At 38.8% G+C, this 144,179-nt stretch overlaps 1 protein-coding gene and 1 long non-coding RNA gene across 3 annotated transcripts; one reads left to right on the forward strand and one right to left on the reverse strand.

Moving 5' to 3' along the window:
• Positions 1 to 57,032: 57,032 nt before the first annotated feature.
• CA8 (carbonic anhydrase 8) lies at positions 57,033 to 110,368 on the reverse strand. Of its 2 annotated transcripts, none has more exons than XM_058807685.1 (9): positions 110,152 to 110,368; positions 109,676 to 109,867; positions 105,870 to 105,994; positions 88,130 to 88,225; positions 85,664 to 85,726; positions 84,272 to 84,320; positions 81,554 to 81,666; positions 74,451 to 74,620; positions 57,033 to 57,171 (listed from the first exon to the last, which is right to left on the reverse strand). In XM_058807685.1, the coding sequence occupies exons 1-8, from the start codon at positions 110,228 to 110,230 to the stop codon at positions 74,486 to 74,488; spliced, it is 852 nt and encodes a 283-aa protein (XP_058663668.1). In that variant the 5' UTR covers positions 110,231 to 110,368; the 3' UTR covers positions 57,033 to 57,171; positions 74,451 to 74,485. The 2 variants fall into 2 exon arrangements, with proteins under 2 accessions (XP_058663668.1, XP_058663661.1); XM_058807678.1 differs by lacking the exon at positions 57,033 to 57,171 and adding an exon at positions 58,438 to 62,213.
• LOC131559363 (uncharacterized) lies at positions 70,242 to 75,552 on the forward strand. The gene is made up of 3 exons (XR_009274867.1): positions 70,242 to 70,289; positions 73,924 to 74,079; positions 74,461 to 75,552. It is a non-coding gene; the product is annotated as an uncharacterized LOC131559363 (long non-coding RNA).
• Positions 110,369 to 144,179: the final 33,811 nt, after the last annotated feature.

The following is a 144,179-nucleotide window of genomic DNA, read 5'->3' on the forward strand; positions in this document are numbered from 1 at the left end:
AGCCTTTTATTCATGGCCTTCTTTCTTCTGTAACACCCCTTTCTAACTAGTAACAGGACTCAACTACCAGTTCTGTAGTCCTCTGATGTGAAATTAATGTTTTATTTCTCTTTGCCAAATCCTGTCTCTAGTCATTCACTGGAGCCTCCTTGGCTGTCTCCTCAGGCTTTCAAACTGAATATCCCAACACTATCTAAAACAGACTTTATTAAAATGAAATTACTTCCCTTGCTTCACAACTTAGCCTGCCCTTTCCCTTTTCTCCTGTTTCAAATACATTTATGATCTTGCTGCTCATTCAGCTTCACAAATAATTTTTTGCTTGATGCTTTTTTCCATGTTTAGTTTCAAGCCTCAGTTTTCTTCTCTCCAGTATCTCAAAAATTTGTTTTATCTTGTTGCCTGAATATAGAGTTGGAGTCTTTTTTGAGAATTTGCATTAATCAAGATAAGAAACCACTGATCACTCTTTCTTTAGCTTGTAGCCTACATTCTGCCTAAGAAAGGGTTTTCTTAGCTTTATTGAGGTAAGGAAAGGCTTCTTAAGGCATCCTTATCAACAGGACAGATTCTACCACTTCCCTCTGCTGAATTTCTGGGCCTTTAAATGTTCCCTCTACTTCACCAGTATTTCTCCTCTTCACTTTGCCTTTGAAACCCACCACATCACTCCTTCACATTACCTTCTTGTCTTTTAATTTCCTCCATGTCCTGATAACACCCCTTTCCGCAAGGACTGAGTGGCCACACTCCTCTCTTTGCACACCTCTTTTAAAAGTGTTCCAAAGCAGGGATATGCAAATTACCATCTATCTCAGCTTTCATGGTGGGCCTGATTTGCAATTCTTTATTTGTTGAAGTGAGGGGGAGACGACCATCCTTTAATGCATCGAACTCCGATTTATTGATTGATCAGTCACTTTAAATAACAGTGTTAATTAACTTCATGCATATTCCAAAATCCAGGTTTACGATAGGCTAACAGAGAAAACTCTAACCACTCCTTTTGTTTTACAATACCGACAATTGTTTACACAAAACAAAACCAGTGTTCCCACTGTGATATGGAAGGTTCCCAAAACTTCCACATCTGTTCCCAGGGTGCCATCTTTTCCCAGAGAGGGTGTTACACTTGTTATGGGAAGACTGTCTGAGAACCTTATTGTTTATAGAGCGATGCCTGAGAGAGTCTAATTGTTTATAGTAATCAGGCTGGGAACTGCTTTTGGAACTGCTTCGCAACTACCTGTTACTTTTCTCTCAATTGCATGGCTTCATGGCCTTTTTCTTTAAGCCACGCTTGAACTAAACTCCCGACATTTATTTGTATTGAAAAATTTTGTAAAGAATCAAGATAATCAATATACTCCATGAGTTTAAAAGCACTTAAGATACTGGCATAGCTTGACAAGCAATTAATTATTATTTATATTTCATTTCAGAAGCACCTAAATAGCCTAGTATAGCTCAAACTGATGGGTGTAGTATTGAATATGAAACAGCAAAAATTTTAAAATTAGAAGATAAGTAAGAGTCTCCATTATCACCTTGATAAGCCACAAAAGAGTAATCACACAACGGCATAGCCATTCCATAGAAATGAAAAAATTAATTTTAAGTTGTTTTCAACATTGTTTCAAATTTAAACAATGTACTTCAAAATCTGTAGAACTGTTTTAATTTTCCTTTTATTCTTCAACATGGTTGCATTTTTAAGATGATTTTTCTTGCATCTGCTATCCATCTTTCTTTTGATCATTACAAAAGTGTGACCTTGATCAAAATGTAGAGATGGAGCAATTGTTCCAGAAATGTCTAGTTTAAACAGTTAATATTATATTCATCGCTGTAAAAAATCCCAAAACTTTCATGCAAGTGAGGTTGCATAAGCCAAGAAATACATATCCACACTACTTTCACTTTTATGATCTTGGAAACCATTAAATAGAGGGGGAAAAAAAAGAACATTTGAAATGCAGCCAAGTAGTCCAGAAAAGAGGACTCTGTGTCTTTAAGCTGGGGAGAAAAATAAAACCCAATCATTCCAAATGTATTGCTTTAGTCATCTGGTTTCATTCTATTAATGACCTTTAACATCTGCAAAAATATTGTGAGAAGCTAATTTTGTTTGTACTGAGGTGGTGCAGAACAGTTTCTGGCTGTCAGTCTAGGATGTGCTATAAAATAAAATTGTCTTTCTGGGAGTCTGACAAAAACCTACTGTACAGATTCAGTTTATTTACACCAGCATGAAATGAAAAGAAAACAGAATTTTACAACACACCAACATTCAGAAAATTAATACTACTTACACATTTATATATATTTTAGTAATAAGTTTTCAAGATGTCCACAGAGATTAAGGGATCTATTTTGTATTTTGTGGTAGTCCACAAAAATTTTAACCAGAGCAAAATATTTCTCTGCAAATGCTCTTCTCTAGAATTGTAATAAGCTATTACCCTGATTTTAAACAGAGCCCTCCTTAAAACCCAGAGTTAGCTGAGGCACAATAGGCCTTTAATTAAACAGAAAGCCTTGCAGAGAAAAAACGTCTGTCTCATGTCTTTGTATCACAGTCATAAAAAAAGGTGCAGTGTGGTAGAAGAGAAGTAGTGTGAGACTGTTCTGGCAGACAGGGAGCATTCACCTCCTCTCCCTCCTTCTGAGCCCAGATAAGACTCAGGGAGGAGACAGAGGAGGGGTTGAAGAAAAATCAAAAATATCTTCGTATCATTATCTACCTTAAAAGGGCAAATTGCAACAGGTATTGCCGCAGATGCAGTGCTGGAGATTTCTTGGTGCTTACTCACTCCCTCACAAACACACACCCACTGCCTTGTCCCAACAGTAAGGTTGGGGTCTCCCAGGCAGGCTCAGGTCCTGTCCCCATTCAGTCTGCTGAAAGAGAAACATAAATATTTGGTTGAGTGCAGAAAACTACATTTTTGCTGGCCTGGAAGTGAAACGCAAACTCACCCACAGGAAAACTCCTTTTATCCACTGGAAGAAAGAGGCAAAACTAGAGACTTGAAGGTGAAAAGGGTGGTACCCCAGGTCTACCCCACATCAAGCATTTTATCTGAGCTAATATAGTAAAAACACAATTTTTTTTTTTTTTTTTTTTGTTATTAAGTGAAGGATATTCATTAAGAAAGGCACTCAGATGACTGCAACACTCTTTTTTTCTTACTGTTTAAAAATGACCATAAAGTGGCAGTTTGGGCGCAATCAGTTGCATGAGTGAGATGCATTGAGAGCCACCCTGCTGGGGAAGTTTTGGGGATTCTTGTGGATGAAATCCTTGACATGAGCCAACAGAGTGTGCTCACAGCCCAGAAAGCCAACTGCATTTTGGGCTGCACTAAGAGAAGAGTGGCCAGGATGTCAATGGGGGAGATTCTGCCCCTCCACACTGTCCTTGTGAGATCCCACATGGAGTGCTGCATCCAGCTCCAGGGTTCTCAACAGGAAAGACATGGATCTGCTGGAGCAGGTCCAGAGGAAGGCCAGAAATATGATCACAGGGCTGAAGCACATCTCCTAAAAAACAGGCTGAGAGAGCTGGGATTGCTCAGCATGGAGAAAAGACGGCTCCGGGAAGAGGTCATTGGACCTTCCAGTAGCTTAAGAGGGCCTATAAAATGGAAGGGGAGGTACTTTTTAAACAGGCCAATAGGGAAAAGATACAAGGCAATGGTTTTAAACCGAAAGAGGGAAGGTTTAGAATAGATGTTAGGAAGAAATGTTTTAGTCAGAGACACTGCCCTGGAAGAGTGCAAGGCCAGGCTGGCTGGGGCCCTGGCCAGCCTTACCAGTGAGTGACACCCCTGACCACGTCAGGGGGATTTGTATTGGATGGCCTTTAAGTTTTCTCCTGAGACAAACTATTCAATAACATCTTGATGCATTATTTTCTCTAGAGCTGACTACAGACGTAGTAGAGGTCCTACAGTCTGAGGAGCTCTATGGACAATATATATCCCCTTTGCCTTTAGACCAGCCCAGTTCTATTCATATTTCTTCAAATTATCCAGAAGTACACAATGAATTTTCTTCTCAATTCATAGATTGAGCAGAATACTAAATACCAATAAAGGCAAGAGGCACAGTAAATTGCACAACTTGGTAAATAGCAATGGCATAGCATAATATAAAAACAAAACCAGCACTATGCAGGGTCTGTGTTTTTCAGCTGAATATTATTCATCATCTGAATTTCACATGAAATATTAAGTCAAGAACAAAATATGTTTTTCTCAGTGCATAATCTGGGGATTCATGCTTAAGACAGTGTTCATGCTTTCTTTACATTTGTCTTTGGTGAAACTTGTACTGGAATCCTGTGTTGTCCACAAGTTTTGGAGAACACTGGAAAACTTAGTTAGGAAGCAGAAAATCACTGCAAAAATTTTTGATGCCTGTATAAATTGTCTTGTAGTCAATGTTTTAAAAGTCTGATTTTAAAAAAAAATAGTAATAATGTTGTAGTGGCCTAATTACATTTTTTTGTGTGTGTTTTCTGGTGGAGGAAGAAGTGAATATGAATCTCTTTTGAGATGAATACATGAATACAGAAATAAAGGATTGGCAAGAACTAATGGCCAAAATTTCCTGAAAAAGAAATTAATATTGGTAATTTTTCCAAAATATTCTGCATTTAGATGCTTTGAACAGAGAAATTGTAAACTTACCATTTATTATGTCATCTACTCATCATCACAGAATTCTAACTACGATATTTTTGAACTATTTCTTCTAAATAGCTTCACGAAAAACATCCATATATGGCTTATTTCTTTATTAATTTATTCTGCAACTTTTTATGGCCTGTACATTATTCTTTGAGGAGGAATTAATGATGGTGCCTTGTTTACTTTGAAAAAGACACCTTTCTATGCAGTACTAGTTGAGGTGTCTTATTTTTCACCTTCCTAGATCAAAATGTCACTAATCTTTGGCATAGCAAAATCCTTTGACACAGTAACACTTTGAATAAATGGCAGATAAGGCCCATGTCTGCTAATTAGAGAAGCAGATGCTTTCAATATCCTTGTGTTAGCCTGGCATCATTTTTCTAGGATATTGAATGTAGCAGCTTCTCTAATTAGTACACTGAGTTGATTATGTAGATTGCATGCATCCCTTCTTGTTTAAAACAAGTTGTATGGACACATGTAATCAACAACTTCAGGGAAAATCATTCTGATCCAAAAGGATAGGTGGCTAGCACATAGAACTTAACAAACTTTTGCTGTCTAAAGCAACAAATGCACACAACTGTAGGACATAAAAGTAAGAGGTTAAAGATGGGAGCCTGGAGTTAAGAAAATCAAACAAATGATTCTGATGTAGTTCTCAAAAGATCTATGATAAACAAGAGAGACTAAAATTGGAAATATATGGGCCAAAATTGTTATGTCAGAAATAAATCTTAATTAATAGGAAAATAAAGACAAAGTAGTCTATTTTATTCATTGCATTTCATTTTGCAAATAATGTCTAGGGAAGGGGCGAAGTAAGAAGTGAATTCTAGCATCCTTCCCATAGTGTTAAACTGCACCATAATGCCCTCATTCCTCCATCATACTGTTTTACACAGTAACTCTGTCCATCCTGAGCTACAGAGAACAATCCAGAGAGCAGTAGCACCTCTCTTGTTGGCTTTAGTCCTGAAGAAATTTCACAACATAGAACTGGCTCTCAGCTGTGTGGATTTTTTGTCTGCTGTTTAGCATAAGTCTGACTTAGTGCTCTAATACCTCAGTAGCATGCATAAATCTATGAATAACATGACGCAGTAACAATGAAGTCCTTAAATAACCTCATGGTAGTATGGATTTTGCTAGGTATAAGAGCAGCTAGCAAAAACCTATGCTATTCTGATTAGATTTTCAGGGGGTACGACTGAAAAGTTAAACAGAAAACCAGAAGCTAATATTCTCTTTACAGCCTTGGTTATTCTTTTCTGCACCTTTTGCATTTGTTATTCTCACACTGCCTTCAGGACTCTAACATCAATAAAGTAGAGAAAGCCTGAATGCATTTCTCTTTTCTACAAACCATCTGAAATTCTGTAAGTCAAAGGATTTTTCGTTCAAACATTCTCCGCTTTTGAAGGAAGCGAGAATAAGGAATTATTAAAGGCCTAATTACTATGTTACATTGCAACTGCTTTGTCTTTTGTTCATTCTTTTGTATAATATTTAACTTTGCTTAAAATACTTGTAGTGGTAATTTTATATCATGGAACTAAAGAGATCAGTTCTTCTTTAATTAAAATTCGAATGTTATTTGATTATTTAGTGTTCATCCTGTAAATACTTTTGAAGCCTCTTTATTCCATCAAAATCAATACAACAAAACATTTTCAGAACTATACAAAAATTTTATCTACTTCTCCTGTGTTTCAAACCTTGGTCCTTGCTCTAGCACAGGACATAAATGGAACATAATCTGTGTATGAAACTCTTATAGCTGCCAACATTACTTTATTTTCCCCAGAAATTATTTTCCAATTCAAAAGCATGCTATTTTACAGTATTCTAGTCCAGTATCATTTCCTGTATAACTTTGTGTTATCTGAACAATTAGTTAGAAACTGTTCTATACTTTCTGCCAGTCTGCCAAATATGTACTTGCTTTGCACATTCTCTCAGTGGTTATCTCTAGTAGCTTCCTTTTTGAAGATTCCTTCACAGACTTCTTGACAGAGCTCCCAGGACTTCAAAAAACATATTAATGAGTCAGTGTGTAGGCTGAGGAAGACAGTGCAACTGCTCTTTCTTCATGTAACCTTGCTGGTGGCTTTGGCAGCTCAGATGCATCCAGTTTCAGACAATCATACTGAAACACTAAATGATGGGACAGAAAAGGCTACAAAAGATAACCCAGAGACAAGGTCAGTGAGGTTGCCTTTTTAGTCATTTCCTTTACTTTGCATGCAACACACCTACAGAAGCCTGGTTAATGCACAGATGCTGGTTGCAAGGCCTAACACAAAGAAAAACTGGTGATTGCAAGTAACTTTCCTGCTTCTCTAAGAGTTAAATGAAGATCATTCTTTAGGAAAACTATGCATTACCTGCTTCAGTAATTCTAGTTTAAAAACAAAGGAAAACATATTAAAAATATGAGGGAAGATATTCTAAATATAACAAAACAAAATGTAAGATCGAGTATCCCACCATCTGAATGCTCAAGGAAGAAAATATTTTTAAATACCTAGAGTTGATCTGTATCTATATCCATGCTCAGAGACATAAATGTAACTTTATGGACTTGACTTAACCAACTACTCATTTTATTTCTGGTATTTTGCATACTTGTGCTGAATAAGATTACAATCTTAATAAAGAGGCAGGCTGAATGATGAGGCAGAAATCCAAATTTCTATTCCTTTGGGACCTGTTATCTCATCTTCATAGACATGTCTCCAGAGAGGCAGCATGGCATGTATAAACACCTATTATCAATCAGAAATGACTGCCATATGGCCCATAATGTTCCCACCCTTAACCCCATCACTTAGAACCACACAAGATTTGTCCCTGCCCAGCCTGGCTGCTCTGTAGCCTGTAGGCAGAGATGTCTCATCCTTTGTATCAGTCATCTCTCCCCTCTGCCCCTGGGAAGACCCCTCAGAGCAGCAGTCCTGGAGCTGCTGGCTGCCAGCCTGGTGCGGTGTGTGACCCCTGCACAGAGCTTCCCTCCCTCCTGGGTCTTGGCTGTGGAGAACATTCCCATGTCTGAGGGTCCCCTGTCACCATGAACCACCTCCAAATGCACTGATCCACTGTGTGGGAGACATGGAAAATCCTCCAGAATATCCAAATGATCTTCTGCTCTAGCTTTTGTTTCACTTCCACTGGGGAAAAAGAGCTCTCGGCAAAAACATGGAATACTTCAAGGAGCTAACAAGGAAATGTAGATCATTTAAAAATAAATAAATAAAACAGGAAGCTTACTAGCTTATTCTGTGAAAAGGGAACCATGAGGTTTTTCAAAGAGTTGAAAACAGAAAAACATGCATTAATGCTAAATAAATTCCCTTGTGATCTTTGTGGGCCCTTTAGCTCCTCTTTCTAGAGACACCTTTTTATTAAAGTTGCACCTCGTGTAAAGCCTCAGCACCTGGTGACAATGGAGGGGGAAATATGGAGGGTGATAGGTGTGTTCCACCAGGGGGGATTTCCACCCTTCTCAGAGTCACTGGGAGTGGGCCCCTGAAGGGCACAGAACACAGAAAGGAGAGCACCTCTGAACCCGTCCAGCTAGGCTCTGCACATCTTAACTGAAGCAGCTCTCCCACCCACTCATGGCTTAACCTCCTGCCAGCTTTAGGAAGAGGAGAGTTTTTCCACAAAATCAGATGGAAATGACATTAGGGTTTCTCTACAGGAGGATCCCCGGGGAACTTTAGCTAAAGAAAAGTGTCCTGGTAGGGGCACATAGCACATATTCCCTCCTGCCTTCTTCCTGAAACACAGCCATAGTTCCAACTTTAGTTTTTTAGTTGCTTTTAAAGTTGTTATAGGGTGGTTAAAAATGGCTTGCAAATGTTCTGTGGATTCTTGACTATGTATTTACCACTCCTCCAATACCTCCCAAAGTTTCTCTAAAGCTAAGAGATCAATCCTGATTTCTTGAGGAAGTACAAAAGGGCAACCCATGTGGTATGACCTTTGGGAGGGAAAAAGTAACACTTAGATGTCCAGACATGCAGTCCATATAGATAGTACCATTTTTAGGAATATTAATATTTTTAGGAGGAAAGCATTTTCTTTCAGTCTGGCACAGAAACTAACATTTTCAGGAAGATCCAGTAGGAGTTGGAGAGCTCATTCTTTTTCTTTCTGGGGAGTTACCCAATTATTCAGGCCAAACTAAAAGAATTTGTTATACCTACAAGCAAACCTCTCAGGAAACTTGATGTTTAGATGTCATTTGCAAAGGGTTTTCCTCCAGTGCACCTTGTGTGGGGTGGAGACATTCAAGATAAGTGGAAAAATGAAATTAACCAACTCCACAATGCCAATGACATTTTATACTAAAAATTAGGAGAGAAGTGAAAAAAAACCTGTTAAAATCTGACACAAAACTCACATTTTATGCTCTTTATCAATTGCAAAAGGAGAGAGGTGGGAAAGAGATGATAATTCTCCTCAGTAGCCTGAGAACAGCTGAGCCAGCCCTCACAATCTCTGTAACCCTGTGTAACCTTTCAGAGATGAGCTCCTTCCCCCAGTCCCACCTCCACCCTGTAGAGAATAGCACCATAAATCCACTTAGTACAAGCCCCATACAGTTTCAGCTACAATTCCACAGAAACAGATGAGGAGATTTCCCTTGGAGCTTTGTGCTCTCATGTGACTTGCTATTACCTACATATGAATAGGATGCTGCAGGTCATAGACCATGATGCCAAGAAATACTAGCCATTTTTAAAATGCCCTAACAACTCACTGTCATAATTTATTTACTATTGGAAAATTAATGGAAACTTAAAAGGGAAAATTTATAAAAATATTAAGATGTATCAAGGATCCCCTTCACTGATAAATCATTGGAAAATTTTTTAAACAATTGTCTGGGGCCTGTAGTTAGTCAGAGCATCTGTCATGGCAGCTGGAGTGGCACACAAAATGGGTAAGGGAAAGCATTCTCCTGCTGAATAGTATTGGGAAAGGAAAAACTAACAGGTTTTAACTACAGGGATCTGAAGAGCAGGACAGGCATGAAGATTGTCCGTGTTCAATTGGTAATGTACACCATAAGAGGGATTTTTCTGTTGCTTCATTTAAAACTACATCTACTTTTCCTGTTTGGGTGTTTCCTAGAAAGCCACTCAAACATATTTGCAAATCAATGGAAGAACTGTCACAGGCTTCATAAATAAGAGGTTGAACTCTGAGGGTCATAATGCAACCTGTAGCAACCTTATATGATAAAAGAGACAAGACACTTGGGTACACTGATGGTACTTAGTTCAAACAGAAAAGTAAATTGTGAACTAAGCAAGACTTTGATCACTGATCTCAAGGATCAAGCTCTTGTAAGGGTAGTGCTCTGTTTCTCAGGAACTGAGCTCTCTTCTGTTTGAATGGAGCTTGCCATTGTGATAATCTTTTACAAAGCCTATTCCCAGAATCCTACCAATACTTTTTTTCAAAGAAAGATTCTACTTCTACTTTTCCCACACCAAATGAAAAATTAAAAAATCATGCTTGATTTCCAGAAGCACTGAGCTTTCAACATTATAACATTGATAATTTCTGACATTTTAATTATCTGTGTTATTAATTCTAATTGTAATGCTTTGATGATTAATATTTATTATATACAATGTCATGCTGCTTCATTAGGGACAGGAAAGGAAGAGATGGAAAAATCTAGTTGAGAGTCTGGTTTCTGATAAACTTAGTTCAATTCCCAGTAGCAAAACAGTAAAAGGAGAGATTTGAGGGATGTATATTGGACACTTCCTCCTTCTGTGTGTTCTTCAAATGTGAAGATGCCTTTCCTGTCATCAGCATGATGAGCATAGCTCTGAGTGAGAGAAATGTGGATTGTAGTGGATTCTATAGCCAGAAATATTGGTACCTATGGACTTCCAACAATCTAAGTTTAGACTGGCTGGTAGTGAGGTGTCTAAGCACCTTGATGGATTTAGTCCTTGATCATGGAGATAATGTTTTCCTGGCAGTGTCATACAGGCATATCCAAATGAACTCTGAGGCAGATTAGGAAAGGGAAGCAGAACAGCACCCTTAAAATGGTACTCCTCTATCTCCTCCAAGTATGAGTCAACACAGAATAGTGTTAGTCTAAAAACTCTAATAAACTGCTCAACATTATCCTGAACCAACAGCTGATTCATCCTTGAAGATGTGATATTTGGAGCAAATGGAAAAAGTACAAATGGTTCACAAGCGATTCTCTGTGAACAAGAATAATTTCTGTGCCACTGTAGGCAGATGCAACCCTGGGAAAAGATGTGGGAAATACCCTTCTGTAAGTAGAAACTCTTCAGTATGAAGGAATATTTTTGTTTCCAAATGTCACTTGTTTATTTTGTGGGTGCAGCCAAAAAAAAAATTGAGTGTGTAAATCACTGGGTAAAGTGCAATCAAGGTACTGATATAATGATAGGGGTGTTCAAGTGTCTTCAAAATTCGACTCCACACTTTGAATACAGTACATGTAAATACATGGCCCTTGTTTATGAAAATCTTGTGCCCATGACATGGAATCTGCTTCTGTGTCCAGTAGATACCTTGGGATTGTACCCAAGGTGGCCTCTAGCAGGCTCAGACAGAGACAGATATATTTTCTTCACAATATCTCCTCTCTTGAGCCATCTTGCTTTTCTCAAATGTTATTATACCTTTGTTTGGTTTATGTTTTTCTTCAGTGTGTGTCAGAGTAAGGCCAACAGTGCTTTTTTAAATGCTGAAAGTAGTGGATTTCTCCCTTTATTTCAGGAATACTTTTCATTAGCTCTAGTTCCATTTTCCAGTCTGCAGCTAATATGATTTTTCAAACCACATGATTTTTCCAGGTAAGAACCAGATGAAGGTGAACATCCTGTAAATTTTAGTTATTATACAGGTTTTTCCTATGTTCTCTAATCTTTCATATTCTGAAAGTAGTCTAAAGATATTAATAACTTGCACTTCTATTATGCTGCCTCTGAGGCTATCTCAAAATCAATATCAAATCAACACATACAACTTAATATTAGAAACAAAATACTGCTTTTCTATGAGTTTGGAAACTCAACAGGAAGAAAAAAGGTAGGTGAGTTGGCTCCTAATTTGGATGTTGCAAATATGCAAAACATATTGATTAACTAGTTAATCTAATTTATGAACTTCAAAAACAAAGGTGAAAAATACATGGAAAATAAGTGAATAAATTGCTGTTGAAAATCTACATCAGGACAAAAAAGTCCTGGAATAAATACCAGTCGACCCAACTTCTAGTTCAGTACTTTAAATTAGAAGACATTTCCCTTGGATGTGCAGCGAGCACAAACACACTTGGGTATTTTTATGTACAGGGCTATAGTTTAACCTGGATTTGAGTTTCCAGTAAATGTAATAGGCCAAGAGGTTTCACATCCAGCACTCCATTTGACCCATCTTTGATGGCAGCCAAAAGTGATGGCTGTAAAAAGACCTGTATGATAGAAATTCACAGTGCTACTCAAATCTCCCGTGGATGAATATCTTCTTCACAGCTATGACAGGTGGTGTCGGCAGTCTTTACAGATGCATCAAAGATTTAATGACATGGAAGTTACACCATTGTGGTGTTCTGATGTGTTGGCTAATGAGAAATCTCTGTTGGAGCTTGAAACTAAGTGAGTCTTTAACAGGCAAAGCAACAAACAGAGAGCTTGAAAGGCGGAATGAAAGAAAAATGTCTGCTCTCCTTTTTCTGGTAATGAAAGCTCTGACTCACTAGCAAGACTGAGCCAATAAAGCACTGCATAGAATGTCACCTCTACTCAAACAGCCCTGAAAACTGGATCTCTCTACAGTCAATCTTTTCTCTAAGGTGGAGACATGATAAATTTTGAATACTCCTTGGATAGCTTGTACTCTGAAGCTCAATCCAGACATTTTCAAATCAAAATGGAACAGCTTTGTTAGAAATTACCTAATGAAAATGCATTGAAAATGAAGGCTTCTTACATATATGAAAGTGGAAAGCCAAAATATAGGGATTTCCAAAATATTATTCATTTATAAAGTAATTTCTATTTGTCTATATAAGAATTTCAGGAGCAAATATTTTTCCAAAATGCCTGATGTTTCTCTTTTTCTTTAAAAATCAATTGCAGCATAGTATTAAGCTAGTAACAGCATAAGTGCACAATTGTGAATTTTTTTTTTAATTTCTGTGTGTTTGGCTTATAAGTATTCCATTTTGGAATAAAAGCAGAAAAAGTTGTTGTTGGAAACACTACAGCAGTCTATTCCATAAACACAAAAAGCTGAAATAAGACTTAAAATCTTTGGTCTCTGCTCATTTAATGAAGGAACTCTGAAATTTAGGAGGCATAGACTTTAGGACACATGTCTGACCTCAAGGAGCAATATTTCACACATTTCTCCTTATTTTTAAAATCTTCTTCTTTGTATCTATAAAATACTGCTTCTAATAGTTCTCGAACTAGTTCAGTGAAAATTAATAGCATATAGAATCATAGAATCATGGAATTGATAAGGCTGGAAAAGATCTCTAAGATCATCCAGTTCAGCTGCCATGCTCACCACCATATGTTCACCACTGTATGTCCCTACATACAAGTTTTCTGAACAAATCACCTTTGGATGGATATTTCTTATAAATATATATGTATATATGTCTTTTAGAAATCTTATGTGCTGTAAGTACTAATGAATTCTAAAGAATTGCCTGCAAAATCTTTTAAGTTTATGTAGAATAATACTGATACAAGTCTGTATCCAGTAAAGAGTGCCTCAGCCCAAAATTATGATCTGAAAAAACCTCAGTAAGCTACCACCTGATATCAGGGGTGCCTTCTCTTTCTCTTCCATTTAAATTCCCCTTGAAACCAGGCCATAAGACCTGCCTTACACTGAATAGCTCTACATCTAGAATCCTCTTGTTTTAGAAACTGGACATTTCTCTAAGTCTCCTGAAAATCTTCAACTCCGGAAGTATTTTCAAATTAGGACAGATAAGCCCAAAACCTTTCCTGATTAGTGTTGATTTTGGTTCTTCCCATGGTGCACAACCCACCTGAATTTCAGCCTTTCATCCTTGTTTAGCATGGCTTACATCTGAATTCTCCATTTGGAGCTCACTCTAAGTCTACCCCACCACTCACACAGGGTAAAATTATACCCCTCTACCATGCCTCAGTATTCCAACACATGTTTCAGTTAAGAAAATATACTTTTTTCTGTGTATAAGTGTGCACTAAATGATACAGAAGAGAGCATTTCTTCTGAGGTGGACCCTTACAGGAAAACTCTGCCCACACTACAGCAAATTTGTGATTTAAGATGCTACAGATTCATCTTTGTCAAAAACGGGGATCCCTTGCAAAGGATCCACAGCATTCAGACACTATGAATGATACTCATTGAAAGATACCAGCTAAAAATTCTGTCACAATGTGTCAAAAGCCAAGTCACAGTGCTGCTGTAGCTACAAAGGGGCTTCAAAGGGAAGAAAACGTGTTATTGAGAATGGGATTTCTTGGAGCTTATTCTTGTGCAGCATTAACTCTTAAATACTTGTTTTCCCTGACAGCTGCAACAACGAGGAATATTTCTGCTGGTATGTAGGATTTTTAGGTCCTATTACTAGCTTGTTGAAATGAACTGCTTAGAACACAAAACCTTAAATGTGAAACAAATACAGGATGACCTAAAGCCAGGATGACCCCACTGGGTTGCCAAAAATTCATATTCCAGTCATGCTTGTCATGTGTTTGTCATGGGCATGAAGAAGCTAATAACAATTTAATATCTAGAATTGTGGTACTGGTCATAGAATGATAGAAAGGCCTGGGCTGAAAGGTAACTTAAATGTGGCGCAGATCCAACCCACCTGCCATGGGCAGGGACACCTTTCACTAGACCAGGTCACACACATCCCACCCAACCTGGCCTTGAACACTGCCAGGGATGGGTCATCCACGATTTCTCTGGAAAACTTGTGCCAGTGCCTCACCACCTGAGAAGTAAAAAATCTCTTCCCAACATCTAATCCAAACCCAATCTCTTTCAGTTTCCATTCCAGTGGAATGTCTTGTAAATACCCTTATACACAGTCCCTCTTCATCTTTCTTGTAGGCTCCCTTCAGGTATTGGAAGGTCCCAATTAGGGGTCTGGAAGGTCTGTCTGAGGCTTGTGTTAGAGTTATCCCTAGCAGGTTAATGTAAAATTAACTTTCTTTTCCTGTATGAGAATAATTTTCTGATTATTTTGCTTGAATTTGACTTTGCTATTAGTTTTGATAATAACAAAAATGCAGATTTCCTCTGTACCACAAAATTTGTCTTACAGTCTTTTTCCCACATGTCCACCTATGTCCTGACCCCAAGTTTCACCTTTGTCCAGGAAACAAATCTTTATGCTGGCTGGAGTTAGCAAAATGTTTTCAACACAATGACTCAACAGAAACTGCTTTATTCATACATATTTTATACTCTGGGTAGAAGGATAACATAACAAAACAGCTCAGCTTCTATAAAAAGAGTTTGAGGACCTAATTTTCCTCTTTGATAGTCCAGTTTTATGCCAGTAGAATTTCAGTATTGTATGACATGAGTGACACCATGGTGAATCAGTCTCTGTGATTCAGATACACTCTGCAGATGCACTGCTTAGGAACTCTTCTATTTTCAAATCTTTTTATAATCAGGTTACCCAAGACTGTAAGATGAAACATTTGCAATATTTCCAGTAGCCTACACATGCACAAATAGAGAGAAAAAAGCTATAAAGCACCAATAGCACTGATGCTCTGCCTCAACTTTTTGAATATGTGATGTTTTGCTTAGTGGGTCTATTTTACACAGGGTCTTAAACTACATAAAAGAAGTAAGCACCCAGTAAAATCAGAGAACTAGATCTTCAATTAATGGGATTTATCTGTGTGAAGCAAAGCAGATATTTTTTTCCTCCTTTTGCAGCTGAAGGATAACTTAAGCATTTAGCAAAAAAAAAATTAAAAACTATTTTTCATCCCAATCCTGATGGTAATGGGGCAGAAGAGGGTAGATAACATGCTTTGTTTTCTAAGAAGAAGAAACAGTCCCCTTTTATAAAAGATATTAATTTCACTCTTCCATTTACAAATATTTCATAGTAGAAACACTTACCATTATGCAAGGATTAGGAGTATTATATGTATACCATGATAAAAAATTAATTAGTAAGAAAGGCCTCTCTGCCTGCAGGCAGGAACTGATAAGAATCAGTGGCTGGCTCCTACCTATACCTTTCAGCTGATACTGATATGGTAAGAGCTAGCCTAAATGTTAAATATTTGTCTCTTGGCTCTGTTTTACCTCATTAAACTTGTTTATTTTTTTTTTATTACATGGAAGTCAATGCTTACAAAAGTGGGATTTATTTTTTGTTTGTTTTAATTTGTGGTATTTTCACTTTTTAAATGTCTATCAGATGGAAGTGACTTACAGAGCAAAGACTGGAGAGCAGTGCACTAGAGAAGACCTGGAAGCTAAAGGGAATGATGTTTTGTTCTCTTTTGAAATGCATAACGAGTACTGAAATTCTGATACCTCATTCTTGTGAAAAATTGCAATAACCACCAGATATGGTGCCTATATGGTAGAGCAATCAAGTGAAGCCAAAAAGTGACAACCTTCTTCCCTGGAGTGAATCCAGGATAACAACTAGAAATTATAACAAGTTTTTGATGCTAGTTGTAGAATTCCAGACATCACCTGGAAAGAAAACCTGACACAGAAAAGCAGGCAGGAGGACAGAAGGAAGGCAAGCATAGCCTAAGCTCTTGTAAAACTGAATTTTCTTAGAGGGGCTTACAGTCTATCCATCAGCCAAACACTCAATTGTGTATCTGAATGAGGCAAAAACCTGTAGCCAAATATTTCACTGAAATGCCAGAACCAGCACTTAAACTGAAATGTATATGCAGAGGTTTTTGTTTTTCTAGTTGCATTCCAGAGTTGCAGTTCAGCTGTTCTTCAGTTTAGTGGCTGTATGGCCACAGAGAAGTGGTTGTAGGGTAATATTTTTGAGGCAATCTGAAGAATGGTACCTCTATGAGGTTTCAAATATGAAATTTAAGAAACAGAGATTTTACCTGGCCTGAAAATGACAAGAAATTAAAAATACTTTCATCAATCAGGATTAAATACCTATTGCATAATTATGAATGCTTGCCAAGAGATAAATTATCCTGTGGCGAAAGACAGAATTTGTTGAAGTGGTAAACCTTGCTATAGCATCAGAGTAGAAATATGTTTCAGACAGCATCTGGTCTTTGAATTGATTCAATCATGGGGGAAAAAACCAACTGGTTTTGTAAAAGCAATGACTTATCTGTGATAGAAAAAATACTGCCACAATATTTAACATGATCTTGCATAAGAAGCTTTTAATTGTAACATGGTGAAATAATTGCCATTAAACAGATGAGTTTATGTCACTATCTAAGCAATTCTGAGATAACTTGAAAAAACACAAGCATTTGGGAAACACAGGGTCAAAAAACCCTCTCTGCCTCAATTCTCACTGCAGCCCATTGCTCCCCCTAACTGCTATTAGCCTTTCATAATGTAAAACATTTCATTTCCAACAGATAATACTTTCAGTCGAAAGGTAATTTTTGAAGTCTATTACTTGCGTTCTTAGTGAAGAGCACAATGTAGCATTTTGTTCTAATATGCCATTGAAATTGTTTGAGTAGACACACCATGGAATCAAATACAAAATGTCAAAATGGTTTCCATTAACTATGCACATTTGCACTGCTTCAGTTAATGGGCATGTTTTTGTTCTTCTCCTTCATCTTTGCATCTATAAGACAAAATGATTCAGTTAATGTAACTGAAAAGTACATTGAAAAGGTAGAGCAAATTACAAAAGCATCAAACCACAATTCCACCCACGTACTTTATTTTATAATGAAGTTTAATAATGACTAAAATTGCCTTCAAATTTAAACATCAGTCATTTCTGCAATTGTGGTTAATGTGAAAAATCTCACCCACGGTAATGTTTTAGGAAAACATTGTAGAAATGTACATTATATTTTACACTGAAATGTCATAATGAAATCTTAACTAGATATCACTGAAATATATAGTACGTTAAAAGTAATTTGCCACTATGGGCAGGACTGAAACAGGGACTGTGTTCCCATCAGCATGATAACAGGTAGGGAAAGTTCTTTTATATTATAAAAGCTCTATTGTGCTTCAGCACCATTATGGTGAGAGAGTCTTTGATACTATCTTTGATAGTAGGCATCATCTAAAATACTGCTATAATACCTAAATTACTTGTTTTGTACTGATAGTGTCATAAAATAGTATTTTATGAGAGTGAGCATCAATGAGAATATTATTTCCTCAGACAGACATAAAATGGATTAATCTTCATTTTGAAACAGAACTAAGATAGTTTTTGAGTGGTTGCCTCTCCTAGCTCTGCCTTGTGAGGCTGCAATATGCCACCAAATCCTTATGTCCTGAGTGGACCATGTGTAGGAACAGGAGCAGGATTCCTGGGAAGGTCACTGGGCTGCTTCCAGCACCCAGGCGAGGGTTTCAGCAGCACCAGCTTCAAAAATACAGAGGTTCCTGCTGCAAGGAGCAAAACAGGAGAAGAAATGTTCTCACACAGCTCTGTGCCTCGTTCAGATAGGGCTAAGCATTGTCCTTCCCTGGCTGAATGAATTTTTAGACGTTGAAATTTAATTTGGGTCAAAGTTGGATTAACTGCCATGGAAACTGTATTTAAGCCTCTCTTAAAAGAAAAAAGAAAAAAAAAAAAAAAAAAAAAAAAAAAAAAAAAAAAAAAAAAAGGAGAGAGAGAGAGAGAGAGAGAGAAACCCTATGCTCTGAATATTCAGGTTCTCTTAGTGAGTGAATGAATGAGCTCTCCTGATAATTAAATTTAAAGCCTGTAGAGCACCACTGTAAGGAGCTGTGGGCGAGGAGAGGCGGCTGTGGATGTGTCCCTGCCCTGGCAGCCGCCCGTCCCTGCTCTCTCGCCCCTTCCTCACCCACGACAAGTTAAACCCTTCACTGGTCGGGATTCGGGGTTTCCTCCTCGAGGTTAAATTTCCTGGCAGCGGTCACCAGATGGCAGTGTGATATCATCAACCCCTCTCCCCCACGGACCCCGCACATCACCAGGAGGAAAAAGGGGTTCAAATGGCCCGTGGCATAGGATACAATATCACATATATCCAATATATGGGATACAACTCAGATACAATTAGTTTCACAGTTGAGCTAGAGAAGAGTCAGGTGTTTTTCCCAAGACTGAGAAAGTGCTGCTTCCACTAAATTTGATGGTGGATGTGCTAAATATCAGGAAAAAACCCCTAAATAATTCATTCTACCTTGATTTATTTACAGTATATATTACTTCTCCAGGACATAACTTTCTACAGAGCCCTAAGCACCTGAATTTTGGATGACCTAAGGAACCAAACACTCGACTATCATGTCAGCTGTCTGCTCAGACTCTGTCCCAATGCTCTTCAAGTCCAAGTTTCCTATAATGGACTTTTTCTTTTCTAGTAGACTGTATGGTTAACTTCCTCAATAAATTAAAATGTACATAGTTCAGATGTGCTTAAACACTGTGTGAGTCATACACAGAGTCTGAGATGATGATACAGTATCCTCCAGGGCCACATTCCAACACAAAATATGTACTCTTCCCTTTTTTTAGACATGTGGACACAACCTGCAGTTATTTTGTAAAGCATCCATGTCTTTCTCTGCCTCAGTGCAGTTGCAAAAGTCTGCAAGCAAAAAAAAACCAAAAAACAGGGTTCTTTCTTTATGTGACAAGCATCAGATTTAAAGCCCTCTGTTTATTCAATTGAGTGTCAGTTTTAATGGAAATGTCTGGGACTGCAAAAGCAAAGTAAAAAGACAAGCAGTCAGATGGCCTGCAATCCTCCTTATGTGATTCCTCCAACACCATCACTATGGAGATATAAGTAGATCATCTGCTGCCAGCGATATTGGACCATCAATACTGATGCTGATGCTTCTGTTCTGCACGTCTATGGGTTTTTTCAGGCCAGACAATGATCAAAAAATTACAAGACCATAATTTCCAACACATCATGCGTTGTATGCTTCCTTAAACCCTGCGGACGTAAGTTGCAAAGATGAGTAGGCATTACCTAAATTATCCCTGCATCCCTTTGGTATGTGAATCCTGTCCTTTAAAATATTGTTTTTCCCTCTGCACAGAAGAATGTGACACCATGCTCTCTAATTATCTGGATTAATTCTCCAAATTATGGCCCATTTCTATTAAGTCACACCCACCAGGTTTTGTCTGTACACAGGCACAGAAAATAAGACACTGCTAGTTACTCAGTTCTCACTGCATCCTGGAAAAATTCCTTGACACTGCAATCTATGGGTCACAGCTATTGTACTCAGGTCACTGGTTTTGTATACTGCTATAATAACTAAAAATACTCTATTCAGGGCTCAGCACCACATGATGAAAACTGGCCTGGGCTGCTATCAGCTCATCCTGCTCCTCCCCAGGGAGATTGTGTCAGTTAGAAAGGTGCTATTCCATAAAAGAAAAGGAAGTAATTTGGTTTTCTAAGAAGTTTAAAGGTCAAGAGGGAAAATTCAAATGCAAAACCTCTTATCAACATCCCCTTACTAGATGCAAACTGGTGTTAGGTTTAGGTGAGAGAAGAAATAACAATGATTGAAAGTAGTATCCTTTGCAGGGAGTGGTACCACAGGTGCCAGTTACTGAGCTATGGCACAGACCAAGATTCAGATATGCCATACACTCTACACACACAAAAAAAAAAATCCCAAAACTAGGTCTTCTTTCCCACAGATATGCTTTGAGCAATGTCTAATCTATCAAATATTACTGGTAAGGGACTGATATTTGCCCATATCTAACTCAGTATCACAACATAGCTAATATCATCACATTAAAAATAGGGTAAAATTGATTGCTGTTAATGCCCCTGAGTCACACCATTTATTATTTACTTATTGAGCAGATCTATACGGAACAAGAAACTTGTCTTTGCCCCGAGGAGCTTGGTATATGTTCAGCTGGAAAAGCAAGTAGTAGATCTAGGCATTATTAAAACCTATTCCCTGCTACAACATGAAACAATTAAGCAAAGCTGGATTCATGCTAAAGGTACTGCTGACTTACTTTTTAATGCAGTGATGCTTAGGAATCTTTGTGGGTTTGTTTGGGTTCTTTTTCTCTGGTGTACTTATTGGAGCTTTGCCTTCTTGTCTTCAAAGCACAGTAAAAAAGACAGAAAAAGAGAGACAAGTGTAGTAGGATTTCTGTCTTTGATCCTGACCAGCAGCTGAAATGTGACTGCACATTTCCATTGGAATAGTCTGATTTGTTTTTTCAGTGTATGAATAACAGGTCTGGTAGATAGGGCTGGAGATGGGTGTTTTGAGAGGGACACGAGCAAAGAAAATGTAATATTTTCATTTTAATATTTCCGAATAAATCTGGGGAACCACTTTATTAGTGATCAGTATAAATAAAAATGCACAAAAGGGAGAAGAATAAAAATATGGTTTTACACCTAAATGTGAAGGTGGAGATGGAGAGAAGCAGAGAAAAAGAGACCTACATGATCTGCAACGAATGGCAGCAGTGGGAAGATGTGGAGAGGAGATGGCTTCATGATGGAGAGTGGATGTAGCATAAAAATTCCCCTCTTGCCTTTCAATAAATCTGTTTGGCTGTGTTAGGTTTTTGTGCTAATAGTTGTGCTATCAGAGAGTCTGTGGAACCTCTGTCCCCCCAAATGTTTTGAGGACATACACAGAGCACTTTTACAGTTCTGAAATATATTTGCCAACGCATATTTCTGCAATGGTTTGTAAACATAGCTCAGCATAAGGAGGAAGAATCCTTCTGTATGTAAGGATAGTCCTTTGCAAAGGTGAGTAGAAAGTTCTCATCTAACACACCACACATGCAGGCACAATCCTCATTTTGGAGCCCAGGCAGACTTTACACTCCTGGGTGCTTCTTAGACTCCAAAAATTGGGCATGGAAATCAGTTTAAGTGCAGAAAGGGATCTATTTTAAACATATGTCAATCAATCCCATTTGCTGGTTGAAGTCTGTACGTGGATTTTTCATGTTATTTCTTGGCTGTTAAAGTTGGTGCCAGAGTGAAGGCATTTGTTTTTCTAACACAATGTTCTATATGCGTGAAAGAGAACTTCAAAAGTGGAACAAAGCTGCTGCTGTCAGAACAAAATCATAACTCTGCTGAGGACATAGAAGAAAATAACAAAGATACCATTGTTACTGCTCTATATCAAATGAAAATCAAATTTGGAGAGTTCAAAGCCCTCAAAACATCCCATTATTCTATTTTTTAAAGGAAATTAGATGACATCTGCAAAGGTTTGGGGTTTTTGGTTTTTTTCTGAGTTTTCCCTCACTCATTCACAGCAAATTAAGCACATGCACACACATAATCAAAAAACCCTTAAAAAAAAAAAAAAAAAAAACAAAAAACAAACCCAAACCAAAACAAAAACCTACGGTGTGGAAAGTGACTCTTAATTTTTAGCTTACATGGTCAGGTCACATATTCAAACTCTAGTGTCATCAAACACACTAAGCAAACATTTTTCTTCTGGGTTTGGGTGCTGGTGATTGTAAAATGATATATGAAATATTAGAATAATGAAAAATCTGACAGGGTGCATCATGTGCCAAATGAACATTAAAGGAAGATTAATAAGCCAGAAAATATGCTCCATCTTTTCTAATGTGACCTAATTACATTGCCATAATATGACATATGAAATTTGAAAGAACTGTAAATTTAGGGGATGCCGATACTTTGGTTTTTTCTTTCCCTTTTTTTTTTTTTTTTTTTTTTGCTTTTCCAGAACCCTTCAATATATCTATATTTTTCTCTACAATTTGCCTTTGATTCTCATGTCTCTCTCTGGAGCAATTCTCCTATCAGGGAAGTTTTCCTTATGATTGGCAAAAGAAGTTTTTCTCTCAAGTTAGTTTAAAATGCCACTAATCATACAGTAAAGATTCTTCACTAGGAAGAAATCTGACAGGAGATTTTAAGAGATGTCATTGTCATATGGCTTCAGCAGCATTCATATCCACTCCTGGGCAGATGTGTAGGTGTTTTAAGAAGAGCATCTGCTAAGTGTACCTCTACATCAACTTCTGAAGACCATTAAAAACATAAATACAGAACAGGAGAGCTGACTCAGGGTCTGCAAGCCTGTCTGGTTAAAGAGAAAATTTTATAAGTGCTATTTTTTATGCAAAGACGACTATTGAAATAGTTTTTATAATCCTTGCTCTACTAATGTTGACCATTCAGTGCAGGAATCTGCTTGAACATAATCATAAAGTAGAGAAAAAGCCTTGGAGTAAGGGGAGAGGGATAAAAAACAAATTACAGCTGTGTAGTGCAGTCAAAAATAATCACTAATGGACATCCTTCTTACAATACAGATTTTGTGAAATGGTGGCAATACTCCTATCATTTATGATTTCCTGAAGAATGGACAACTATTTATAAATGAATGGCTCTGTAATAACTCTGTGACACCTTCATAAATCTCACCAATGTAGAGCAGTGTGTGACACATCTGATGAGAAATGTGTTTACTCCTTTTGGATTAAAAATAGAAAAACACAATAGAACAAGTTCATTGGCAGGTTCAGGTGGCCACTTAGTGTATAATAGAATCAGGAAATGAAAGTGCCCTGTGGCACAGAGAAAAAAACCACTAGCACCCTTTTTTAGAGAACATGAGCAAGCATGTTACTGTGGCTTGAGTTGTTTGGGTTTGTTTTTTTTTTATTTTCAGGATTTACATACCAGCAAATGTAACTCTTTACCATCAGCTAAATATGTATTCACTTCTTCTGCTTGTTATTTCTTCATTAGCAAGGTTTTCCCTGCTGTGCAGTGGAATATGCGAGTAACTTTGCAAATGTCAGAAGCACTCAATTTGGATCAACTGGAGGAAGTGATAACAAGACTCATAATCAAGTGGATGTACAATAGTGGCACATTTCAAGCTGCGAAATAATAGATCGATTCAGAAGGCTCTTCCTCATGGGATAATACCCCCATTTGTTCTTATTTTGAGATTTGTTTTTTATTTACTGTCTCAATGGAGCAATATCTTTTTCTTTTAGCATCTTATTTGGAGGCAGCAATTTAAATTACATTAGACCACTAATTGTTGTTTTATAAAACAAATGTTGTATTTCAATAAAGATAAACTTAAGCTAAGGTAGGGCTTAAAAGCTTTGGATTCAATCCTAACTTACACTTCTTACATGTCTGTGTTGTAGTGGTAGGGAGCTTTAACAGCACAGTGAAAATTATTATGCATCCTGCTTGACAAGGTCACTGCTGAAATTCATTCTTGCAGCAAGGCAAGTTCACAAAACCAAAATAAACAGAGCTTTTATGAATATTGAGCTTTTAATTTTGAAAATGAACATTCTTTTTTCACCCCATAATATAATCTAAACAATTGTTGTGACTGCATAATTTAGTAAGAAATTCTAGAATATTTTTCTTTTGTTGGCTGAATTTCTGTATTTCTAGTTTGTGGCCACAATAAAATGTCATTAGATTAATTTCATTGATAATGCTTACTTTTCTCTCTACATCTTTTTACAGTGCAATGACAGGTTAATATTAAAGTGTGTTTCCATTATTTTTGAAAGATATTACAGTAGAATATTGCCTCAAAGCTACAACTCAGAGGTCTTTCTCCATTTCCTGTTTGCTAATCAGTCTGTGGCTTCTGAGTCATTCTTTTATTTAAAACTGAAATGAATTAGGTGTATTCTATTGTTCTTTCTCAATGGGAAAAAAACCCCATGTACAAATTTTATTAAATATAATGGCTTTTATCCAGTAAGCCATTTTACAGAACTCTGCAGCTTTCAGCATGATTATTCATGTGAGGAGAGTCTATAGATCAGGTCTCTCTTTGGCTGATGTATATTTTTAAGTCTTTTAACCAAAGAGATGCTTTAACATAATTTCCACTCAAAAAACTTCATTATGGGATAAATCAATGTCCTTGGCTTTAGGTGCCTGCTATATCCCACAAAGCTGAGTAGGTGCCCTGAGATCTGACAAAGGGACAGGAATAGGATCCTTGGGCAAAAGTTTGGCACAGCAAGGTCAGGTTTACATTCAGAGCCAACCTTTAAGAGGAAGGCATTCCTTTTTCCTAGTCTGATAGCTGACTTATACACCTGAGTTGTGGGGAAAAAAATTATTTCAATACAGCACTAAATAATGAACCCTTAGCTATGGTAAATTGGCAGTGTTTTCTTGAAGTCAGTGATGCCATGCTAATTTAAACAGATGAAGAGTTGGCCTTAAAAACTTCCCCTGCACACATACATTTGCATATGGCTGAGCCTTCCAATCTTCACTTCCCATTGGAGTAAAGGATATTCATGGATCTCCTGTTATATGGGGTTATCAAGTTGAAGAAAAATGTTTTATTTGCCTGGAATTGGGCCATGTAGAGCAAAATATCTGCGTACAGACAACTCAACAGATAAGTCTTAGGCATCAAACCGTATCTCAATCTCTTCCCCTTTGCCATCCTGGACTGGGAATATTCCCAAACCAGACAGAGAGAGGACTTGGACCTTTTAATGTACTCCTGTCTCTATTGTCTGGTCCATGAGACCATTCTTTCACAGGCAGGATCCACATCCAAATCTGCACCGTGCTTCCATTGTTTTTTTCCTTGCCAGAGAAATCACTGAGACCAGTGATTTAGTAGGATTTGAAAAGGATCATGCATTTATACTGGCAGTAAGTGCGCTTTAAATTCAGTTAAACAGGATTTGTTTTAAGTTAGGAAGGGATATAAACCTTAGTGTTTCTGAGATGAGCAAATGTGTATCTGCTGGAGCTGGAAAAAGATGTTTTCTTCTGAACAGAGATGCTGTGCCCCTGCCATGTAGGCAGCTCTGTGCCCTCCTGCTGGTGCTGGTACCTACTGAGAGCAATACCAAGAGCTCAGATGTTGCCTCAGAGGATGGCTAACAGGCAAACAGCACAGCACATCAGGTTTGGGCAGCACCCAGTGCGATTGAGAAGAGGCAAGAATACACGGACTGAACCTCTGCGCACAGCCTGCATAGCTGAAACCCTTCAGCATAGACAAATTTCAAGGAAAATTCCATATATCTGTTCCTGACCTGCAAGCAGTTCCTTCTGATTGTTTCCCTGACTCTACATACAGATTGTTATGTTAACATCCACCTGGATGTGTGATCTTCAGCATGGATAGAGGATGAAAGGAATATTTCATGCTCAGAAAATTTATCTTCCAGATGTTTGTGATACAAAGATTAGCTACCACATAAAAGATGACTAGAGGAAGAGAGAATAGATTGCAGCTATTAATTTAAGGGGAAAAAATACATACAATACCTAAAAAAATAATGTTCACTCCTCCATCAGAGATAAACCACTTTCCTCTAGGATTGCCATCTGAAGGATAGAAGAATACAGATCTTATTTTTTTATGCTTCCTGAGAAACTGAAGTGTTGAGAACACAATTTCCTTCAGACCAACATCCCATGAAAGAAGAAAAGGCAGCAAATGACCACTCTTCTCATCACATCTGGGAACTGAAGAATTATTTAATTTTTCTGTCCTAATCTCAGGAAACAGAATATTCTATGATGTCATAGAAGAATGCCAATTTCCTGAGGAGAATGGTGAATTAAAATCAGATTTTGTAGTTCTACTCTGGGCTATTGTGACTGTTTTAGTACCTGTCATTTTTTTAAAAAATTATAAATAAAATTATTCAGACTCTACCTGTTGAAACAGAATATGTGCTTCTGCTGCCCATGACACCAGAAATGGAAGCATGGTCTAGAAATATTAAAAATTCCGAGACAACAATATTCTCACCACTTTGGTATAATAGAAAGTGAATTATTTTCAAGAAAAGCAGTCTGGTTGTACAGCCTTGCTTTTATCACTTTTTCTGTATGGTGTCATGGCATGGTCACACTCTGCTAAATATAGACCTTATATGAAGAGGAAAAGCAATCTTTCTGTTTTCACTGATCTGCAATAACCCATCCACCACTGAACTCTCTATTTCCTTTGAATGTGATGACATTATTATGCATGAATCTAGCACTACTCTGGACAGGCTAAACCATAAAATGTGACTGTCCTGAAAATTGCCTTAGAATATGTTTATTTTTAATTAATATAAAAATGTTACACTGAAAGTGTCAGATGGGGATATATATAAAAAATTTATAACAATCAGCGCTGATATAAAGCTCATTATTTAAATTACACACACATCACACATCTAAAAAAGCAGACTTTCAATGCAAGCTCTCAGTAGCTAGGAAATGTCAAAATTAAGATTGCCATTGTATGACTGTGTGCATATATTTTTATTATTGTCTTTTACTGTTGTCTTGAATTAAAAAAACAATTCCTTACATACCACCTAACTCATTCAATGTGCAAAATGGTCTTAAGAATAATTTAGTCAATATTCTGGGTTTGTTTTTCTGCTTCATTCTGCAACATCTGGCCATATCTGTTGTTAAAACATAGATTTAAAGACAGAAGAATACATTTTTCTTTTCAGTGACACTTACTATATCCACAACTGAGTGACACATAAATATTAATTAATTATTTTCACCATTCTTTTATAAGCTGAAGAGTGGCACAAACAATACGCAGTAGCCAGAGTGGTTAACACATATGTGAAAACAAATCTCTCCAGTGATTAGCAAGCAGAATTTGAGACACAGGAAAATCAGACCCCTCACAGCACTTAACATCATACAGCAGCTTACATAATCTTACTGACTTTAGCTGAAATTGCAAGTTCATAGTACTTTATCAGATTTCCTGGTACTTCTGTAAAAATTTGTGATGAGATGTAAAACTCCAATCGGATGTGACTTCCTAATGTTTTATGGCTGCATGTCCTCTTGGTTGGCAGTTTGAATTCCACCAAACTGACTGGAGTTAAGTCCCTCTTTAAGAAGAGATCCCAAGGAGGGAGCAGAGTATGGAAAACATGACTCCAGCTAACACCCATAGGTTGGCTATAATTACAGTGCTGATGGTGTGCAGTTCAAAGGCAGGGGTATCTGCCTGCAAGACATCCTTGGCACACAAGCTAAGGTACAGTAGAAAAGGGTTCTGCAGGCTGTATTCAAGGCATTTTGACTTCATTTGATTTACAATTTCCTTGAAGTTCCCTGTGACAGTCACCAGCCAACTGCAACTGGTGAAAATATGTTCTGCCAGGGCCACCAGGAATGGGAGAGTGTTGCAGGAGACGCAAAGGGCAAAACAATAATAAGATATAGTAATAAATACTTATGTCACAATACATATTCAAAAAGGAATTTTCAATAAGAGTTGCACAGAGAACTTCAGTTTTCCAGTTTTCTCATTTCTGACTGTTGAATGTAAGTGTAGGCAGAAGGGTGGCATTGAAGGTGAGCCCAGACTCACTCTCCTTTGTGCAGTGAGGGAGCCAGCCTCCAGCAAGACCCAACTGACTTATTCTAGAGGTTAGAGCTCATCATGTGTGGTGGCCAGCAGTGGATCTACCCTGCCTGAATTTCTGAAGTCCCCTTCTAAACTTATTTTAAAAACCATACATTTTATGCATGAGAAGTGCACCTTTTGTGTCTTTCAAAGTCCACTCTGGCTATTTCATTTGGTATTACTTGCACTGTCAGTTGTTTGCTATTGATCATCTCCATTCTACAAACATCACTTGTGCTGTAACCTATTTTTCCAAATTATTTTTATTTCTATTTTTATTTTTATTTGCTTTCTATCTTTGTGGAAGACAATCCACATCTCTGCTTATTTTTGTTGTCTATGTCTGGATCTTTGGTAACATTATACCTTTTTGTTTTTCTCAGGCATTTCTAGAGCCCCAGTATCCTTAAATTTATAATAATGAAATCTTGAAATATTAATAGCTATGTAATATACACTGGGACACATTATGTATTCTGTTATGCTCCTAATTATTTTCCTAATTATTCTTCAGATTCTAGTTGTATTTATAGACACTGCTGAATTCTAAGCTGTAGTTTTGAAGAACACTTTGCAGCTACAAAATCTCTTTCTGGAATGGTAGTAATTACACTGATGGCCATCCTTTATGAATACATGTGGGTTATTTCTTTTCCTAGGCTTTAAATTCCACTTCTTAACATATGATTTCATCCAACTGTTTATCATCTACTTGTAAGTTTGAGCTCCTTGACAACTCCTCACAATCAGCTTTAGATTATCCCAAATAACTCTAGATCATTTTCAGATATTTGTCTCCTTATCATCCAAGCAATTCCCATTTATGAATATGTCGAATGGCACATTTTTCACATGTAGAATTTGTTTGAGCTCCTTTCTTTCTGAAAACCAGCTACCCACTCCAACCATCTGTTTCTTATACTTTCACCTGAACCATATGCTCAGTGGCTCCTCTGAAGATGACTGATACATGAGTCATGACTTCTCCTTGCAAAGGCTAGGTTGGCTTTTTCCTAGTATATCATGTTTTTCTCTTTTATTACTCAGTCTGTGAAATGGAATATTCCTACAGATTTGCTCTTACATAAATATAATTTAGTGATTTTTAGTTGTCTGAGTTAATCTAGAAAATCTTTTAAAATTTTGGTGAGATATTTGCCACTTTCCATTCTTCAGGTAACAAAAGCCATTTAAATGACAGACCATTATTCACAGAAAATAGTATAGTAGTTGTTTATTTCTGTTGCTTAAGAATTCCTGATGAAAGCAGTCCTGTGAGCTCATGTTCTGGTAAAGTGTAGCTCTGGAGAAGGAATCTCTCTGGCCTCTTCTGCAACAAATGTTGACACAAGGAATTAATTTTGAATGTATTTTCTCCAATAGCCTCACCTTAGTGAATGTCCCTTTTATAATCTGATTAACTGTTGGACCTACATATTTTACTGAAGACATTTTCTTCACAATTTAGGAGGAAAAATTGTTTTAATATTTTTATCCTACTAGCTTTTCTCATGTGTGTTTTTTACATGTGACCTCTTGAGTGTTTTTAAAAGAAGAAAATGGAAGAAATTCTTTCCTGTGACAACAAGTAAGAGAGGTGGAGAAGAACTTTGGAGGCTTTATCAGAGAGCAGATAGCAGCAAAGTAGTTCTTGCAGGTCAGCTGCAGAACCCTGAGATAACAGTTTGCCATTACTTTGTCCTTTTTACCAGGAGCAGAACAACAGTGAGACTCAGGACACTTTGTTCACCCAGCCATGTGCAAATTGAGCAAAGCCTTTTTTTTTCTCATTGCTCCTTTCTCTGACCTCTTCTCTGCCTTGACCTTGATCCTTATATCAGCTCATTTGAAAGGTTTTGGTTGGCTTTTTCCAAGAGTTGCAACCTGAAGTCAACATCAAATCTATAAAATATCAGCCCAAGCAAGTTGGCAAATTTACAAGTCAGTGAAAACACACCTTTATAATTGAAAGCATGAAAGTGGCATAAGAGACAACATGACCTGTTCTGCCTAAAATAGCTACTGCTAAAGAAAATCACTTTCAGCTATGTGCTTTCAGGAGCACAGATAAGGGAGAGCCACTGGGTGTCAATGGTACTATGGCTTCTAAGCTGTAAATGAAACAAAATATAAATTATTTCATACAAACAAAAAGCCATGACAAAATTCAACATCCTCACACCAGTACTCCACAAGCATTTTCTGGAAAAGTTGTTATTAAAGGCTTAAATAACTAACTTTCTGCTCCTCTGTCTCCCTCTCACAGAGATTTACAGGAGCTTCACACTGGAAATCACTCCCCAGCAACTTATTCATACAAATGCTGCACTGTATGCTACAAACCCTTGCCATGGATATTTGGGAAAGGACTGGTGCTTTCAGAGACCAAACTTTCAGGGAGGTCTTCTGCAAAACCGTGAAGCTAATCTGAACCTTACGCTTAGTTCAGGTTTCATTCTCTGACCTTGCATCACAGATCCTATGAATAAAACATTGTCCTTTCAGTGCAGTCTCAATAACTGGACATTTTCTGGGTCCGTGGATTTGTACAATGAGATATCTACTCCAATCTGTGTACATAATGCTCCAATGCCTGCCAGGAATGGCTGCAATATTGACGCCTTTCAATGTAGATCACATCATTCACAGAGCAGAGTTCAATAAAATGATACTGTAGTTAACAAGTTTTATAACACAAAGTTGCTTTAAAACATGGAACTAATCAGGAGGAAGCCTGTTTATGCATGTCACAGTTACATTGAATTGTCAATAAATAAACAAAGATTTGCTTCACCTATTGTCATGTAGATCAAGTGAGTCATTAATCTAAACTAATGAAGCTTAAGATATTTGACAGGCAGTTTTTATGGAGCTCTTTCTTAATGATATGTTTGCTTTTCTTTATAACACCGAGAGACCATTATCTAGAAAGCAGCACATTATACCCCAAAAGCCTTGAATCCACTGCTTCTCTCTTTATCCCTTGCTCACATTGTGTAGCATTTACACTTACATTTTCACAGAGCTCTCCTGGATGAATAGCATTACTTGGAAATGAATAAAAAATCCAGATAAGAAATTCAACAGGAAAATAATGTGTCCATTGCTTGATCTTTAGTCAGTGACGTCATTAGATAGCTAGTGAGTTAAGGATTTTTGAACTGTCCTGAAAGACAAAAGATGAAGGCTAAATTCAAACAGTTTCACAATGCATATTCTTTTGAAATTTACTTTTGTTATGAGGTAGCACAGAATAAACCCATTAAGAACATTTCAGAGAAAGTAAGTCATATACCTTCTTGTAAATTTCCAGAATTAAGGTTACTAGATTATCTTCATGGATTCACAAGCTTGATGTTACAAAACAAAAAAATTAATCTGGCTCCCATTTTCATATTAAAATGGTAAGAAATTATGCAGGAAAGATAACTATTAGCGAATAAGCTCCATTTCCTCTTGTACAAGCCGCTCACGCACAAACACCTAGAGCCAGTTTAGATGCCACAGGGTACGAGACACACATCCAGGACAAGCAGCTGTGACACTGCTCTAAAGACAGACCTGTAGTGGCACAGTGTCTGGAAACCACATTATATCTCCTAGAGCATCTCAGGTGGTACTGGATACTGGTTTGGCTCCTGGATCAAGCACAGGATGCTTTCTTCATTCCTGTGCTTGAGTGAGGGTTCTTCCAGAGGGTTGATACTAAATTTTGACTGGAAAGAAACAAAATCTTCCTCAAAAAATTTCATATTTCACTTGGTAACCTGTATCATAAATTACTTCATTGTTTAAAAAGTACTGCTGTATTTCTGCTTTAAGTTAACTCCTAGTCACTATATTTTGTGGAGTTTTGCCTCAGTAAATACCTTTTCTCTTCCCCTGAAAGTACTGAAATGCTTGAATGTTTAGTACTCACATGACTCTGGGATCACTTAATGTCATTTCATTCAAAATAAAATCCTGTCTGGTTTTGGAGAAAATGTTCTTTTCACAAAAAATTTGTTTGGATTGATGTAATGAGTTCCATTGATCCAGGCTGAATTAAAGTGATGCGACCATTTGTGGAATACATATGTGTTAATCTATATATCCCATTTTTTCTGGTAAGCTCTTGTCTAGTTTTAACCTTTAATTCAGTTCTGAGTGTTCATTTTAGAGCAAGAACTTGACACCTTCTGACTCATACACTGTTCCTGGTGAGCTCTGATGTAACTGTGCTCTGCTGACGGTCGCTAACTTTGAAGAGTTCTGTGTTCAGAAGACAAGAGAAAACCGAAGTATGAAATTTCTTGCTGAAATTTTAACAGGACATTAAAAAAATAAAAAAAAAATTAAAAATTAAAAACCACCAAAACAAACAAACAAAAAGGTACAGTGTAAAACTCCCAAATGGAAACTTTCCAAGTCCGTGGAAACCAATAAACTGCCACACACAATCTGATAAGACCAAAAAGACTGAGACATGAAATGGCCATTGTAACTCAGATCGAAACCAAAACTTCTGTGGGTGACAAAATTCTGCATTAATGACAGTGTTCAGGAGTTTGATGGCTTTCTATCTGTGTAACTTTCCTGTTCTTCTTCTGCTGCATACTCTGTGTGTGTGGACATCTGTATAAGAAGTTACCCAGCAGAGATTAACTCTTTACTTTGCTGACATAATCAAGGCTACCAGAAAAAATTGATTTCTACAGTCAAGTGAATGGGGGATGTAAAGGCAAGAGAGAAGCTCAGCATCTGGTTGATACCTGGGCCAATTCTTTTCTATATCTAGGGAAGTGGACCATGATCTTCTAAAATTACTCCAAATAGCATCAGATATGGCATTAAAAGACACAGATTTTTAAAGAGTCATTCCACAGGCCAAGAAGACCTAGATGATCATGGACTCAATGTTTTGAGATGATCACAGGAGGCTCTTGTTCCCAGAGATGTGAGAAGGAAACAGCCTAAGTGAAACAAAACCAGAGAAAACTTAAGTGAAAAAAAAACTAAAATAAGATGTTTCACTCCTAGCTTTCAAATGAAGAATACCTAATGAGCTCATGTGGTTTTGGACCTTCCAGGAGAGCACAGCTAAAAAGAAATCAGTTCAGAATCTGCCTCTTTAATGACTGTGTAATTACACCTCTGAACAATTGCTTATGGTACCAAACTATTGCCCTGATATCAGTGGCACTCCGATTTAAGACACCAATATGTGGCTTCTTAAGAGGCCAAAAGCTGGAAGGAAATATTTTGTATATTACCTGAAGCAAAGTTTCAAAGAGACCAGCACAGAATTTTTTTCCATCAGAATAATTTTCTGATGGATCATGCAGTTTTTGTAAATTAATATGTTTCATGGGGCTGTTTCAATTAGATTTTATGTCTTCCAACCCCATTGAGAATCATTGCAGATTGCTTTGCCCAGATTAAAACATTTCACTGAACTAAGGAACCTAAAACATCTTATTTGAAAACTTCTTGACATTGGCCTGATTTCTTTGTTACATTAAGAGTTTCTCGTGTCTGAGAACTGGCCTCTGCAGAACTACTTTTTTCCAAAAGCCAGTACAACAAAGCTGACAAAAATGGGCAGAGGCCCAGTCACACAGTGCTGAGGGCATCACACAAAAATCTAGCACCTCTGCAAACTCGAGACTGTGCTCAGCTTGAAACTTTGACCATGGATGACTTTCAAGGACTTAGGTCACTGTGTGACAAAGTGTGAAGTATTCAGTTATCACCAAGTATGGGTGAATCCCATCGTGTCCATTTGCACACACATCACACAGGTGTGTCAGGATGGATACGTGTGTAGGGCTGTTGAGGCTTTAGCACCATAACAGCACTTTTGTAGCAGCCCCTTTCAGCCTGACATAAATATGATGGTAGTCAAACACAGAGTATCACAGATTTTCAGGCCTGAAGCAAGAACTCAACAGAGGCTGCTTTACACACTGAAAATATGTTATTAGAGGAATTAGATTATATTAGATGATATCCAAGTATTGTTGTTCAGTACTAATTATTCACAAAATATCACTTCCCAGATGCTAAGCCTATACATTTACACCTGGTAGGAAAACAGCCATTATAAATACTCCCTGCCCTTCAAATTATCCTCTAAAATATTTTAAATTTCTCTTCCTGTTTTGGAACATAGAGAATTCTTTACACTGGATCCTTAGCTCCTCTGAAAAGAAACAAAATATTATTTATCAAGTGTCTTTTGCTAAGTAGAGAATCTACTTCAGAACTGCTATAGGACTAATTCAAAATAACTGAGATTTTCATTTAGTATAAGCCATCTGAACACACCATCCTAAAACGGTTCTGTGAATCTCTATAGCCAATCTGGCTGAGATTTGTTCTCATTTGTAAATACTTGCCACTGATGTCATGCAAAATGTCGTCAAATCCCCTTATGTATAAAGTATAAATATTGGTAGATGTTCAGTATGTTATCTAAATAGGTACTAAAGAAAAATTCTGGATAGAAAGTCTTGGGTTGTTTCAAACCTTCTATAACTTTACAATAAGAGGGTTTCTTTATTTTCTGTGATTAAAAAAGAATCTCTTGGGTTTACTATATAGCCATTTACATTCTGGTTTAGGATTTTCAAGAAGAATAAAAGTCTGTTTCCATTAGCACTAAAAGCATAGAGAGACTTTCACCCTAGAAATGTCAGGCACCATTACTTTCTGTAGAGTCTGAAAGCTTTGCATCTGTTGTCGTCAGAAATGGGCAACATGTCTATCCAGAGAGGAGCAATGAAGCCTGTGAAAAGAATTTGTAGAAAGCCAGGCAACATTTTATAGATGGCAAGTATCAGCAGTGCCAAGAAATGTACCAAATTTTCCTTCCTTAATGAAGAAACACATTATTAAAGAAGTTATTTGCGTTATTTGTTTTGCAGGAAGGAAGAGTAAATGCTTTATATGGTTGAGACAATGTGATTTCCAAAGTTTGCAGCACACTTCAGATACAATAGGTGAACACAATATTGGAATGTGGTACTGCAATTCAAGAAGCACTTCAGATAACTAGTGTTGACTTGAGATAATCCTTTTTGTTATTGCTGTGTACTCCAAAAAGCAAATTTTTTCAGATGTCATTATCTGAAGATATTAGGCTTAAGAAGCAGATGTTGTACTTAAATGCTCATGAGAAAGTACCAAATGAAAATCCCAGAATTATTAGAATGCTAAATTAACCATACATGATTTTTTTAATATTTACACAATTCTCATTCATGTAACAGACTTACTTTTACTTGGATAGAGATATTAATGTATCTAAGGCTTAGTAAGAGCAGTCTACGTGCATTTTCTCAATAGACAGATGCTGCACATGAATGAAGTTTTATAGACCCCATGTCTTATAATAAACCAACATGGACTCAACATGTAAAAAATTAAATGGTCCAGCAACATACACCCTTAGATCTGTCGTGATATTCAAGCAGTTTTTAAAACACAGTATGTATCAATATAGTAACATTTTCATTCTCTTTTTTTGGGGCTTAAAAAATCCCAGATGTAAATGGGAGAGCTTTTATGTTTTCACAGTTGTTGTTGTTATTATTATTACTACTATTAAATTATTTTTTTAGCAGATAAAAATGACAGTGATTTTAGATATAAAACCGTATGTGTTCCAAGTACATCTGATGACAGGAATTGCCTTCATGGCCATGAGTCATATAAAAATTTTTTTTTTTCAAAACTGTGAAATTTATTCTCTTTAACTGAATTACACATACTTCATTTTAAATATAGACTTTACTTGGAAAATTCTTGTAACACAACCCTGACTACCCACTCAATAGCTTTTATTAGTTTTGAGTTTAAAATGAACATAGTGAAATGAAATTTAGAAATTAGTAAAATGAAAGGGTAATGCTGAAAGACAAGACTCCCTGAGAGTTCAAATAAAGATTTTTTTTTTAGTCATTAGAGTATGACATAAGGCACAAGACCACAACACTGGTAATCCAGTGTGAAGGACTCTCTGGATTGTGCCAGGAACATTCCTTGACAATGGCATGAATTCGTAGCGTCTCACTTTACAGCCTGTAGGGGAAAGAGAATCTGAATATAGAATCATTGAATTATACAGGTTGCAAAAGTCTTTCAAGATCATGAAGTGGACTAGCTTCAGCACCTCAGTGTCTCTCTAGAGGAGACCAAAACTGAACACGGCTTCATCACCTCCATCCCTGTCCTGGTCCTGCTGGCCAGGCTATTTCTGACACAGGCCAGGAAGCCAGTGGCCTCCTGAGTCCCCTGGGCACAAACTGGTTCAACTGGCTGCTGACCTGCACCTCCAGGTCCTTTTCCACTGGGCTGCTTTCCAACCACTCTGCCTCAGCCTGTAGCACCTGGCCTTTCTGAGCCTCATGCAGTTGGCCTTGGCCGTCTATCCAGCCTATCCAGATCCCTCTGCAGAGCCTTCCTGTACTCCAGAAGTTCAACACTCCTACCTCAGCTGGTGCTGCCTGCAAAATGACTGCTGCCTGACAAAATACACTCAATCCCCTTCTCCAAATCATTAGTAAAAACATCTAACAGGACTGGCCCAGCACTGAGCCCTGGGGAGCTCCACTTGTGACCAGCTGGATTCAATTCCATTCACCATCACTCTCTGGGCCTGAGTTTTACCTTCCAGCCAGATTTTTACCCAGTGGAGGGAACACCCATCCAAGCCATGGGCAGCCGGTTTCTCCTGGAAAATTCTGTGGGAGTCAGTGCAAAAGGCTTTGCAAAAGTCCAGATGGACAACACACAGCCTTTCCCCTATCCACCTGATGGGTCAACACTCTCCTAGAAGGTTGGTCAAACAGGATCTGACTTTCCTAAACCATGTTTTTTGGGCCTGATCTCCTGGTTGTTCTGCACTTTTTGTGGAATTGTCCTCAAGATAATCTGTTCACTCCTTCCTGACCTTATCAAGCACAAAGGTCAGGCTGACAGGCCTGTAGTGCCCCAGCTACTCCTTCTGCACTTCTTGTAGGTGGGTGTCACCTCCTGCCACCTGGGACCTCCCTGATTAACCAGGACTGCTGGCAAAGGATGGAAAGTGGCTCAGTGAGCCACCAGCTCCCTCAGTACCCTTGGGTGAATCCCATCCATTCTGATGCAGCCTTGTGGGTATCTTAAGTGTTGTAGCAGGTCACTGACCATTTCCCCTTGGATTACGAGGTCTTCATCCTGCTCCCCATACCTATCTTTCAGCTCAGGGAGCCAGGCAACCAGAGAAAAACTGGTCTTATTTACTGGTCTTATTGCTGGTATTATTAAAGACTGAGGCAAAGAAACCATTAAGTATCTCAGTGTTTGTCTTATCCTTTGTCATCATATCCCCCCCTCCACATCCAAAAAAGAATGGAAATTCTCTTCAGCCCTCCCCTTGTTGTGGATGTATTTATAGAAACATTTTTTAGCGTCTTTTGCAGTACCATACAGATTAAATTCTAGCTGGGCTTTGGACATTCTAATGTAGTCCTTGCATAACTTCACAACCTGAGTTGCCTGGCCCTGCTTCCTAATACCATAAACTCTCCTTTTTACTCTGAATTTTAGACAAATCTGTTCAGCCAGGATTTCTTCTTCCCTACCAGCTTGTCTTTTGGCACATGGGGACCACAGGTTCCTTCACCTTCAGTATGTCCTTCTTGGAAAATGTCCAGCCTTTCTAGACTTCTTTGTCCTTCATGACTGCCTCCCAAAAACCTCCCTTAATTAGTCTCCTAAACAGTCCAAACTCTGAAAATCTAAGGTTCTGCTGACTCCTCTTCTTACTTCTCCCAGAAGTAAAAAAAACTATAATTTCATGACCACTGTGCACCTGATGGCCTCCAACAATCACATCACCCAACAGTGCTTCTCTGTTCACAAAAAGCAGGACCAGTGAGCAGCTCTCCTAGCTGGATGCCTTTATAGCTGTTTTCTCTTCCATACACTCCAGGAACCTTCTGGACTCTTTTCTCTCTTCAGTACTGCATTTCAGCAGACATCCAGTAAGTTGAATATGCAGAGACTCCTACCTACACAATAAAAGCTGCATCTACTTCACAAGGCCTGGATTTTACTCATTGTGTCTAAAACCAGTAGTAAAAGCTATTCAGAGCCTTGGTTAAGCATTGCTAAAAATTATGAAATCTCTCAGTAGGGTCATTTAAGAAAAAAGCATGTCACAAATTCACAAGTGCATTCTGTGTTGAATGCATTATGGTAATTGAACTATCATCATAGTGTTGTCAGTATGCATCTGTGTCTAATTGAATTTAATTTCATTGAAATTTTAGCCATAAACAGTATGTGGAAAGTCTTTCTTGAAGGACTGGAGGACCGGGGCATGGTTTCTGTAGCTTTTGGGGTTTTTTGGGGGGGTCCTTGTGGTGGGGGTTGGGGTATGGTTTCTTTGGGGGGGGGGGGGGGGATGGTTTTTTGTATGATTGTTTTTGTGTGAGCTATAACCAGCAACACCAGAAATGAGAAAACAAAATATTTAATAAAATTAGCCAATATTTAATAAAATTAGCCATATAGTTATGAATGTCAAGGAACTTTGGGGTTTAGCTGATTCTTAAATTGATTTTCCCATCACTAATACTAGCATTGATCCAAGTAGGAAAAATTTACTTACAATTTTCCATTGTAGATCATTGTAAAAGAGTTATGTGGTTTAGGCCTGAATATTACATGCAATAATTCATAGCACAGCAATCCATATGCTACACATCTCTGTTAATCTGTCAAGTGAAAATGCTAAAGCAGAAACAGATGAGAACGCTAGATTTATTGTGACAATGTATGTTGGATTCCTTCTTTGCTTTTCTCACCTAAAAACTTCTACATTCTAGATGCTATTCTTAGGTAAATACTTACTCATTACTTCCTCTTCTTTCCTGGTGAAAATTGGTCTGCTCTCACCAAGACTCTCAGAAGAGACTGCCAAAATTTCCAGTTTAGTATTCATTATAGGACATCATTTGAGTAGTGCAATAACTAGTACAATCTCTAGTACAATAAATTAATTTGGTGGATGGTAAATATAAAGGTAAGTCTGCAGGGGAATAGATCAGAAAGTATTGTGGGTACTACTTTAAACTCTTATTACAAATTTAAGCTACAGAAAGGTGGCATACCACCTGAAGAAATTTTTGGCTCTCACATACAGCCAAAATTACTTAACTTTTAAATCTGAGTAAAAGCATTTAACAACTACATTGTACCCCAAACTCCATCTTTCTCAGAACTGGTGGATTCACATCAGTGGTTGTATCTGGCAGAAGTCAGAAGGGCACACATGCATGCGGGTCTCTGGCTTGAGGACCTAGCCAGAGCATTGGCTGGTGGCAGTCTACGTGCTCTTGTCTTCATCTTTGCTGAGTTAATTGAATTTAGGACACAGTTTAGACTCACACACTTTCCCATGAGCCTGAAAACAGTCCTGGTGTTCCCAATTTAGGTACAGAATGTGTGAACGTCAAACCTCTAGTCATGATCACAAGCCAGAGTGGTCAAAATTTCTATTTTGTGAAGCTTATTTATGGTTTTAATATGAAGAGAAATAAAACCTAATATTTTATTATCAAGCAGCTTCCTGTTCTTATATAAAGGTAATCTTGCTATAGGTGATATGAAACAAAAAGGATATATGTCTGTCCTTGCAGCAGTTATCCAAAAAGTCTTCCCTTGCCTATCAGAAACCTGTAGGATCCTGCACCTCTTCCTCTCGTATGGCCAATATTTGGCTTACTCATTTTTGTTTAAAATGTAGTTCTTATTATTTTCAGCTTAGCCTCTTTTAAGAAGACAGCAACATCCAAACCAAAGAGATAAATAGGGTCTTTCAGTGCTTGTCTTTCTGAACTGCTTGTCACCATGCAGTGAAATTAACAAGGCACATGTTGACAATTTAGATTCCTCACTCAACATTTCACTAAGCCGTTCACTTATCAGGTACTGATATGCCTGATTAAGACCCATTGCAGTTCCTGCGATGACTTTTAGACATACCTTCGTTTTTCCATCCATCAAGAGAGTGAAGCTGTACTTCCACGATCACCACTTAGTTCCTTATCAGTCAGTCATGGCTGTGGGCTTTATTAATGCAAAATAATTCGCTCATCCTCTTGTCTCCTGACATCACTTTCCCCTCCAGTTTAATAGTGGGAAGCAATGAAGTAGCAGTACAGATATAGAGTGTGTCAGATGATCGTGGTAGCTACCAGGCAGTCAGATCATCAGACCATTCACAGAAGGAAATAGAATTACTGATATGAGAAGGCTGATATCAGATGAAGATGCTTTGTCTAGGAGAATCAAAATGAGCTTTTACAGGTTAGGAAGAAAGCTGATGAAAGTACACACTAGAGAACATCTATAAGCTCACTGAGGAATATAAATAAAAAGCAAACAAATAATGAAACCAAATGTCAAGATTTATACACAAATTGTTAGCAGCTTTATGAAGCCTATCTATGTAGTGATATTGGAAAAATGCTGTATATACATTCCACAGCCATTTTTCTTGACATTTTTTTCAACTAGATAAAGCTCTTTTTCTAACTCTTAGCATTAAAAGGCATACTTAAATATTGTCTGTTACTCGAAATAGATATTCCTGCATAAAAATAAGACAATGGAATAATAAATTCCATTTCAAATACTCAGAAATTAGAAAATTCTGAAATTAAGTCTACTAAGTAGTGCTTCTGAGTCCATTCATTACAATTAGACACATAAGCACATAACATTCAAATTTAAAACAGTGATTTTAATGTGCATGATGTACAAAAATGCAATTTTTAAATGTCTTTTCTACTATTCGTACTTTAAGATACCGAAAGACTTTGGTAGAGAATATGTTCATATTTTTATGAATATCAGAACTTTGATATTTTCATGGATATTTTGGAATCCAGGTTTTCTAGTAATCAAGTCCTTTATTCATATCCCATTTTTACATTTTACCCATTTACTGATTTTATTTACCCCATTTTACACCAGAACAGTCCAGATCTTACCCAGCGAAAAGGACTCATTCTGGAGTGGTTCTTGAAAGACAGCAGTGCATGGAATGGAACCATATTGGAGAAGCTGGTGGAAGACTGAATCCCATTAGTGATTAGACTCTATCCCATGGAAGGGCCCCCATGTTGGATGGGAAGGGTATGAGAAGGATCAGCAAAGACGAAGACGAATATTGAAGTGACGGCAACCCCCATTCTCAATCCTCCAGTTCCACTCGAAACAGAAACAGGCAGAAGGATTGTGTGTGAAATTGGGACTGGGAAGATGGTAGGGGAAGAAGGGGACACAGGTAAAAAGTGGGTTTAGTTTTGGTTTTATACTATTCTGTTATTACTTCTTAGTAAATCAGATTATTTTGCAAAGTCAACTATGTTTTGCCCAAGGCAGTAAATGGAGCGTGATCTCCCTCTCCTTGTCTTCTATGGACTTTTTCTGCCCCTGCTGAGGAGGGAGAGGTGATCAAGCATCCTGGCTGGCATCTGGGGGCAACAAACCAAGGTAGATTGCTCTTTAAAATGAAAGGGCAACAGGTTGTCACAAAAAGCAAAATAGGTCAATAGATCTAACTAAGCCTGATAATCCTCCATCTCATCTGGTGAGTTTCACTAATTTATTTTTCTTTATCTTTTTTCTTTTCCTTTGGTCATGATATAACACTGAGAAAAAAAACATGTTTGTACACTTGAAATACTAGACCGCCTAACAGGATAAGCCCCAGTGCCAACTTGGAGGAATCAGCAGAAAAGATCTGTGTAAGCTCATAGGGTCTCAGGCCACAATATTAGAAAAATGATAACAGGCTGCATAAACTTCCCTTAGGAAAGGTTTAGGACAGCTGATCCCTTTGAAGAGGTGAAAAAGGGATCTCTGGAGCTTATTTGCAGCTGTGTTTGCTAAGATTTTGGGAAATCTAGTGACAACATCCATTTCTATGAAACAATGGTTTCAGAAGGTCAGTGAAAGCCTAGAAGTGAAAATATCATCACTGGTGAATGATATGACTACTGAAAATCTAATCTGCAGCCAGCCTGCAACTCCCCAGCTCTTCTAAGTGAACATTTTTATTTAATTTTAGCTACATTTTACTTTCAAAACTCAATTCACTCACAGTTAAGTAGCTCACATTCTAGGTTTGTAAATAGCTTGTCTGGTAAATGCGGGAGAGATGCTGGCAGCAAGCATCCACCTTCAATGTTTTGATTAGTTCTGCTTGGCTTGTATCATCAGTTGACTGAATGTGAGATTGTGCACATTAGATGGAGTAATGTCTTTATGGTGACTTGGCAATTATTTAACCACTACATTGTACCCCAAACTCCATCTTTCTCAGATAAATAAAACGAATCTGTCATTATCCATCCAGAGTAGGAAGGAATGATTACCACATACATATAATTTATAGAAAGACATAATAACACACTTTTAATATGCTTCAGGTTGAACTTGCAAATGAACACCCTGCTGTGGAAAAAAATCATGCAGACATTTTGGTTTTCAGGAAGTGTTGCTGTTCCAAAGTGCTCAGAGTCTGTCGGATCTTGTAGATATTCTGAGTCTCTAAATCAGGCAGAAGGAAGGAGAGGATGAATTCTGCATGTTTCCCTGCAAAGTATGCAGAGCTATTCAGTTACTTATAGAGTACTGGGATTTTTTTCAAGGGGTGGATAAACTAGTTCCTCAAAATTGCTGGGCAGAGGGAGACAGACCATGTCTTCTGGTTTGCCACTGCAACAAGACTCTTAGTATTCCTCTGTGCTGAAATTATGTCTGAAAAAGAAATCATGGGTAAAATATGACATTTTTATGATATTTATGTGTTGACCTAGTTGAATTTTAAAGTCCCTTTCAACCTAACCCATGTCATGATTCTAATTTTTCAGAAGTGTATTCACACTTTTTCTGAATTCCTTTGCAGATAAACCCTCAGCTTGAGCCTGGAAGGTGTGCTGGTTCTAGGAAATTGGGCAAGCAGGGACAGTGACTCTGTGTCACTGAGCCGCCTGGCTTGTAGCTCAGCTGCAGTGCTCACCTCTGAGATATCTGATCACCACATGAGGAGAGGACGGAAGCCTCTCCAAAACCAGGTGATTAATTTGGTTTGTGGGGAGACTGACATCTCAAATTTGATGTGTAAGTAAGGTAGTGAGTTTTGTCCTGTCTCCTTTTTGCTTTTCTTCATTTTTACTTGCATTCTCAGGCCATAATTGGTGCAATAACTTGGGGTTCATAAAGTACCGGTCCAAACCCAGAAACTATTTTCTGTGAGATATATCGTGTTAATTTCAGAGACTGAGTGCTGAAAGGACTAATAATTCTCCACATCAGGTTAAACTTATTGGTCCACCTTTCATCTGCCTACTGAATTAATTAGGATTTCATAATAACTGAAAAAGAGCTTGTTTAATCAATTTGGTTAGAATTGGCCACAGAATGTCTAAACTTTTCTTACCCTTCCTTTTAAGCCATTATGACAAGACAGATGAGTACAAGAAAAACACATCAATATTTTAAATAATCTTTTAAAAGACAACAGTCTTCAAAAAACTTGTGGAGTCTTTACAGCAGCTATAGTTACTCAGTCACTCTGTGTAGGTGGGCTCCCAGGCTGTGCACAGGCTTGTTGAAGACTTGCAGACTTTACCTGGGCTTCACAATTCTCCTTGTGTGAAGAATTGCCTGGAGGATTGGCACTGTGTCTCATGCCTTTGAGAAATGCAAATGTTTTGGGGAGGGGAGAAAGAAGAATAAAAAAAGCAAGGGTATATTGTTGCTTTAAAACTTTGGAATCTGGCAGCAATATAACAAAATATTTCCCTCTTTGTCAGTGTTCATTTTAATGCATTTTTGCAGAAGTGGCAGCAAACTAAAGTCAGAGAGATCAGTGCAGTTGGAAATATTTAATTTTCACAAAGTGGAAGTACTGGGCTCCCGTGGAGTCCTAAAGCCTAAAGCTAGTATATAGTCCCCAACTTTGCTTTCATTTAAGTCATTGGCAAAATTCCCATTGACTTCAAGTGAAGTAGCATTGGCCCAGTTTCAAAAAAGGAGTATTATTAGGTTTAACATTTTAAACCCACAAACATAAAGAGCAGTCTTAACATTATTGTGATTGAGAATTTCATTTTCAAATGCATTTGACAGTATAGTCAAACAAAGAAATGTAGCTTATCTTTTAAACTTTTAAATCACTAGGTTGAGCAAAATGGGAACTGCTTTCAATTAAATAATGCATTGAGAAGTATTGGGACAGAATTGCCTTTGACAGACAAGAAATACTGTATTTATCTCATTGTAGTCCATTCATTGGTTTATGACTCCAGAATCCTCAAGCAAATATCATAAATCCACATGACATCCTTGTGTGTTCTAGCAGATGTTGCATTTGAGTCTCAGAGTTAGCTCAAAGATGTGTTAAAACTCATGTAACCAGGCAGCTTCCTGTCAGCCACCCATCTGAGAAGTCTCAGAAGCTCTAGTAACTACACTGAGGTTTGGATGAAATTACACCCCAGAAATTGGCTCCAGATTTGTCCACTACAGAGAAGAATACCATGTGAAGTACAGCTGGAATCTCCCACAACAAACTAATCAAAAATGCCTTTGAGATTTCTGACACTACAGCTGTGAAAAAAATTCAGTTTTAGGGGCATGTGTGCAAATACCAGAGCTAAGAGTGTTGCCAGGACTAAAGGCTGCTCTAACCAGCCCTATCTGGCACTGTTCACTGAGTGATGGAGTTTCTCAGGCATTGTCCTACCTGTTGCATCTTGGGGGCTTGCCCACTCTCCAGCTGCACAAGTGACAACACCTGATGTCACAAGTGATGGCAGACACCATGCTAAAAACAAAAGGGCAAAATAGTGCATGTGCCAGGTGCTCCTGGGGACAGGGAACTGGATCCTATTTTGAGTGTAGGGACAGTTCAGCAGGAGAGAGGAGGGGGCTGCAAGAGTCCTGACCCCTGCTTGAAGGCTCCTCTGGAGGCTGTGCTTCTGTGAGGCTCAGGTGCAGACTCCAGAGGTGTGGGACTGCACAGCTGGGCAGCAATGACTTCATCTCAAGGAATGGCTTGACTAGACCAGGCATGCCTGAGTCTCCAGCCTCTTCATAAAAAGGGCTCTCAGAAGCAACTTCTTCCTCAGTCTGCCCTGTGGAGCCCCTGGTGTCTGTTTCCCTGGTGTTTCTAGCTGTAATGACTGCCTTGGAGCACAGCTGGGTTCAGAGGATCCTGTATCCAGAGGGTGCCTTCCTCCCCACACCAGCACACTGGAGATGATGAGTGAATGGGCTCTGAGGAGTCAGTCAGGCTCTAACAAAAAATACACTAATATTTGAACTGTTCTCTTCCTCTGTGCCTTAGATGTTGATTGGGTTTTGTTTGTTCAGTTGAGTATAAGATTTCTACGGTGTGTTTGATTTTCTTTTGAGCTATTGAAATAAAGGAAACAGAACATTCAAAGGCAGTCAAGAATAGGAATGTTATATCCTAACTTTTTAGAACTAAGGGATTTCAAAGAAAGTACTGTGAGAAGCTTCAGATAATGGCTTGTGTACTGCATGGGCCAAAGTGTGAGCAGGGACTTGGGCTGCCAAGGGCTACAAATTCCCTGTTTGCTTTCACAAAGATGGGGGAGGAGTGACTTCCCACTTTCAGAAGAAGTCATCAGGCACCTGATATGCTACAGGTCTGCCAGGGCCTCTAGCAGTCATGGACAGTTACTTAACACTGGTCATGAGAATACAAGAGTATGAAAAAACTCAGAATTTACTTGTTTGCCACTAGGAAGAAATAAATGTCTTATAATTGGATGATCAATAAACAAATTTACTACAACATTCAAGCTTCCCAGCACTTGCAAGTGAAGTTCAAATGGACAGGATTAAGTGACTAGTGATAGTAATAATAACTGAAAAATGTGTATGGTTGGTCAAAAAATGAACCCTAGTACACTGCCAGCTGAAAATATATTATTGTATTTACAATATGAAAGATGAATCTGTTCATCCACAGCTCTCTAATACAGCAATTGCAGATGTTGCAAACACTGTAACTGAAGGGAAATTATTCTGCTAATTTTTATACTGACAAGCCCCATTCAAATAAACAATAACTGCAATTTACCACGTATCCAGAATAATTCTTCTCAGAAGCCTTCAACAGAGAGCAGAGAATCTTTCCTTAATCCATCTGTTTTCATGTTAGTTTATCATAATACAGAGGGGTCATGTGCTGAGTAAACAAGTTGTTTTAGAAAGTTAATAACTCCTGAGTTATTTGTCGAGACTTGGTGCCTAAACAAACACAGAGACATAAATGAGTTGTTTCCAGGATGGGACCAGGACTACATGACTCAGTTATCCACAAAAGATAAAACTCCTCTAACACATTATCTTTATTTCAGAATATGATGGCAAATAATTTTGATATCTATTTTTCAAGGCTTGATTCCCTTCCACTAAATGGCATGTTTTGTCACTGGACCAGATGCTGAATGATCAGAGTCAGACCATTAATGAAGTCTAAAAACAGTTATTGCAGGGTGACTATTCCTGAATGATTCACAACATTATACACTTTCAGAATGTACATTTTGAAGTATATCTGTGGCTTCCTAGAAGTAGTCAGTGCCTGTAATAAGGGGGGAAATGCCAGGGTGAGATCAACTTGGTTTTTTTCAGTTAAAAGTGTATACTTTCTTGTTTACACAGAGTGTAACTACTAAGAAATCTTTGACAATTGTCTTTGAGAAAATTACATTTAAAACATCAGTTTTAAATGCTGTCTAATTATCTGCAGTTGATCCTCTTACCATTCCTTTTTATAGCAACCATTTTTCAAATGGCTTTTGAGTCAGTGCCTCATCCAGTAGCCATTGTCTCTTTGAGCACTCTGTTCTGTCTGGTGTCTAAATTGCTGACTACCCCAGATCGAGAAGATGAATTACTGCAATGAAAAACATTCAAACATCAAAATGGCTGCTGTCCTTGATAGAAACTCTGGTAAATACTGAAAGGGGCCTAGGCTAGACATTCCCAGTGTTAGCAGTGCATTAAAGAAATCAGAAATGCATTTACTATTTAATATGTTAAATACTACAGAGCTGGGATAATTGCATCAGAAAATACAGTGTGTAACTTCCTTACCCCTCTCTCTGTTCTCTTTTTCAAGAACTGTTGTTTACACTGATACTTCCTGTGTTGATACAGAAGTTATGCTACCTCTGCTGGTAAATCTGGCTATTTTAATCTGTTTGTATGTTTATGTGTTGATACAGCAAAAAATGTGCTTGGTACATCCTCTGGTGGCAACACTTGGAAACATCAGTCGGGTGTGCAAAAAAGCTGACTCCAGTTTCTGCCTTTGTGCATGAGAGCTGCTTTTCCCCTGTTTAGGCAGAGGAAACATAGTGGGCAAGAGTGTTCAGGAGGAGCTGCTGAAGAGCAGGACGCCTTCATCCCAGGCTGGGTTGCCCCAGGATGGGGTGACAGAGCTGTTCACCACAAGAGTTCAGAAGGCTCATGGCATTAACATCTTCTTTTTTTCCCCTCCATGCCATCCTGCCACCTCAAGCCGTTGTTTTTATGGAGCAGAAGCAAAATTGTTGAAGAGGTTGGTTGTGGGATTTTTTTTTCTCATGCTCAGAGAAACTGACACAGCCCTTTTGAAGCACTGGCACTCAGACCAGGTGGTAAAACCTCGTGCCAAGGAGGAACGTACAGGTCACTCTCTGTGTTTAATACAGGACTATTGAAGGAGTTTCCACCAAGATGGATGAGCCTGACTGAGTAGAAGAGGAGTGCCTGGCCTTTGAGAACCACCACCACGAGGTCCTCTCACCTCTCTCTTGGCTTCTTCTTCCCAGACTGCTCAAGCAAAATTCCTCCTCACCACTAGAAGCCAGTGAGCTGTTTGATGTCACTTATGGATTAATAATGTTCACAAGGAATGAAGAAAGAGCTGTGAAAGAGGTGTGAAATTATATTGATTTGAAATTGGTTATCACATGATCATTTGAGGATTATGTGTAAATCGCTCCTTTTCTGATCAGGAGGTTTTCTGTTTTATCCAAAGCATAGTTGTTTACTTTTCTTCCTTTTCACCCTTTTACCTTCAGGAGATGGGCAACATGCAAGATGTTTTACTGTTCTACTTTTTCCTTCAACAACAAAGGGATAACAGTTACTGTTTAATCAGCTGCTTTAGTACCAAGACATGTTGATGAGGCCCATGAAATTAAGTTGTGCAGATTTTACAATTCAGCAGAGTTCACACTGCCAATGTCAAATGTCTGCCTGTCAAAGTAAGCCCTGTGAGAGACCCATAGAGGGCTGGAAAGAGGGACATCAGCAACCACCAGGAGGTGATACCAGCAGAATCAGTAACATCTGGTGGTCACCTGCATCACAGTCTCAGGTGGGACTGTCATCTGCAGAGATGACAGTCACAACAAAACTAAGAAAAATTCCTGGAGCAGAAAATAGTGGAGATGGGCACCAGGCTTTTCTCAGAGGACAGGACTGTCCACAGATGCAACGCACCACTTTAAGGCAGGTAAAAGGCTATTAGGCACAGAACAAATTTCTGTTTTTTTGCCTGAGGGCATTTCCAGGGCTGCTCCTCACCAGGGAGGTGCCTCATACAGGACAGTGTGCCCCGGCGCCCCTGGCTGCTCCTGGATGAGGTGGTGGGACAGGAGCACCTGCCAGGCCCAGCCCTGCCACCCCAGGGAGCCCCCAGCTCTCATGGTTCCCTACTGCACTGCCATACCCTGAAGAACCCATGAGGGATGGGGACAAGGCAGGGGACATAGTCACTGCAGTTAACCTGCAGGAGAAGCTTTCCAAGGAGATGGGGAAGGCTCACATGGAGAGGTCTCTAAAGCAAGTTACACCTACACCCATCAGCTACCCTTGCCTCAGTGCTGGGATAGGACAAGATATGGCAGCTCAACATCCCATGCTGTGTTCTTACAGCACCAACAGGCTCATGAACAGCAAGGGGAGACCTCCTCTGGGAGTGCATGCTCCTGCCGAGCCTGCTTCAAGGTGCCTGGTTGAACTTCACCCAAGTAGGGCACATAGCAAGGTGGATAAACTACATTTTGGCTACCCCTTTGCATCTCTCCTTCAGTGAAACAGGAAGGACCAAGCAGTTTCATTAAGGCTTTCCAGCTCAAGACCTGAGCACCTGGATACAGCAGTGAAACTTCAGCCTCTGCCAAGGCCACTGGGGTGGCCCTGCCTTTGTCTCCCAAAGCAATGTGATCTCAGTGAAGGTACCCTTGAGGCCCAGCCATACCATCAGTCCTGTTCTTAAGAGACTGACAACACAGTTAGGCAGAAGCAATTCTATTTTGTAGTAACTTTCTGTGAATAATCAATATTTAGTGCCTGCAACTCTAATACTGAATTATTTATTTGAGAATTTAAGTATTTGGAAAAATATCAAAGGCTGTTGTATGCTGGGCTGCATCAAAATCAGCATGGCCAGTGGGTCAGGTGAGGTGATTCTGTCGCTATACTCCCATCTTTGTGAGACCCTCACCTTGAGTACTGATTCCAGGTCAGGGGTCCTCAGCACAGGAAAGACAATGACCTGTTGGAGCAAGTCCAGAAGAGGCCAACAAAATGGTCTGAGGGATGGACAACCTCTCCTGCCTGGAAAGGCTGAGAGAGTTGGAATTATTTAGCCTGAAGGGAAGACTTAGGGATGATCTAATTGCATCTTCCATTACCTGAAGGAAGCCCATAAGAAACACGAAGAGAGACTATTTACAAGAGCTTGTAGTGATAGAACAAGGCATAATGGCTTTAAACTGAGAGTAGATTGAGATTAGATATAATGCAGAAATTTTTCACTGTAAGGGTGGTGAGGCACTGGAACAGGTTGCCCAGGGAAGTTGTAGATATTCCCATCCTTATAAATGTTCAATGCCAGGCTGGATGGGCCCCTGAACAACCTGGTCTAGTGAAAGGTGTCGCTGCTCAAGGCAGGGGAGTTGGAATAAGATAACCTTTAAGGTCCCTTCCTACCCAAGCCATTCTATGATTCTGTAGTTATTCAAACTGCTTTATTAAAAGGGTAAACTATTAGGTACTCTGAGTACTAGGATATCTTACTACAGCCCTGCCTAGAGGGAAACTTGTGCAAGTATACAACAAACATGACAAGCAGGCAATAAATAACTTCCAGGCCATCTCCTACTGCTCAGAGATGACTTGGCTGAAGTGGTATATAGGCTATAGGTCCTTAACACAGCTTTGAAGACATAAAATATTTGGACCATCCCTACCAATTGTCCAGTACCTAAAATATATCAAAGATATATTTGCATTTTGGAGATCTGTGAGTCAGGAAAAGAGAACAGACACATTTGTCCTATAGCTGGAGCTGAAGGACTAACAGGAGTGAAAAACCACAGGAAACTTATTTCTGGGAGATGATATTTGAATGTGCAAAAAGGTAGGCTGTTTACTAGATCAAAAATGTGACTTTGTCATTTTTGGAGAAAAGCATAAGCACGTTAGCCAAATCAAATCATTTTAACATGAGATACACTGAATCTTATGCAATCAAGTGGGTAGAAAGTGATAAACATTTTTCCCAAGAAGTCCCTATGCTCTATGTCTTTAGTCCTCCATATTATCTATTTATTAAATAGATATTATCTATTTATTAAAAACTTTTTGAAGTAAAAAGATCTTTGTCACTCTCAGTTTGTCCACAAATAGATTCCTGTGTCCCTGTTGGAAGCAGTCTTGTTTGGCACTTCACTTAAGGCCTGTCATCTGATTTCAGTGTCAGGAAATATTCTGGATTTATTTCTGTCAATTCATGCATCTCTGTTACTTCTTATTGTCTCACTCAACTCCCCCCCAACTGTATAACTGATCTGCAGGTACGCAAACGAACAGGAAAAACTTTCATCTCATAAAGTTCAGAGTTCAGTTCTGGATTTCCCCTGGTGGGAATGGAGGAACTTTTCCTTAGGTTGCTCTCTTTTGCAGCCATAGGGGCCAGTGGTGCTCTCTTAGACCATAAGCTGCTAGAAAGATTACTCTTGTGAATAAAATCAGTTTATGGCTAAAAACATTTTTTCTTCATTTTGATAAGCCCTCAACAAATGAAAATTTGCTTCCTTACACTTTTGCCAAGCATAGGACCATGTATATTTCTAGCTATATGGGTTACGAAGGATTCCCACATCTCCATCCTGTGTCTGCCCAAGGCACAAGCCGTGGATGTGCCAAGCCTGTAAACCCTTCTCAATCATGTTCTGACTCTAGTGGCCAAATCCTGACTTCAGCTGGCAAGCAGCAGGCAATGGAGTTAGCTAATGTAGCAACCACCAGCCACAGCTGTCTCTTATCCATGGCTGGTGCCTTACTCCTCAGGGAGTCAAGCCAAAACCCAGGCTGAGGATGGCTGCTTCTAAGCTAAGAGGTTTGCCAAGGTTCTGTGTGAAAATGTGACTCCATGTACAAATCTCAGACAGGTGCTTCCCAGATGATGTATAGACTGTATTGTCCAAACAACATTGTATTACTGGATGCTTCACCTCTTTTCCGCCATGGGGTCTTGATATTACAGATGACAGAAGGATACTGAACACATTGTGGATTAATGAAGGAAATTTTATTGTCTGGGTCACTCAAGGATCAGGTGAAATTACCCAAAGGACTCTTTCTGGTCTTAATAGCAGGAAGTTCATTACTTTGCTGGCATTAGTGTTACTGAGGCTGTAAATAGACAAGATGGTAAACCTGTTTTAAGATGCCTATTACAAGATCAGAAACCCTGTGGCCATATGACACAAAGCACTAAAACAACTTCAGTCTGTCAGTTCAAATTTGTTCCAAATATTTTGAATTCTTAGTACAACTTCAATCTGTCTTGACAGATCAGTTTTTAGCTCATCCTGCCCACTCTAATTTTATGCCGAATACACATCATCTGTTTACCCATACTTGGGATAAAGCTTGGCATATATCCATATACTGTACTTTGGCTAATTCATCAGAAATGTGCCCGTGCCTCATTCAGATTGGATTTGTACCACAGGCTGATCCAGGAGCACACAGATCTTACACAGTGCAAGCACAGCCTGCGTGAGACCTGTTGACAGAAATGGTATGTGACAGAATGAATCTAGGAGAAAAGTAAAAAGTAGAAAAGCTGGAGGAAAGCTGATGAGCAAAAAAAAAAAAAAAAAAAAAAAAAAAAAAAAAAAAAAAAAAAGACGCGACTTGAAAGGTAAATAAATAAATAAACATAGTACGTGAAACAAAATATTTGAAAACCACACAAGCACTGCAGGTATTCCAAATATGGTTACACATAGTGCCAGGTGTAAAGCATTGAGAAAACACATAAAAGGCAACTCAAGATGAGGCAGAAGGTCAGTGCAAGCTTCTCAACTTGATGAAGGAATTACTGGGTAAATTTCTGTGGTCTCTTTTATAAAGACCAAGCCTAATAGAGTGAACCTTTCCACTTTAATGTTGGTTGATCATAAGTAATTGCCAGTCCCTGTGGTGGTGCAGTCTGGATTGCACATGCAGACTTGAGTGTATTTTTGCCACAGCTCTGAAGGCAAAGCTGTGCTTCTGGGTACAAACAAGAACAAGGTAACAACAAAATGGGAGGACTCTGTCTGGAGAGAGTGGAAAAATATCTAATTAAAATCTAATGAAAGACAAGGAGATATAAAACCCCACATGATCTCATTAAATTACCAATTGAAAAGCCCTCGAGAGCAGATTTGGACTTGACTCTAATTCTTTCCTTGCTCTAGACAATTGTTTTCCTTTTACAGGTGCAACTTCTTTGATTTGGGTGACAACAGTCCTATCCCTGCGTGTAGATATCCACTACAGCTAAAATGTCAGCTGGAATTTTTTGCTGGAAAGGACACCATGTTTTGATTCTTTTTTCTCATTCTTCTGGCTACCAGAAAAAAGGAACAGGCAAAAGGAAAGTGAGGGGAAGAGGGGTGTCTCTCATTGCCCAAAACTGAATATATTTTGGTTCTTCCTTCTTAGAAATTGGTAAGAAAGAAGCATTATTTAAAAATATAAAATCAATCTCATCTACACCGAACTAAATTTCTTTCTATATGAAAATATTCCAGGTAATACCAGATTGCTCTTTTTTAACTGGCTAATTAGCAAGAGAAGGTGTGTATTTGAGATCACAAAGTCTCTCCTATTAAGAGCTGGTAATGTAACCACATATTATCACTCTCTTCATTTACAGGACAACTGACAGATACTTTCTCAAAAAGCATTCCTTTTCCTTTTCTCTCTCTTTGAGAAATCAAAGAATTACACAACAAAACAAATGTAGAATGCAGGTTGGTCTGAGCTGGAGGCTCAATGAAAAGAGACATTTAGCTAATGTAACAGAAGCCCTATAAAACATTGCTAAAACTGATTGGAATTTAAAATCTCGGTAACTTAGCATATTCTAACTTAATTAAAACTTCATTGCAATTCAGAAAAGTTCTAAAAACGTCAAGAAGGGCACTTCCTTTTCTTGCACATGGAACAAAGACACGTCTTCCAAGGGCTTCATTGAATCCTTATGTTTGAGACCCTAAGGTTCAGCACACATTTGTCTCAAGACAAATGATCTTCACAAAATCATTTCAGGGGCTTTGTGAATTAAAAAAAAAAAAAAGCAGTGAAGAACTGCACAGTTTAGCATTCCCATAAACAGCAACAGGATGCTGCTCTAATTAAAAAAAAAAAAAAAAATAGCAATGACATTTTTTTGATTCCTCCACTTCTTAAAAAGAGAAAAAATTCCTCATCAATCTGTCCCTAAGCTTCACAAATTTGGCACTCACTTTTAAGAACAGTGAAAGAAAATTTCTGCAGTTTGTAAATGCAGAATACCTATCGGATCTTCCTGTTTTCCTTTTATGAACCCAAATTAAAGTGCTGTGAAATGAGCTTGTTAACCTTTAAATTATTAAAAACAAAGTTAATTGTGATGTAACACTAACCACAATTATGGTAATCAACTCTAAAATGAGAATGAATCCTTAATATTAGATTCAATTTTGTTAATAAGAAACTGAATTTAGGATCTGTTAATTTATTAACTAGCCAAGAGATGTAAAGAAGCCTGGAAGTCTTGAACATTATTTAAAACTTTTTGGGAAAGGATGAATACTGTAATATGAAGTAGCACGCAAGAAATGTCTGTGGTCTGCAGCCACCCACTACTAAATGTGTTTGGGAAAGAATTCACAACAGCAAGGAAGGGTAGCAGATCAGGAGAAGCAAGAGGAAGGTGAATTTTGAAGCAACAAATAAAAGCAACCTACTGAAAATGTGAGGAGACCTTTGGAGAGAGGAGGAAGAGTTCAATTCAAGGGTTATAGGACCCAGTTAATCTGCCTCTGTAGTGGTGGTCACTTGAGACACTGCAGGGGCTGCCTTGTGTAAAACAGTAATTTTTGCAAAACTTCACAGACCTCACTTATTCCCAATAACTCAGATAAGAGGGGCCTTTGAAGCTGGGTATCTAAACTCAAGCAGTATCTGCTTTCCAGGCAGAAGCAAAGGCCCTGAAAGCACAGGAATTTTTTCCCCATCCTACCCTCGGCATTTCAGCACAGGAAGCACCTAGGAAGGGCTGCTGATCACTGTGCCTTGGGGAAACCCTGTGTGAAAAATGTTTATGCCAAACAAGTCTGTAAACAACTGCCCATGCAGAGCACGCTTAGTCTGGGCTGTTCTGCAGATGTGTCCTTGCTTTAACACTGTTACTACAAAGCAGGCACTTGGGGAATATCTGTGGGCTCACAGTGCTCACAGCTCACCTTCCCCTTCCTAACAGCTCTGATTCCACTGAAATCAGACAGATGATGCTCCATTTTGCAAATTATAAGCAACAAAAACCAGTGGAATTTCCTGAAAGACTGGAGTCAAACCAGCACTGGGACTTATGGTTCTCCTAAAATCACTGATGGCCCTGCTGTATTTAATTTCTGGTATTTTTGAATTTTATCTGAAGAGATGTGATCTTGACATTTGGCTTAATCTATTGTTTACTTTCCAGTGTTAACAGAAACCAGCCATTTTCATTCATATAATTTTTATTGTAGAGTATCTCTTTGCCCACAGATCCTTCCTTGTAGGAGGGGCATAGGTCGGATAAAAACAGACGCCAAATTATGACACAGTGAGAGACATCTACACATAAACATTTTCTTTGTTTGCTTTTTATGTTGGGGAACAAACCCTGCCTGAAGCTATAGTATGCAGACATCTAGTGGCTGGATAATATAATGCAATTAACACATCTTTACAGGACACCTGTAAAAGTTCTGCGCCATCGCATCATCCTCTGAAGGCCTGATACCTTGGGTCCTGTTTTAAACAGATTCTTTGGCTCTGCAAGAACCTTTTTTCATTCATTACAGACCTAGTCACAGGTATTTTGAGATACTCTGGCCTCATGTGTTTCTGGGATTCCATTTTAAATTGTGTGGTACTGGGGTGGTCAAAATGTAAAATGAGGAAGTTTCCAAATGCTGTAGCATATCCACTTAATCGCAGCCTATAATTTCACGCTGAGACTCATGCTCCTGGTAATCATTAGCAGCTTCCCTGCCAAGAGCACACAGCTCTCAGACCCTTTTGTGTTTTCTATATTTCTCTAGAGTAAACATCTCTTTATCTGTATGAACTACTACATGTTTCTAAGCCATGAATAAATCTTTCAGCTACCTTTGGCTTGCATTTTTTTTCTTTTTGTTTGGCTGCATGTATGATTGCCCAGCTAAAGAGACCAAGCCATTGTAAACTTATGGTCACAGATAATGAAACTCACTTCATACAGACCTATAATGCACCAACAAGAAAAACCCTAGTATCTTCACAACATGAGGCTAAACACACATTATCTGGACCTGCTTTATACCTGCTATTTAAAATATTGCTGACATGGTGTATCATATTCAGCTGTTATGTGTTCACGACTTACCGTAGCTTTCATCTGTTTCATGCTCACCACTGTCAGATGTTTATATGGGAGACACTTCAGAAAGCACTGTTTGTAGTGTATATTTATACTAAAGCCTAAGGGAGGAAAAGAGTTTATGTCTATGTAAGATCATGTTGTTTTTGTCTCCACCTCAGACACAAACATCACCTTTAATAATAAGCACTGGAGTTGCTTATGTGCTTGAAGCTCCGACCTTCTCGAGCGCTTTACTTTATAAAAGAATGGAGTTTGTGTTTTAACTTTATTTCTTTACCATCTTCCATCTCAGGAGATGCAGTGGGGGTGGGAAGGTAACACAACACAGGGAATGTGGTGGAGAGCCAGGGTTTTGGATAAGGGTTGCTGTCCAAGGACAAGCAGCCAATTCCCTGTCACTGGTGGGAAAGGTGCAGGAGAGAAGCAGTCTCAGGGAATGAGGCTGGCTGGATGTGGTTTCTGATCACTGATTTGGGAGTTGGCTGTGGGTTAGTCAGCTGCTGTTACACAACCCAGAATGGATCACTTCCAACGCAAGCAAGTTGAGATGGGAATAGAAAAGGAATATTTCCAACCGCATCCCTGCTAGTGAAAAAGACACTTAAGGAAATTTCTTTTTGCTGTTTTTGCTTTGTTATCTTTATACTTTCTTTTTCTTTGTTATTCAAGGCTTAAACATTGTGTACTTTATAGGGCAAGTTCTTTCCAAGTTTATCTAATATTTTCCTTCTTTTACCCCATCTTCAGTTTTTTCTCTGATATTGGGGAGGAGAGGGCCTCTTTGGATCAAGATGAGGTCAGGCTCAGGGGAAGGCCAAGCAGCCACGGTCTCTGTAAACAGCATGAGAAGAACACTGGTGAGAAGCACTTGAAGATACTGAATGGAAGAATCACAAAAAATTAGCCAGCCCTGAAAAGCAAACCTTGCATTAGAAGTAACTATCCCAGCAAATCAGGGAGAAGACTTAAGAGGTGATCTGACTGCTGGGTCAATGCTGGGTTTTTAATTTGCAAGGAAGGCTAATTTAAGGTATAACCAGTTCTCCTGGACAAGGACTACATGCATTGCAGGTCCATATGAAGAGTCACACTCTGACATGGTTGATTGCTGTGTCTTTCTCTTATGCCTGGCATCCTACAGATAATCTGTGATCAAAGAGGAATCCTCACATGATAGAGAAGACAAGGCATATGCAAAGAGAGTGAAAGATAAGTTTTAATACATCTGAAGCATTCAAACAGGTACTGTAAGAGAAAGGCTCATGAGAAAGTGAATAATGTCTTCAAACCAAGCCTTGAACAGCATTCAATAGAAATTACCTGGGGCTGTAAAATGAATAATGGGGAAAGAAGAAAAAAAATAAGACTTTAACAAATTCATTAAGCAAAGGGAGAAAACAAATCATACAAGTACCAAAAGGGCTGATGAACTGATGCTAGGCATTTAGTCTTCATACTGAAATATATTAACTTTATTTAGAAGTTCTAGAATTCAATTTAAATTCCTTTTGGTTTTAAAATAGTTTTTAGTGTGCAGTATTCTAAAGAGATAAATACACACGCATAGGTGTGCTTACAATGGCAGCTACAGTTTCACAAATAAATGTGCACATGAACACTTCCAAACATGTCCTGCATGGTCTAGCCCCAGAAGGTGTAGTGGGTGGTTCTCCACCTAGCTGACATTTCAGCAGGCAGCACTGGTGTATAAAGGAAAACACATCTCAAAGAAAACTCTATGGCTGGTGATGCCATCATGAAACCCAACAAAGTAAAACCAGGCCAAAATCTGCATTCATTCCACAGTTCTCAACCCCTGGAGGGTTTTCCCCTTTTTCTCTACCACCATCATTCCCCCTGAGGCTCCCCCCATTTCTACAAGAAAGGAAGTTTCCCTTCATCTCACTGGAGTGGATGTGATAACCATGAAAGGAATTGTTTGTCCAAGGCCATCACTGCACCAAGTGCTGTGCCTACCAGTCAAACTCCATGAAGGTGAGCCTGTGCTTTTACAGCAGCTGCACCCTGGCAGGGTCTGGAAAATGGTGATTGGTGTGACTTCTTGTGAAGCTGCATGTGCATGGATCGCCTCTCCTTGTTCCTTCTGCAATCTCAGCAAAATTCAGCTGAAATTTTTCAGTAAAATAATTTTTTCTTTATGTTACCTGGCTGTTAAGCACTTTTATCTCCTCAGCAACAGTAGTCTTCAATTACCCTCTGAGAGTCAGGAACACAGATGAGTCAACCTTTAGGATACAAACCAGGATACTAGCCAGGGACCACTCTTATTTCCTCTTAGACTCATGTTCTACCTCATATCTGTTTCCATACACAGCCACTACCCCACACTTGCCAGTGTAATATCTGGGATCAAGCCTATCCTTTAACTCACACCAATTTATTCCTGTTTACCTCTCAAGTATATTTTGGGATCAGGCCTAGAATTTACTGGTTCGCCTATCTATGACTTAATTTTCACACAAAGAAAAGATGGGAGGCAGTGCAAAAGGCAGCATTAGGAAGGCACAGTGCTTTCTAAGAAGCTCCTCTAATTTGAGTAAGTGGAAGCCCAGAATCCCAGCCCAAAGTGCAAAGCACATCATACCACGGTTAGAAGTCAAACTAAGAGTTTAAAGGCTCTAAATTTTTTTGAGAGCTCCAGAAAACTACAGAGGAAACTGAACAACACATCACCTGCAGATGGATGATCACTGAGAGCAGGCATCTGCCCCAATTCACCCTTCTTCTCTCAAGAGTTGGATTTCCTCCTATTCCCAATGTCTTATTACAGTATATCAGAAGCCTGTGGAGCCAGCTTTTGCCTGATGAAGTACAAAGTTGCTTTTAAGTATTATGTCATTGTTTTAGTGACCAGCAAGTGTGCAACTGCTCAGCATCTTTAGGAAACTTATAATTCACATTTCTAATAAATCTCTAAAATTACATGAAGCATTATGTCCATTAACATTTACTGTTAAAAATACTTCCAGAGAGCAAACTGATTCAAAATTTTAGTAGCTGTAGGCTTAAAGAGGAAATTATTAATTTACAGTCTTACACTACCCTCAGAACACCCTTATCAGTTTTTATGATTTCTTAAAAATATTAATACAGAGGTAGGCATGTGGAACTCCAATTGGAGAGCAGCAGAGCCTTTCCACACTCAATAAAACCTCTGATGGGTGCAGCGTAACTGAAATAATACACCAAGAGCCCTTCCTGAACATTCCTCCACGTGGATTCCTATCAAAACCAGAAAGACTAATTTAACTTTTCCTAACACGCAACAAATGTGGGTTGATCAATCTGTAATGGGTGTGTTTTGTGAATGAATATGTTGTTATAATTAGATCCAGTTTTTAAGACACAAAACTGCTTTAAGTATTTTTACCAGTGGGTTTTTTTTTCTTTCAAAGCCAAGCCTAGGAAAAAAAAGTCTGACAAGTGTTGAGACAAATTTACTAACTTCAATTCCTCAGTAGTAGTATTTATATGACTAGAATTTCACTGCACAAGGCAATGCTTGAAAGAACAGCAAACACAGGAAGGGAGAACAGGAAAAGGAAATAATGGACTATTTGGTGGAGACATTACATCAGTTGCTTTGCAACGTATCTGTATTTCACAGCCACAAGAATATCAGCCAGCTCCAAGATAAGGAACATGTTTATTTAGAGAATAAATCTAGTTCAGATTTCATCATAATGTCAATATTTGCCATATTACTACTACAGTTCCTGTCAGTTAACACTCAGAAGTTAATAGTGTGTTGTATGCAAAGGGAGAAGATCTGAATGAGCTGTGTATACAACCTGAGAACTGTCAGGTCAGCAACAGGGGTCACTCCACTTTTGGAGGGTTCATTCCTTGCTGGGTGCAAGGAGACAAGAACAGACCTTCACTTGGCAGAAAACAGCTGACTTCCACCTCACAAATTTTGTTTTATTTTCCCAAGATTTTAGTACCAAACCTGACAACTAAGACAAATTATCAGGCTCCTGTCAAAAACTACAGACAGTCCAGCCAGGCCATTGCAACAGAGACTTCTCCTTCCTACCCTGTGGTATGATGCAGATCAGTGGGAAGTCAGGGTCTGGTAATCAGGTGTTGGGGTTGGGATCTGGCTGCAGCTGCTTGGAAGTAACTGCAGAAGGAAGAGGGGCAGCAGCCAGTGAAGCTGCTACACGCACGTGTTGCAGACACTGCAGGTGGAAAGTGTGGTTTTGGCCAGCACTGAAATCTTGAACCCATTGTATAGATAATGGGGTTATACTTCATTAAATGTGGGCAGGAGATGGAGATAACCCTAAGAAATATAAACTTCTCTAAGCCCAAGGAACAACATGCTGATTGTTACTCTGCTAAGCCCAGATGAACAAATAACCTCATGGTGGGCTGCTTGTTTTACATTTTCTGTGTATTTATTGCAATGCACGAAGACTTATCTCCAAAGGAAGCATGTGTTTCTGCAGAACACCCAGTTACAAACACTTCAAGTAGTCAGCAATATCTGGTCCCCCTTCACCCAGCTCACATGCACTGTGTTGGTTTGCCCTGTTGTTTCTGCTGCCCCAATACACATAAATTACTCAGAGAGCTCATAACTTGTCATTCAGCAGTAGCTCTCCCCATAACCCTTCACAAGGGGGATTAAGGGTGCCTTCTGACTCTGCATTTACCATTGCCTGGTAATGACTTTGTGAGTGGTGATTGATCTGCTCCAAGGGAGTGGCCTCCCCTTTGTGAGCCCTCAGTTTGCAACTTCACTGTGCCCCAGACTGGCAGTTGCCATCTGTGCCTCTGGGGTTCTTCCACTGACACAGATCTCTGCAATGTCCCTCATGCTAGGACAGGGGACCTCACTAATAGCTACAGTGATCAGAGTTATTGCCTCCCACATTAGTGACTCTGTCCTTCAGATCCTGGTGTTTTCTTGGTGTTTCTGGAATTAGAAGCTATAAGGTTGACTAGCTGGTTCAGACTACCCTTGCCTTATCTCCTCTGTCAGATAAGTCATGTGTGGCCCAGCATGGCAATCCCCATGCTGAGAGGCCAGCTCAGGACATGCAGAGTAAGTGCCCAGACCGCCATCCTCAGCAGTGTACAAAACAAATAGAACTGTCATAATTCACAGGAGAACAAAGACTGAAAATTTTCTGCCTCTACTCAACACCATATCACAAAATTCCATGGCTCACCAAGTAGAAAATAATCCAGACAATTCTGTTTATTGTTATGTTGGGTAATTTTACTCAGTTCCAAACTGTCCTTCTTCTCAGTAAGGTTCCTAGTAATGCAAATGTCATTCAGCTTTATTCAGATAAATCATGTCAAGTGCATATGTCTAGCAGAGAAGTTCTCCTTTCTGCCAAAAAATTAATTCTGAATTTGTATAACGCTCTTTGTGAACAAACAGTGTTTTCATTACCTTTGTAGAATGCATCTCCCTTCTACAGAAAATATGGCTACTGACAGCAGAAGAGATGATATGGAATAAAAGCAAATCTAACATTCAAAACAATAATAGGTATTTCTACATATTAGCATTCATACCAAGTTTAAAATCAGTACTATTTGGATCACAGATGACTACTGAATGCTATGCCAAAGCAGCTATAAAAGCAACGATAACGACAATTTGAAAATAGTTAATGGTGTGAATTGGAAGATTTAATATGTTTTCTTCTTTTAATGTACAGCCCATTCCCAGAATTTCCCTGGACCATGTGGACAGACCAACTGTCACAGCTGTCTATCAAGGCTGAATTAGATGAAGAGAAACAATACAGGCTTTGTGGTTCAACTGAAGCAGCAGTCTCAAAAGTTTCCATTTCTCATCTGCGGGCACTGTGGGAGCATTGTCTTCCCCCTCTCTGAAAAGAGAATGGAACAATTATGTTACTGAAATTCCTCTGCAGTGGGTCTGAAAGACTGTTTATATCCAGCCAGGAAGACAGGGAAAACTAAAAGCTGGGATTTCATGACAGCAGGTGGGAGCAGTTTCAGGGTATATACTTCAGTGACATAAGGGTAGTAATTCTTCTCTTTTAGGGTAAAGCCAGTGCTGCAAGATTTACTAGCAATGGAGGAAATGGCAGTAAAAATGCAAAGTTAAATGCAGTGGTAAAATTATTAATTTAACACAAAGTTTTAAAACTGGCTTTCTGAATTAGTCTGGTAATTGATTATAAACCTGGTGCTCATGAGTAGTACACTAGAAAGAAAAATGTACTGGTAACAGCAAACTTTTTACCATTTGCTATTTTAGGGGCCTTACTAAGGGAAGTGCTGAGTACCAGCTCTGATGGGAGTCAGGTGGACTCAAAGGATAGAAAGCAATCACTCAATTCCTCCCAACAGCAGTAATATTCATTAGCAGCATTAATCAATACTTGATTTCATGCAAACACATATTCGTGTGCTTTGGCATAACCTTAAGAATCCAGGTGCTCAGGTTGACCCAGTGCTCTCAGTTCAGAAGCAGTGGGCATGAGAGTGTCTGACTGCTTCATTCTGTTGTAACAATAACTTCATTTTTTTTTCCTGAGGTTATTACAGTGCTAACAACAGCTCAGTGTGTACACACAAACAATCTGAAAGTGCTCGTGTGCAAATGGTCACCTGGGCTACAACTGCTTGCAGGAAGAGTCAACTCATTCCAGAGAATTCCCGCTTGGTCCTGACAGGGGAAGGGGGTGTAGAGGTTGTCAGCAACCAGCAGTGCTGCCAAGAAGTCAGTGCCTACCCTCAAGACAATCTGTGATTTCCACATACTCCCTGGTAATCACTCAATACCCCCCCAAAGCCATCTCTGGGAGGCTGCAGGCGAGGCTTCAATTCTGGATGGCGCTGAAGCCAGGCATTTGGGATCCCTGTCACAGGATCCTGTCATAGACCAAGGAATGACGAGGGGGGCTAACCCTCACAGCCTCTGGACACAAGTCTTGGAGGTAATGGCTCAGAGCCAAGAGGGTTCAGTACTGAGACCCCTCGGCCCCAGGGGGTGAAATTTGGGGGGGACAGGTGTCCCAAAGGTGAGAGACTGTGCTCTTTTTGGAACTGGACAAAGCACCCTTAAAAGGAAAACCCTAGAAGCAGCTCTGGTCCATGCACAGTGGTGAGAGCACTGGACATGGAAGGAAGAGGTCACGATGGCAGATGTTCTCTGGGCAGTGCCACGAGTGACAGGAATAACACGAGGTTTCAGCTGTGTTTCCTGGGGAAGCCTATGGCACAAGAGGGACTCCTCTCCTCTTGATGAACTGAGAATTGATTATCTAGAAGGTGGCAATGGACCAGGAGTTGGTGATCTGAGGGATGGCAACTGAATTGAGAGTCTAAGGTTCTGTCTTACTCTGATGTATTGGGAACTTGGCTGGGGGGAGAAGGAATGTTTGGAAGGCTTTCATCCTGAGTTCTGTGTGTTTCTTTTATATATTGTAAGTTAATAAAGTTTTTTTCTTTCTATTCCGAACCTGGAGCCTGCTTTGCTCTATTCCTGATCCCATCTCACAGTAGACACCAGGGAAAAGGGATTTTCATGGGGGCACTGGCACAGTGTCAGCGCCGAACCATGACAGCCACGTTGTCTGGCAGCAGCACCATTTGATGGTCCCCTTGAAGAGCTTTCCACCAGCTGCCTCCTAAGGCAGGCTGTAAGCAGTGAAAGGGTTTTACACTCCACACAACAGCACAGAGGATTCCCAGCTCTTCCTGGGGCTTGGTATATATAGGTGTAGCATAAAAAAAAACCAAAACAACAACCAAGTAATAATAAATTATTCTCCATCTCTGGAAAAGGTCAGCATGTTTTTCAGTTGGCTACTGATACAAGGGTGCAGGGACCAACCAACCCACTCCTCCCTGAATTGAACAGAAAATTTCCATTTTTGTGGCCAGAGTGAGACAATTCAAAAGAAGCCAAAACCTTTGTGGTTTTAAGGTTCCATTTAGGTAGACTAATGCTGTGACACAGTGACACTCCCTCAATCTCAATTAGTGCTCAAACTAATTAAGAAAATTGTTTTACACACTGCATGAGTAGTACCTCTCTTCTTTCTTGGATAATCCCTAGTGTGATGTAAGGGTGGTTGAATATCTAATTACTCTTTAATTGAAAGCACATTTTGTACATTTTTAGCTAGTTCAAGCTTAATGCTTTTAGTCCAAAAGTCAGTGAAATTAAGTTGAACTGGGATTTGGTACCTATTGTATTAACAAATTTCTTTTTGAAGGGAGCCTAATTATGAGCCAGTGTAAAGATTTCAGCTGTGTTTGTTACAGAAATACTTAATGCATTGTCTGACAAAAGACTGATTGTATATATTGGTGGTATTATTATCCATGTTTGTCCTTGTTTGTTATTATGTTTGTTATTATTAATGTTTATCCTTGTTTATTCTTGTTTAGCAATAACTTTCCTACTTTCTGGTGAAGTCCTCTACAGATCAAATAATTATTCCCAAAGAAAATCTTCCAGGATCAGTGCCATAAATACCTGCAAAATCTCAGAGTTCTTCACAATACCCATTGTTAGAAAAAAAAATTATTAACAAGGTTAATCAAATCTCAGAATTCAACCTCAGAACGTAAAAATATCATTATTTTTCCAAGAAGATTTCTATCTAATTCTTTCATATACAAAATTTTATGCACCTATATTCTTCACAGAGAAATTTTTCTTGTTCAAAACTAGGACAAATGGAACACTATAAATTTTACCTCAGAAAGAAGGAGCAGAAGTAGGAGAAAAGATAAGGAGCAAAGCTAGGATATTTTTAAGAACCAAAGGTTCCAATGTTCCTACAGCAATAGAAAGAAAATATTTAAAAGAGAAGATATGAGAAAAGATCAGTGAAAAGGATTATTTTTCAAAGTCTCCCAAAAGTGTTGAGAAGGTGCAAATAAAGAGAGTATGGAGAAATTAGATAGGACGTCCACAACAATCTATCTTTCCATCTGATAGGGAGGAAGTAAGATGTCCCACTGCAGCATTTTACGTCAAGATCAATACACAAGATAAAAACCTTTATTCTGCTGCTTAAAAGGAGCCAATCTCTTTCCTGGAGAGCTTTTCCACTTCTTTTGTCTTACCCTACTCCTTACCCCCATTGTCTCACACAAAGCCCTTTTTCATCATAGAAGGATCTTGCCTTCTCCTCCTTAACATTATGATAAATCAAAAAGTTCAAGAGTTTTTACAAAAACCAAATACAAAATTCATAGATGGCAAAACCTTGTGTAATACTGACAAAACATTACCTTTATCCTACACCTTCCTAAAAACAGCACCTGAAAGTACAGCCATGTGTGGATTCAGTGTGTCTCAGAAAAGATAAATGAGAACCTTATCAAACCTTATCATGCTTGAAACACTTTGCATTCCTTCCATTAAAAGGTTACAATTTATTGAATCAACATCAAGTTCTGTGGGCATTTAGCTGCCTCTAGCTAAATTAAATACACCTTTGTTTGTTTTGAGCTATGGGGATGCATAAACAGTTTTAAAGAGACTTTTGTTGTGTAGCACTGCTCTTCATAAACTGTGGTGTTATCCATAAAACAGTAAGTGCTGACATTCTGTTTCTTGAGTGGCAAGTATCAGTTGCAAAAACACTTTCAATAATCCAAATAACCTGGAAGTTTTCATTTGCTATTTATTTACAAAACATGTCAGTTTGCTTAGCAAGAGTTTGTATATTTTTCATTGCATTGCCTTTATCCATACAAAATATTCAGAATTAAAAAGTTCCAATAAGAGTAAGGATCTCGGCTGACCTGGATCTTCAGTTTCAATGGAGTAATACTGTTCTGCTTAAATCTCTGTGATTTCATCCAGGTAAAACAGAGTGCACTGCCACAACATTGGTGAAGGAGGAAAGCATACTGCAGGCTTTCTTCTCTGTATCGTACAGACATATGTACCTGTGTGTCCTTCTAGTATCTTTGATAATTGAGAGTATATTACATTATATTTTATATGTGCCACTCTTTTTTTTAAATGGGTGTAGCTTTATCAGTGATGATTTAAGCTTCCCACTATTTTGACTCACCACTAATTTGCAGCATTTTCCCCATAAGTGAAAATACCATGGCAGAGTGAGTGTTCAGACTCTAACTTGTGTGCTGTGATTGTTAATAAACCCGTTGTGAGGGTGTTTTGTATGACAGGCACTCTGGGCTCCTGGCTACATTATCAGCTCCCAAGCAGCACTCTACAACCCATACATGGTTTATGGTAAGCTGCTGGGAATTATACTCTCAAAACTCTTTTTATGAAAAGCTGATGATAGTAGTGAATTATGAATCAGAAAGACTGTATGATGCTGGTAGAAACTCACAGGTCACAAAATTTAGGAGCACTTGTCAGCATAAAGCATCTTATTTGAAGCATAAGCAGGGATCTGATTCCTAGACTACCTTCTGACGTTTTTAGCTTTGAAAAGCACAGTAATTTCTCCTCCTTGCTTCTTTACATGCTAAGGGATTTTGAACATTTTCCATTCTTCCACAATTCATCTATTTCTCACAAAAGCTCAGTAAGGAATTGAACAAGCACAATTCCAATATGATACTAACTCAGAAAAAAATGGTTTTCATTCTCATTTAGAGCTTGATCACCTGCTATACTGATGCTCTAGCCGGGAAACATAAATACTTACCACAACAAGGACATGAATACCTACTACAACCAACTCTTGGCTGCCTCTGGCTACCAAGTCCCTACATTCTGGCTCCCATGTCAGAGCTATGTCACATAAGTAAGAGAAGAGTTTTTCTAGTCACTTATTTGAATCATCAGCAGTGGGGGAAAAAAAATAATGCTGATATAGGGTTCACTTGCAATCTCAGTACAGTACCCTCTGCTATTACAACGAAGCAGAGTAAAACAGCCTGAAAAGGCACCCTTTTCAAGCCATTCCTGGAGCTTTTGGTTGCCTGAAGGCTCCAAAAAATTTGTTTCCAGTAGGCCTCTGATTATGGTGTGTGGCTCACAAGCCAAATGTGTTTCGCCCTCTGTCCTACAGTCATGCATTCAAGTATAAACACTTTCTCAAGAATTCTAAAGTGGCAGCAGAGGGCTGGGCACTGGACATTAGACATTAAATAGAGAAGAAAAATAGTTAGTTTTGGTGATAACATAAGGTTCAGTTCCTTTAAAAGACTGAACCTTAACAATTAAACCAATCACCTTTTAAGCACAAACTAAATTTATGGAGACAAACAATAACCAATAAAAAAAAAATCACTCACTTGGAAGAAGTATAAACACTTATATTTCAACAAATCTGGGAAATTGGTGTTTGCATTTCTAAAGAACTAGTGTTGATAATCTTTGTGTCAGGTTGATTCAGGTTTTTTCAAACAGGAAAATGGTAAGAACAGTTGTAGCAGCCTAATGATGTATGGCTGCTGACAGCTCATTCCAGCTCTGGACCTACACAACAGGAAAGGATAAACTCCCCAAGTGTTAGAACTTCTGCAAACCAACTTGTTTGTGAACTTCACAAATTGCAAATGCTACTTGTAAACTGAGAGTAAAGACACGTGGATTGCTAATGTAAATGTCCATTAAAATATAAATTTCACTGAGATCTGTTTAAACACAGAAATACAGTCCATAGCATTGCATCACCCTTCCCATTTCTAAAAGGCAAGGTGCAGCTCCATGGCTCACTCTGAATTTGAATGTTTTTCATATTCTACAATCTACTATCACATAATTCACAATTCCATAAAGAAGAGAGTGCACCACCACCTGTTCAGCACTAGTTCATTCCCATTGACAACACCAGATCCCCTATTTAATATCCTGGGGAAAGAGTAACATAGTTTTGTTGCCACAAGAGCTGCTCAGCAGCTTCAAAAGCAAGGAATTTGCACTTTCCAGTCACAAAACACACCAGATAGTCACCACATCATCCCCCCTCTCATTGCTGTGAAACTAACACTGTGCCAGCTTCTTCTTGTCTGCTCAGACCTCTCAGTATCAAGCAGAGAGTGTCTGAAGCATCAGAAATGCAGTCTCTGTTCCTCCCACCCTAAATTACACCTTCCTGTTCCTCAGGCCTAGCAAAACCTTGCTATTTTAATGATGTCATTTAATTATTTTCTCTAATCTTGAATTTACAACTAGGAGGATAGTAATTATATTAAGCATGTTTTTAATCTGAATCAATTTCTGCTATCATAATTTACAGAATATAGGATAAACTTGCAGCTCTTTGGAGTTTGAGTGTACCACAGATGTATATGTATGTATGAGTATGTATATGCACTTGTGTATATAAAAACTGATGCTTTCTCAGGAATTTCTGAATCAGTCACAAAAGAAAAAATGTTCAGGAGAACTTGAGTAATGTGTGTATGTAGATGGAGTAGGTATAAGACATCATCACACTTCGAGGATAATTGTTCATGAATATGAAATAAATTGTGTCTGAGATGGGGAGTTTTGAGACAACACACTGGAGATCAAATTCTTTATTTTATTAACTATTCTCAGAGTAAAGCAAATTAAAGTTTATCACTCTAAAAAGAAAATATTCTTTTAGAAAATTGTTTTTTAGAACAAGCTCTTACAGTCTCCTGCTAAGTCTTGTGGATTTCAATGACCTCTATAACAGGCACCTATTTGACCTCCTCTTAGTAAACTGGAGCAATGCCATCTACCTACTCTATGCATGGAATCATTTGTATACACCCTGGTGTATGAAGGGATGAAGACACGTTGGCATGCCATGCTGAGTTCACTATCATTACAAATTCAAATAGATTCTCAAGTGTTTGAAATCTGAAGTCTTGCTCATTCACAGATAAAGCTGTTTCACTGATGTAAAAGAGGGGAAAGGCATGTCTATCAAATCAGCTACACATAAAGCAACAAGAATTAATCAGTGAAGAACACAGTATTGAAAAAGTACTTATCCATTAGAAAAGGTGGCAAGTCCCAAAATTCCAGCAAGCCTTCTGGAATAGTCACAATTCACATCTTGAGAAATAGTGTGTCAAGCCTACAACTGTCAAATAAATATCCTTTAATAAAATGGAAGATTTAATTTTTTTGTTGTTTGATTCCTAAGAGCGGTAGCATTTGTTTTCCTCATTGTTAGGCTTTGCTGTATAACAGTAAATATAAATCTTATTTCAAGATCATCTGAAATTATCAAGAAATAGCTCAATGCCCATAGTAAGGGTTCTGAGTCAAGCAGCAAGTAAAAAAGAAACTAGCATGAACACTGAGGAAGCCACAATGTCATCCCTTTTCCTTCAGAAAAGGACTTGGGAGTCCTGGCAAACATCAAGTTCAAGCTAAGTCAGCAATGCACCCAAGGCAACAATGAAGTTCTGCAGCTTTCTCAGCTGCATCAGGAAAAACACTGCCAGAAGGTAGAGGAAAATGCTTCTACTCAACACTGACAGAACATCTGGAGCACTGGGCCCAGTGCTGGGTTCCCTAGCTCAGAAGAAACACAGACATACAGGAGAGCAGCAACAGGCTACAAGCATGGTAAAGGATTGGAGCACCTGCCATTAAAGGATGGCTGAGAGAGTTGAAACTGCCCAGCCTCCAGAAAAGGTGTTTCAACAGGGATTTTATCAATGTGTACACTTCATGAGAACAAGTACAGAAGATCACACCAGACTGCATCTTCAGCTGCATACAGAGAAAGGAGAAGAGTCAACAGGTACTACCAACTTGTGGGGGGACAGAATGTAAGAGAATAGTGCAGGAGGTATTCTCACCCCTGAGGAGTTGCAGCTGTACTAATCACCAAAGATTAGGAACAGGCCTGCCGTTAATAGGCCACAGCTGTGTCCAATAAGAAGACAAGTGCTACAAAAGAGTGGGTTCGGTGGTTGGAGAGAGAGTTGGAGTTTGTTGGTTGCTCTGTGAAGAAGAAGGAGTTAGTGCTGTGAGGAGGTGCCCATGAGAAATCACCAAGAAGGTATGGGAGCTTTGTAATAAGATGACAAAACCAACTGAAATATGGGGAATTTCATTTAAAATTAAGAAAAATCTTTTTTCCTGCAGGAGTGCACAGGTACCAATTGCTTAGAGAGGTTAAGGAGTCTTCATCCTTATGATATTCAAAACCCAGCTGGACATGGCTCTGAGCAACCCACTCTTTAAGTGTCAGGCTCAGTGCTAAGCAGTTAACACTGCTTTGGGCAGAGGATCAAATTAATAGATCTACAGAGGCACCTTTCAATTACAACTACTCTGTTATTCTTCACTCTCTAAATCTGAACTCAATTTTTTAACCTTCCATGTCTGAAAGCAAATCTGTACTGAGCTTTTACTCCAAATTCCTTAACACCTGACTGGTTCTTTCACTATTGGATATGATTTAAAGAGGTTAGAAAATTTTTAAATGGCTTTTTCAAAAGAACTGTATTTGAAAACTTCAGTAATGGCAGGAGAAGAAGGATGAAAAGGTCATTTAATGGGATGTAGTTTGGATGCATGTCAAAAACCTTACCAAAACAGAATTAAATAACTCCTTAACCCCAAGCTATAGCTGAGACATATGTTCTCAGCAGAAAAGAAGCAGTCAGGAGATGCCAGTTAGATAACAGCTATCTATGCTGTTAGATAGCAACAAACTTATTCTAAAACCTACTGGGTTAAAGAGAGCAGAGAAGCTACTAAGTTCTATTTGTTTTGCCATCCTGAAGGTCCCCTTTAGAGCCTGGCCAAACTTTGTCTTAGAACTGGAGAGGAATGTTTTGAGATCTGGGCTTTTCTATGATGGAGGAACATTAAAAAAAAATATAGTTCTTTCCCTGGTATTACACACCATGATATTCAATGTTTGTGTCAACTCTGCTTCTTACTCAACAAATTAGAACAAATTACATCAAAGATCAACATATGCCATTTGATCATAAGCCACAAAGGGTTTAGCTTTGTCAAGGTTTAAATCAAGGCTGAGGAACAGATGTTCTGAAGCTTTGGGAGCATGGTGTGCAAAGAGCCTGCATTCTGATTCAGTCAAAATTAATTAGACCTTTCAAACAAGCTTTTTCTACTCCTATGGATACACTTACAGAAACATTTGTCTCCTTCTTTTCCTGGCAGAGTAACAAGGTCATGGCAAACTAACATTCTCCAAGGTTCTTCAGGTGGCTGTGCCACACTGGCTTGGAATAAAAAAAAAATACCTAAAACTTTACTGACAGGAGTTCCAGCAGCTTTGGCAGAGGGGCATAGTGTATGAAAAGAAATCAACCAGTGTGTTTGTAATTGAATGTTAAAGACATACCAGAGCTTTAAAATAAAAAGTAATCTGCTCTTTGAAAGGAAGAACAGCTCCTCTTGAATTACTAGGAAGATGCTGCCCTGAGAAGTATTACTTCCCCATCTACTGCTGAGTCCTCACAGCAATATTCAGCTGATGCCAGCAGTCTCAGCTTAAGGGACTTCCCTCGTTCCTGTGAAGGAAGGAATCTTTCTGCAGATTTCTGAGGTCTGTGTGAGGAGCTACTGTTCCTCAACACCTTCCTCCTGGAGAAGTGTGAGGAAATCACTACAAGTAAGATTGTTCACATTTCTTCTATGCAAAGAGATTTAAAGGGAAGGAAACAAAGCCATGTGATTTCTTTTTCTGCTTCATTTTTTTCAGCTCCCTGAACTCAATAGCAAAGATATATAATGAAACCTTGATTAGGTCTGTGCTACTTGGACTGATGCATACAAAACTGAAAAGACCTGACCAAACAAATTTTTGATAAACAATTCAATCAGGTGTAGAGAAACAAGTGTCATTTCTTCTGTGAGCGACACTGTGCCAGGAGTAACAGTTCTTCCTCAGTGCTCGAGTGTCCATAATTAGTATGGCCCCACAGTGAGGACTATTACTTTGCATTAAAAATTCCATCATTTAAGAATTAAAACTGCAGATTATTTTGTGAAGCAAAGCCAAGATAAATCTTATTACACAGAAAAAATCTTTATAAGTATTGACAAAAGTAATAAAATTTCAAACATGAAAGCAAAAGGGAAATTTTTACATTTCAATTCCATCATTGTAAAGGAAACTCTTTCATGCTTAAAATTCAAACTCAGCGTGCCAAGTAATTTCACTGTTACAGACTTGAATTACCTGCACTGGCCTGAGGGCATTATTCACTCTCTGAGAAAAATTGTACTTTAATATTGCTACGATTTCCCCAAGTAATTTTTATGCAGAAGCTGGGATGAATTTGAAACATCCATTTCAAGATTAAAGTGACAACATTTGGTTACCTCAGAGAACCATGTAATTGCAAATTCGTCTTAGGGATATGCCCAAAATTAAATATGGGGATGAGAAAATAATATTAAAAAAGGGACCAATGTTTGGGGTTTTTCTTCAGCTTCTGGGATGCAGATATTAAATAGGGTTATAAAACACAAATAAACCCTTTCTTCAACAGCATTAAGATGCATACACTATATCAAATGCTTATGCTATATGGAAAGACCATGAAATTGTTGGTCATTGTCCTAGCCAATTTAATAACTTCTATCATATGCAGGAGGGATGATAATCTTCTCAGTTCATTGAAATGGATCTTTTGGAAGCATTGAATTATCAGTCTTTTTTTATGGGTTATCTGCTGCCTGATCATTTGTTACTTCACATGAAACTGGTGTCTGGATCCAGAGCATGCTCTGAATGGGCTTAACTCCAGTACAGAGCCTGACATGAAGACTTGCCTGACTAGAGAGGGCAAGAATTTAAAGTAAAAACAAATATCCTTACCCAAAACAGTTTATCCAAACCCTTTAAGCAGCATGCTTTCCAGATTAAACCTCAGATGAATCTATTTTGTAGCTTTGAAGAAATGAAAAGATAGAAAATCTGAGGCTTTTATATTATGTATTTCAACAGTAAATAGGGTCCTGCATTAAATCAGGATCCCTTCATTTCAAAATCAACCATAAAGCTGGTGCCCTGACTCATTCCTTTCAAGGTAATAATTTGTCTTAGTATAATAGAGTGGTTTAAGTCAGAAAAGACCTTTAAGATCATCATGTCTAACTACTCACCCAGCATTGCCAGGTGCACCACTAAACCATATCCCTAAAATCACATCTAACATCTTAAATGTCTTCAGAAATGGTGACTCAGCCACTTCCCTGGACTTAGCTCTCTTTGAATCTCTTTGCCAGGCTTTTCATTATAGCAAAATATCCATTAACTAAGTATAATGAGGATTAGGAGTAACTGTTGAATATTGAGGGGATTTATTTTATATATAAAATAGATAGAGGCTGAGGGAACATGACATGAGAAGTTTTAATAGCTGAAGCAGGTTTAATGCAGGTTCACATGTGTATTTCTCTTGTGTCATCCTCAAATTCTTGCTCTGAGAGTCAATGAAGGTGGAAAAGAAGCAGCAACTACTTTGATGAATGAAATATGAAAAAATAGTTATTTTTTCATAGACAGAATTCAATTTGTTGCCTTTCATACCTTCACTGGAATTACTCAAAATTCAGTCTTGTTGGGGAAGAACAACATTATAAAAAAAAAAAAAGCTTCATTTTAGAGTTAAAGGCCTCCTTTCAGAACTACTACCCTTCTTTTTTAACAGTGTGAAAAGATCCACCAATGGCTGGTCTTCCAGAAACATGGAAAGATAACTACCAGTAAAACTCTGTATCTGGGGAAATATACCACATAGCCAAGGCATACTGTGCTCTTCTTCACTGCAGCATGGGAAATAAAAGCTACAAGAAGAAAGTGTGATGTAAGTGGGCATTGTGACTCGCTGCCTGGAGGGTGGTGAATGACTTTCTTGTTTTCCGCTGCTTTGCTTGCATGCACGGCTTTTGCTTTACCTATTAAACTGTCTTTGCCTCAACCCAGAAATTCTCTCACTTTTACCCTTCTGCTTCTCTTCCCCATCCCACCACATGAAAGTGACTGAGCAGCTCATGGGGCTTGGTTGCCAGCAGGAGGTAAATCATGACATAACCAAACTATTACACACAGGATGAAATAGAAATTAGAGTGTCAGAATTTAAAATTGTGACAACGTATCATAACATTAGCTAAAGTGCATTTTCTACTTTAGCTAAATTATTTCAAAATTTTGATTGTTCCGCTGTTTTTGCCTACCTGACTGAAGATTCATCGTTGTTCTTCCTGCTCTGCTACTGAAATGCAGCCCTGATGACTCTATCACTAAGTGGCTGAGTTGGTCTGAAGTTATCTCCTAGGATTCCATCAGAGCCCTCTAAGAGTTCAGCACCTTTAACATGAGTCCTCAGTCTTCGAAATTCCTCTATCTGAAAGACAGAAAAACAGAAATTAAGAAGCTGAGACACAGTCTTCACCATGGGACTAATGATCAAAACCAGCCCTGTCCAGCCAATTCTGCAGCTTTGAAAATTGGAGTGTGCGGGTGCCATGTAGTAAGGTCAATATACATTAATAATATTTTAAAATAGTTATCAGCACTGTCAAAATATTTGAGATATAGAGAAAATCAAGAACTCTTAAGCACATGGTTTGGCAAACTCCTCCTTTGCCTTTTCACAACTTCTTTTAAGATCTATAACCATCTTGGCCATTGCAGATTACATCCTATGAATCAGCCTTACTGTCGTGCATTTAGAGTAGCAATTCTGGTCTTCTTCAAAAAAGTGCATTTCAGGAATAACTTGCTTGACTATAAATTGTTTTGAAATTCCCCTAGTGATTTATTTACTTCCTCAAACTGTTATCTTCTAAACCAGTAGAATACTGAACAGATTCTTAGCTTTAGAGGATGTCTGTTGACATTTTATATGGAAAAATACAGTTTTTGTGATCAAAACAAAATACTGCTTCAAAAGATCTGTAGCTGTAGACAGTCAGAAAGTCAAATAAAGTAAAAAATAAATAAGAAATATTTCAATTGAGCCAAAACAAATGTTTCTTGCTTATAGACTCTTTTTACACTTTTCTAAATCTTATCTGGTGTACAGAAGACTATGAGCAGCTTCCATCTCCATCCCTGGTGCTAGCATCAAGTGCTGCATGATAAAACACTACCTTAGTATTCACTTGTGCTGGTTTTAGGAGTCTGATCTTTTAAATAGCTACAACTACTAGAAAAATATTTTTTCTTGGACGTATTCACAAGTTGTCTTAGCTGGATTCAGCAAATGTACTTGATGGCTGACTCCCCTTTGTACTACAAACCTCAGCCTTTGTACTTTGTACTGACCCTGTGACACTTCACTATACAGTTCATCTCTAACTTGAAACTGAAGATACACAGAAAGTAAAATGGAGCTATACAATCATTTTAACATCTAAGACGTTATAGAGTTAATTTCTCCATGAAAAACACCCTAGGAAATATTACAGGGAGAATGTAAGCATGATTCCAGAATTAAATTAAATGAGGTACTGAACAGCAGGTAACGGCGTTTTTATTCTTATCCTGCCTACAGAGAATACTTTCTTACTGCAACGTGGAACACAACTGCCCTCATTGTTGTTTTCCACTCTACAGCAGTACTGATACAGATTTATTTACTCGATTTAGAGGCTAGCTCTTCTCTGCTTAATTTTCCTCAAAAAACCAGTGTGCTTGGAAATCAACACTCAGCTTGTGGCAGCTGAGATATAAGGCAACAGCTTAGACTGCAAAAATGAAAAAAGCTCCTTGAAGATGCTTTTAGAGGCAGAATCCTGTTATGGAAGATTTTAGTTGTTGTTGTTTACTTCAACAAGGAAACTGAAAACAAACCCACTACCAGCTTGGAATTGAAAAAGTCTTCAGAACTCGAGGGCTGGTAAATGACTGAAGGAGCTTTGTAAAAGCATACTTTTTCACCATCTGAATCAACTCTGGAAAGTCTGAGATAATTGCAGTTTAGGAAGGAGCACTTTACAAAAATGTGGCTTTTGTTTGATCTTGTGAGAATGAGATACTTCAAAAAAAGACAGATGAAGGAGAGGGAAGAGCAGGCTCTCTGCAAAGCTGGCATTTGTGAGCTGTCTCCTACTGAAACTACAAATGCTCCGTCCCAGTTTCCACAGTGAAATCTTTCTCCAGGAGGTAACTCCTCACAAAGCAGCTTCCAGTTTCTTCAGTCAGGAGAGCAGAACTGACCTGATCTCTGTGCCTGATCTTTAGTCTTTACGGAAGTCAAGAATTGTAGCTCTGCTCCAAGGGGGAATTTCTTCTGCGATCAACACCCTCCTTGTTTAATTGTTCCTTCCATGGTTCACACTGCCATGTGAACCTTCAAATGAGGTAGACAAAAGGACTACACACACGGTGGTTTGCTCTACTCATGAGAAGCACTTCTGTCAGAAAAGGACATTAGCTGTGCCAACACTACTTTCCCTATTGAATTTCCATGTGGCAAGGTAATATGGTGTCTCAGACTGAAAGGTAGCTGGATGTGTATTCTATTCCCATCTGTTAGAGGTGGAGCAGTTATCTTCTGTTAATTGAGCAGTTTTTCTTGATCTCTTCCACAACCAATCCTCCCTCCAGGAAATATCTTCTGTTACTGGGCCATTGAGTATCACTGCATGGCTGATAAAATTGCATCATCCCATTGTGAGAAGCTCTGCCCAGGGGGAGGAGCCAAGCATCCCTACCTGGATATAATCTGAGATTTGGAACATCACAGTCAGCCTTTCCCCACTGGATTCACAGAGGAAGACCAGGCCCATCTACACCACCACCAGACCTTCAGAGGAAAACTCCACCCTTTTACAGGATCCCTGCTCCAACAGAACCACACCTGTCACTCAGGAGGACTGCAGCCACTGTTCAATCAGACTGCTACCAACATCCAGACCAACAGGGTGTCAGGTTGTATTCTGACTCTGTCAGTAGTTTATTTTTCTTTTTTTTGTACTATTGCGTTAGTAATTTTTAAATTTTTGTAATAAAGAACTGTTATTCCTATTCCCATATATTTGTCTGAGAGCCCCTTAATTTCAAAATTGCAATAATTTGGAGGGAGGGGTTTTATATTTTCCATTTCAGGGGAGACTCCTGCCTTCCTTAGCACACACCTGTCTTTTCAAACCAAGACATATGTGTGCCCTGCTGATCCTGTTTGACTGCTCACCATCTCCTCCCAGCCCCTCATAATCAATGCTGTGGAGTACACCCTACAGGACTGCCAATGAAACAGATGTTTTAGAGGCATATGGCTAAGCACCTTTGGATAGTCACATACTTTTACCAGGAATAGCTACTTTTAAAAGTTTTTCTCCTGCACAGAAGACATTAAGGATGACCTAAGCCTTTCGCATTGAAATTTGGGATTAAGTTCTAACCAGTGTAGAGGCAAATTCACAATGTGAACAGTGGCATTTCTACTGAGTAAAACCATTCATGTTCACATTGTGTAGAATTATTTTTACCACTCATTGTATTCAGATCCTGAGCATTCTTCTGTTTAATTTACACATTTGCTGAAGAATAGAGCACATAATACTAAGGATTTTCCTGTTTTCTTTAAACATTTATTTGATATGAGATATAGAAGCATTATCCTTCTGTTTGAAAATTTAACATGTCTCCATGACACCTTCCAAGAACATGGACCTTACTTTCCAGCACCCAGAATACCATGAAGCTCTGAGTGCTTTATTTTAGTTTACATAAATTTTGCCCAATTCCCACAACAATTCCATATGCTAGTTACTCTTTCTGTCCTTTGGTAGTTTTTCATTCTGAATGAGGTAGACAAAAGGACTAGAGACCATGCCATTCAATAAAAGACAGTTAACTCTGACGATGAATACAGCGAACAAGAGCTCCTTCTGCATCATTGTTTAAAATCCCTACTCTGAGTGGCTTAGACAATGCACTCGTTCTGAGCTTCAGTGACCCACAAAGGACATTATTCACAAATGTCCCTTTTTTTTAATATAGTGGAGAGAAGCATGACTACGACTTTTTTCAATTATTTCTGTTTTTACTGGCCTGATAGGAGTTTTCTCCCACTGCATTTCAGCAGGTACATCCATGTGTAAGATATCTCACAAAAAGAATCAACACAGTTCTTTCTGGGCTGTGCATTTCAACGTAAGTCAAGTGAGGATGAAAAAAACCACAACAGGAGGACAGGAATATGCATAGAATGACCAATGAAGGACTTTTTTGATGGAAGTGAAGTCTCATGACAAAGAAAATTACTTCCAGTGAGGAAACAGCATTCCTCATGATTCCAGGAAAGCACATCCTGATGCTGCAGTCCTGAATTGCTCTTTTGCTATTTGTAGAATCAGCACACTCAAATCTCCTTTCACTTAATTTTGACTTAGATCAGTGGCATATCAACTCATCAGCTGAACTTTACTATCTGAAAATGTCTTCAGGTAAAAAAAAGGTTCTACACTTTGTAACGGTCAGCCTATTGTGCCCCCCATGTCAAAATGGTTTGAGATTGTTCCAAAATAACAAAATGTGAAAATATTTTATGAGTGTGACCTTGAAATAGCGTGGCAATTTTATTCACTTTTTGCCCTTATGACCCGCAGTTTGTTAAGCTGATCAATATTGCTGTGTTAATTGCATAAAATTAGCATATTGTCTCCAATATATGAACTAATTTGATCAGAGGAAAGAAATAAAACTTATTCTATATTATATTATGTAATTCTTTATTTACTTGTTATTGACATTTAAAACTTGATTATTTCATGGCCTGAAAAATGAAAATAGCCTTGAATTTGTCTCTCACTGGCTATAACCACAGATGCTACTAGTATTTATATAAAGCACTTGACATTTCATTAGTATCCCAAAGAAGAAATTTCTACAAGGCAATGACAAATGTAAAAATAATGTACTTAAACTTATTAGACATGCATTTGCACTGAAACCTATGATTTAATACTACAAGCTGGCTTAATGAAATTAAATACCTCTACCAGCCTTCCATGGAAGATTCAAAATGGTATATCCTATACTACATCCTCTTATTTCCTGCAGACAAAAGCCCTTGCATTTCTAATCTCTCCTGGGCAACTTGCTCTAGATGAACCTGCTTTAGCAGGGCTTTTGGAATAGATGCTCTCCAGAGGTCCCTTCCAACCCCAATCATTCTGTGGTTCTGTGATTAAATGAAATCTCTCATAGGCACTCATGCCCACATGCACAAAAGAGGCCAGATAGTTCACTGCAGACAAAATGCTAATTACAACTTAAAATCTTGGAATTTTAGCTATAGCAAAATATTCTAGAACCAACAAAATCTTAATTTGGGCATCATGGAGACCTCACAATACCTTTCAGTTTACAAATCCCAGAATCATCTCCTCTAAATTACCCCATATTTATTTTTCACTGACATAATTATTTTAATGACATATTTATTTTTCATTGACATCTGAAAGCGATATCTGATGAAATATATATATTTTTTATCCCACCTCGGCAAAAGCCTTTCAAGTTCTTAATAATTATCTTTCCTGCACAACCTTAACTTTAATGCTGAAGTCATCAATATCACAGAGGAATGTTTTTCTAATTGATGCTTATCTGCGACAAGAAGAGTGGATCATCTTGGCATGAGTTTGCTCCAATCCATCACTGGACTCCAGTGCCACCTCTCACCCATGTACAGTGCCAGTGGGAGGGATAGGCTCCTCCATGACTTGCATGCCCTTCATCACTGCAATGTTTCTGGGTGGGGTTTGCACCTATCACAGTAATGCAGCAACACAAACCAGCCACCCCTCACCTTACAAAGGCCATGGCTGTGAATCTTGGTCTTTTCCCCAGGCACAATATTCTTTTCAGGAGTCTTATCCCCTTCACACAACATTCCAACATCTTGCTTTCTTGTGGTAAATTAGTACACAGTAATACTAACTCAAGTTGTATTTCTCTTCTTAATTCCTCTTTTGTTCACCCTCTTGGTGTCTCCCACTACATGTGGGTGGTTTAAACTCGGCTCTTCTCTGTGCACTGACTGGATTAAAAAGGAATAAAGATTACAAAATCTGCAACTAGCAATATCATACTGTGCCTCAGTGTAATAGCTGTAATATCTTACTATGTCTGAGCTGTAATAGCTGGACTTTTTACATCTGATTAAGTCCCCTTATTTATCAATATCCCATCTGGACAATTAGCTGACACGTTACAAGTTGCGCTTTGTCTTTAAAAGTTGTTCTGAATCTAATAATACTAAGAGAATGCTGTTTACTCAGTAGTAAATAATGCAGTTACTCAGTAGTAAGCAGCCACAAGTCCTACCTTTTCATGAACAAATAACAGATTCATGATGGGATGCATTTAAGTTGCAGCTAGCAGAAAAATAACTTATTGGGAGCTATTGCTTTTATCCTATGATTAGACCTAGAACTCAGTTTCCATAAGAGAAGAAATGCTGCCAATTCTAAATTGTTAAAGATGTTAAAACATTGTGCCAGCATCACTAGCAAAATTTTAAATTATTAAAGCTGAAATAATTGAAATCTGAATTTATCACCTTTTATACTTTTTTCACATGCTTCAGAGCAGGCAATGAAAATTAATGCATTCAGCTTCAGGGATTCTAGGTGGATTCACCTAAATTAAATGCACACCCCTCCAGCTGGGATTCACAGACTGTGGGAGAATATTCATCAGGAGTTTTCATTGTTTTTACTGGGATTATTTGTAGACAGATTTGAAAAACTGTGCATAGAAAGGCTCAGAACTGTTATATTTAATTTAAGAAAAAAAAAACCCAAACATTTTAAAATACATACGTGTGAAATCAAATTTAAATAGGTAGCTTCCATTTGACATTTACTATAAAACTGAACTTAAAAAGAGCCAGATAAATTAAATACAGTTCTATGCAATCTAGCCAATCTGTACTACATTAATATTTTTCATTCTCCAGAACTTAGTGCCTCTCTGTGCTTTTTTTTCTCTTTAACATTAAAAAGCAGTGATATTTGAAAGTTACAGTTACAAAGAATTTAATTTCTTTTGCCCATTGAGTTCCTTTTCCTTTTTCCTTTTTTGTTGACTTAAATATAAGAATTATTTTAAATGCAGATGATATATGATAACAAGGTTTTTCATCTCTGACCTTTGCGTTGCTTTCAGTGACTCAAAAGGTTTAACCTTTACTTGAAAAGCCATGTACTGATCTAATGGGATCTTTAAGGAGAACAGACATAACATTCTGATATATACATTTGCACGCTATAACCTTTAGCTCATAACCATATTCCAAGGTCAATGTAAGCACAGCTGTTACCTGCACTTGGGACACAGTCAAAGGATAGCGAAATAATATCCAGGTGACACCTTCACTGCAGGGTGGAATGGTCAGAGAGCCCTCATACACCCAGTAGTCACGCAGAAGAGGATCTGAAACAAAAAAAAAAAGTGGAATTTTAATGACTATTAGGAAGTTAATGGTGTTTTTCAGTGACAGCTTATGACAGCTGTGGGCTCTCTCGCATGACAGAGTTTGTAAGCAGAAGCTAAAGTGTGAATTTACAACCTGCCAAGCACTGCCCACGACTTCCTCATATGAATGTATATGAGCTTGTGGTCATTATATTACAGTGAGTTACCCTGCAGATGTGCATTTTAGATGTGAAAATGCCACTTGGCAGATGTGAAAAATAACAAGTGCACAGCTCTTCAAACTAACATGGCAAATAAGCAATGCTATGGGAATAAAGGAATTCCTGTTAATGTCAAAAGCTAAAAAGACATGTATTTTGAATGCAGAGGGTCTGTGGTGATTGAATTTTAACTGACCTGCATTTAGGATATGTCTCAAGAATTAATTTTATTTCATTTTTTAGAAAAAAAATCAATGAAAATTTAGCTAAAGAAAAACTTTTCACTTTTCAATTCTGGCGACATAGTTTTTGAGATGCAGTGGTGCTTCCTACCTTTGGAAAAGTGAGTTGAATTTCAGAGGGGGAAAAACATAAAGGTTTACCTTATAATTACATAATTTTTTACATTTATATGTTTATTAATAGGTTTATAAATAACTGCTGGGATAAACAGTTGTCGCTGAAGAAAATGTACAATATTTTGTGCACGCAGAGTTTTAACTCTACATAAAATACATTTGATTTTCATTATTTTACTTTCTATAGAGTCCAATCACACTACACTTCATAAGTGAGACAACACAGGGCTTTCCTTTGCTGCTGTAGGCCATACAGCCTAAAAAGTACTAAAAAAAGAAAACTGCCTAAAAAAGGAGAGGAAACTGCCTGAGTGTAAAAGAGAGTTTCTGAAGAAACAAACCTAGAGAGAAACTGGAGACAAAGGGTGGTTAATCATGGCATGGAGAGCCAGGGGGAAGGTTGTGACCAGCTTGACAAGGACAGAATGGGATACTGGAAGCAAATAAACCTGCTTGGTGGAACTAACCTGTTACTGTCATTTCACTACTAGCTCAGAGGAAGATCAGTAGAATTAAGTTTTGCTAACGAAGCCTGTAATTGTCAGCAAATGGACTTTGTTTTGTTGGTGCAATTTTCTTTCTCAGCTTGGAAATTATGTAGCAAATCCATTGACAGCGAGTTGCATTATCAAACACTCAAAAGTTAAGAACTGCAAGAATTAATTCAGCCCATCCTGTGCATGCATTGTGATACAGTGCTGTCACATGATCATATGTGTCTTTTCTGGAAAACCTTTCATTGTTTACTTGCAAAGACAGATTATTTTGTTTTGAAAAGTACATAATATTGTTTAGAATTCCCAGTATAATATGAGGCATTTGGAATTTTTTCCTGTGCTATTGAAATCCTGCTTGTTATAATATTTTCTCATTTTCCATATTTATAATACACTCATTTCTCCAGTGCCTGAGAGCTTAAATGAATTAATTTATCCTCCCATACCCCTGAGTGGTGAGGAAGGATAGATTATCCCCTCACTTTACAGCTGGGGAACTGAGGCAGAGAAGATGAGGTCAAATGCATCTATTCATTTGAGGTGTTCAATATGACATGCTTAGAACCTGGTATCTCAGAGTATTTAACTTTCTATAGCACAAAATACAGTCAGAGCACTGCTCCCATTGACTTCTCTTGGAGGTGTAAGCACTCAGCACTTCTGCAAATCAGACCCCATGATCTCAAGTCGGGCACCTGGAAAATGAGGAACACATAGTTAGGGATGACTTGTGAGCATTTTTGTTTATGTGGCTTGATCAGCGTCAAACAGGAGCTGTGAGGCAGGGGTCCTGTAAAAAATAGCTTATGGTCATGCAATCAGGTGATGTTTCATAATGGATATGCACGAGAGGCACAGGCTGCCTTAATTCCTGCAATTCCTAATTGCTGAGCACTTGACTTTGCAACCTAAATAATATTATTTTCCTATAATTAATATAGTTTAATGTAGACCTAGACTACTTTGAAAAATTAAAGATCTTGCCACTATGGTAGAGTTTAGCTCAAATAGATTCCTTGCAGAAACATTTCGCTTTAGAGGTGTTTTTTTTTTAAAGTCACATTTCTTACTGTTACTCTCTAACTTTTAGCTATGTAAGTTTGAATTTGCCTCCCTTTGTCCCTTCTCCTTTTTTGTTGTACTACTGTCATTGCATAATGGTATTGTCTTTTGATTCTGCCAAAAAAATTACCTTGTTAAGTGGGTAGCCTTACACCTCCTATTTTATGCCCAAGCAAAGAAATGAATACACACAGCTGTCTCTCTGGATGGATGGGTAAATCCTCAACAAAGCTACCCATGGTGTTGTCAGCAGTGCACAGACTACAGAATCACATCCCACTCACATGACAAAGGTGCAGATTTACAGTAAATTCCAATGGGAATTCACCACCATCCCTGTTAGGATGTGCATTACCAAAATGCATTACCACCTTACGGGACACACTCAGGCTTGCAGTTTAGGCTAGACTTTAGATTAAGATTGTCTCAGCCTTTGCAATCAGGCTACTAATCCACACACACAAAAATAAGCAAAGGCACCTACCTGGCAATAAAGAGTTGGGATTAAAACAGGGTATTGTTTTGGACTTTCCCTGAAAAAATGAATACAAGTCAATCTCATCTCTAGCTTCCAATTAAAATGCTGATGAATGCCGAGGTGAAACACATTCTGTGTTCTTTTACCATCAAGCCTTGAATTCCTGTGGAAAGCAACCTCACTAAGAGCACCCATTTAATCATCACTGCATTTCTCCTTGCAGCTACACAAACACATATTTTTATCCTATTTTTTATTTCATTTTTAAGTTTATTCCAGCAATTTGTTAACTTTCTGCCTTTAGCACCTGGACATTTTTCAGGTCCCAACCTTGAAATTCTCTTCATGAAATTCAGGGGTTTCATATAAAAAAACAAGGGCCAAAGTGAGCTTTACTTAACTGATGTGGATAACCTTAATAAAATAATGCTGGTCCCACATACTTAATACACAAAAATGTTATGTATGCCAAAGAGTGTTTGATGCTGATCCTTTGGGAGGCACCATCATAACACAGTAACACTGTGTTATGGTGAGGCCTTTCATGACCTTCCTCTGCTTGGCTGTTGTCTCAGTAATGAAATTAGAGTTACATACACTATCTTTTTCTCTGACACTTTCATAAATAAGGAATTTATAATATTAAACATCATGTCTGAAGTTTACCATATACTATTTGACTAAAAGATTGCAATTTCTTTCTAATTTTTCTTCACTTTGGCATCTGCTGAAGTGAATGGTAATCTCTTCAGACCAATAAAAATATGTGTCATCAATACATCTCAAAATCCTTTTAAAATCAAAGGAATGTATGATTATTTCTATCTTACAGATCATGAAGCAAAGAGTTGAAAGTAACTTGCCCAAGGTCATTTAAGATAGTGTCAACATTTTGGAGAGCACTCAAATCTCCTCAGTCCTGCTAGGATTACTACCTGTCCTTCAGGATCCCCAGACATAATCCACTTGACAGGTTGGCATTGTGGTTTTGCTGATTTCCCTGCAAGTTAATATGGGTGCTCAGTCCATCTGTTCTTTTCCTCTACAAATTAAAACCAGGTCAGTTTGGAGACATGGCTGCTGGTGTTCACTAAGCATGTTGCAGTGCTTGCACTCACACTGACTCCGTGAAAATCACTGAAAATGTAGGACTTGCAAGCAGTTACTGGTATAGATCAAACTTTCTGACCACCAGAAAAAGAAAGTATAAAAAATACATATTAGCTGAATAATATTATCTGAATAAAACGCTGAGGTTTTCATGCTGGCCACCAAATGATGGCTTTTATATGTGGTTTTACCACAGACACACCTGAAATCTTTTTCTTGGGTCCATACAGTCCCTTTGCTTACTGGCTCTGGTCATTAAAGGAAGGATTGCTTCAGACAATGCCTTACCTTGTACTGGATGTCCTGAAGAATTTCAGTTACAGCCTTCAGGCCCACATGCTCTTTTCCTATCTGAAATACAGCAAGCAAAGGTGAATTTCAGTATCTTGGTATTTCAGAAACTGAGGCAAAACTCAGGTCAACCAGAACAGTAAGTACTATAGCTGTTTTTAGTTTAGCTACACAACCTTGTTTTAATCAAATACACTGATACATGACAAGTCCAAAAAAATTAAATCATTATAAAACCACCAGCCAAAAGTAAACAGGGCTTAAATAACTTTAAAGCAGAGACAAACTCACAGAACAAGAGAAAGAGTCATAATTAAGGTTGGTTTTTATTAGCCCTGATGTGCAGCCCCTGCTCTATGTGGAGTCAAGATCATGCACTATTGTGGCATATAGATGCCAAGGATACAGTTTGTCCTTACCAGTTTTTGTCAGAAAAGTACACAGAAAGGAACAGAGTGAACAAGCATAACAGAAAATTTTTGAATTTGTTCCCACAGCATTGCAAATCTGGCCCAAGGTATCTCTGAAGCTCAGGGGATTTTTTTCCTGCCTGCAGAGCACAGAACAGCAGATTCCCTCTCCCACAGCATCTCTGGGATCATGCCAGTGAAAGCCAGGCTGCAGCACTGCCTCTACTGAAGGCACAGAAGATGGGGCTCTAAAGAAACACACTGAGACGAGAGATTCTAATTTTATATGGATGTTGCTCACTCTGCACACTAAACTCAGCTGCTTCTGACTCAAATCACCCATTCCAGGATACTAGTTTTACCTTCAGAACAAAATCAGGAGAGGCAGAACGACCTTCAACTTGATTTTTTTGCCAACATGTACAAATACAAGGTGTGGAAATAACCCAGCATGAGTGAGAATGGGAGAGCTAGACCCTGAAAAATTTGTTTGATTTTTGTTTCTCTTCTTATAGAATGACCACTATAGAGTAGCCACTGGAAGGAAACAACTGAATGTCAACAAAAAGGTACTTTGTTACTTCTAAGAATTTAAAAGCATTTTCTTTTGTTTAAGAATGGAATTTCAATTTCAAACCTTTCAAAGTGCATAAAAGATATTTAAGTCACTTCAAAGATTCTGCTTCTAAATTAATAATCCCCAAGGCCTGTCACTTAAATCAGTGTAAATGTTTTCATTGACTTTAAAATAGTGTATTTTGAGAACCATGGTACAAAATTATTTTTCCACGCCTTTACCAAGAAAAAAATGGTCACCAAAGTTCCTCTCCCTGTTCCTTTAATAAACAGCTTAAATATTATTTTTCCTTGGTCAGTTGTAATTATGCCTTTCTTGGCTAATGAAAAAGCCTTTTTGGAATGCTTACGAACACTGATGTGAGTGACAGACCAGATATGGAAAATGTATCATTGAAGTTTTAAATTTATTTAAGAACTTATATATAACTTTCTAACTGACTCGAAGGTTACCTCTGCTGGAATGAGAAGGTGACTTACATAAGCAATTATCACACAGCCCTCTAGGACACAAAGCTGAAGACTTTCTAACTTCCATTTTTAGCAGTTCTATCTGAGTGTTGAGATGGTAACCAATGCACCTTTAAATTCAGAGGTAAAGCTCAAAGGCACTCATAAACTCGTTATGAAATATGACAAATTAATAATATCACTGTGCAAGAAAATCCATTTGATCTAAGGATGAACTTTAAACCTCTTCTTCCAAACCCATTTAAATAAAACAGTTTGCCATTTCTCATGAGGAAGATGAGAATCTGGTATTTGAGGACTAAAACTGAAAATCTTTATAGAGTGCAGACCTTGAAAAACCTTCAACAGCAATTAGATTATAGTGCTAACTTCCAGATTTCATTACACCTTGTCCCCAGGAAGCTTAAAGCCTCCTCATTGCAGGCTTTTCTGAGGGTCTCTGGCAAGTCTTGTTAACACTCAGACTCTGGAGAGTGATACGACTCCACCTCACATTTGTCCTGTGTGCAGAACCACACTTGTCCCTGTGTTCAGGAAAGCACAATTCTACTGCCAGTTTTCAGCAGTGGCAATGGCTTTGTAGGCCTTTTCTTTAATCTTTCCTCCTCTGTCTATTTCCTCAATCTCTGAACAGCAAGACTCAGCTAGGAATTAAGAGAAATACATCACAGAGATAGTGAAGCACTTGTCCCTCCTGAAAGCCCTCATTCTGCTCTCAGAGGAATGAAGGTTGGATGTCTGCTTATAGCCAGAGTCCCAGAAAGGTGCCTAACAATCTGTTATCCCTTCTTTAATGAACATACTTCCAATATCCTGTTCAAACAAGAATTGATTGCTTAGCACACACACAGGAGACATGACTGAAAAATATCTTGCAAATAGAATACCGGCAGTCATACATTGTTTTCTTTCATGAAATCATTAAAAATTAAATAACATGGGAAGGACCTCATTATCCTCAGACAAATGGCAGTGCATCATAACAAGTGTAACACAGGAAACTTACCTGCACAAACAAAGCAATAATAGCTATGCCGTGCTTCTTCCCTACTGCCTCATCAATGCTGCTGTACAGTGTGGAGTTCCAGTGCATTAGATGAAGCTGAAACAAAGCAGTGCAAACAGAGCAAGAGAGAAATATGTTTTGCAATTAAAAACACCAGCAATTAACATCAATCAACAAGGCTCAGTATGTTGTGTGTGCATGCATGACTACACATATGTGCATGCTCCTGGCTGTGCATGCAGGGCTAAGTGGATTTACTTATGATAGTTCATGTTGTAAATATCAGGAACACCAAGGAAAAAAAACCAGATAAAGTTGCAGATAAAGTGATGTAAAACCAGTTACCAGAAATCTACATCAAAGGTGTGAATGACTATAGCAATGATGATTTAACAATCCTCTCAACCTGAATACTGAAATAATGTCAGCTAATGAAATCCACCAATATTGCCCCTCAGCCAACTCTCTCCCAAGACAGAAAAGGGAAGGGAAGGGAAGGGAAGGGAAGGGAAGGGAAGGGAAGGGAAGGGAAGGGAAGGGAAGGGAAGGGAAGGGAAGGGAAGGGAAGGGAAGGGAAGGGAAGGGAAGGGAAGGGAAGGGAAGGGAAGGGAAGGGAAGGGAAGGGAAGGGAAGGGAAGGGAAGGGAAGGGAAGGGAAGGGAAGGGAAGGGAAGGGAAGGGAAGGGAAGGGAAGGGAAGGGAAGGGAAGGGAAGGGAAGGGGAAAGGGGAAGGGAAGGGAAAGGGGAAGGGAAGATGGATTTTGAACATGAGTTTTTCCAGACACAAATGTAATCTCTGTGCCTAGGTCTGATAACACTGTAGAGCTTCAATATCCTAAGCACAGCTGCTTTGAAGTTTATCTGCCAACTCTTAGACTTAATTTCCATTGTAAAATCATGCTCAATGTTTTGTTCAGTCATGTGTCTAAGAATTTAAAATGTCATTTTTATAGCTAACATTGTTTCTACCTTCAGCAAAATAAGTTTTTAAAACAGTGTATCTTCCTATTTTGTTTTATATTTCTGTGCAGAAACAGCCTCTGTGAAATGCTTATTGCCCCTTACACAACAGGAGCTCATTCAGACATCTCAGCATTTCAGAATACCAGTTCTTCAAGCAATCCCTCTCCACTTATTTATTTCCAATATGAATTTTAGGTACTCCTCTTGATGACTGTTATTCCAAAAGTAAATACAAACTTTTAAATGAATATATTGTAAATTGAATTAAATTCCAGATTATCACACAAGTAATTTTATTCATTTTGATCTGAGTCATCTACTGTGGCAAAAAAATTAAACACTTTTCTTAGCAAATACAATAAATCATTTTTACATGAGAACACTAAAATAAATAATCTATTTGTCCACAGCTACAAAACTTCTAGACATAAAAATGCTCCCTGTTAGAACTAAGCCCATGGATTTACTTGGTTGTGTGCATTTTAACAATACTAAAAAGCTTTGTTACACATTTGATTTGCCCTTGGATTTTAAAGCCAGAGGATCAAATAATGTGATTTCAGACTCTGAGGTCTCTCCAGAAGAGCCTGGCGTTCACACCAGCTCCCCACTAGAGGGGGATCACAGAGTCCCACAGTCCACACCAATATCCTGACGTTAAGAGGGAAATGTGAAAGAAAAATTGGTTGTGGTGACTTCAGTGGGGATGGCAGTGAAACATTCCCTTGGAGGTGAAGTCTAACCTGTCTGCATTCTGACAACAGCACGTTTTCTCTAAGCAGATCTGAAAGGCGAATGCTGAACCCCAGAAACAGGAAAATGAACAAGCACTTCAAATTGTTCAAGCAATGACCCCAGTTTTCCCCAGAAACACACTGTCCTATCTTAAGCAGCACGTTCATCAGGGCACAGATTTCCCTATAAGGGAAATCACCTAGAAAAATGACACCAAAACCTCTGTGTAATGCTATAAAATGTTAAGAGCTCTAGAATTAGTCTGTGCAGCAGTATGTGTATATGTAAAGGTAATGGTGACACCTCCAGACTGGGTTCAGGTTTAGTAATCAACATCACTGAAAAATAGGCAATCAGCACTTTCTGGTCTAAAGGTTTCTGTAACTTTGAGGGTCTGCTCAAGGATGTTTCAATTCCATAGTAGGGTCCTTGGAACAAAATCCATCGTTTTGTACTGAGTTGCTAACACCCAAAGTAGAACGAATTTCTGATCTGTGTTTAAAGATGGCCATAATAGTGTTAAAGATGGTCATAATTACAGTGGATTAGTGATATATTTTTTTACACAGCAGGTTGCAAACTTGCTGTCATAAACACCAAAGACAATAGGTAGAGAGCACTCTTAAACCCATGACAGTAGATGACTGGGGAGTGCAACAAAAAGTGGTCAGGCTCATATGTTCTTTCTACATAGCACCCCTTATTTGCAGTGCTAACAACAGCACACTGGATGCACTGCAGTGTATTTGTTACCTTCCCATGTCCTGACTCAAGGTGATATTCAGAATTAGCTCTTCACAGAAAATGTTCTATCACTAGTGATTTACAAACTGAAATTAGAAAGGCAACCTAATGGAAAATAATAATTAATACCATTATATTTTCAAACAGCAGGCCAATGTGTCATTTAACTCTATAAGACCATGCATGCACACTCAAATAATTAAACACATTTGGTTATGCACTTAAATAAATGGAAGTCAAATTATTTCTTCTACAAAGCAAGAAAAATGTAGCTCAAAGCAGGGCTCAGTGAGTACACGAAAAAATAATTCAGAAAGTGAGGTAGCAAGGAAGTAGTAAATGCTTGTCGTAAAGCCTGTGGGTTTTTTAAATCATGTTTCATCCTGCATTCTGGAGCTGTTCTGACTTTTGTGTGTTCTTTTTTATTTGTAATGTAACATCACATATAAACATCAGACAACAGTTTTCCAAAAAAAGATGGCAACAAGTCTACAAACATTACAAAATCTCAACTCTTGAGAGTACAGGCCACAAAAAACATGGCCTATAACTCTTGTTAATATTTATGGGAATCAGATGTGCACAGAGGAAAGACCACAGTGCTTTCACAAATCTTGAAACTGCCACAATGATATAATGCCCACGCACATGGGCAACGTCATATCCATGCCTCTGTACCTCACAACTAAGAATAATCACAGAGTCTAACAATGGTCTGTATTTTAGTAACCTTCATTTTCACATTTATTTGAGACAGCTGTTTGAAAAGTGCCAGCCCCTGATATGAACAAACCATGCAGGGCTTTTTAAACAATCAGTTACAGTGCATTGGCAGCTTCCCATTGTGTGGTTTTCATTCAGAGTACAAACAGCCACACATGTCAGTGTGTCAGGAAAGGCTCTGCTCACCTTGTCAGGTAATGTTTTGATACTTTGCAGTTATGGTAGTTCTACACAGCCAAAATGAGTCAGCTATGCTGTTACTGATTATCGGTGACTGGCTTGACATGCCAGACAGTATGTTTTTACAAAATAATCAGAAAGCTATTAGAAAATCCTTAGCACTTTTCTCTTGAAAAAAACATAATTTTGGGCCTTTTAATACTAGAGATGTAAATCAAAGAATTGTAGTAGCAGCTTCTTTAAAACCAGATAAACTGAAAACTCATGAAGGGAAATAATAATAAAGTGTTGATAAAGTTGATTTGCTCTGAAGTGAACAGCTGGAGACACTCTCCTACACAGTGAAGATAAAGAAATCATTCCAGGTAGCAGAGCAAACCCCCTGGAAGGATTATTCTGTATGGAAAAAATTCTGAGAAACTTCTCAATTTTCATCCAGACCCCACTCAACAAAAGGCTACTGAACCCAATCCTTATTTAGCAAAAGTTTACAGACATTAGCAGGGGGCCTGTCTCAAATCAAGACTTTCTCTAAACTGAGTAAGGACCTGAGATTCTGGCTTTAAATTCAATAAACATTTATCAAAATAAAGCTCTACCCCTTAAATCCATTTCTTTTTCTACCACAGAAATACCTTCTATGTCAATATGAAAAGGCTTTCATGGTAGATTTTTACACAAAATTGGAGTCCTGGGATGAAAGATTCTGGAAAGAATCAATGTATATGACCTATCACATTCATCAGTTCTGGAAACCAATGTCTCAATAAAAAACACAATTACAAAAATGTACATTTTTCCCCTGTCTGGGGCACTGACTGCTCTGTGGAATTCTGCAGGGTCTAAAGCTCACTGAGAGCAAAAATGATCTTTTAAGCTCTGCTGATGACCTTACTTCATTCCCAGCACACAGATAAAATATATAACGACAGGATAATTTATGTTGGAAGTCATCTCTGAAGTTCAACTCTTTCACAGCAGCACCAACCTCAAAGTTAGCTACTAATTCAAAGTCAGATCGGGTTTTTCAGGTCCTTGTCCAACTAAGTTTCCTCCAATGATAGAAGTCTCACAACCTCTCTAGATAACCTGTTCTGTGCTTGACCTCCCCATAATTTATTTCTCCTTCTACCAAATCAGAATGTCTCCTGTTGCAATCTGTGTCCCTTGCCTCTTGTTCCTTCACACTCCCCAGGATTCTCTGAGCCCAGGCATGAATTGCCTGTGACCACCAAATCAGTGTCTCATGATTGACTCCTGAATGGTGCCTCTTTCTCAAAGCTCCTCAGTCATCCACTTGTTTGAATGACCATGTTTCACCCAAGCTTACTTTCAACTAAGTTTGCCCAACCCTTAAAAAGTCAGGAAAGCTGCTACTAGCTCTGTCCCTTACTGTGACCGACTGCTGTGCATGTGTCACCCAAGTATCTGACCAAAAATGACACAGGCTGATTCCTTACAGGAAAATACACCCTGAAATAAATCACAGCTCATCATCTCCTATGAGGCATCTGATTAATGGTACAGGGAGAAGAAGAACCCTGCACCAGAATTTCTGCACTCTTGTATGACCCTAATGTTCCAAATTTGCTATGAACCTGCAGTCTGGAATATCCTGCTACCATAAAAAGCAGCTCATATGTTATATGAATACTTTCTGCTTTCTTTATGAATACTTGCTGCTAAATGACTGAAACCCTAATTTGCTGTTCAATGTGCTGCGTTTCCACTGGCTAAGTCAGGCAGTTTGGAATACAGCACCAGGCTCGTGCTCCATAGGAGTCAAAAGGAAATGTGCCAACAGCAAAAATCCTCCTGACCCCCCTGGCACCAGAACCAGGCTCTACAGGGGTCTGATAAAACCACTGGCAGCTCAGGTAGCAAGAGACAACAAGAAACACCAGCCCAGCCTGGGTGGAGGTCCTGCCTCAACTTAATTGGTAACCATAATCCATATTGCAAGAGCTTGTGACATGGGGGATATTCTGTTCAATAGGCTCCTGTTTGTGCTCTACACACAGTAGAAGACCATAAATTTTAAATAATTCCTCTTTAGATCAATAGGAACATCTGATTGGGACACAATCATCAGTGTGCCTGCTTGAAACCGTGCAGCTGGCACAATCAACCACTGCATTTTTCCACTCTTGATTGAGAAGCTAATTATTACAAAAGCTTCTTTCTTTGGTGCATGCTGCATCATGTGTAAATTAATCTTCTAGTAACCTTTGTTCTTTGCTCAGAACTAGGATACACAGCTATTCCTTGTTAGCTGTGCCACCAGCTGTCACAAGCTCCAGGAAAGTCCACTTAGTCTAATAATGTTACAGGATAGAAGGCACCTCTCAACAGAACTCTCAAGGATGAGAGATTTGTCATTGCTCTCATATCTTCCCAATTCTTATTTCAATGTATACAGACTGTACATCCAAATAATAATAGGGGAATACTGCATCACAATGTCTTAATCAGAGGGGCACCTAAAACATGTCAGTCTGGAAATTATGAGCAGAATGGGTTTTGTGATATTTCTGTCACTGCTGAGAAAGAGTGTAGCTGAAACACCCTTTTGATTCCATAACACTGTCTCAGTGATAAATCTATATCTCTAAGGTAAATTAAAGCAGTTTTAGAATTCCTCTGCTAAAGATTATAGAGATATCAAAGTTTCTCCTGGACTCACCCAAGTTTGCCAGGGATCAGTACACTCCAGTCTCATCCACAACATGCCATAAAAGTTGAGTGGGGAACAGTAAAAATGGCAAACTCTGACTACCTAACTACAGCCAGCAGGAAGGCTTTTTCTAGGATTGAGAGGGATGAAATGAAGCTCAGGATTTCAGCTAGTAATAGTGGAAGGCAACAGTCTAGTTGGACAATAATGATGTGTAATTTCAACAGCAAAAATATTGCGTAAGCCGCATCTCAGGAGGGCAAAATGTGGAAAAATTGTCTTGCTATTTTACATGTGCACAAGAATTTATGAGTTGATACTTGACTTGGCACTGAATTGTTTCAGGAAGCAATTGACTAAGCTGTTGGCAGTGACCATAACATACAGTAATTAAGTTCCAAATCCTCACAAAGGGACCAAACCAAGGATATGACCAGGGCACACAGCTTCTAAAAAAGTGATTAAAAAACCAGAAAGTTAGTTATTAACAGCCTGAAGGAGAGGTTTAGGAAAATAAATTTAATGGAACTGATACAGAGACTGTTTGAAAATGTCTTAGGAGAAGCAGGGGTACGTGCACATACTTCATGCCACAAAACAAAGAAACAAATACCCATAAAGTCTTCATGGTTAAACATTATAGTTTGGTCAACATAAACATGCTTCCTTTGAAAATGCAAATGCAAATAGAAGCAAATTAGTAGATCATGAACTCTGGGCAAAATGAAGAAGAGGATGAGAATGTCGTTAGGTTATAAATTAGTGCACTTGGTTTATGCTTCCATACTTGAATTTTCCAAGGCTTCTATAGTGGATAGGTGCCAAAATGCCACTAAATTTCAGTATCATTTAAATGCTCTTTAAAATTCCATACATGAATCACTGTAATGAAATAATTACATAAAGGGAATTCTTTGCCTATCTTTGAAAGCAACACGAAGTTCACCACTAAGAGACATAACTGAAAGCAGTTCCAATGAACACAGATGACAACACTGTTAGCATTAAAAATCTCTTATTAATATAATGTAGGAGAAGAAAAAGCACAGTTTCTGCTCAACTTCTGCTTGTTATAATTTATTGAAAGTGTTAAAGATCGAGCAGATCTAGTCTGCGCTTTAATCGTCAGGCTCCAAGCATGTTCAGAACAAGATGACATTCCCTGAACAAAGAAGTCTGTAATCTAAGATCAGAGAAATTAGGTGCACATAAATCAAGATGGAGCAGAGCACAAAGTATCCTGGAGATACTGTTCAAACAACTTCACAATTACAGAGTGAGATACTACATGTTTCAGGTCAAAAGCTAAATTCACAGCTAAAACATGCTGAACATATGCTTGACTGGGACACCATGGTAGCCCAGAACCTTTGCTGACTGGTGCTCTCCTCTCCATGAACATCTTTGAAAGAAGAACAGCTGTAAAAAAGCTTCTTTTTGTTGAATCATAAAATCAAGGACTGCAAAGACACCTTTCAAAATCTATTCTCTTTCCAAACAAGACAGCCTAGTGAAAGCAGTAGTCTAAGCATCTGTGTGGCATACCTTCAGATGTGCCACAAAAAAGGTAACGAATCCTGGGACTATTGAATTATTTGCAGCATCTGAGGAAACACTATAGCAGTTTCTTTTGGCAAACTCACTAAAGAAGTATCTACATAACAAAATAATAAAAACATTGCAACATCTAATATTAAACAGGAACCTGTTCCCTTTGAAAAGTCTAATCACATGCAGCAACCTCATTTCATTTCACACAAAGAACTATTGGTTCATTTAAAAAATGAAATTAACAGCAGGAAGTACTGATGTACATGGAAAAACTCAAAACACGACAGCTACAAAGAGTAAGCGAAAAAGAAAAGCAATGGGAACCATAAAAATCCAACCAGCACTCTTCTTTCTGTTCTGGGAAAAGAAGCCAGAAGGTCTAAAAAAGTGGAAGGAAAAAAAAGGAATTTTCATGGTTAATGCAACTGCAACATAGATGTTTTTACCTATGTCCTTGTTTGCCCACAGGAGTCACTGACACGTAATATTAGCTTGCCTGTTTCTTAAGAAAATCACTGGCAAAAACATCATAGGGTTTCAGGGAAACTGAGGATACATAATTTGTCATCTGTATGTATTTTTTTTCTTCATGTTTGAAATCACAAGCACGGCTTATGTGTACTGGCATTCACAAGAGATTAAAAGAAAACAGGAATTAATGAAAATTAACATTTTTTTAACTGTAACGTAAGTATACAGGCTAAAAAAAGGACTGAAAAAGTCATGAAAGGACTGAAAATGTCCCTGTGTCTATGCTGCCAACTTTCAATATCAACCTAATAGTAAGAAACTAAACAGCTACACAGTAATTACTGTCAGATTCATAGGTCAGACTCTTCACTGTGCCAAGTTTCTGCTCAGTGTGCAAAGCAAGGAGCACCACAGAGCAGCTTATTGTTCCCTACTATGTTTGGCCCCAGCAAACATGCAGGCTGAAGTGCCCTGGGTCTGCCTTTACCTATGCTAACAGAAACAAATATACTTTCAAGCCTTTCTTTTTCCTTCCTTTGAAATATGAAAGCCAGGAAGGAAAAAAACACGGGTTTTACTGCAAGATTCTCCAGCCTACCTTCACTCTGGGTTCTTACCAGTCTGGGAGGGTGTATGTGCATGTCTGCATGTGCTTTTATAGCTCCACAGTTAGACAGGGTGAAGCCTGGAAAAAAGACTGGACCTTGATGGACAGTTGATTACATTACAGACTAGCAATATCATCAAGAAAACAGAAAACACAAAAAGCTATAGGTTAAGCATTTAATTCTGGAAGTGTTATTTATATGACTAAGCATTTAATAAAAGCATGTTCAGTTCCAAAGTGTTGCCTGCAATCTATTGTCTTGGATTTAAAACCAGACTGTTCATATGTGGAAGGTTTTAAATCACCAATTTAATTTTCAATGGTAGATTCTCTCATGAAGGCAGAATGGAAAACACTCCTTCCCTGTTAATTTGACATGTTTTGTTAATAACTGATTTGTATCCCACAGTTCTCTGTGTTTCAAAGGTAATGGTCTGTCTTAAGATATGAGAATCTGCAGCTGCATATTATCTTCTTAAGTCATAAGCTTGACTGTTATCCAGGGAGCAGTTGTTCTTCCATAATACACTCCTCTAGGAAACTCAGGCAGGTTTTTGTTTTCCTGTAATGTTGGCTAAGCTTCCTTTAAAATAATAAACTTTGTTATGCTTCTCCAACAGTTTTCTCTTGAATTTCAAGTTTGCAAATTGTGTAATAGCATGCTATAATTTTCTCTTCCATCGCTCCATGAACTCCACAAATTTTGCTGTACTTTAGCTGTTTCCCCATTCAGCTCATTATGTGGCTTAATGCTGGGACAGTAAAAAGTCAGGAATGACCAGTATCTCATTAACAACAGTGTGGCCTATGGACTAGGGCATCCACAGATAGCCATGTGGTTAAATTACTGAAACAGGATTTACAACCCAAGCTGGGTATTCCAACACTACAGTGTCTGAAACCCTTACTAGAATCCAAGCATCTAGGAATGATGAGTCAGTTCTCCCCCACTTCTACAGAAGGCATCATGTGCGACCATGGCCAAACAATTTAATCCCTTTGAATTTGTTTCCTACCAGTTCCTTGGCAATAGCAATAGAACTCATCTCACTGATGTTTTAAGGATTATATTATTTGTGCTCATGATGTAACCAGGCACAACAGCAAATACTTCTGGAAGTCTCCTAAGGTTTTCAGATCTTAGGTGATCTACACGTTTCATCGTTTACCTCTTGAGAGCCATGAATGCACCATTATCACAAATAACACAAAATTTGGGGCTAGCATCAAAAACCTATTAGTTCTGATTTTTAGAGTATTTGCTTATGCATTGGGGCCTGTCTTGGAACTGGTCCTGACCCAAGCATGCAGCATGGAAGACAACAAAATAAGGAATCTCCTTTCCCCTTCTTCAACAAGTGATAAGTTTTAGATGGTAAAACAGTTAGGCCTTAGTGGTTAGGGCAAAGTGCCAAGGAAAACCAAATAGGAAAACCAAGGCAGCAGGAAACTGAAGCAAAATACATGCAGAATGCCAGCAAGGATCATGGCAGAAATTAGAAAATTATGTACAACTGGAGCAAATCACAGCAAGGGCACACAGCCAAGAAAAATGGCAAAGACCTGAGCAGCAATCTTGTTGAGTTCCAAACTAAGTTTAAATCCTCTTCAGAAGTCCCATCTGCTAAGAGACTACAGAATGTCTTCTCCCACAGCAGCTCCATAAGTAGCCATTCTGTTAGAGCTGGGGAACAGTTTTCTGTAAGGGTTTGCTGACAGCAACCTCTATGTCCATGAATCCAAGCACTGCCAGCAAGACACTTGTGTAAGAAAATCAATTTAAGGAGAAGGCAAAGCTGTAAATCTGCTCGGTAAATGGAATTTTTTTTCCATATTTTTAAAAGTGTCAGAGGCTGTAGTGTTGCTACCACAGACCGGGGATGCTAACAGCTCTTCTGTCCAAGGTTACACTCCTGCCTCCGCAAGGATGCAGTGCCACCAAACAGGCTGCAACTGAACATCTCAACTTAGCCCAGCAGGGCTGCAAGAAAATTTGATGCAGGCAAAACACAAAGACTGCCTGTGGCTTCTGGCAGAACTAAACTGAGACTCACAGACTGAGATTAGATGGAATGGGGAGCCCTCTCTTCAGCTGCTCCTCGTTTTCTTCTCATTCTCTTTTCCTTTACCCAGCTTTTCTCCCCTTGCAAATTTTTTTCCTGTTAGTTTGTCCTGTTCTGCTCAGTCATTTTTAGTTTGAACTATTTATTTCTTCAATGAATACTGAAATTCTCCATCCCGGTAGAAGTTATTAATCATAGATTATTGCAATTGCCACCTCAAAACTGGTTTAGGTGCATATGGGCCACGGAGCTTCTCCACACAAAACTCAAATGACTCTTAAAAAACAGACAAAAAGATAAAGAGGCTTCAAGAAACACAAACAATACCACTCCTCTTTGACCTGGTGTCTGGCAGCTCATACATTTTCCACAAACCAATAAATATATTGTAGATTTTGCACAAAAAGGTAGCATATTTTGCTGCCTCCAAAGTTGTGTACCTTTTTCCACAGGGCTTAACTTAATTTTTTTAGGTGTTAGACAAGATAAAAGCACATTTGTGCAAGTAAATCAGCCTATTTTTGCACCTGCTTTCAGGAATTCACATTAGAAAGCACACAGGTGCATTCCTGAAAAATTAAAACTATATGTGAGTGAGCAAAACAAGGGCCAGTTGAAGCCCTTATTGGCAAATCACCCAAAACCAAAGTATACTCCAGAGACTGCATGTGCCTACTTAGGTCAAATTAACCCCCAACAACAATAAAAACCTAACACTGAAAGAACTTAAAGCACTAGCAATCTCAGGAGTCATAAGCTGCTCATGTGTGCTTTTACAATGATGGTAATTTTTTCTTTAACCTCGTTGCTGTTTCATGTTTCCCTGTACATTGGAAGGAGACCAAGACCTCACAGCATTGTCCACCACAAAAAATCCAAAGAGAAGTCACATCAATTAGGGGATTGCAGAATGTATGATACATAGAAAATGCAGAAAAATACTTAAACACATTTGGGACTAGGATTCCACATAACATGATTCACTGATAGTGTTGGAATTGCTGCTAAAACCAATTTTGCCCACAGAGTGCTGTGTAAATCTAAGTATTGCTGATACAGTTCCTACATGGCATCTACACAACATGTAAAAAATTGCTTTTGTAGAAATCACTGAGATTTAGAAAACAAAACTGAAAACATCTGTGTAAATATTGGCACGTTTTTCCTGTATTTTTTCCACAATTCTATCCTCAAAAATTAGATACTGTCCAATGAAAATATCTACTTTAAACAATTACTAGTCTTATTCATAACCTGACAAGGATTTTAGCTATTACACAAATGTCATCATTTCCTTATAAGGCACACTGTGTTTAATCACAGCTAAGAGTGTTCACCTGCAATCATTCCAAAATTTAGAAGAGAATCCAAGACTATTAGTAACAAGTTAATATTCCACCAGAAAACTTGGACAGTGTCTGAGCAGAGGTCCAGACCTCAGCATGATGCTACATAAATTCTTCTGGAATCTGTTCTTTTTGCCTCCTGTTAAATTCGTAGATATCCTTTTCAAAGGTCTTGTGCTGCCAGTACGAGTGGAATTAATTATTTTTTTCACAAGCAGGCAATCAATGCAACCAACTAAGGCAACAGAATTTACTCCTTGGTTTATCTTTTAGAGTTTATTACTTGGATCACAGTCCTAATAAAGGAACTACTGCCATCATGGTTTGAATTCTGCTTGCCATTCATACCTACCCAGTCCTTCTGCAGCTTGTCAGTCTCTAAATAAAGAGGGAGAGACACACTAGCAAGCACACTGTTTCCCAGGCCATCTATTACAATTAAAAATACTCTGGTTTATTTTTTAATCCAGATAAGGTAATAGGAAAATGATTAAAAGAGACAGCAAGGTCAAATAGCCTTGGCAAAGAATATTACAAGTTGGCAAAAAATTAATTTCTGTGTTGAAAGCATGATACTTTCTCTCCAGAAATGCCAGAAAGGGTATGCACTGTGTGCAGATATCTGATTTCAGAGCTAGGCACAGAGAAAACCCCACAGTGAAGACTGCAAAGACTTTAATAGCTAAGTGTAATGCTAACAGCCTCACCTGAAGCCCTAAAGCTTTAACTGTGTTAGATGAGTACTTCAGGCACCATTTCTTGTTAACAAAGGAAAGCATCATGGTTTAAATCAAATCGAGGGTAAGATATGTGTTTTGCACTGTTACCTTCATTGCAGCAGGTATTTCAGTTACTCTGCAAGGGTCTACAGAATTAATTAGTTTGCATTTTGTTATCCAACAGAAAGGAATAGTTTTTATTCCTGTCCAGAACTGATTTTGGTCCTTGCAGCAACTGTATTTTCTTCTGTTCTACTCAAAAAATGTAGGACGGACAATAATAGTTTTTAATCTTCCTGCACATCTTGGAAACATTTTTTAAATTATTTTCTGCCAACCCACTTCTACTGAGAGCTTTCACATGGTTCGCAGCTAATGTAATCCTACATTTTAAAGAGGATGGATTACAGGGAATTATCCTCCTAGTTATATTGCAAGTGATGAAAGGAACCTTTTCATTTTCCCTGATACAGTTTTATTTCACAACAGGAACCTGGAAACAACTGTGCCTTTATGGTCAGTTTGTGCCTTTGGTCACACCACCATTTGACTAAGAGCAAGAGACAACTTTCAGGCCCCCTTATATTTTTCCCTGTTTCCCTTCATTTCAGAAGTAGTGAAAACATTTTTTTCCCCATAAACCTGCATTGATGTTATCACGTGATTTACTTTCCTCTGCTGGATTTAATTTCTTTTTTGACTGTAAATTCATTCAGCCTGGCACTATAATATGCTGTGTTTATATAGAGATCAGATACAAGGGGAACTCATTTTTAGCTGCTCCCATTTCACTTTGTTAACAAAAAATAAATAGCAGCAATTTACAATTCCTGTCCTCTTCTATCTCCCTGTTATACATCAGAGGTAAGGGAAAAAGTCAGTTTCATTAGTTTGCTTTTCCTCCTTCTCCAACCCACACTCTTGGCACCAAGGATAAAGATGCCAAATAGTTCCTTTCCTTCCTACACGTCTTTAAGCTTCAGGTAAATCACATGTGTAAATGTGGATTTCACTGCTTTGTGGAAATTTTTACTGTAAGGCACAGATATTTGGTACCCTGTTCCATTTGCTAGCATGAAACAGTCTCTCAGTGTTAGGACCCTTACTAAACACGTAGCATATGTCATGGCAACACATCTTTGGCCAAAAGGCAAAGTAGCACTCTTTTACATGAAGTAGAAGTAGTTGGTGAGAAGAATTTCTAGAGAAAGTTGCACAAATGTTTCCTTCTGATTCTTGCCCAAAGGGTAAGAGCAGTCTTCACGCTCTTTTTTTCATGAAAAAAGGGAGGAGTATTGGTACATGCAACCTCTGCTTTTCCTTGGTTTAAGAAGAGGCATTACCATATTTGCTTTTGAGAAATATTTTTGTTTTGTTCTGCTTTCCTGACTTATTGCAAACACAGATTTTTCAGCGAAAATGAAAACACTGCCATATCACTGTCTACATTCTGGTTTCTTCAGTCAAGGAAGGTGGAAAACATATCTTTGCTGAACCTTATATAAGAATATTACAAAAAAAAGAACTCAGCATCCAAGCCACATGAACATTATTTTTGGACAATATGTATTAGCTCAAGAAGCTGTTCCAGAGGTTACACAAGCTTTGTAATCTACCCAACGTCACCACAAAACTATATATCCTAACCACATGCAAAGGCCCTGGCTGTGTAGTAAGAAGCAATGGATTTTTGCACTGAGAAACATGGGATATTACCCAACTAATACAGGATATTGCCTAACTTCTTTTATAGAAATTATGGTACCAAAGATGAAGAGACTAAGGAAGTAATTGAAGATTGGCCTTCCAAATTTGAAAAATTACACTCTTTTTTAAAATCTTTTACAAAGATCATTACATGGTAATCTGAAGCTGTTTCACAACTATTGTGTCCAGTGTAATAAAATAAAGCTGTATACACTTCAGCCCTAAAAAAACCCAGACTGCTGCTCCAGTCAATACTTAGTCTCAGATAGTCATCTCAGATCTCATCAAACTAAAAGCTGATTTTTTTTAGAACTGCTCAGTTCAGGTTTTAAAATAGAGTAGTAGAGTGTGTAATCTAGGCCAACCTGTTGTGTTGCACTTAAACCAAGCACTTCCATTTTCATATTACCTCTGATGTCCTTGTTTTCCTCTCACAAAGAGAAGAGAATCCCTATCATTTCCCATGGAAATAATTTCTAGTTCCTTAGGAAGATGACCTACTAGATTAGTCACACTTGAAAAAGACCCAAACTCATGCACTTGGTGTGCAACATATTCCTAGGCAGGCACTGATGCACAAACAGCTGCCAGCTGATTTTGTACAAAAGCATAAACTACAGCAGAATGCTTGGATGTAGCCAAAATAGGCATCAATGGCTGTTTGTGCTCAGTAACCAGCAAACTCAGTTCAGCTGATTAGAGCATGGTACTTATAACACCAAGATTGTGGGATCAATCCCCACATGGGCCATTTACTTAAGAGCTGGACTGGATGATCCATGCGGGCCCCTTCCAAGACAGGATATTCTGTCAATCTGTGAAACCCAGTGGAAATCAAGGCAAATATACATTCAGAATTTAATGATTTCCAACAACTGTATAAACCAATGCCAATGTCAAAAGGTAAGAAAATAAGATTTCCTGGTCTGTGATCAAAGCTATTGAGCTATTGTTTAAAAAAAAAAAAAAAAGACAAGGCTATGCCTGGAATGCAAACAGCAAATCTTCCATTCTGAAGTCCCAAGTGTGCTACCTAAACATTACAGTGGCCACAAGCACCCATTTTATTATTGCTCAAGTATAATATTTGACTTGGACAATTTGAGAGGGAATTAATATAACAGCTCTTTGTGCATATAGCAGAAGGAAATGCAGCTCATCTGTCAAAAAAACCTGCTCTGTACTTTCTTGCACCTTGAGGCAGAAGATGATGAACTGACCATCTTCTGCCATAAGAATTTATGTGTTTACAAAATGAAACATTCACACTGTACTTAAAGGGTATTAGGGGTCAGACTTTTTTTTTTTCTGCTAGAGAATTTCTGCATTAGTAATTATTTCTTGGAAGTTAGAGTTTAGTTGAAAGCTGCTTAGATGCAGGAAACAGAAAAACAGTGGCTTGCTCACCTCCAGGTGATGTTCTTCAACTGTGCCAGAACTTTGTTTGTGCAGCTGCTGTACTGCTTTTAAAGTAGGTGAAGAATGAAATACCTTCATGACTTATTAAGTTTGTTGTTTTGTATCTCTGGGTCAAGCATATTTTTCTCTGGATTGATCTGGAGTAGATAATTTTAGGTTTTCTGCAGATTATCAATAGACTGTTCCCACATACCACCAAGACTGTTTGCAAGTGATCTTTAATTAACAGAGACAGGAAATCCTAATAGATTCCCAAGAACAGCTCTCAGCACTGTTCACATGAGTATTCCTCAATCACCACAACACTGGACCAGCCTTGAAGAAAAGCACTAAGCAGAGCTATTTCATAATGAATTGGCTGCTTCCTGCCTCAGGGGAACACTGCAGTATCCTGAAGGTCTTACTGCCCATATAAATCACATTGTATCTATTGTGCCAGGTAATCAGGATGCAGAAGTCATTGCCTTGTTTTCCCTTTGGTTGATGAGTCTTATCCATTCAAACAATTTTGCACATCCAAAACCTGCCTGGAATCAACCTGCAGAGGGGACCTACACATAGATGTGGTACTTAGGGACATGGTTTAGGGGAGGACTTTGGCAGTATTGGTTTATGACTGGACTTGTTGATCATAAAGGCCTTCTCCAACATAAGTGATTCTATGATCTGACTCAATTCAAACTGAAAACTCCAAACTACTAAGTTTATATATGGGAGGTTGTGATAGACCAGTGCAAAATAGCAAATAGCAGAGACCAGAATCTGACCCACAACTCTTGAAGAAAGTATTTGAACAACCCTAAAAACTAGATGGATGATGTAAGTCCAAAGATTTTTACACTTATTTCTGCAGTAGGTCCTTCAATATTCTTTAATATCTTAACATTCTTTTCCATAAGACGGTTCTATTCCAGTAGCCAAGCACTCATGAACACTACAATAATAAATTTCCTAGCACTGAGCACAGTGAATACAAGAAACAGTTTCAGACTCATGAGGGATTATGATATATAAATAAGGCAAAAATAAATTAAAGAACTCCATAAAACCTTGAGTTTCTTTAAAACAAATAGTGCACAACAAATGAAATAAAAGATAAAAGATACAAAACTGAAGTCATCAAACATCGGGGTTGGTATATTTTAAAGGTAGTCTTGCAGCCCAGGGGCTAAGGAATACTCTAAGCCATTCCTTGACAGATGTAAGCAATGGTACAGTGGGAAGTGAAAACAAACCACTGCTGGAGGGCAGGAGAAGCAGGACCAAGCATTTTGTGTTGCCTTATGTCAGGAACCCCACGAGGAGCTGAATTTTTTAAGACTGCATTATCACTTTGCTTTTATTTCAAAATCATGTACGTTTTCAGATCGAGGAGAACATACAGAGGACTATCACATAATCTTCAATTTTCAAGTATGTAAAGCTGGTTCAAGAACAAACTGCTCTACACTTACTCCAAATCAACCTCAATTGTTATTACTCACCATGGAAATATTTCCAGTGGCTAGTTCTCCCCATCTATAGCTATTAGTCAAGGTGACATAGGGAGTGTTGAAATGGCAGATCTTGTTAGAACACTAATAAGAAAGAAGTTAATAATTCTGCAAGTTAACTTTACGACCAATTAATCATACAGTGTGATGAGTGCTGGAGGCATTCTATTCCAGATGCATATCCAAATTTACCTGCACTAAAGCACACCCCAGGAAGACAGCTTTGTGGTTGAAATATAAAGCATGCAGAGCTAAAAGGAAGTCACTTTCGGGCTACCAAGAATTCAGGCAATGAAATAAAATCTGTTGCATTTCACTGGTGTTATACAATGCAAAGCACTCTTACCTCCATGGGAAAGGCCTTAAAATTAACTGTGTGCTCAGAACCACGCTGGTTTTCTCTCCCCCAGTGAAACCGAACATCGTGCAGTTCAAACTCGTGCCCCCGAGGTAATGGCCCCCCTATTAACACTGGGAAAGAAGATAAGTGGTAAAGAACTTGCCTTTCAAAGCAGACAAGCCACTGAATATATTCTCCAAATACAACAAAGAGTCTGTGGCAATCTTCTATATTATTATATATAGAAGTGGTACCAGAGAGGAGAAGAGTCAAGTTGACAGACTTGTCACCTTTACTTCTGAAGAACCTTGCAGGTACAGAACATGAATTGAGGCAGTTATGAAAAACAGTAAAACTGCTGTCATACTGAACTCTTTGTTTTATGATGCAGAACTCCAAATAAAAGCATTGTACCTCTACCAGTCAGAAGAGGGAATGTTTATTTGTCTTATCAAGACATTAACTGTGTGCTCCAAACAGATGGCAGAGGTTCTGAATTGAACTGGGACGTAACCTCCAAGTTGTCCAAATGTTTAATTTTCATCACCTATATTTACTATGGGTCACAAAAATGGACAGAAGAATTTAGATAGTAAATATTTTGCTGGGTAAAGGTGCTCACTCATATACCACCTGTCAGGCTTCTGAGATACTGAATGCCTCCACACCAAAATATAATCAAACCTACACACTGGAGCAAAACCAGCATACCTCATTTACTTAAAAACAGCTTCTAGGCAGCCATGGGTTTTTCTTAATTCAGATTTTTAAACATCTGGAATTTCTTAAAAGCGTCTGTCCACAATCACAACATGTGCACAAAAAAATGTATAGAGCTGCTCAGTACTTTGGCACTAATAGAGACTTCCACCAGAAGTAGTAAAAGCAAGCAATTGTGAGGCCCAACCTGCTATGGAATTAATCAATGGAAACCTTTTGCCGAGGGACTTCTGAATCTGCTTTAGATCAAATATTACACCACAAGCTGGAGGTAACTTCCCACTAAAATCATTGAATACTGGCTTCTAGGTAGGGCTGAGTTTTCTTTAAGGGCATTCACAGTCTTCCCCAGAACCCATTAAATTCTAGCTTACATTTCATAGACTTGAAATTAATCTTTTACAATCTCTGATAATTGATAAGGATTATTTAACTGCATGAAATATAGCCTTAGGGAATTAGTTCCATAATATATAGCTATTTCGACACACAAACTATACCACCTGAGCTTGGAGCACAAGAGGTGGTGTAATACTAAAACATAAGTTAGCAATTGAATCATATTACAATTGTACAAACACAAAACCAAAGGTATGAAACTGTAAAAAAATGAAAGAAAACAGATCAATTATGTTTTTCCCAAGCTGGAGGAAAAAAAGTCAGATATTCCAGTTAATGCTCCTTTAATAATTCTTCACAACTTATCTAACAGCTATTAAGAGTTTCTAAAATGAAATGTCCTAAATATAGTTAGAGATTCAGATTTGCTCCTTAACCTTGCTTTATCTATATTCTGTCTATAGCTATATCCCCTAGAGGGAAAATCTACAAATCCAGTCAACACTCGAGGAAACAACCAATTGAAGTATTTAAGAAATCTGGACAAATAAAAAGAATAATGATACTCAATTAGTGTTTAATTAGGACAATGTAATCATCATCATCATCTCAATTAGGAAAATTGAGTATTTTTTCTGTTTTAAAACATTGCCCTGAGAAAAACTGTAACTAGAACAAATGTTCTCTATATTATGTACTTCCGGATCTCCAGAAGCTTCAAAGAGTTTATGTCCAAGGCTTCAGTTAGGAGATGGATCCCATGATAAAACTATTTCATATTTGATCATGGTTCTTCCACCTAATGCACAACACATATTCCACTATCAAAATGAAAGCAGCTGTGAAAATGTTTGCAATTAAATAATGAGAAAGATTTGGGAACTCCATATGGACTGCGTGTCTTGAATTTAAGGATAAAAACATCCACAAGTAATGACAAATTTATTTTTAATATGTATCTTAATCAGTTTACTTTTTTCCATAAAGAACTTTTTCTTTGCTAACATTACAGCAGATGAGGATCTCTTGCACATTAATTGGACAGAGCTTCAAAAGTATCCAGTGCTCAATAGTTCTCAACAAAATAATCGGCCAAATGGATTTGTCATCAGAGATCTCCTGTGAGGAAAAGAAACTGCAGGAGTTTCTGCAATCCCTGAAAAATGGCCAGAGTACTAGGCTAGGTTCAATCACAACTTATTAATGCTTTTCTCCTCTTGGTAGGTTTAATAAATGTTGTCCTCTCCCTCCCAAATTATTCCCAGTTTACAAAGGGAAAATGGCAAATTACGTAACAATAAATTTAAGAAAAAGCTGAAACTAAACCAAGAGTTCCCAAATCGTAAATCCATACTTCAGTCATCAAATTTTTCTCTATTTCACATTTTCTTATAATTCAAGACTCGTCTGTTTGGCATCACATTGCATTCAAGTATAAAAGAAGTCTTTCCTTTTTTCTAATTCTCTTAATGGTTTTGCAAAGGCATTCAGGTGTGTTGGTTCCATCTTATTAATCACCACTAAGAAACTGCCCTTGGGAAAGGTAGCATGGAAGGAGTTGCATTTTGGCATATGAATTATGAGGTCACTAGTGGTCACTCTCATTTCCTCCACAGGAGAATTCAAGAATTCCTGATCCTTCAGGGACAACCTTATCCCTTGGGAAAAGAGCTCTGCTTCTGATGAAGGCAGTAAAACTGACTGGAAGTAAAACATTTTTATTGCGAATCTGCAAAATTCCATTGAAAGAAACGTTCTGTGCTGCAAAAATACATCAAAAATATTATAGAAATGAAATTATAAATCAAAGCATCATTATTAAGATGATGATTATTATTAACCCTTCCTTTTTAAAAAACTGTGTAAAACTGAACTGACTCCCTCACTTAGCACAGCTGCAGTTCCCAATACTACTGAGTTCTCAGAAGGAAACAGAAGTTGGAATGTCTCATGGTTTGACAATGTCCAGCTGTTTAAATGCCCCCAAAGGGCTGTTACTAGCTAAGACTGGTTAGAATAACATGGAGGCTGTTCTAAAAACATGGCAAGAACTACTGCAGTGCTGGATAGCAAAGTGGACTTTTTTTCCTCCCTACTTTCTTGCCTCCTTCATTCAGAACAGTTTGCCCAGACAAAAGGTCTGGATGAGATATTGCAACTTCACTTATGTTGGAATTATTATTTTCTTCTAAATCAAATTTGATGAATGACACCAAAAATGTCATCCTTTAAGAAATGAGGACTGCTTTCTACTTGGTTCTCATCAATATCGTGAGTACATATGACTGGTGTATCTATCGTAAGCTGTCCAATTCTGTAGGTAGCATTCAGAATCCGCTCAAACTAATGGGAGAAATCACTTTTAATTTACATGGTCTTTGAACCATGAACAAATCTTGCCAGCTGTACAGAACAGTTTGGCACTACACTGTTTTAGCAATATTCTGAGTGCAGACAGCTGTTAATGCCAGCGGATTGGATACCACTACCACAAGAGGAAGTTTTGGACACGCTTTGAAGCTATCTCACTGACCATCCAGCCTGGCATCAAAATCTACTCCCATTGCAACACTTGCTCCTCTTCCTAACCAAAGTCAACAGCAACACTCTCACCGGGCATAGTCCATGCGGAATGGGCACAACTGCTCCCAGCTGGGGAAGGCTGCTTTTCCTACACTCCGGGACACGAGTGCAGTGACTCTTCAGGCAACACAAGCTTTAGCCGGGAAAATCAAGGCCATGTTTCAGCATACCTGATTTTGACTTCAGGGCAATCTGAATGGAATGCCCGTCGTTGATCACTTCGCAGTCACGACATACCACGTAGTTCGGTGACAAACGCACTTCCAGGAGCGAGGGGTCGTATTTAGCTTCTCTTGAGTTCAAGTTAATGGGCGACTGGTACTCCCCGTTAGCATCGGGGAAAATCAGCCCCCACTCCACTCCTGAGGCACAAGGGAAAAGCGGTCAGGGGGACCCGGCACGCCGCGCTGCGGGTCACACAGGCGCTGTCCCCGGCCGGGGAAGGGCGGCTCGGCCGGACCCCGCGGCTCCGCGCTGCCCTGCCGCCGGCGGGGATGGACGGGACGGCGCTTCCCCGCTCCCGGCGCCTCGGGACGGCCGGGGAACGAACCCCGCTGTGCCCCGCCACTGAAATCCCCTCACCGCCTCCTCTTCCCCCGGCAGTGGACAAAGTTTCTCCCCGGCGGAGCCGCCGCCCGCTCCTCACCTTCCTCGTAGCCCCACTCGGGAGGCTCCTCCCGGCGAGGCAGGGGCTCGGCGCCCTCGATGAGGCTCCTGTCAGCCATGGGCGACGGCGCGGAGTGCGAGCGTGTGCGGGGCGAGCCGGGCTGGCGGCGCTCGGCTCCGCGCCCGGACCTCCCCCCGCCCTCCGCCCTCAGCCCTCCGCCCCCGCCCGCGGGCGGCGGCAGCGCCGGGGCCGGGCCAGGCCGGGCAGCGCCGGGAGCCGCTCGCTGTCCCGCGGCACGGCGCGGCACGGAGAGCCCGCGGTGGGTGAGGCGGCAGCGGGCGTGCCCGGCGGGACGCTGCTCCTGAGCCTCCCTGCCCCCTCCTCGCCGCCCTCCGCAGGCCGCTCCCCTAGCCCTGCTGGGTGCGTGTCTCCACAGCTCCCGCTGCCCCTCCAGCCGGGCACAGGCGCGCTGTGCACCCGCGACACCCAGGGAGAGCGGCTTTAACAAGGCAAGGGGCAAAGCCCGGCCGCTGGGGAGCAGCAGTCCAGAACGGGGGACTACCGACCGGAATGCAGTTTGGCGTTGAGTGCGTGGGTCCCACCCACTGTGGGTCCTGGTGGGCATCAGGTCAGACACGAGCGAGCAGTGTGCCCTTGATGCAAAGAAGGTGAACGATACCTTGGGCTGCATTAGGCAAAGCAATTCCGACGAGTCGAGGGAGGTGATCCTGCCCCTCTGCTCAGCACTGGTGAGGACACAGCTGGGGTGCTGGGTTCAGATCTGGGCTGCTCCAGTACAGAGAGACATGAACATACTGGAGAGAGTCCAACAAATGGTCATGACCATGGTTAAGGTGCTGGATCATCTCTCCTATGAGGAAAGGCTGAGAGAGCTGGGACTGTTCAGCCTAGGGGAAGGGCAGGCTCAATGGGATCTCATGGATGTGTACAAATACCCAAAGGGAAAATGCAAAGAGGTTGGAGCCTGGCTCTTTTCAGTGGGACCCAGTAACACGACCAGTGGTGATGGGCACAAATTGAAACATGGGAGGGTTTTTTTGAAAATCGGGAAAAAATTTTTACTGTGAGAATGACTAAGCCCTGGCACAGGTTGCCCCAGGAGTTTGAGGAGTCTCCATCCATGAGGGTATTAATGTGAACACAGTCCTTGTGGGCAGCCCTGCTTGAGCAGGTGATTTGGACAAGATGATGCCCAGAAGTTCCTACCAACACCAGCCGTTCTGTGACTCTGTGTTTACTCCTCACTACTGAGCACTGTGTCCCTTCCATGGAGGAATGGAAACCCTCAGTGAAGATAAGGCAGCCACTGATTAAGGAAGGGAGCCCACTTCTGCCCTTTCTGTCTTAAATGAAGAAGTGTGGCATCAATTCCTACTGCAAATTATTGAAAGATTGAAGGTTTGAGGAAATTCTCTCCCCAAGATGAAGATGCCTCAGTTCAAGGTTATGAAAGGACTCTTCATTCTCCTTTGAAAACAGCCGTGTATGGAACTGGAGAATATTCATTCTGTCAGGGGAAAAAAGGACAGAAGGGACCTCTGTTATAGAGATCTCTTCTAGGCAGTGGCCCAAAAACTTGCATCAGTGACAGGAAGGGAAATGGGAATGTAGCACTGGCAGTCTGCAATCCCTGACAGCAATCAGAAAATGTAGCAGAGGCAGTCAAATAGCATTGCTAAAATGGTAAGAAGTCCCCTTTGCTTACCATCCTAGTCCACTTAAAATCAATGACCAGACCTCCCTGAATTCTGGTATCCCAAGGTGATAGCATCTTGATCCTGTGCTGTTGATCCACAAGGTTTGATCTCAGTGTGGAGCTCATTGTGCTTCAGTGATCCCCAGCTCGGCAGCAGTACCTGTGATTCCTGTGCAGCACTGACAGGGGAGCAGAAATTATCATCAGTGTGAGTGTGAGATGAAAAAAGAAGGACTGAGATGAAACTTCATTAATGAAGCAAGAGAGTACTGGTTCATGAGCTGCATGCAAGGCAAAAAGAAAATAGGGCAAAAGAAGTAGAGTTTACTGCGTTGGGTTTTTTCAAGAGCAGAGAAGAAACACAGATTTCCTTCTGCAGTATCATACTACCCAAATTACAACATGATGCAGTTTATTGAGGAAAAAATCCCAAACAGACATTTTTCATATATTGAGCACCTGACATCAGTACAAAGAGAGAACTCAGAAATTTTTAACATGTATTTTAATCACATGAGGTATCATGTTGTATGTGCATACCTATCTCCCATAGCCAACTGGCTTTATTAAGTTGTAAAGTTTTATAATTTACTCACTTCTAAAACACACACCAGCTGCTTCTATTAATGTAGATTTCTTTGAATCATTGTTCAACCACCTGAGGAAAAAACAAACATTACCCTAAATCACCATCTGTTCTGGTCCATCTGACTGGAAATTCATTTTTTTCTAAAAAGGAGTCTTATAGTTTGGAAATGAACCAAACAGTCCTAGGAGGCTGCTTTCATTCCCTTAGTCCTTGAAATACAGTATTTCATTCATTCATGCTCTCTATTAAGTCCTTTCCTGCAGTCACCTTCCTGTGGGATATCTGTTCTAGAATTTCATGCTTATGAGGGGCAACTTTATCAGACCTGTGAGTTCCTGTCTTGCAATAAATACTTTTCATGGCTTTTCCATATATCTGTTGTCCTTCCTTTTAACCTTTCAATTATTTCCAAATCCCTCTGCAAAATTAGGCATAGCAGGTATCTTTACTGAATAATTGACATTTCTTTATTCCCATATGTCTGCTGAGTAGTTTTTGTGCAAATATCCTGTTTCTTCCTTAATATCTGTCAGGCATAGATTAGAGAATCAACAGATTAGATTCCACTGAAGATTCCTGGGACTTCTTTAATGGTGAGGTATCTAAGTAACAAAGGAGTTTGCTTCTCCACAAGGAAATGGAGCATGGGACTGAGCCCTCACATTAAACTCCAATGAGAAATGTGGATGAAGATGGATGTGGATATTGGCCTCTGCACAAACCAACTCATTTGTTTATGGACCCAACTTCAAAGAAAAGGGCTGAAGCAATCAGATGGAGATAGTGGCACGAGCTAAGATTTGTCCAGGATCAGTGGAATTTGATCTCCTTGAATGATGTAAGCAAACGTAACATTGTTTAACTTTGTGTAGAAGCTCCCAATAATTGAATTTACAATGAAAAGATGTTAAATATATACCTGTAATACATATAAACGCACTCTTATTCTGTAAAAATGCATTGCCCATGATGTTTGCTACATTTGCTAAACACACTGAAAAATCCATAGACAGGCATAGTTATGGCCCCCAAGCTAATATTAAATTGTTGAGCAAAAAGTAGGAGAAGCTCAGCCAACACGAGCTTCATAAGTGACATAACACCTCATCAACAGAAGCAGGAGCAGGACATCTCTCTCCTGAATCCTGGCTCATCCTTTGATTCTGTGGAACATGCTGACTTCTTGTTTAACTGGGATTAATGATCACACCCTTTGATAGCACGAGGAATAAAAAGCTCAGGCACAGATCCAGGGCTTAATAGTTCCTCTTTGAACTCACACAACAGTAGTTCAGAAGCAGTGCAGTCTCTGACATTACATTTGTCAAACAAGAAATGACATTTTGAAACATGGTTAGTATAATACTTAATCCTGGTGAGATCCCAAGCAACTATTCCTCTGTTTTCTATATCTAGATATGTTTTTTTGTTCTACATGATTTTTTTCTTTTTTCAGAAAATATGTCTTCCCCAAAGACCTTAAAAAGTATATACTGGGGAAACTGGGCCTGAACCAATATTCTCCATCCTAATGCTGAAAAATTTGTATGTGACAATTCTCATGAATGACTAGCAACATTTTTTTAAGAGGTTACATGTCCACAACTTTACTTACTGCTTTCACCACTCTGAAAAGGGAGAGTCCAGTGCAGAGAACTGTACAGGTTACTAAGAAATCTATAGGAAACAGAAAAGCAGAATTAAATACAAGTTATTTTAGACTTTACATTCCTACCTGCATGATTCTTTGCAGCCACAGAACTGACAGTTATTTCCTTGGTGCAAGGGATGAGAAATTCAGACTCTGAGATGGTCATATTTCCTGTATTATCCACTTTTTCCTTTATTACGTTGCTGCCAACATGAAGTGGTAAGGGCATGAAGGATTTAATATTTTGATAAGGAAATAATTGTTCTGTGGCATATTAGAGCATTCCATTTAGGGTAATCTAGAGTCTATTTGTGCTTCTGCTAGCCAGATCTCCGTTCTTGCCAAGGTTTCCTGAAAGAAAAGGCAATGTCCATACAGCAAGACAAGCAGCTGAAGGCACCTGGAGCATCTAGTTTTTCCAGTGAATAGGGCTTCCTATTTTTCTTCCTGTGTTGACTATGAGGTTGACCAGCAAATATCTCCCACGTGGTCTTGTTTCTATCTTTATTTCATTCCAGATTAAGCTTTAAAAGAAGTTTAATTCTTTTCCAAGTTTAGAAGTGTAAGCACAGAGTTTCTGCATTTGAACTTTAAAGCACAACCTTATATGTACCAATTTTGAAAATCTCTGCACGTTTTAAAAGGAACTAGTTCATTAGAAGGAATAATATTCCAGTATTCCTGGAATTATAATATTTGCCTATTTTTATTTTCTTCATCTGCAGTAATGCATTACAGAATGGAAAATTTGGTTGGGTAGTTCAAATAGTCCAAGATTAAAAGGTAAAGGGAGACCATTTCTAATAAAGGGGCCATTTATAGCAAAAATAAACCATTCACAGTGAAAGACACTGTATCTTTGCAAGTCAGGTTTACATTGGCAAATGCCATCCTGCAAGCATTGCAAAAATGTGTCAGCTGAATCCCAATTTCCCCTTACATCTACACCAAGAGGTGGTTTCCATGGCCTTGTGTGTTTTTATGGTCTGTAAGTGTAAATTTGTCCTTCCTGATTTTGCCAGCTAATAGGACAGCAGCCTGGCCCTAAACACACTTCACATGTTTCACTTTACAACATGCATGGTTTGGGTGGGGAATTTAAAGATCAACACACTGATCTGCAAGTGTGTACAGACATTTTTCTACAGTATAGTTATAAACCTTTTACATGCACAAGTGATAGGAAAATGGGAATAAGCTACAAACCTATGGGTATAATTGGTGTGGATTCTCCCAGTGTTCAAATGTGTAAAACAGGACTATAATGGTTTTTCATGAGAATTTAGGCATACAGCTTGAGGACATTAATACTACAGGAGGATAGTGTCAAGCTTTTTAAAGAAAACACAAGTAATAGGAAGTAATTTTTAAAGACTGAAGAAACTCCCATCAAAAAGGAACAGAAGAATTAATAATACAGTACACAGTATTTAAGGGCACACTAAAAATTTAGAGAATAAGCTATGTAGCCTTCTGGAACATTTTCTTTCCCTAAAAGGACCTAGCCCTGGGAAAAAAAAATGGGTAAAGAATTACAAAAAATGGTAGACACAATAGGAATTGCTGATGAAGTAAAATAAGCAAAAAAGTAAAGCGAATTCCTGAAGACAACAGAAGACTAGAAGGGAAGTGAGATTTTTTTTTCTTCTACCGGGCTAAAAGGAAAAGGCAGTCAAAGGACGAAATAAGATGTCTCTGAAACACAGAATTCAAATTATAATCAAGGGCCCTGACATGGCAAAACTCCTATTTCTTTATTTCTTTAGGAAGGAAGAAAAACTAATGATACGCCCAGATGCAAATTAAAGGAAGGAGATGGGAAGCTCAGGGGGAAATCTGCAATAAGGAGATGATAAATATGTATTTACCTAGCTGTGATAATTTCAGATCTTTAACATTATATGAGATTCTTGAAGGATTATGAATTTCATCTAATAGCTATTGAAAAGGAGTGGCTCTTTGTCAGTGGAACTGATAGATGTAAAAGCCACCACTTACATGTTTCAAAGGGAACCACTGAATCAGGGAAAGATATAATACCTTCTACAGTTTAAAATAAAAGGAGAGGATGAGCTAAATAATGGGCCTGATCACTTTTTCACTAGAAGAGCACAAGCAGGTGTTGGCTTACAGGTGTTGGCTTTTCAGCTGGGAAGCTTGTGAGAAAGAGGAAGCACTGATCAGCATGAAGTGGCAAGGAGATAACAACATATTTGAGTTTGTAAAATGATGGTGAAAGGAATGTCAGTTCATCATTCATTCTACTAAGTTTCACTTATCAATGTGCCAACATCCATATCTGGCAAAGTGCTCATGTGCCCTGTTCTGGAAAAGCTATGAAATCATACATTCAGAGCATAATTTTCTTTCTATATCACAAGGTATTACATTTCATGCAATTGCTCATGTGTTAAGTTAATTATTTAGCTATCAATAAATAATAACTTGTGTTTAGCCGCAGCACATTTTTCAGAAATGCCTGACCTGAAGGCATCAAGACATGAAGAACTCATTACTTTGAGAGCTCATTCCAGTGGTTAATCTCTTTCAGTGTTAACTAATGGGTATTCAATTCTAATTTGAATCTTTCTGGCTTTAACCCTCAGCCACTGGTTCACGTTGTGCTTGTTTGCCTTGACAGGAAAGCCTTATTGCTTTGTGTTTTCTCTCTAGTGTACTCACCTGTGTTAGCCTGGTCACCTCTGTGAGGCTTAAACAAAAGGAATTCATTAACACTTACTACAGGATTAAGACCAAGATATCTTGGGTTTAGCTCTTTTCTGTACATTTTCCCATTTTCCAGATTAAAAATATAGACACTGGAATTCTCCCTAGTAGGTCTTGTTTTGCCTCTATGTACTCATTTATTTCTTTTTTTTTTTATCTGCACATTTAGGATTCGCATAGTCCTTTTTTGCTGTTGAATCAAATATTGGCTCTCTTGTTTGTTGTGATTTAGTATAAACATTAAATTATCTTTGTGAGTCAGGGTGTCCAGGAGCCTACAGACTACAGAATATGGACACAGACTGCATTATCATTTTATGTTTTGTTGGCCTAAAATTCCATCCATTTGAATGAGCCCTAGTCTTCCTTTTTAATCAGTATCTTGTACATTACTAAATCATACGCCTCAACAAATCTGTAATCTCGTTATAGGTTTCTTTGACAAGACACACTTCTAGTAAAACTATTGTCACTAGCATTAGTTCTCTACATGAAGTTTTTATAACTGTAGTCCCATATATTTTGGAATTTTTCTGCTACTTTTGTCAAACCAGAGAGTAGTTACCTAAATTTCCTCATTTCTCTCTTTTTTCCTTTAATATTTAAATAATGCTAAGATTATTTATGTCTTACAACATTTTCCTGTATTTGTTAAAAATTTACACAACAGACTGAGGATCTGTTCAGCCAGTTTTTATAAAACTCCAAGGTTTTGTGAGAATCTGGTAAATACCTATCTGGGTATTTAAATAAGATTTTATGTGATTGCACAATACCAGTTATTAATAAAGTGAAAAATTCTTTAACCAGTCATGATGTAAGCAAATCAAACTCCTCCCCAAAAATAAAACCCCTAAAATATTTATGAATATTTTATCTCTTTATCACCATCAAAAGTGCACAGACAGTAATGACTTAGAGTTTTTCTGTAATTAATGTAGTTAAAAAATTCACAAATTTGTGTGAAACCTGGTTATTGATTTTTCTTGAAACATACATCACTGTTTTTATAGCCTGAAATTTCTACTACATATCAGTATTTGTTTAGTCTTTTTCTATTTACTTCTACTCATTTTTTTCCTATTCACCACTGAATCAGAACCAGATTCCAAGTACTATTGCTCTACTTTTGGTTACAGAGATGTGTCACATTTTATAGTCAGTAAAGAGCTCCCTATTTTCATTGACATTTTTCTACCTTTTTCCTTTTAAGTCATGCTGCTTGTAATCTTAGTGACAGATAACAAACCGTGTGATTTCAGTGTATATACAACAGGTAACAAAAGATATGGAAAGCAGTTTGCAGTTTCAAAGTCCAGTGGCCAACTGCAGATAATAATTATGAAGGAACAAGTACTTAAAAGGAGAGCAGGCAGTAAATGACAGACAGTGTGTCACTGTAATGCTGCTAGAGAGGCTCTTAGCTCACATGCTCAGTCTGGCAATTCAAAACTGATCAATTGGAAACTTGGAAGAGGAGATATTTCCATTCAGATTTATATTTTACCAATCATTAATCATGTGTTGTGTAGCTAACTAGGAAAAAGCAGCTGATTTTGTTCTAATTTAGATGTTTTGTATAGAAACATTGAACACTGATTTCCTGAATTAGTATTCTTCCAGGGTGATAATATAATCTAAAATAATGCAGTGCTTAGCTTAGATTAGATGTGTGGTAAAAAGAGCCACAGCCTCAAAAAACTGAGGCCTTGCACAGACACAGAAATGTTTGTATTCAGAAATGAAAAGGAACTGGTAACTTTCCAAGCCACTGAACAACTTCAAACAGCTACCATTAAAAATAAAAATACTTTCCCACACTGAACATGAAATATTTTCCAAAAATGCTCTAGATTTCTGTACAGTAATTTAAAGACGTGCAGTGGCTCTAATATTTTATCAATGTCCTACAATGCATTTGTGTACTTCTGTTTTGTATAAAAAGGGCAGAGGGAAAAGCATCAGAGAAGACTTCTTCACTAAACAGAAGAGTTTGATATCAGAATTTTTATTCTTGTGATTAGATTTTGTATTACAGTTTAAGAATCTGAAAACAGGCATTTTCTTGTTTATATTGAAACACGGGAGTCTTGAATATCTCTTCAGCTGCTTCCTAATGTTTGTTCCACAGGAAGGGAGTTAGTTGGTAGCACAATGTGCTTTGTTGTATGTGCATCAGCAAAGCAGATAAGCTCAGCCTCTCTTCATCTGAAAAAGGAACAGAGGAGTAGCACCAGGAGACAGTGCAATACTTCAGGATATTGTGAAGATTTCAGGCATCAAGACAACTTTCAGGTAAGCAGAAAAGGTCCTCTGCTGCTTACATTCCTGTGCTGCTTCCCAAACTGCTAATTTTGGCACTGAAGAGCTCTGTCTTGGGTGTGCTAACATGCATTTTATTGCTGGGTATTCCCTTCATGCAGAAGATGGCTCTTCACCAGCTGTTCACTGTGACACATGTGGATCGGCATCATATGGAAGGGACCAGCAGGGCTTTTTCCTGAAAACCTGATGCTGAGATTTGGCTACTTATATACTTTGATTACACCACAGTTCTTTCCACAGAGACCTTATCACATGAAAGGGCAGGCTCCTCATGAGTCCCGGCACGTTTCTTGCTTTGGCATACCCCTCCTTAGAATTCAGGGAGGCAGAAGATACTTTTCAGGTCACAAGCATCATTTATTGCTTCTTGGGAGTTTTCCTGAACTGTCTACACTAGCACTTAGTAGAAGGCCTGCTGCAGTAGGACTGATGGCACTAAATCAAAGCACTGACAAAGCTTCTGAAGTACAATTCTTCTGTGTGCTTCCTGTGAGCACTTTCTCTCCTACCCTCTTTTACCAGCTCTGTTCAGGGCTGAACTTCTGGCACAGTCATTGACACACAGCTTTGTCAAGTTGCAATTTGCTTAGTAAAAGTGTGGAAATACAGGATTAAAAGCTTGTTTATCACAGAACTTGTTTGCTAGCATAGGGCATCAAAGCAAGTTGTTCCGTGGCAGTGCTTTTGCAGTGTCACGGGGAAAGTGAAATCCGTGCCAGACAATGCAGTGCATCAAGCCCAGGAAGCTGCAGGCGTTTTTCTTGTAAACTTCTCCTTTCATAGTCCAAATTCCAGACACTGCAAAATCCCTGCAGTGGGGTGTTTCAAATGAGGTACAGCAAGAGTGGCAAAAAAGTGGGCATGCTCTGCTAATGAGGGCAAATTGTGCCAGCTCTTTACAAAGAATAGCTTATTTCCCCCCACATAAAACCTGAGAGATGTGGAAAGAGAGGAAAGAGAGGTTTTAGTGCTGTTGGCTCTTTTCTGCTCACCTCAGTCTGGCATCTTGTAGAGACCATGGATCATATTTAATCTTACCCCCATTAAAAAAGGACACTATTTGGTGTGGAAGTTGGATTGCCTAAGGGGGGAAATGGCACTAGTCAGATTCTCACCACACACCCAAACATGCTCTCAGATGTTGCTGCTGGCTTTAACAGCAGTAGTACAATTGGCAACAATCAGTTTGTAGTCTTCATTAGGTTTAGGAGCCTGGCAGTTGTAAATTGTAATATTTTACAGCTACTATTTAGGGTATTTATATGCATTTTCAGACAGTGCTGCATTGTAAGGAGAATATCCATTTGGGGCTTTCCAGTTTATAACAAATTTTGTAGTTTATATAGCATTCAACTACACCAGACATTTTTTCTAGTATTAGACATTTTTTCCTTAAGTACTTTCTGTGGTAACTTAATAAATCATTCCTCATATCCTCATGTTTAAATTATATTCCCATACACACTGCATCCATCAGAGTTGATGAGAGTGCAACAGTGCATGCTCTAACTTCCAAAGAGCTGACATCTCACACCCTCATTAGCAGGAACGTATCTAGAAGCTATAAATGCTTTCTAAAGATCCAAACAACACAGCTCCCTGTGACTTATTCACTTCCTGCTTTCCTTCAGAAGCAGCTGAAAGAGGCACTCTGCACCTGCCTTCTCCTTGTGCTGACATCTGTTTTTAAATGAGAAAGGAGGCAATGAATGTTAAGCTGAAGGGACTGACTTTATTTATGATTGCAAAGATTCTCGGCTTGAAGAATGAGTTCAATTCCAGTGCCTTTCACCTTCCTTGCTACACAGAGAGACAAAGAGAGCATTCATAGACATAACACATGTGACATGGGGCAGTCTAATGGCATTAGAACAGTTCAGTGAAACATTAATGAATTTACAGTGATGACAGCACAGCAGTGCCAGGATCTAATCTGCTCTGTACTAAGTGGTTTTCATAAGTAACCTCAAACACAAAAAAAACAGTGAGGACTAAATCTTCCTTTTCTAACAAAATATAATCAACTTTTTTTCTTTTTAAACCAGTGGCCATTCCCTTGGTGTTTCTCCAGTCTCAGGTTCTTCTCACCAAGCTCAGATAAGACTGCAGTTTTTCCAAGCATCTGATGGTTCAAATACATTTTTGCCCCTAATCTCCTGTGCTTCATGCTGCTTGCCTCAACATCTGCTTGGACTAAGATACAGAAAAAAACTTGCACAGAAAAAAAAAAAGTATGATCTTGTCTATAGCATTACACCTTTAATCCAAACTTATATTCACTTCCTTTTCTTCACCATTATACTTCCTTGCTGTCACATATCTGTGCTTACTTAAGTATTTGAGTGAGGTGGATATGTAAGGTTCTTGAGATGACGAAAGATGTGAGTGCTGGCTGTTTACACAAGCTTTTATCCTGCCTCACTGACATCAAAAGGTTATTGCCATTGACTTAAATTAGCATGGTGACAGAGTCAGAAACCTCTGCTAGAATGCCCATTTCCAGAATCCTGAAAGGAAGGTGTTGGGCATGAGGAGATAAATGTGTGTGGGAGCTTCTCTTCACAGTCTACCCAGAAGAGAGGTGATACTTCAACATCCACAAAATTATTCACAAGATTAGTAATTTCATTGTAGATATCCCCTATAAGGAGAACTATGAGTCTGTACTTCAAGCAAGGCAAAGTAGTCCCACATTTCAGAAATGTCTGTGGTTGTAAATATATCCCATGACATTTCTCTGAAGAAACAGGTGTTCTTCCAAATGCTATAAAGATATGTATTATAAATCACATTGTCCTTTCCAAGGAAAATGGGTAATGAAACAGACAAGGAAAGGGACAAAGAGGGAAATAAGTATGTGTGTTTTCAGGGATCTGCTAAATCCAACTGAAGCTGATTTCAGGGATGCTGGGGTGGGGAAACATGCACTGCAGTCTGCAGTGTTCATAAAGAATGGGTAAATAAAATGAAGCTTGCCTTCCTTTAGTGTAATATCAGTAAAACCAAGCAGTGTGGGGTGCAGTGTAGACCAGTTAATAGATACCCAAAGGTCTGGAGAGACTGGTGTAGCACAGCAAGGACTGTGTGATCTGTACCCAAGACAGCAGGAGCAAAGGCAACTTTCATAGCAGGCAGGGTTCATTAGTAGAGCAGTAAGGTGTGAGACTGCGCTCCAGATGCACTGGAGCAGTTTTCTTGCAGAAAACGTGACTCTAAGGACATTGCCATGAGAGAGGAACTACAGAAGCAAGGCAGAGCAGAAGTGCACCCACAGAGTTTTCTTTACTCCCCTGTCTGCTTGTCAATTGATTTCAGTGGGAGTTCTCATGTCAGCAGGGATTCCTGGGAGAAGACAAATCTATCCTCTTTCAATCAGAAATGCTTTGAGAATCAGATTCACAAAAATGTATTATATAGGATTGATTGCCTTCATTAGCCTCATTTCAGTAATATTATTAGATATAAATCACAAGACAATTTCTTATGGAATTACATTCTTATTAATATCACAACATAGTCATACCCTCAGCAGTTATCATATTCATCTTTCATATGTTGGAAATCCCAATAAAATTAGCTAACTGGACAGTAATAGCATGGCTGTGTCTTTCACTTTCCCATATGTTCTGTTATCTTGTATTTATTTTTAGTTGTCAAATTGTATTGCAGAGCACAGAATGCTTTTCTGGTCCTTACAATATCTCATACATTAAAAATGCATTAAGAAGGTATCACCTACCTCAATTTGCTTTAAAATGTCTTTTGTTCATAGCTACTAAAAATAAGACTCATGAATTTATTAATCCTAAACAGAGTAAGTGGTCTAGGCCAAAATTTACTGGCAAAAGGATGATGTGAAAAAAAAAAGTATATCTTTCTTCTTATTCTTGATGTTCAACACAATTCGTTGTTGATAATAGTCATATCAATAAGAGGAACTTGGAGAGAAAATAAAATTACTTTGTCTAATTCAAACCTGGGGGAAAATTATTTTTCCTAAACAGTGAAAAAGCTGCTTTCCAAAGTGGTTTTATCTCTATGGAACTGGTAAAGAAGTCATGCTGTTACATACTCATTCTCTTCAGTATGTACAAGGCTGGGGGAGATATTTTTTCACACATATTCCCAGGCCTGCTCTATTCCCTTTGTGCTTTGTGAGATCAGCACAAAAGGTCTAGAAAGTAGGCTGGAAAAATCAGCTGCAGCTTCTCCTTGAGAGAAGGGCTCCCCAGGTGCCCCAGTGCCAGCAGAGCCAGCTGTTCCCCACCAGCAGCTCGCTCCAGCAGGCTGACAGACCAAGGTCGTCATGCTGACCGTGATGCCTACCTGGGGAGGGGAAAGCCCAGCCTCTAGGGAATGCAGCTGGTGAGGAGCAGCAAAGCATCTCCCATCTCCCCCAGAATCAGGTGCCAAAAGGTCCCTGCTGTCTCCCTGGGTGTCAGGATCCTACCTGCACTTACACCCTGCAGGTTTATAGGTGAATTCTTTCTAACAGAACTTATTAGCAGCAGAAGAGCATGACTGCATCCAGACCGTGACATGGGGCTTCCTACAGAGCTAACACTTTTTGGTCTACTATATAAGCAATAATTTCACAGAAAGGCTGAGGTTGGAAAGCGCCTCTAGAAACCAACTAGGCCAAACCCCCTGCTCAAAGCAAGGTCAACTTAAAGCAGATTTTCAAGGTCACGTCACATTGGGTTTTGAATATCTCCAAGGATGGAGAATCCACCACCTCTCTGGGAAAGCTGTGCCAGTGTTTAACCACTCTCACAGAAATATTTGGGTTTTTTATGTTTAAGTGGAATTTCCTGTGTTCATTTGCTCCATTGACTCTTGTCCTGTCTTTAGGCACCACTGAAAAGATCCTGCCTCCATCCTTTTCAATCACCTCCTCCAAGTATTTATTCCTACTGATGAGACCCCCCTGAGCTTCCTTATCTCATGGCTCAATCACCCCAATTATCTTACTATCTCAGCCTTTCCTGCTAGGGGAGACACTCCATTTCCTTAGCCATTTTCTTGGCCCTGCACTGGATTCTCTCCAGTAGCTCCACATCTCTCTTGTCTTGGACAGCCCAGAGCAGGACCCAGAACTCCAGGTGTGGACTCGACAGTACTGAGTAGAGGGCAGGATCATCTCTCTTGACCTGCTGGCAAATCTCTTCCTAATGAAGCCCAGAAGGTCCTTCGTATTATAGCTGCTTTTCAACTCATTGACCCCACAGCTTTTATGGGTACCTGCAGTTCTGTGCATTCCTTTGACTAGGTATTTCCCTTTCTTGACCTTCAAGAGGTTTTTGTCAGCATATTTCTCCAGTCACAAGCATTTGGTATAGCAGCCACTCATTCCAGTTTTCTATCATGTGCAAACTTGCTGAGGAAGCACTCTGTCCCACTGTCCAGCTATCTTATGAAGATGTTAAACAATTTTGGCCCCAATATCAATCTCTGTGTGGCTGATCATAGGCCTTTCAGCCCAGCAGTTCAGGCAATTTTCAGTCCAACTCAGTCCTGTTATCTAATCTGTACATCACTGATTTACCCGGCGGGATGTTACAGCTGCCAGTCTCAAAAACATTGCTAAACTCAAGGTAACAACACACACTGCTCCAACTGATCTGTAGTTTCTTCTTGAAGAAAGGAGTGACACTGGCTTTCTTCCAGCCCTCAGGACCCTTCCCTGATGGCAATTCAAGAAAAGTCTTGCAGTGACATTAACTCCCTCAGCACTTGTGGTTGCATACCATCAGATTGACTTGTGTTCATTCTAGCTGGGTAAGGGTCCCCTAATCTGGTCCTTCTCCAGCAATGGCAATTCTTGCTTATTTCAGATGTTTCCATATCTCTAAGGAAACAGGGAGATCCCAGAGATCCCTGAAGGTTGGTTTTAACAGCAGAGATCGATGAGAAAAGAGCACTGAGTACACTGGTCATTTCTGTGTCCTCTGTCACCAGGTGACCTGCCCTGTTTAGCAGCTGCCAGTTTAGCAGACTGGTTTTTCCCAGTCTGCCTTTTGTGGCTGATGTACCTGTAGAAATCTCCCTTTTTGCCCTTCATATCTCTAGCTAGATTCAACTCCAAGTAGGCTTAGACTTTACTAACCTGATCCCTGCATGCTTAGTCAGTGTCGCTATATTCCTCCCATATCACCTAACGACATCCACCTCTTGAATGTTTCTTTTTTACCTTTGAGCTTACTGTTCATCCATGCAGGCCTCCTCTCACCTCTGTTTTATTTCCTGCAGGTGGGGATCGACAGCTCTTGAGTCTGGAAGAGATGGTCCTTGAAAATCAGTCAGCCCTCCTGAACTCCTCTTGTCTTCTGCAAGAGGGTGTCACATGGGATTCTTCCAGGCAGGTCCCATTGTTTGCTTTCTTGATGTCCAGGGTTGTTAAATTGCTGTCTTCTCTCAGGATCCTGAATTCCATCTGCTCCTGGCATTCACATTCAGGGGTCTGTGCTGGGGCCAGTTCTGTTCAATATTTTTATTGATGACATAGATGGGGGTGTTGAGTCTTTTTTCAGTAAATCTGCAGATGACACTAAGCTGGGAGCATATGCCAATCTGTTGCGGGGTAGGAGGGCTCTGCAAAGGGACATGGAATGGTTTGATGGATGGACAGAGTCCAATAAGGTGAAGTTTAACAAGTCCAAGTGCTGAGTCCTGCATTTTGGCCACAAAACCCCCTGCAACATTACAGGCTGGGGACAGTGTGCTGGACAGTGCCCAGGCAGAAAGGGACATGGGGTGCTGGTCAAGAGCTGACTGAACATGAGCCAGCAGTGTGCCCTGGGGGCCAAGAAGGCCAAGAGCATCCTGGCCTGCATCAGGAACAGTGTGCCCAGCAGGAGCAGGGAGATCATTCTGCCCCTGTACTCGGCACTGGTGAGGCCACACCTTGAGTGCTGTGTCCAGTTCTGGCCCCTCAGTTTGGGAAGGACCTTGAGAGACTTGAGTGCATCCAGAGGAGGCAACGAGGCTGGTGAGGGGCTGGGAACACAAACCCTGTGAGGAACAGCTGAGGGAGCTGGGGGTGTTTAGCCTGGAGAAAAGGAGACTCAGGGGTGACCTTATCACTCTACAACTCCCTGAAAGGTGGTTGTAGTCAGGTGAGGTTGGTCTCTTTCTCCAGGCAGCAACTGGCAGAACCAGAGGGCACAGTCTTAAGCTGGGTCAAGGGAAATACAGGTTGGATACTAGGAAAAAGTTTTTTACAGAAAGGATGATAAAGTTCTGGAATGGTCTGCCCAGGGAAGTGGTGGAGTCACCATCCCTGGATGTGTTTAAAAAAAGACTGGATGTGGCGCTGGGTGCCATGGTTTAGTTGAGGTATTAGGGCATGTGTTGGACTCAATCATCTTGAAGGTCTCTTCCAACCCAGTGATTCTGTGTGATTCTCAACCAGTTCATCTCAGTTTGTGAAAATCAGATCCTGCAGAGTGTCTCGTCTCTTCACCTTCTCAGTGGCCTGCATCAGAAGAAATAATAATAATAATAATAATAATAATAATAATAATAATAATAATAATAATAATAAATGGGGTGGTGGTGGTGGTGTTATTGTTATTATCATTATTAGTATTAACTTTTTAATCCTATTTTTGTATTATTGTCCATCAATGCACTCCAGAGGCCTCTTGGATTGCTCCTGTCTAGCTGTATCCAGCCATTGCAGCACTCCAGCTGTGTGAGAGTAATTTGCCTTTTAATCAGAGATTTCAAAAATAAGGCTTCATCTGCTGAAGAATTCAAAGGTGAGCATTTTTCTTATTTCTTTTCCAAACAATTGGCAACAAATAGAAAGCCCATTTCTCAGTACCATTGCAAAGCACATGTGTTATGGTCAAATATATCATGTGTTACTGTTGATTTTGTAACAAAGAATTGTTTCTATCAAAAGGTGCTTATCAAAATTAAATAGAATCAATAAATAGCTTGCTAATATTTTTGTGTGAGCCAGTTTTTAAATGGGTCACATTGTTCTTTTCTTTGTTGGCAACCTAAAATAGAAGTTATTATATCAACAGTGGTTTGCACATAATAAAACTCTATCTGAAATTTAGTTTGGTAATGTTTTCACTTGAAAATTAAGGCTCAAGTAATATTGTTATTGTAAATTATCATAGTTTACTCTTTTTTTTTCTATTTAGAAGTTATATTCTTGATACTAAAAATTGCAGTCAGAGTTCTGAAGAGAGAAAATTATTTTTTGGTACTGGCAATAAGGAAAATAAATATTCATGTTGAGAGTATAACATTATTGAGTCTTCTTTTCCTATCATGGGCCAAATTCTGTGCTGGTGTATTTGATGCAATTCCATGGACTCCACTGGGACTTCACCAATTTTTGTTACAGAGAACACAGGACATTTTTTATTATTGTTGTAATTCTGTAAAAATAAGGATAAAATTGAAATAGAAGCATCAACAGCATTTTCTTTCACAGATCTTGGATTTGAGAGGCTATTTATGAACATCAAACTGTGCTCCATTTCTCCCTGGGGTATCATGCAGATGTGCAGCCACACAGCTGCAGCAGCTCTTCAACACCAAGGGAAGTGTGAGCTATCCCCAGACACCAGTGAAAAGCCAGGCACATGCAGGCCACACAAGGTACACAGAGCCATCAAAGAATCACCACCACCTCCAGGGGAGAGATTTTTTATGCTCACTGTGGAACACTCTGAGAAAATGGAAATTCAGATGTGCACAGGGTGCAAGTTGTTTGGCCCAGCTCAGATTTGTGGATCACATCAGTGCTGGTGAGGATTGTGCTCAGGCAATGCCACGTGAGGCTGCAGAGAATTCCTTCTCAGAGAATGGATTTCCTCACTGCTGTGTAAGCAGCTTCTGTTCCCACTCAGCCCTCAGTTCAGAATTAAAGGGCAACTCAGGGCTCCACTTCGGTGGCTGAAGTTAAAGTAAGACTAAAATGGTCAAAGCCATTTGCAACAATGAAAAGCATAATGAGGGAAAATAAAGAGATCTTTCCACCACCTGCTGAGGAGAGGGGAAGTGCAGGAGAAAACAGACTCAAGTACAAGGTCCTGACTATTTCTGGCACCATGTGTTAGACTCTTTAGGGATTCTTCAGAGAGGTGAACTTCACTTGCACTGAGATCAATGAAAACCTGTGCATTCAATCTGTTTCTCATAAAAAAATAACTCTGAGTCTCTCCAGTCAGAACTGTCTGAAAGTCACAGGGAAATGGAGGGCTGAAAGGCTAAGAGTTTTGTGCTTCTTTTTCTTTTTATACACTTTTTATTCCCACAGATCCTATGGGAAGCATAGGACTTCAGCACAGGGACAGCCAAAAAGATTCAGGGCTGTTAAAATAGTAGCTTGTTTAAATCCCAAGGTAAACTAGTTGTGCTAAATTAATCTGTGAACCCTCACATCAGATCTAGAGCCTCTGAGCAGTACAGATATTTTGAGATGATCTAATTGTGGTTGGAGAGACAGGAGAGTGTGGGCACAAGTAACACTGTGCTGTGTGCTGCAGTGGGGTTGGCACACAGCACAGGGCAAAAAGCTGGCATGGGCAACACAGCCAGGACACCAGGGAGCAAAGGTTTCTAAAAGTTAGTTGCTGGAATAATCATAGAATAGCAGATTTGAAATGCTTGCTAGGAAACTGAGGAAGATGTGTAAAGAAAAACTGGGAGTTTTTGGAAGTGATGGTAGGATTAGAAAGAGCAGGGAAGGGTACTGTTCACTAGAGTGAATTAGAGGATACAAGTACTGCCATGTTTAACGTGTGTGCTGGGAAGCAGGGGACAGGATTTGATAGGTGAAGGCTGGGCCATGCAGCTGAAGGAGATGAGCATTTGGGGAACACCAGGGTCCTTCTGGACAATGCTCTTTGTGGGTCTGGCACTGCCAGATGCTGTGGGGTGCGAGCACTACGTCCATCCCCACTCACACCCAGCCCAACAAGGCACCACAAAATACCAGAAACCATCCAGGTATTTCCAATATAATCACTAACACCAAACAAGAAGGCAACAGAGATGATTTCTAAAGTACTGCTGGGAAATGTGGAATATGTAGTATAATGCTATATCCCCCTTCATTGCATGGATGACATTTAAACACTGAAATGGATGTTTTTCAAAAATTCTGGACAATACTTTTGTTTTTACTCCTCTGCACAAATGGTGGAAAACTTTTTTTAAAAACTACACTGCAGACAGAAAAAAAAATGAATAACGATTTTACTGTTTCTGACTCCTTCAAGATGTGATTGATCATTACATTGTCACAGGTCAAACTCTGCCACAGAAAACTACAGATAATCTTCAGCTGCATTTCCTAAACCATTAATAGGATAGACAAGGCTAAGATAACAATGCACGATTTATTTTCCAAAAGCAGCTGACAGGAGGAAATGGATACCAAATGAATTAACTCATTAGAACAGTACGGCACATTTGGAAATTCAAAACAGACTGCCTGGAATGATTTAAATCTACCACGAGGTTAATGTCAGTCCCTTGCTTAGGCGTGTCAGTGTTGTAAACTAGTGTTCCAGTTTTAGAAAGGTTGATGTGTGCACACCCTGGGACTTGTGCCTTAGGGCGGCCTGGACTTAATTAATTACATGACTTGAATGCAATTGGCCCCCACAGGTTGCATAGTATGTGCAAAGGTTACATTCGCATGCATGGACACACAAAAAACCACACAGACATACCAGCACTTTCTAATATAAACAAAAAATATCTGTTAGCTTGTTGAGAATCATTATTAAAAGCAGCAGGTATCTTACAGGCTATAAATACACTCTGTCTTGAAGGAACTGCATCTGTATCCAGAGCAAAAACTTGGCAGTTGTCTCAAGGGAGCAAAATTTCTCTCGTGCTTGATTTATAACCAACCGAGAATTTCTCAGAAACTGGGTTTTAACATTTGTCAGCCACAAGTTGTCAACCAAGCCTGTTTTCTCCTGGTAAGCTCCCACCTGTGTCTCTTTCATAGTTACAGCAGTATATTTTTAGGAAATTGTGGACTTTTATTCAGCAATACCAGACCCCATTATAGCACTGCTAAGGTAATGTCTACATTTATAGCTGTCATTAATATGGTATTGAAGAGCTTTAGTTGCTTTTTTTTCCTTCACAGGGTAATAAGCCATAATTAAAGGAGTCAGGGGCTGTATTACAGAAACATTTGCCACCCCACGTGTAGCACAAAGATTACTTTGCAAAGAGACAACTGGGAGCTAAAGCAGTTCAGAGTATTTCTTCATATATTCATGGCAACAACACAGTGGCACTTGTCATTAAAAAAACAACATTCTAACACAATAACTTGTTCAATCGCTGTATCTGAAAATGGCTTTTTAGTGTGTGCAGATAACGGGGACTAGACAACAGTATAGAAATGGTCCTGTTGGTTTATATCTGAAGAGTCCACACACATGATCTACAAGCAGCAGCTGTATAAAGCTCTTTGCTTTCCTTTTAGTGCAGAAATCACTTGGAACAAGGGTCATCCCAAAACAAAAGCAATTCAAGCAGCCTATCTGAGAGGAAGATGAGGAAGGAAGAAGGAAGGAGACTTATTTCATCTTCTGCACTGCAGATCATTTTTACATCATCCCAGATTATGCAATATACCATGGCAGGGACTGTGAAGCATGAGTTCATGGAGAAAGGGCACTTTCATTAGCACTGCTGCAGTGTGTGCTCTCAGATGTCTGAGGTGGAAAGGTCACAGCCACAGACTTCACAGCACCTCTGTCTGGCCTGTCTACACCCACCCCTGCTTATCCAGAGTTATGAGGAAGAGAGGTTAAATGCTTTCATATGAGGTGTGTGTTTATCCTGGTGGCATGCAAAGAAGAATCCCGTTAAATTAAGTAGCTCCCTTCTTAAGAATGGCAATTACTGTGAGGCACAGATTAAAGTAACATTCCATGAATTAGTGATCTGATTTCATTTGGCACTGATGTTTTACAATGTGTAGTGTCAAACATTATATAATGTCAATGATAAAGAGAGCACATGAGGATTTACGATGTATAATGACGTGAAATGTCTTTGGTGCTCAAACTCTCGCTCCTTTGTTTGCATGTAAACCACAAACTGGTTTGGCATAAAGCACAAGATTTTTTTTCTCATCTCAAAAAAAAAAAAAAAAAAAAAGAAGGGGTCAGCTGTACTGGAATGAGATAAAAGTACAAAGGTAACGACAGGATTGCTTCAGATCAGGGGATTACTTTATATGGTCACAGCCCTTTTTTTCCTTGAGTATCTGGATTTAGTAGGATTTTCCAATAACCTTCAGAGAAGTGTCGAAAGTCCATTTTTTAAACTGTATAGGCTTTTGTCCTTTAATTGAATTACCCACATACATGTGCGCACACACACACACACACACACACTCTTAACTCCTTTCATTATGCACCAAAAGGCTTTAGTGGCCCCAAGTCACAGCACACCTGAAATCAAACATGTTGGTATTTTATGGAAGCTATCTTGCAGATTCCTGTAGAACAGATGTGTGATTCCAATTCATGCAACCTGCCACCTCTGTGAATTGAGGGTCTGAATCAGATATAGTTCTCTTCTTTTATTTTGTTCTGGCTTAAAACAGGTCTCTGAGATCAACTTCATCCATTCAATTGTCCCAAAGAGAATTGCTAGATTTAGCTGACAGATGCAAAAAATCTCATGTTGTCACAGAATTCCCCAGTGTCTACTCAGCACCAGATGTCAAAGAATGCAAATCTACAGCTGGGTCTGGTGTTCATTTGTACTCCAAATTCCCTCCCTCCCAGCTGTTGTTTTCCACTTCCATGTACATAGAGTTGAATTTTCAGAAGCAGGAGATAGACACTTATGGCTTCCTATATTTATATGAATATACAAATTTCTTTATTTACCTGGAAAGCATCTTTTTGAGTTGGATAATGGTGTGTTTGTGAGGGTACATTTGAGTATGTTCACCCATCACTATTGAAAACAACCTTACTCATCTTATAAATACAATTTCTTCTCAGTAAGTTCTCTGGAACTGGAGTTATCTTTCCAAGTAGCTGTTAGATGTACAGAATAGGATTTTCACCATTGCTTAGGCCTCCTGGGCACCATGGAAATATTAAGCATGACCACAGTAATACAAAACAAAAAACCTACAGTCATGAGGAACTGCAGAGCAGTGTTTATTCAGTCATCTGAGGGGCCCTTTGATGGCTATTCTTTGTGCCCCTCAGGAAAGGAAGTTCTACTCTGGGACTACAATGACTGGTTTTAAATTTTGCTCTCCCTCATGTAGATATTACCAGCCTGCACAGCTTTTGAAATATTAAGTCAGGCAATAATGTCTCTGCAAGAGCTGAATTGATTTTTCCTTTTTTTTTTTCCCCTACCTAAACTGGGGGAAATTTTGAAGTAACAGGTAAGGGTGACTACAGCAGTCTACATTTGTTTTCCTGAGCTTCCTGGAAATGAATTCAGTGGTTCGGAATTTCTAAGGTTCACCTGCAGTGACCTCTAGTGTAGTTTAGATTTCCTTTTCTCAAATGAAGATAGCAGGCATATGGAGACCTTCTCTTTCTGCTTAGTTGTGTGATCATCTTTCTGCTGATTTGTGTGATGACTTCAACTCACTGAGTTCTCTGTTGGACAAATATTAATCATAATCTAAGAAATTATTTTGTTTATTATGCTTCTGATTTTCAGCCAGTCAAGAAAGTTGGTTTAACCGAGGGCTAAGGACATTACTGTGTTTAAAAGGGATGAGTTGTAAATTATGGGAGAGGAAAGTATGCAAAATACAGGTTCAAATTTAAATTAAAAGTCAAAATTAGAAAATCATATGTAAATCCTCACTTTTTAGGGAAAGCATCGCATACACTTTAGCATTGCAACATGCCTTATATCAAACTGCATAGTAATGCAGTAGTTTTCCAGAACATTCACCTTTCTGCACTGCTTTTATGCCCTCAGCTGGATGAGATATTGTTGTCTTGGTTTACCCCCCTGCATGTTTCAGTGCCTGCACCAAGTACAATTCACCAAGCAGCACTGTCTGCCCAGCTTCACCAAGACCATGGGTGGCAAACCCACGCTGTGACCAGCAGTGCTGAACAGATTTCTCATCCAGTACCTGCAAACAGCCCAGACTCCCCTCACTACAGCTACCACACTCTTCCTCAAGGCGTGACCTGGCTTGCATGGAGCTACCCCAGCTCCTTCTCCATCCCTGCTCCCCCGTGCTCCAAGATCTGACCCTGGGGTGGGCAGAGCCAGGCCAGGTACCTGCATCTGCCATGTGAACACTCATAAATCTCCACATTGCCAACAAGATTAAATCAAACAAATCTGACTACGAAATACTGAAAAGTTGACTCCTAAAGTTGCCTAAGCTGATGTCTGAGTCCTGTTATTGTCATGAAATGTTTTAACATAACTTGAGTGATAGTTATCAAACACATAAGAGGAACACAGATGTAGGGAGAGTCCCCCAGTATTTCTGTATTTATTAACTGTGCCCACAAAAGAGCCATGGTAATGAAAATGTTAAGTGTTAACAGCACTTTGAGGAAGTATAGAAGTCTTTAGAACTACTACTATTATATAGGTATCCACAATATCCATTTTTAAGGTAGATAATTGTATCAATTTGGGAAAGCAGTGATTGAAGATAAAAAAACCCTGGTGTTTAGTGGTTTTACATTAGGCACTAGCAGAGCTATCCACCTATCAGATAAGAGGAAAGGAGGGAGAAGAGTACAAATACTTTGTTTGAAGTGACATGACCCAGCACAAAGAGCCTCATCAAACAATCCAAGCATCAGATACATATACCTCAAATCACAAGGAGAAGTTTTGACAAGTTGAGCCTGATCTGCTTAGCCTTATCTGAGCTAGTGCTCAGAGTGACAAAAACTTTTATTTAATTCTGATTTTCTGAAGTTTATCCTCCATATATTTAAAAGTATCACCAGGTTACATTTCCTTACTTATTTGACTTCTAATGCATTCTAGTGACAATATCCCAATAAAATATTTATTTAAAAAATCAAAAATACATATATCAATTTACATTTGAAGGCTAGTGAGTGTTTGCCTGAAGGATTAGAAAGGAATTACTACTAAGGCAAAAGCAAATATTTTTTAACTTGATGAAGAAATACATATTCAAATGTTTAAAAAAATTAAAACCTAGCCAAAGATCATGTTTAAATATGATAATTCATAAAAGTAATGTTAAAATTTTTAACAAATATTAAAGAAAGAGGAAGTACTAAGAAAGGTAGGGAAGTCAGGGAATTTTTCAAATGCTCTGTACTGTCAAATACACATTAAATTTGAGACTGCAAGATATTGAGAATTAAACTGTGAGAAGTCAGCAGAAAAACAAAGTGCTGATTGCGCCCAGAGTAAAGCACAGGAGATGCCCAAGGAAGGGGGATTAAAAGCCTGTGAAGGGATGTTTGGAAGGTTGAAGGGAAACATTGTGCTGAAGTAAAAGGGCAGGTGGGCAGCACTTAAAAAATAACTGAGGGGACAAGCAATGTCACCTACAAAAATCATTGGGAAAGAGCATTAGAGTTTCTTATGTTGCAAAGGTTTTAATTCACAGGAAACAAATAAAGGACATTTGTGCAGTAAAAAGCAATCTGTCAGGGCCTGTCCCTCATGCTACAAACATCACTTCTGTCAGAAAGGAAACATATGTTCTCAGCCAGCCCCAGTCTCCAGGAGCCAGCCCGCGGCTGGAGATGGACACGGAGCACACGGAGCTCTGGCAGGGCTGGTGTGGGAAATGGGGCTTGGGAACCACAGCCAGGCTGTGCAGAACAGCCATCCCTGCTCGTTCTGAGCTCTCTGGGTAAAACCAGATACCACTGGATTCATTATAGTGAATGTCTGCCTTATGTTCATTATCATAGAAATTTATCTCAGAAGCACTGCCTTCTGCCTGGAAAATAAATGTTCCTACTTTGCTTCATTGCCTAATAGCTGGAGGAGTCCATTACCTTGGGAAAACATTTTTTCCATTTACATTGACTCTTAAATATTTTATGATCATTTTTCTTTCTAGCTTTCACAGTAAATAAAGTAAATACATGACAGACACAAGATGTTAAATAGTCACTAATGTATCTAATTTAGTGTATATATTGATCCTCACATATTTTTATCCCAACTTTCTATAAATTGTACTATACACTGCTTCCTTTAATTATGTTCGTTTACTTTAGATTGTCAGTGCTTAGTTTGACTATCTTTCAGTCTCTATCCTATAAATACTTCATAGTGGGCTTCAGGAGGTGCAGCATTTAAACTAAGCAACTCTGAGTCTAGGATCCTAGTGTTTGAAAGGCATTTAATTATTACTTCCCCTCTGTGAGGATTGTTGCAGTGACATTTCCATGTAGTACCGCTGTCACTAACTCACTTTCAGTTATTTTGGGGTCTGAAAAAGATGGCAAAAGACTTTTTAAACCATCAAATATAATATGTTCTGCACATACAGCCAAAATAATAAAAATATTAATACTATCATAAATTAATGCAAATAATAATCCAGTTACATTTGTTGAAAGCAGAGAGCAGAGTGAGACTCTGAGGCACCTCAGGGATGAGCTGATAGACTACATCCCTGAAAAGTCATTTCTACAGCACTGTTTGCTTTGCCTCCTCTCTCTTTTCAGGACTCACAATGGCATTGGGATTACCTGGTTTGCCTTGCATGTATCAGCTGCAAAGAAATGACCAGATGTGTACAGGGAAACTGAGCCAAGACCTGCCTAACACAAAAGGAGACTTTCTGGACTGAATCACTCCAGACTGGGCTACAGGTGACAGGCAGAGACCCTGATGTGTGTGTAAAGCACAGTCCTCATGCTCAGTGCCCTGCAGCAAAGGGAGGATGGTTGTAATAGCCACAAATGTTGTGCATTCTATTAAATGGAACCCAAATGCTGTAACATTGTGGGGAAATTATGTCTAGGGTTATTATGGTCTGTAGTATCCTGTAAAATCTAGCTTTGTTTTTTGAGTCTCAAAGGGTGAAAGCACTTGGAGGAGATGTAGATTCAGAGATTTTGTGAATTCTGTGATTCACAGGCATACAAAATGGGTAATGCCCCACTCCCAGGGAAGGGACCAGAGTGGGTTATCTGGTCCAGGCTCCCTGCTCAAGCAGGGTTGTTCCTGGAGCACATGGCACAGGATTGTGTCCAGATGGTTCATAAATATTTTCTGTAAGGGAAACTCCACAACTACTCTGGGCAATCTGTGCCAGTGCTGGATCACCTACACAGTAAAGAAGTTCTTCCTCATACTCAGGTGGGACTTTCTGTGCATCAGTTTCTCTGCTCATTGCTTCTTGTCCTATTGCTTGGCACCACTGAGAAGGGGCTGGACTCATCTTCTCAACATCCTCCCTTCAGATTCTGGCAGAGATTGATGATGTCTTCTCTCAGTCGTCTCTTCTTGAGGCTGAACAGGCCCAACTCCCTCAGCCTTTCCACATAAGAGGTGCTCCAGCCCCTTAATGCTTTTCACTTCTTGGAATGGAAAAAAATTAGGCCCCTTTAAACACTATATTTTTAATATCAAAGCCAAAAAAATTAAGTGTTCCTAGAAAATGTCATTCTTTTCCATAAAATCTCTCTCTCCATTTTGCTCAAACACACATTAATATTGAACAAAATGTTTCAGAAACTCTTCCAACCTTTGTGAAACATTTACTATGTGTAGGATATATATGACAGCAATTTTCAAAGGTCAGGATATGAAATACTATATTATTACAACATATTAACTGTGCCCACTAACACAGTCCTGCCTATACAACACTGACCAGGCATCACAGCAATAATAATTTTTTCTAAAAGGAAAAATATGGGTCTTTGAGAAAAATACAATCTTCTACCAAACTACCTTCTCTGAGCCTTGCAACTTTTAGAAATTTAGTCTGCTTCCAAGGAGTAGTTACAAAAGAGATGAGATTTAAGGCGGGCTTCAGAACTGGGCAAATAAGCTTTGGTGTCGAGTAAATTAACTATGGGGGAAGTGGAACTAGGGAACTTTGAATCAAATCAACTAATAAATTCAGCCAGAAATGGGGACTGGCTTGGGAGAATAAAAAGGTCATAATACTTTAGTTTCATATTTCTTTGTTTAATGAAATTCCTTATTTGAAGGTACTGAATATTTTTTATTATACCTTTTAAACAAAACATTTGACATAATTTTTTAAAACAATACTTTTAATAACTATTTTTAATAGGATAATTAAAAAGTCCTAGTCCAAAATCTTAAAACAGCATTTGATCTTTAAAGGAAAAAAAAGGATTCAAAATGTGCTTCCCAAAAGCCTTCTATATATATGTGTGTGTGTGTGTGTGTGTGTGTTTGTGTGTATGTATGTATACATATATGTCCCACTCATTTAACTTCTGCTCTCACTAGAAATGTTTGGTCTTCAGACAACTTTCTCAAAGTGAAGCATAGGGCATATAATCTGTTGAGCTGTAGCTTGCACTGCAATTGGATTTGCTTCTTAGAACATTTTCTGAAATTTGCTTTATGGATGTACATTTTACCTAAATCCCTGGGGCTGTTGTCTCCTATTGGCCAACCCTTGACCTTCATAGATGCCTTGTTAATAGAGAGCACTACTACTCAAAAATTTAACTGGAGTTTAAGCTGTTTGAAAGTGGTCCTAGATTTATTACAATCCCTTAATTACAGTACTTTCAAAAGTACTGTAATTTTAACACAATACTTGACATACTTTGTTTTCTTGTCTGTCCATATGGTTAATTTATTTTTTCATTAACTGAATAGGAATATTTACAGGATTTTCTTGAGCCTGCTTATTAAACCATCATACTTGTACATCAAGAGAACACTTCCTTCTTAAGTCATTCCAAGAGGTAAGTGATTCTATCAAGAAAAGGAATACAACATATCCCAAACATATATCCAACTAATAATACAGGTTACTTGTTTTTTGCAAGTCTGGACAGACAGTAACTCTGTAAGATTAGGACTTCATTTTATTTCTACCAAAGAGTGGCAATTTGCTTTATGATCTATCACCTTTGCATGCCAACTAAGGCATGATAAACAGTAAACTGCAGCCCCAATAGAAATTTCAAAATTCCAGTACCAAAAGGAGACCTACAAGAGTGCTGGAAAGAGATTTTTTTAAAAGGTCATGTTGTGATGAGACAAGGGGTAATGATTTTAAGCTTAAGGAGGGCAGATTTAGATTAGAGCATGGTGAGACACCAGAACGGGTTGCCTGGAGAGGTGGTGAATGCCCCACTCTGGAGCTGTTCAAGGCCAGGCTGGATGGGGCTTTGAGCAACAGGGTCTAGTGGAAGGTGTCCCTGCCCATGGCAGGGGGATTGGAACAAGAAGACCTTTAAGGTCTGAACCCAAACTGTTCTATGATTCCATGATTTTATTAGCACAGGCTACCATGACTCATGATTTAGTTGCTGTACTGTTTTTAGCTGATGTACATCAAAGGCTCACATAATATAGCAAACAAGCTCTATCTTGCTAAAGCAGAGAAAACTGCATTGTTCCTGTGCAATGTTGATAAGATCTGGGAAAAGAGATTCTTTTTTGTCGTTGAGTTTCTACATTGGAAACATTTCCACACTAAAGTTCAGGGTGAGGCAGCAGCATTTGCCACAACCTCACTAAAACTTTAGTCAAGGAAATATATTCAAAGTGGTGTGATTTCCTTTAAAATATTTATTTCAGTGTATGCCTTTAGTTCTTATTATAAATTCATATGAACCTGATCAATCACTTCAGCAATTACCACTCATGGGCCAACCTTTCATTCTCCATTTCCATCCCTTCCTTCAACTCGTCAAAAGGAGTAAAGGACAGAGATGTTTTCCAGCACACGCCAAGGAAGAAAATGAGGCTAGACTGAGGCCAGGAATCATTTCTAAGGTTGAGGGCATGTAAAAATCCATTTTTCTCTAGCCCAGAATTTGCAGAAATCTTCAATTTCAATGGGCATTGCAATCCAGTGCTCTGAGTACTGAGTAAAGCACAGCCCACCTATTTCTTCATGCCAAATGTTCCTTTAAGAGGCATGTTTGTTCAGATTGGCCAGGTCATCTGAATAATTGAGTTTCTGGGCTATTTCAGTTCCTTGCTGGGCTAAGAAGCATGCAGACTCTAAAGGAAGAATTGTCATAACCTTGCTATTACTTACTTGCCTTATTTGTTTGTACTCATGCTTTTTGTTGCTTTTATATCTTTAGCTGATGCAAAAAGTACTTTTCAAATAGTATGCATGCAAGAAAAATCCCTTTGGCTCATCCTGATTTGCCTTTGTCTTCTTAACTTGAACTGCTCCATGTTTGCTACATGCCCTCAGAACATTGGTGACAAACTACTATTATAGATAGAAAAAATTACCTGCTGATAGCAAGGCACCAAGATTAGATTATGGGATTTGTCATGCTGGAACTTAGTCCTGCTGTGTTTCATCTACCTTCTCATCAAGAAATCTCTGCAGAAACCAGCATCAACACTGTCAGTGCCTACAAAAATTCTCCAAAGTATATCGGGTCAATGTTTATTCTCACAGAATGTTTGTGATGCGGACCTGTGAATGACTCTAACCAGAAGAGAATGAAAATCAAGAATATCATGAGCCAATTTTTCTTTCACCTCATGCTGTTTTATTCTCCTAAGTCTCATAGCTGGAATCTGCTTAGATAGATACAGTTGTTCGGGATTTACAGAAAATGCCTAAACATTGTATGGCATAACAGTCTATATCAATTCTCTTGAAATGTTTCAAAAAGAGTAGAAGCTATGCTTTATCTCAGCATTAAAGATGGGCTTCAGCTTTTGCAAGCCCTGTTTGAGTGTCAATGTCATAACTCAGGACCTAGAGAACACTTTTTGTTCTTTTATCCACTGATTTCCAGTTGATATTCACTGCAATCTAGCTTCTAGGAATCCCATCTGTAAGAGTGAAATGAATACAATGAGACTTACGTCTTTTTTTTCTATCTATATAGCCCAGATGACAAACTTCAAATAAGTGAAGCAAAGCACATGTGTTCAGTGTTGACACTGTTTATCTTCTGTGACTGTCTTTCACAGTAAATGCATGATTGAAATGCTCAGTTTAAATTTAGGCAGATGTACTTATTACTACAAGGAAAAAAACAAAAATTTCCTACATCTTGATCCACTTAATATTCTTGCAAAGACATTCTAAATTAAAAGATATTTATTTCTAAACTAGATTTTATCCATTTAATATATAATGATTTATCATAAACATTTATTATAAGTCTTTATTATTGTTGATATTATTATTATTATTATTAATAATAATAATAATAATAATAATCTTACCCAGCGTAAGATAACTTGCAAACAAAAACACTCTCGCCTCCCTCTCAGAATCATAAAAATAAATCACCACCGTATGTTGGCCTGACTTAACACACAAACACATCCCCTCATTCCTCACTGCCTAGTGCATCATCCTCAACAGGATCTTTTCCCTACCTCTGCTGGCTTCCAGTGGCTCTACTGCCTTTCAGCTGTCAGCTGCCCTTTTAGCATTTGTTCTTTTTTCTGGGATCTTCGGAACTCCTTTATCTTTATTAGTAAGTCTTGCTCTACTCTGATTTGCCTGATTTATTTTATAATGAATGTTTGAGAGTGTAGGTGAAAAGCTTCTTTCCCAGCTTCCCCCCTCATTCGTTGATTTGAGATGTTTCTTTAGAGAGGAAAAGGAAAGGAGCTCAGTTTCTGGAATATTTCCAAATAGACTAACATTGCAAAAGTCCAGATATCTCAAATTCTTCATCTGTTCGTCCTCACTGTTATTTCTTTGCCATTCTCTGGCTACAAAAAGCTTCTTTGCCTGTCTCTCCAAGTATGACACAATTTCTTACATGATTCCATGGAAACATCACAGTGCCATTTATCAAAATGTGTAGCATAGCTGGGAACTTCTTTCAATGTTTTCTTCCCCAATTCTATTTCCTGCATTCACTTGGAAATATCCACCATCCTAACAACAAAACCCATCTCTAGATTTGTCTCTTCCTGACACCTGAGTGAACGGCTGTGAATGGTGCGTGATAGCTGATGCCTGCATGAATGGTTCTTTCAGATTACAGGTAAGATAAACTTCTTGGAGAACAAGCACAAAATTTTTCACTAACAGAAGTATATAAACATCATAACTCTCCTGATGAAACTCAGCAAGGATTCATTATGCAGACAATACAAGCTATTACAGCAGAAAAACAAAATTAGCTCTTATATCATTCAACTGAGCCTGTGCCAAAACAAGAAGTAAATCACTGAAGTTGTGTATAATGCATGAGGTATACAGCATTGTTGAAAATTGATTTTTTTTTATGATAAAAGGGAATTGGCACAGAAGTGATATGTAATTTTAAATGCTTAGCCTAATAACGTTGCTAATTTTAATTGCTATTAGAAGAACCTGTTTTCCTCTAAGGCATTATGTAAAGAATCATTCTAGCTCAAATATGCATGGGAAATGTTTAAGGGCCATTACAGAACAAACAATGAATATCAAAGCAACAGCACTAAACCAGCAAATATCTCGAGCTGTGATGCCAGGACTTGGCTGTTTAGCTATCAAGCAAATATTAACAGATGACAGATAAGTTATTATTCAACAAAGTTGGATGCAAAAAGCTTAAATGCATCCAAACAATAATGTAGAATACAATCTAAAATTCGATGAATGGGAAAAACTACGCATAACATAAAAACATAATTTCTGTGTAATATTCTTAATTATGAAATACTAACATTTCAGCATGCAAGGTTTTAGCAGCAGTTTGGAATCCAGTTTATGAAACTGAGTCCCACACATTTACATATAATTGTATCTGTGCAAAAGATGCCAGCATGTGCTGAGGAGAGGCTTTGGCACGCAGTGGCTCAGAGGGAGGGAACAGCACAAAGGCCACCGCATCCTCTGCCTTGCCCAGACACTTTTCTGCTCACAACCAGAACTGTCCTGTGTAACAGTAGCAATTGCCAGAAGCTCTTATCACCTTCCTGGAGGTGACCTCTGCAGGAAGGCAGAAAGGTCTGTGGAGGCACACCCATTTCCTCTCCCAACCTCAGGAAAGCCCTGCTCATGGCCGAAATTACATTGGCAAATGACAATACATGGGATTCCAAAAGTAGTGCCTGGAGACATACTAGCACATGGATAAAATTGAGTGCTTTGCAATAGATGAGGATTTTAACACATCTCGCTGGAATGTATACAATTGCAGAGAAATAGGAAAGGTTAAATGTAAGTAGCATGCAAGTGTGACTCAATAAAACATATTACATTACTCTAACAAAGCTAGAGAGGCATGAATATTCAACTAAAAGCAATGGAGGGATGCAACTAGAAAGATATTTAGTAGTGCGTTGGAGATATAAGCAGATGCTGTGTTCACTGAAAACAAAGAAGCAAACGAAAAGCAAAAATATTTTTAAGTAAATTTTATAAGCAAGTGTATCTATTCCATAAGGATAGGACTCAGAATAAACCAGTGCACATAACAAAATCCAGCAACAAAATCTTGGTCATTGTGACAGTGCAGACTTAAATGCCTTTTCTGTATTTCCTGTATTAAATGAGGGAATAAGCAAGGGAAAAAGAATACTAAACAGAATCCAACACCATAGTCAAGGCAGTCTCTAATAAAGGACCTCATTTGTAGTATTCTTCATTATAAACTCAGAGAACTATCCAAAGCAGACAGATTTTAGTGTAATTTGTAAATCAATTATTTTCTTGTTAGCATTGTTATGAAGAACACTCTGGACATTACACAAGCATTTGCTCAAAACAACTAATTTGGGTTTAAAAGCAGTGAAGTGCCTGTAGGCAAACAAAAACGCAGGCCATATGTAAATGGAACAAAATTAATAACTATATTGAGTTAATCTAAAATCAATTAATAATCATTTAATTTGAAATAAAACTACAGTTTAAAATATCCCATAAGACATGTGCAGGTGGTAGAATTTTTTCCTATATGCTCTGTGTCATAACTGGCAGGAACAAATTGGTGATAACAATTACATTTAGTAATGATATTTAATAATAAGACATTTAATTACAAAACAAGAAAGTAATGTAAAAGACATAGAGGCAAGAACAGAAATCCTGGCACAACAATCTGAAGAATAACAAGTAGAAAACATAAACTATTAATAATAGTAGCCACAACATTTAATTTTGAAATATTTGAAGGAGTGAGAACAAAACTGACTAATGACACAAACATTTTTTTTCTGATCAAGCAACACAAGTCTGTTTGCAGTCAGAAGGATGGAAAAAAGTTTAGACTGAGCTGGATTAAATATAATATCATAGGCTATAAAAACCTCTGATTTATGTTTTTTTATGGGTTTTGTGTGTAAATGCAGACTGAATTGTAATGGCTGGAAAAGAAGTCTGTATGCTAACTCATTATTTGTTTACCAAGTGATAACTTGGAATTGTAGTTAACTATTTCCAAATCTTTTCAAGGAAAGGTCACTTTTTTTGTTTGACTTGGACATGCTTATTTTCTGTCATCCCTTGTTGCTCAGTGCTTTGCATATTTCATAGGAGTATAAGATTGAAAGTCTTCCCTCCCATTTAGTCACTAAATACATTCCCTGCTGGCAAAGACAACCATGTGAATAGTTTGCTATCATTCAGTTATTATTGGATACATTAGACAGCTTCCCTTTTCCTTTTTAATAATATTGTCCAGGGAACTCCTGTAAGTCCCATTATGTTAGGTTCACTGCCAATGCTCATGAACAAAAGAGAAAGACATACAATAAAACCAAAACCACATGTGAATTTCTGGCATGACCTGAAGTCAACGGGTGCTGTGACATTTGTTTGGATTTCACCCTGCAATTATAGAAAGGGAGTGTTCTCACTCCTTAGGGCTTTTCTCATTCTGCCATCAGAAGCTTGAGAGCAAGGACAGGAGTGTAAGGCTAGATTCAGAAAGAGATCAGAGCCCAGGATCTACACAATGAATCTAAAA

The sequence above is a fragment of the Ammospiza caudacuta genome, chromosome 1 (genome assembly GCF_027887145.1).
Source record: "Ammospiza caudacuta isolate bAmmCau1 chromosome 1, bAmmCau1.pri, whole genome shotgun sequence".
Classification (NCBI taxonomy): Eukaryota; Metazoa; Chordata; class Aves; order Passeriformes; family Passerellidae; genus Ammospiza; species Ammospiza caudacuta.

What these genes read in the sequence shown, in the direction of transcription:
- CA8 (XM_058807685.1), bottom strand. Translation starts at nt 110,230, where the DNA reads ATGGCTGACAGGAGCCTCATCGAGGGCGCCGAGCCCCTGCCTCGCCGG. An exon ending in CGAGTGGGGCTACGAGGAAG is followed by an intron (nt 109,868 to 110,151) that starts GTGAGGAGCGGG and finishes CTTGTGCCTCAG; the next exon opens with GAGTGGAGTGGGGGCTGATT. An exon ending in TCCCAACTCTTTATTGCCAG is followed by an intron (nt 81,667 to 84,271) that starts GTAGGTGCCTTT and finishes TTTTTGTTTCAG; the next exon opens with ATCCTCTTCTGCGTGACTAC.